At 53.4% G+C, this 140,199-nt stretch overlaps 4 protein-coding genes across 7 annotated transcripts; 2 read left to right on the top strand and 2 right to left on the bottom strand.

The window, feature by feature from the left end:
• Positions 1-42,809: 42,809 nt before the first annotated feature.
• On the top strand, positions 42,810-71,570 carry ITGA3 (integrin subunit alpha 3; the record flags this gene model as incomplete). The annotated part of the gene is made up of 26 exons (XM_080714044.1): positions 42,810-42,912; positions 43,282-43,501; positions 49,851-49,978; positions 50,308-50,387; positions 53,156-53,405; positions 54,920-55,006; positions 55,414-55,621; positions 56,066-56,262; positions 57,791-57,879; positions 58,028-58,164; positions 58,308-58,394; positions 59,327-59,394; positions 59,467-59,603; positions 60,088-60,237; positions 60,330-60,427; positions 60,705-60,852; positions 61,085-61,153; positions 62,144-62,223; positions 62,305-62,382; positions 62,878-62,980; positions 63,136-63,318; positions 63,519-63,641; positions 64,293-64,406; positions 65,528-65,626; positions 71,066-71,191; positions 71,460-71,570. The coding sequence occupies 26 exons, from the start codon at positions 42,810-42,812 to the stop codon at positions 71,568-71,570; spliced, it is 3,273 nt and encodes a 1,090-aa protein (XP_080570170.1).
• A 6,377-nt stretch (positions 71,571-77,947) lies between these two features.
• PDK2 (pyruvate dehydrogenase kinase 2) lies at positions 77,948-93,023 on the top strand (the record flags this gene model as incomplete). 2 transcript variants are annotated; one of them, XM_080712513.1, is made up of 11 exons in its annotated part: positions 77,948-78,065; positions 80,398-80,539; positions 88,123-88,194; positions 88,573-88,757; positions 90,102-90,191; positions 90,388-90,465; positions 91,112-91,188; positions 91,271-91,369; positions 91,480-91,587; positions 92,245-92,358; positions 92,883-93,023. In XM_080712513.1, the coding sequence occupies 11 exons, from the start codon at positions 77,948-77,950 to the stop codon at positions 93,021-93,023; spliced, it is 1,224 nt and encodes a 407-aa protein (XP_080568639.1). The 2 variants fall into 2 exon arrangements, with proteins under 2 accessions (XP_080568639.1, XP_080568638.1); XM_080712512.1 differs by having other exon boundaries at positions 88,573-88,770; positions 90,079-90,191.
• A 2,534-nt stretch (positions 93,024-95,557) lies between these two features.
• SAMD14 (sterile alpha motif domain containing 14) lies at positions 95,558-109,255 on the bottom strand (the record flags this gene model as incomplete). Of its 3 annotated transcripts, none has more annotated exons than XM_080712397.1 (9): positions 95,558-95,713; positions 96,579-96,734; positions 96,838-96,957; positions 98,160-98,319; positions 98,400-98,474; positions 98,566-98,653; positions 99,577-99,865; positions 100,354-100,526; positions 109,213-109,255. In XM_080712397.1, 9 exons carry the CDS (start codon positions 109,253-109,255, stop codon positions 95,558-95,560), a joined length of 1,260 nt encoding a protein of 419 aa, XP_080568523.1. The 3 variants fall into 3 exon arrangements, with proteins under 3 accessions (XP_080568523.1, XP_080568524.1, XP_080568525.1); XM_080712398.1 differs by having other exon boundaries at positions 100,360-100,526; XM_080712399.1 differs by having other exon boundaries at positions 99,577-99,862; positions 100,360-100,526.
• Positions 109,256-118,565: 9,310 nt separating this feature from the next.
• Positions 118,566-133,244, bottom strand: PPP1R9B (protein phosphatase 1 regulatory subunit 9B; the record flags this gene model as incomplete). The annotated part of the gene is made up of 10 exons (XM_080712396.1): positions 118,566-118,619; positions 118,765-118,861; positions 119,132-119,361; positions 122,237-122,290; positions 122,371-122,523; positions 123,038-123,173; positions 124,356-124,460; positions 126,700-126,820; positions 128,171-128,303; positions 131,877-133,244. 10 exons carry the CDS (start codon positions 133,242-133,244, stop codon positions 118,566-118,568), a joined length of 2,451 nt encoding a protein of 816 aa, XP_080568522.1.
• Between the last annotated feature and the right edge of the window lie 6,955 nt (positions 133,245-140,199).

Genomic DNA, 140,199 nt, shown 5'->3' with positions numbered 1-140,199 from the left:
ATGATCCTCCAGCCTCCGCCTCCCAAGTAGCTGCAACCACAGCACCATGCCTAACTTGGAATTTGAAATCTAAAACACAGCACCAGTATGCACACCACAGAGTTTTACTCCATCATAAAGAAGAAAAAAAGCATGTCTTTTGCAGGAAAATGAATGCCATATTAGACTGAGATCAGCCAGTCTCAGATAGTCAAGGGAGCCACATTTCCTCTCATATGTAGAGACTTAAGAACAAACATAAAACAAAAGCGATTTCAGATAAACGAGGAGAGAGGGAAGTTAGAATATTGGAAGGGGCCTGGGAGGAGGTAAGTGAGGGAGGGAGAATGAGGATTGAAGGAGACCGTTCAAACAATGGTATGTCCCTATAGAAGGTATAACGACCCAGCTCACTCATCCATCCATTGAGGAGCCAGGGAGCGGGGCGGATACTGAGGGAAATTTGCCCAGCAATGTGCGCGTGCGTGAATTTGCCCAGCAATGTGCGCATGCGTGCTGTATCACTTTGAACTTCAGTATGAGGTGCAATTACAGCGTCCCAATACAAGGATGAAAATAATCTTTTAGAAATACCATTAATGAGCCCGGTGTGGTGGCGCACGCTTGTAATCCCGGCATTCGGGAGGCTGAGACCGGAGGATCGCGGTTCGCGGACAGCCTCAGCTACTTAGTGAGGCCCTCTGCAAACCATAGCGAGACCCTGTTTCAAAATAAAGAATAAAAATAGGGCAGGGGATGTGGCTCGGAGGTCAAATGCCCCTGGGTTACATCCCCAGACCCGCAAAAAAAAAAAAAAAAAAAAAAAAAAGAAATACCATTAATGGCCGGGCGTGGTGGTGCACACTTGTAATCCCAGCGCTTGGGAGGCTGAGACAGGAGGATCGCACAGGTGTGAAGTCAGCCTCAGCTAATGAGCGAGGCTCTCAGCAACTTAGTGAGACCCTATTTCAAAATTAATTATAAAATGGGGCTGGGGGTGTAGCCTGGAGGTAGAAAGCCTCTGGGTTCCACCCTTCAGTACCACAATAAATGAATGAATGAATGAATGAATGAATGAATGAATAAATAAATAAAAATAGAGCTGGGGATATAGCTCGGAGGTAGAATGCCCCTGGGTTCCATCCCCAGTAGTACAATTAAAAATATATCATTAATGTAATGATACTTATAATGTGTAAGTAAAATGTTTTTTTAATGGAAAAAAAGAAACCCCACAGTAGCAAAGCCAAACGCAGTGTCACAGCCTTATAATCCCAGTACTTGGGAGGCTGAGTTCGGAGAGTATCATGTTCAAGGCCAGCCTCAGCAATTTAGTGACAACCTACTTTCAAAATAAAAAGGGATGGAGTGTTGCTCAGAGGTACAAAGCCACTGTGTTCAATTCGCAGCATCAGACAAAACAAACAAGCAAACAAGAAAACCAACACCAGCTGGGCATGGCGCACGCTTGTCATCCCAGTATTTGGGAGGCTGAAACAGGAGGATCTGGGTTCGCGGACAGCCTCAGCTACTTAGTGAGGCCCTTTGCAACTCAGTGAGACCCTGTTTCAAAATGAAGAATAAAAAACAGGGCTGGGGGTGTAGCTCGGAGGTAGAATGCTTCTGGGTTCCATCCCCAGTACTGCAAAACAAACAAACAAACAAACAAACAAAAAACAACCCAATACCATTCACATTAGCAACAAAAATTGTATGTATGAATAACACTAGAAAACTCTGCCGACCTGAATTTAAAAATCTAAATAAGCCGGAGTTGGTGGCGCACGCTTGTAATCCCAGCATTGGGGAGGCTGAGACAGGAGAATTGAGGTTTGCTGCCAGCCTCAGCTACTTAGTGAGGCCCTCTGCAACTCAGTGAGACCCTGTTTCAAACTAAAGAATAAAAATTAGGGCTGGGGATGCATACCTCAGAGATAGAATTCCCAGTACCGCAAAACAAAACAAAACAAAACAAAAACCAAAAAAACCCAAAAAACAACAACAAAAAAGCCTAAATAAATGAAAACAATATCCCAAGTTCATAGAAAGATTCACATTCAGATGTCAGTTCTTCCCAGCTTCATCTCTTGATCCCAGCAAGTTATCTTATGAATATTGACAGATTCTAAAGTTTACATGTAAAGGCAAAAGACCCAAAATAGCCAGCAAAATACTAATGAAGAAATAAGCTTGAGCACAGATGCCACCAACAAGGTTTACAACAAAGCTAAAGGTGACCAAGATGGTGTGGTGCTGGGGAGAGAACAGATAAGTGTATCGACGGACTAGAATCAGAGCCCAGAAAGAGATCCACACGCGTACAGTGGACCTGGATCCACTGTACAATCTCCTATGATGAAACAAAGGTGATTCAGGCCGGGCGTGGTGGCGCACGCTTGTCATCCCCGCGCTTGGGAGGCGGAGACAGGAGGATCACGCAGGTTCGGAGCCAGCTGCTCTGGCTTAAGAGACCCTGTTTCCAAATAAAAAAGTATAAAATAGGTCTGGGAGTGTAGCCCAGAGGTAGAAGGGCTTCCAGGAACCCCAGTACCACAAAAAAATAAAAATAAAAGAAACAAAGGTGATTCAGTGGAGGAAGGATTCAGTTCAACAAACGGTGATGGAAAAACTAGACTTCACATATGAAGAGTGGATCTGAGCTGGGTGTGGAGGTGTGTGCCCGTAATCCTAGTACTTGGGAGCTGAGAGAAGAGGGTCGCAGGTTTCAGGCCAGCCTCAGCAACCTAGTGAGACCCTGTTTCCAATAGAAAATAAGGCTGGGGGTGAAGCTCTGAAGTAGAGATGCCCCTGAGGTCAATTTCTGGTGAAGAAGAAGAAGGAGAAAAAGTAGGAAGGAAGAAAGAATCTGGACACAGTTCTCGTGTCTTTCACAAAAATTATTATTAATTTTTTTTGTGGTCCTGGGAATTGAACTCAGGGGCTTTTCTACCTCCGGGCTACACCCTCAGACCTATTTTATACTTTATTTGGAAACAGGGTCTCGCTAAGTTGCTGAGAGCCTCACTAAGTAGCTGAGGCTGTCCTCGAACCACTATCCTGTTTCAGCCTCCCAAATGCTGGGGTTACAAGCGTGTACCACCACGTCTGGCTCACAAAAATTATTTCTAAGTGGATCACAGAGCCCAATATAAAATGCAAAGCTAAGCCGGGCGTGGTGGCGCACACTTGTAATCCCCGCGCTTGGGAGGCTGAGACAGGAGGATCGCGCTGGGGGTGTAGCTCGGGGGTAGAATGCCCCTGGGTTCCATCCCCAGTACTCCAAAAACAAACAAACAACAAACAAGATGTCAACACAAGGGCAAATTATGTGTTGGGGGGAAAAGAGCAGATGAAAACTCTCTGTATTATGTGCTCAATTTATCTGTAAAACTGAAAACTCTTATAAAAATAGTCTATTTACTTTTTAGAAATGAAACAGAGTTCAAAATCATGACATTCACTCATTTAGTGGTGATGCCTTGACAGGACCAACCACGAGCCATAGCACCGTCCCCCAAACGCCCTGGCCCTGCCCGAGCCAGTCCATCAGCCTCGCACTTAATGCATGTGCCGCGGACATGTTCCAAGAATTATTTCTGCAAATTATATATATACACACATACATACATTGGGGATTGAACCCAGGGGCATTCTACCTTGGAGCTATATCCCCAGCCCTTTTTATTTTGATGCAGGGTGTTGCTAAGTTTCTGAGGGTCTAAGTTTTTGAGACTGGCTTGGAAGCTGTCTTAGCCTCCCAAGTACTGGAATTATAGGTGTGCACCACCACATCTGGCTCCTTCTGTTTTTTTTTTTTTTTTTAAGGTCAGATGTTAAACACCTTTTTTTAATAGTACTTGGGATTCAACCCAGGGGAGCTTTACTACTAAGTTATATCCCTAGTCCTTTGATTTTTTTTCTTTTTAATTATAGCTAGGCATGGTGGCACAGGCCTATAATCCCAGCAGTTGGGAGGCTGAGACAGGAAAATCACAGATTGAAGGCCAGCCTCAGCAATTTAGCAAGACTCTGTTTCAAAATAAAAAGGGAGGGGCATCCCTGGGGATGAATCTGTGATTGTCCTCTCTCACTTTCCCAAGTCACTGGGATTACAGGTGTGTGCCACCGTATCTGGCACAGATGTTAAATATCTATATACTGACACTTAGCAAAGTAGGAATAGAGGAAATTAGTGAAATTGCTAAAATATATCCTCAGCCCTATTTTTCTGTGGGTGCCAAACACCCACAGAAACACTATTTGTGTGTGTGTGTGTGTGTGTGGTACTGGGGATGGAACCCTTCTACCTCCGGGCTACACTCCAAGACCTACTTTTTATATTTTTATTTGGAAACAGAGTCTCATAAGCCAGAGAGGCTGGCTTCGAACCTGCGCTATCCTCCTGTCTCCGCCTCCCAAGCGCGGGCATTGCAAGTGTGCGCCAACATGCCGGGCAGAAACACTATTCTTAATGGAGAAATTTTACATGTGAACTCTTAAGATTAAGAAAGATAGCCGGGCCAGGCATGGTGTCACACGCTTGTAATCCCCGCGCTTGGGAGGTGGAGACAGGAGGATCGCACAGGTTTGAAGCCAGCCTCAGCTACTTAGTGAGGCTCTCAGCAACTTAGTGAGACCCTGTTTCCAAATAAAATATAAACTAGGTCTAGGAGTATAGCCCAGAGGTAGAAAAGCCCCTGGGTTCCACCTCCAATACCACCAAAAAATAAAAAAAAGATTAAGAAAGAGGAAAATTTAAGAAAGAACATGACACCATTATCTCTATCACTTAACATAGTATTAGAAATCACAGGTTGGCAAAGCTGTATGAAAAATAAGAAAGAAGGTTACAGTTTGGAAGGATAGAAATAAAACTATCATTATATAAAAATAATAGAAATATCTCCCCAAAAAACTAATAAAATCACAAGAATTCCAAATCATTAGAATTTGTAAAAGTTCAATGAGACCACCAATACAAAATTGATATTCAAATATTTTATTTATTTATTTATTTATTTATTTATTTATTTATTTATTTTGCAGTACCGCGGATAGAACCCAGGGGCATTCTACCTCCAAGCTATATCCTCAGCCCTATTTTTTATTCTTTATTTTGAAACAAGGTCTCACTGAGTTGCAAAGGGCCTCACTAAGTAGCTGAGGCTGTCCACAAACCACGATCCTCCAGTCTCAGCCTCCTGAATGCTGGGATTACAAGCGTGCACCACCACACCTGGCTTGCTGTTATTTTTGTGGTGCTGGGTATTGAACCCAGGAGTCCCCTACCACTGAGCTACATCTCCAGCCCTCTTTATTTTATTTTATTTTATATTTTTTGAGACAAAGTCTTGCTAAGTTGTCCAAGCTAGCCTCAGACTTTCAATTCTCTAGCCTCAGCCTCCCAAGTCACTGGGATTACAGGGTGAACCACTGCACCTGGCTATTATGAAGATTTAATAGCAGCTGGGTGTGGTGGCTCATGCCTGTAATCCCAGTAGTTGGAAGGCTGAGACTGGAGGATCACAGGTTTGAAAATATCCTCAGCAAGTAGTGAGAATCATCAACTTAGACCTTGTTTCAAAATAAAATGAAAAATAGGGCTGGGCGTGTAGTTCAGAGGTATAATTTATAATAAATAAAAATTTTAATATCAGTTCTTTACATATGCAATAGCCAACCAGAAATTAAAACTGAGCTGGCATGGTGGCGTCTGCCTGTCATCCCAGTACTGGGGAGTCTTGAGACAGGAACATCACAGGTTTGAAGCTAGTTTCTACTGAGACTAGACTCAGTTCCCAGTACAGGAAGGAAGGTTGGTTAGTCGGTCACCAGGGTCGGGGGCCCCTCTGCCTCGCACAAGCGGCCATGCTGACCCACTCTGCAGAGCCCGGTGATGTCACCAGGTCTCAGCTGCCTGTCTGTTGTCCCTGGTCCTCCTCTCCCAGCGTATGCTTTGCATTTTCCTCTCCCAGCAGTCCTTGCGGTGAAAGCCCCTCCCCAACACAGTCCTGGGATTGAGTCTAATCGATGCCTTAGGTGTCTTCCAAGGGGGAGTCCGAGCCTAGGTCCTGTGCACCGGAGCCCAGTATGAGAATGTGTACGTGTGTGGGGGGCGGGTGAGCAGGGAACATTCAGAGTGTCCAGAGTGCAAGGGGCACTTCCCAGAAGAGGGAATGGAGGCTGTGCAGGCAGCAGCATCCTCAGCTGCCCAGCACCCGTTGGCAGGGAGCCAAAGTGCTTTCCGCTAAATCATTTTTAGCCAAATCCCCGGAGCCAAACAAACCTGCTCCCATTTTATCACTTACTGTATTATGCTGAAATGATCTACCCAGGAGCCTCTTGCTGACTGGACAGTGAGTTCTCAAGGACGGGGACCACTGGTCCCTGCTCGGTCCTCTGCACCTGGTGTGCAGCCAGCCACTAACAGATGCTAGTTAAGTCCCTGAGTCTCGTTCTTGCCTCTGTTCTCAGCTCCCAGTTCGTACTTCCTGGCACAGACCTGGCCCCTCTGCTCAGAGCTCTGGTCCCGTGGCCTCGCAGACGCTCCAGATGAGCTCAGGGCTCCCTGTGCCTGGCCCCCTTCATCAGTGGCTAATGCCTTCCTGTCCTCGGAGAGGATGCTCACACCAAGAAGCCCTCCACGATGCCAAGCCCAGCCTCCAGCTGTGAACCTGCTCAGGGCTGCTACAGCCGTCCCTGCTTCCTCCTTCTAGCATTCATTCATTCATTCATTCATTCATCTCTTCCGGGGTGCATTTGGTTGTGTGAGCCGGCTCTTTAATGAGACAGTGGGGGTGGCGTGCCGTGGCGAGTCCTCTGTGGCTAGACAGGTCTCTACTTACCAGACTGCAGGTGCTAAGGGGGCAAGGATGATGTCCCTCATCACGCAGGCACCTGGTGGATGTTCCTGAGTGACAGATGAATGGACCAGTGGGCCAGCTACAGCAGCGGATGGCAAACTTTAGAAAGGCCCAGAGAGAAAATATTTTTACTTTGCAGGCCAGATGGTCTCTGTCACAATCAGAAAGCAGACAGACTACAGATGAATACAATTGTATTTACAAGGAGAGCTGCCAGGCTGGGTTGGTGTGTGGAGTCTGAATTTCCCCCAGCACTAGGGAACACTGTTCTCCCCACAGTGGACTCACCCCTGCCGTCTGTCCTGATGCCTCTCTTCCCCAGCCCAACTCCATGGCCCTTTCCCCCACCCCCATTCCAAGGACACCCTTCCCCCAGCAGGCTCACAGCCAGCTGTGGATTAGAATTCACTCTCTTAGCCAGGCGTGGTAGTACACGCTTGTAATCCCAGCATTTGGGAGGCTGAGACAGGAGGATCACAGTTCAAGGTCAGTCTCAGTTACTTAGTGAGGTCCTTTGCAACTCAGTGAGACCCTGTTTCAAAGTAAATAATAAAAAATAGGGCTGGGGGTGTAGCTTGGAGGTACATCCCCAGTACCTCAAAGAGAGAGAGAGAGAGAGAGAGACAGACAGACAGACAGACAGAGACAGAGAGAATGAATGAGAATTCACCCTCCCACCCTCCTGGGCATGTGCAAGCCTATAATCCTACTACTTTTTTTTGTGTGTGTGTGGTACTGGGGGTGGAACGCAGAGGCTTTCTACCTCTGGGCTATACTCCCAGACTATATATATATATATATATATATATATATATATATATATACATATATATATAATTATATATAATATATAATATATATTTTATATTATATATAAATACAATATATAATATATGCTACATATATTATATATTATATATATTTTATATTATATATTATATATTATATATATAATTTTTTTAAATTTGGAAACAGGGTCTCACTAAGTAGCTGAGAGCCTCACTAAGCTGAGGCTGGCTTCTAACCTGTGTGATCCTCTTGTCTCAGCCTCCCAAGCGCGGGGATTACAAGCGTGCAGCCACCACGCCCAGCTAATCCTAGTACTTGAAGGCGGAGACAGGAGGATGGCAAGTCAGAGGCCAGCCTCAGCAATTTAGCAAAACCCTCATCACCTTTTAGAGATCCTGCTTCAAATAAAAAAAAAAAATAAGAAGCAAGGACTAGGGGTATACCTTAGAGGTAGAATGCCCATGGGTTCAACCCCCAGCATTGCAAAAAAAAAAAAAAAAAAAAAAAGTGGGTTCTGTATCTAAAGAGGGAGGGGAAAATGGGCTACAGTGATCTCACCACCTGGGCTGCTTCCTAACGGGGACAGAAAGCAAGCAACCACCTACACACTACTGGGCACCCTGCAGCGGGCTCTGGGGCTGAAGAGTGGGGTGGAAGGCAGCTGAACCCCTGGGCTGTGGGGGGAGGCACTGTGGACTTCAGCCAGGACCAGAGAGGTGGAGCCCAGAACGCCAGGCAGAGGCATCCCTAATCGTACGGATGGGGAACCGAGGTCGGGGAGGCGCAGATATGGCCACAAAGTCACCCAGCAATGTCTCCTGTGTCTGGACCAGACGTTTCCCCCTCGGAGACCTGCTGGCCTCCCTGCTGACCCTGGCCTTCCTGACCACCCGCCTGCCCTGCAGGGTGAATGGCAGAGTGTGGCTCGGGCCTCAGGTGCCCATGGGGCTGCCTGTAACCCGCCCTCTTTCCCCTGAGGAGACCAAGCTATGTTTCCTCATATAAACTGAGAGACAGAAATGAACGATCCACCTGAGAGGGACCAACAGACTTAACATATTTACAAGTCAGGGGAGAGGCAGGAGAGCCACAGGAGGAAGTCTTGCCAGCCCAGGCCTGGCCCCTCTCGGCTGACTCTCCTGTCTGGACGGGGCAGAGAAGCCCTTGCACTCTCTCTCTCTCTGCCTGGAGGACAAGAGGGAGGAGGAAAATAAAAGACCAGAGGTGGACTCTCCTGAGGAACAAAGGTGACGAGGAATCTCTTTCCTCAGAAAAATAAGATAGCCCAGTGTACGGGCCATGCCTGCCCTCCCAAACCAGGCATGGTGGCGCACGCTTTTGATTTCAGTACTTGGGAGGCTGAAGCAGGAGGATCACAGGTTCAAAGCCAGCCTCAGCAACTTAGTGAGGCCCTCTGCAACTTAGTGAAACTCTGTTTCCAAATAATAAAATAAAAGGGCTGGGGATGTAGCTTGGAGGTAGAATACACCTAGGATCAATCCCCAGTAACACACACACACACACACACACACACACACACACACACACACACACAATGATACCCAGCATTTGGGAGGCTGAGACAGGAGGTTCGTGGTTTGCGGACAGTCTCAGCTACTTAGTGAGGCACTTTGAGACTCAGTGAGACCCTGTTTCAAAATGAAGAATAAAAAATAGGGCTGGGGTGTAGCTTGGAGGTAGAATGCCCTTGGGTTCCATTCCCAGTACCGCCAAAAAAAAAAAAGGCTAGGGTGTAGCTCAGTGGCAGAGCACTTGTTTATCATACCTGACACTGACACTTTGGGTTTTATCCCCAGCACTGGGTGTGGGGGGAGAGAGAATATTGCCTGAGTATGATGCTGGAGAGTAGACCAAGTAGCCAGAGGCGGAGGGGGAACGAGGTGACCCCTGGAGCAGCCTTCATTGTTACAGGGTCCCTGGGCCTGCAGTGCAGGGCAGGGTGAGGCTGGGCCCTGACCGTGGGTGCAGTTAGTGAAGTCGCCACCAGGTGGCAGGCGTGCCCATCTCTAAAGGACTGGCTGCTGGGATGTGGATAACTTGGTTGGTTGATGGATTTGCTAATTCATCCATCATTTATTTATTCGCTCATCATTCATTCATGGTTTTTATTCCCCAGAAACTTCTGACTCCTCACCTGTGCCAGCATGCATTGTGCTAGGTGTGGCCAGGACAAGGTGGATGAATGTTCTAGGGACCCAGCACAACCCTACCACTCAGCTGCCCTGCAGACTGCATGGACTGGGATGGATGTTGGCGGCCAGGTGTCTGCAGCCTGGCTGTACTGGTTGCGGCCATGTGTGATGGTACCCCTTGTCCTTCATTCTGCAGCAGAGCCAACGGGCAGTGGGCCCTGCGCGAGGTCTGGATCACCTCCCAATCTGGTCTCAGGTCGCCCGCAGCGGGTGTCAGGTGTAGCCACACAGCCGTCCCTGGGGCTGAGGCTTTCTCCAACTCTGCTCTTCCTTCAAATGGCCCCAACCTCAAACCGCCGCCCTCTTCCTGCTTTCTCCCCACCTCCTCTCCTTTCAGGCAGCTTTTCTCAGAAGTGTCCATGTAGCGTACAGAAAATGGGTACCTAGAGCAGACCTGGGTCCTGGTGGCCCACTGGACCCTTCACCTTCCTCAGACCTTGCTCCTGCTGGGCATGGTGGTACATGCCTTCAGTTCAAGTCATCTGGGAGGCTGAGGCAGGAGGATTGCAAGTTCCAGGCCAGTCTGGGCAACTAAGTGAGACTCTGCCTAATAATAATAATAATAATAATAATAATAATAATAATAATATACCAACAATGATAACAACAATAATAATAGTATGTGAGATTATAGTGCACCAATAAAAATTAAAAATGAAAAACTAATAATATAAAAATGGGCTTGGGGTCTAGCTCAGTGGTAGAAAGCCCTGGTAGAAATCCCTAGTACTACAAACAAAACCCAAAACCTGCCGGGCATGGTGGCTCACAATTGTAATCCCAGTGCTTGGGAGGCTGAGACAGGAGGATTGCACAGGTTCAAAGCCAGCCTCAGTTACTTAGTGAGGTTCTCAACAACTTAGTGAGAACTTGTTTCCAAATAAAATATAAAATAGGTCTGGGAGTATAGCCCAGAGGTAGAAAGCCCTTGGGTTCCATCTTCAGTACCCAATAAATAAATAAATAAACAAACAAACAAACAAAACCCCAAACCCTTGCTCCTGCCCTCCCCTCCTCTGCATTCCCAGGCCAGTGTTTCCTGGCAGGGCACTGGATTTCTGGGTGCTGGAAGCCCCACCTCTTGGCTACTGACACCTTCCACACCCGGGAACAGCATCAGAGGGCCGAGCTGAGCTGGTTCACCAGCCCCTTGCACAGTGCCCCTCACATAGCGGGCTTGGCAAAGATGAGCTGCGTGGCCAGGGAAGATGAGTGAGTACAGCTCTGCAAAGGGGGTCGTGCGGGTCCACAGCAAGGCGGCGTGAGGCAGGCATGGATGCTGAAGAACACACCAAGCTCACCTACGTGCCCAGGCCACAGCTCTGACCTGGAGGACCCGCTGGAGCCGTCCAGAGAGAGCCACAGGCCTGCCAGTCTGCTCCATCAGGACCCCCACTGGGATCACCCTTTGCACAGGGCACCCAAAGCTTGCCTGCCCAGCAGCCATGGTGGCCTGTCCTCCAGAAGAGTGCTGGCCATCGCCCGGCCTGGCTCCCCTCTCCCCTCTCCTGCCCCAGCTCCCCGGCAGTGGGAGCCCCTTCCTGGCCAGCCTGGCACCTCCTGACTCACAGCTCAGTTCAGCTGGAAAGCATCTGGCTGTGCCCACAGCCCTGGCACTCAGCCCATTTGCCCCACAGGAGGAGCACCCTCACCGGGCCTTCCATGTAATTCTAATGCAGATTAGGGTAATAGTCCCTGAAATCCCCCCTAAAGAAAATCTCATTCAATACGTTGGGGGTGGCACAGTGAGCCCCGTGCCAGGTGGAGTGGGACCCGGCTCTTTATCAGCTCATCACATTCCAGACATTCCCAGTGGGCAGAGAGGGGGCAGGGTGGCCAGAGGAGGAAGAATGCGGCTGACTCGCACATCTTGGGTCTGCGTTTGCTCCAGCTCCCTCCAGGCTCCTCCCTCGGAGCCCTCACACTCTGGACCCCAGGTCTGGCTCTCCCACTTGCCCTCAGGGGCTGGCTTTCCTGATCCTCCTTCCTCTCCATTTTCTCTGTTCTTGCCCTGCCCCCTCCTCTCTGTCATCCCTGGAGTTTGTAGTGAGTAGCTGAGCGTCCAGGCCGGGATGCTGTGTGGGGCTTCATCCCATCCCTGTCCTTCTAGACGGCCAAGAACTCTGGGTTTGGTTCGGCTCTGTCTCTGTATTATCTCCTGTGTGTCTTAGGTCTCGAACTTGTGCTCTCTGGCCATGGGCTGCTCCCACTTCTGGGACACTAGGACACTGGGGCCCTAGTTCTGGTCTCCAAGGCCCTCCCTGGCTGATGGTCTGGATCTCCGTGCTACTCTGAGGAGATTTCTCTCCAAAGCCTCCTTCCAAACTTCACAGGGATTTGAGAGCCAGCTGCCTCCCACAGGCCCCTGGACCCCTTCCTGTCTTCTGGGTGAGGGCTGCCTGCCCACCTTCTTGACACAGCTCCTTTGGGTATTGAGTCAAGGACTTAAGACAAAGCTGTCTTTTCCCTAAAACACTGACAGATACATCCCTCTGTCTCTGGCTACCTCCCAGCTCCAGACCGCAAGGGCAGTGGCTGAAGGAGGGCTGGTGTCCAGGAACTTCCATCTCTGACTCTGACTCTGCTCCTAAGCTGCTGTCCTCTGTTCTGAGCCTCAGCCTCCCTGAGGAGTGACAGGATGGACTGGCAGCCTCGCATGCTAGACCCACTTCTTTTTTGCAGTGCTGGGGATCAAATCCAAGGCCTCAAGCACGCTAGGCAAGTGCACTACCACCTAGCTACAGCCCAAGCCCCCCCCCCCTTTTTCTGCGGGTCAGGGGATGGAACCCAGGGGCATTCAACCTCCGAGCTACACCTCCTGCCCTATTTTTTATTCTTTATTTTGGAACAGGGTTTTACTAAGTTTCGGAGGGCCTCCCTAAGTAGCTGAGGCTGTCCACCAACTGCGATCCTCCATTCTCAGCCTCCTGAATGCTAGGATTACAAGCCTGTGCCACCACACCGGCCCTTTTGTTTTTTTATTTTGAGATGCATCTCACTAGTTTGCCCTGGCTGATTTGACTTTGTGATCTGCCTACCTCAGTCTCTCATTTAGCTAGGATTATAGGCAAGTGCTACCATGCCCAGCTTTGCAACTTTTTTTATTTTTTGGTACCGGGGATTGAACCAAGGACATTCTACTTCTGAGCTATGCCCTTAGCCCTTTTTCTTTTTTATTTTTGAAGCAGAGTGTTGCTAAGTTGTTTAGGGTCTCACTAAATTGCTGAGGCCGGCCTTGAATCTGTGATCTTCCGGATTCAGCTTCTCAAGTACGGGGATTACAGGCCCGTGCCACCATGTTCAGCAGCTTTACCACATTTTGAGGGAGGGCATAGGGGTGTCATTATAAAGGTGCTACTCTTTTGCAACTCTGTTTTGTTTTTTAATTGAGCAAGGAGGAGGCTGCTCCCAGGGGCTCTCCCTATTTCCCCATAGTATTCCACACCCCAGGCCTTCTCTTCTTGCTTATCAAAAAGGTGTGTTCAAACAAGTAGTGTTGTGAAGGGTATCTAAAACACACACCTACACATAACATTAGACTTCATGGTGAAATAGTAGAGGTTTTCCTATTAAGATAAAGAGACAGATGAGGATCCCAGTATTACCACTTCTGTCCAGTTCTACACTGGAGACTTTAGACACAATAAAAAAGCATGAAAAATTTATGAGACTTGTAAAGGAAGAAATAAAACTGCCAGACTGGGTACTATGGCACACACTTGTAATCTCAGCTATTGGGGAGTCTGAGGTAGGAGGCTCACAAGTTTGAGACTAGCCTCAGCAACTTATCAAGACCCTGTCCCAAAATAAAAAATAAAAAAGGATGGGGATATATCTCAATTGTAGAGCACCCTGGTTCAATCATCAGTACTACAAAACAAAACAAAACAAAACCAACTAGAAACAAATCCAACCAAAATGGTGCAAACAAACCCATAATACAATGAACAAATAGACAAATATAAAAACCTACAAAATATTATTGAGGTATACTTAAATATATATAAATTAGCCAGCTGTGGTGGCGCACGCTTGTAATCCCCTCGCTTGGGAGGCTGAGACAGGAGGATTGCACAGGTTTCAAGCCAGCCTCTGTTGGCTTAAGAGACCCTTTTTCCAAATAAAAAATATAAAATAGGTCTGGGAGTGTAGCCTGGAGGTAGAAGGCCCCTGGGTTCCATCCCTAGTACCACCAAAAATAAATAAATAAATATATATATATATATATATATATATATATATACACACACACACACACACATACATAAATTAATAAAAGAATATACCATGTTCATGGATTGAAAGGCTCAATATTGTGAATATGTGTGTGTATGTGTGCATATTGATAAGTTGATTCTAAAATTTATTTATAAATGCAGAGAATAGCTAAAACACTTAAAAAAAAAAAGCAAAGCTGGAAGATTTCCAGTATCAGATATTAAGACAGTGTGGTGTAAGGAAAGACCATGGGACAGAACAGAGACCTGAAATAAGTCCATGCAAACGTGGCCATTTGATTTTTTACAAAGCAGATAGTTTAATGCTATACTGGGAAAAGAAGGGTCTTTTATACCTTAATAAGTATGGGATAGTAGACAATGGCTTCTTGTGTGTGTGTGTGTGTGTGTGTGTGTGTGTGTGTGTGCACGCGTGCACACCCACAGTCCTAGGGATTGAACCCAGAGGCATTCTACTTCTGAGCTACACCCTCAACCCAATTCTATTTTTATTTTGAGACAGGGTCTCTCTAGGTTGCTGAGTCTCACCACTTGCTGAGGCCGTCCTCAAACCTATGATTCTCCTGTCTCAGCCTCCCAAGTACTGGAATTATAGGCATGCACCGCTATGCCCAGCTGACTAAATTGTTTTGAACAGAAGATCGAAAGTATATTCTACAGAGGAACCGGACGTGGTGGCGCACGCTTGTAATCCCCACGCTTGGGAGGTGGAGACGGGAGGATCGCGCAGGTTCGAAGCCAGCCGCGCTGGTTTAAGAGACCCTGTTTCCAAATAAAAAGTATAAAATAGGTCTGGGAGTGTAGCCCGGAGGTAGAAGGGCTTCCAGGAACCCCAGTACCACCAAACAACAAACAAACAAACAAACAAACAAACAAACAAACAAACATACAGAGGAAAAAACTTGGTAAATTCCTCATTAAAATGAGAACTTCTAGCTGGGTATGGTGGTGCACACTTGTAATCCCAGTACTTAGGAGGTTTGTGGCCTACCTCAGCTACTTAGTGAGACCTTGTTTCAAAATAAAGAATAAAAAATAGGGTGGGGGGTATAGCTCAGAGGTAGAAAGCCCCTGGGTTCAATCCTTAGTACCACAAACAAACAAACAAACAAACAAACAAACAAACCACCATTAATAAAGCAAAAAGGCAAGCAGCAGAGTTGGAGAGGATATTCATGACACAGAGGACGTGTATCCAAAGCATGCAAATAATTCTTACAGATCAATAGAAAAGAGACAGACAATTCAGTAGAAAATGGGCAGGAGATTTGAACAGGCTCATAACAAATAAGGTTATGGGAAAGTGTTCAATATCATCAGTCACCAGGGAAATGCAAAAAAAACCACAATAAGCTACGATGAAAAAGAATGACACCACCAAATATTGGCAGGAGGGGAGACAAGTACCTGCTGTGGGGAATGTAACCTGACACACCGCTTTGAGAAACTTGTTGACGGCATCAGCTAAAGTTGAACATATGCCACCCCTATATGCCACCCCTGTGACCCAGCAATTCTACACCCAGCCATGTAGCCAACAGAAAAGCATACATGCAAGGGTTTACACAAGGCTTTATACCACGTGTGGTGGTGCACACCTGTAATCCCAGCACGTGGGAGGCTGAGACAGGAGGATGGCAGGTTTGAAGTCAGCCTTGGCATTTAGCAAGACTGTTTCAAAAGATCCTGTGTCTCGAAAGACAGATAGGAGAATATTTGCCACCCACCACTGTCAACAGCCCAACCTAAAATAAACAAACAAAACCCATGTTTCCATCAGCAGTAGAAAGGATGTGCAAACAGTGGTACTTTTCTTTTTTTGTGGTACTGGGGGTGGAACCCAGGGGCTTTTCTACCTCCGAGCTATACTCCCAGACCTACTTTATACTTTATTTGGAAACAGGGTCTCACTAAGTTGCTGAGAGCCCCACTAAGTAGCTGAGGCTGGCTTCGAACCTGTGTGATCCTCCTGTCTCAGCCTCACAAGCGCTGGGATTACAAGCGCATGCCACCATGCCCGGCCAAACAGTGGTATTTTTCTAGGATGGTACACTATGCAGCAATTCAAAGAAAAAGTCACAATTGCAGGAAGTAGTCTGGATCAATCTCTCAAGCTTAATGTTGGTGGTGAGGGAGCCATATACATACGAAGAACATGTGTTCAATGTTTCTGTTGATAAAGAGTTAAAAACCAGGCAAGACCAACCTATGGTGAGAGAATGAAGAAGGCAATGACTTGCCAGGAAGGTAGAAATTGTGGATGGCCAGAGGGGTTAGGGGATGCTGGAAATACTCTATTTCTCCACCTGGGTTCTGATTAGACAAGGGTGATCATTTTGCAAAAACCTTTCTAATTTTTTTTTTGGTCTGTGTGTTATACCTGAATAAGACATTTTCATAAATAAAATAAGCCAAATGTGGTGGCTCATACCTGTTAATCTCAGTACTTGAGAGGTTGAGACAGGAGGATCGCAGGTTCAAGGCCAGCCTCGGCCATTTAGTGAGGCCCACAACAACTTAAGTGAGACCCTATTTATATTTATTTATTTATTTATTTATTTATTTATTTATTTATTTATTTTTGGTGGTACTGGGGCTCCTGGAAGCCCTTCTACCTCCGGGCTACACTCCCAGACCTATTTTTACATTTTTATTTGGAAACAGGGTCTCCTAAGCCAGAGCGCGCGGCTGGCTTCGAACCTGCGCGATCCTCCCGTCTCTGCCTCCCAAGCGCGGGGATTACAAGCGTGCGCCACCCCGCCCCGGCAAGTGAGACCCTATTTAAAAAAAAAAAAAAAAAAAAAAGAGGCCTGGCGTGGTGGCGCACACTTGTAATCCCCCGCACTTGGGAGGCGGAGACAGGAGGATTGCGCTGGTTTGAAGCCAGCCGCACTGGCTTAAGAGACCCTGTTTCCAAATAAAAATGTAAAATAGGTCTGGGAGTATAGCCCGGAGGTACAAGGGTTTCCAGGAACCCCAGTACCACCAAAAAAGAAAGAAAGAAAGAAAGAAAGAAAGAAAGAAAGAAAGAAAGAAAGAAAGAAAGAAAGAAAGAAAAAGAAAGAAAGAAAGAAAGGGAAAGAAAAGAAAAAAAAAAGAGGGTAGGTGTGTACCTCAGAGGTAGAATGCCTTTGAGTTTAATCTTCAATACCACACACACAAAATAAATAATAAATGACACGGTAGCCCAGGAAGACTCACTACTTTGCCCAGAGTCACTCAGTTCTTAGGCAGAAAGTTAATCATCCAAAGGTTCTTATTCCTGCTTCGCTCTTTGTTCAGTAGGACCTTGGGCGGGTCACTTTCCTTTCTGGGACTCACTTTCTCCAACTATGTAGAGAGGGAAATAAGAAACCTCACACACGCTCGCTCTTGTGAGAGGCGGCAGCGGAGTTCCCAGGGGAGCGAGCTCTGCGGGGAAATCCTCCCTGGGCTCCAAGGATGTGAAGGGAGAAAGAAAGCGAGGCAGAGAGCCAGCCCTGGAATGACTCCGGCTTCTAAAGACCTCTCTGGAGAGTTCCTGATGTGCAGAGAGTGACGGAGACCGGGAGAGATGTAAACCGACAAGATGAGGAGGCCGCAACATCCTCCCTGTCCCTCCTCTCCTCCCTCCGGACTCAGGGATGACCCCACACTGGGGAGGAATTAAAGAAAGAAAGGAAGGGGGGCTGCATTCCACAGCTGGGCCCACAGAGTTCAGAGCCAACAGCCCGCAGGTGAGAGGGAGGAAGTGGGGGATGTCAGACTGGGGGTGCAGGACACCTTGGGGCGAGGCTTGGGTGCTCGGGGGACTTCTCAGTGTGAGAGGTGAGGGCAGGCCCGAGGGGGGGACTCCAGGTGCCCAGGTGGCTGGCCCCAGGGCTTCTTGAGATTAGATGCAGCCCAGGGCCACCCAGCTGCTGAACTTTCCCCAAAGCCTTCCCGCTCAGGACTACGGAAGGTCAGCTCTTCTGGGCAGACAGGGACACAGACACAGAGGGTGTTGCAGGCCAAAGGTGATAGAGGAGGTCTCAGGCACTCACCTTCCTGCGCCGGAGGCTGGAGGGAGGAGGGAAGCCTCCTTGGACTCCCTCCCTCCATCTCCCCAGATCAGACCTTGGATCAAAGGACTCTGCCCCTCACCGATGCAAGGGTTTATGCTGGGTGTGGCGGCGCACGCCTGTACAGGAGGATCAGTTAAGTTTTGCTGGGCAATTTAGCCAAGATCCTCAACAATTTACCGAGACCCTGTTTTGAAATGAAAAATTAAAAGGATGAGGGGTGTAACTTAGAATGCCTTTGATTTCAATCCTCAGGACCAAAAAAATTAATAATAATAACGGTTTATTTTATTTTTATTATTTTTTTTTGGTGGTACTGGGGATGGAACCCAAGGGCCCTCTACCTCTGGGCTACACTCCCAGAGCTATTTTATATTTTATTTGGAGACAGGGTCTCTTAAGCCAGCTGAGGCTGGCTTTGAATCTGCACGATCCTCCTGTCTCAGCCTCCCAAGCGCAGGGATTACAAGCGTGTGCCACCACGCCCAGCTTAATAATGGTTTAGTTTAGTGCAGGTCCCAGTCTCCAAGGAGCGCCAGCTGGCCCTGTTCAGTGAGGTACAGGTTGCGGGAGGCAGATATGGGAGGCTGGGGACACAGGTGGGAAAGGAGGAACTATAGTACCCCCAGCAGCTGCCCCTCAGCCTCAGCCTCTCGCCCTTGAAGATTGCCAGGATTCTTTCTTTTTTTTTTTTTTTTTTTGTATGGTATTGGAGATTGAACCCAGGAGCATTCTACCTCCGAGCCACATCTCAACCCAGCCTATTCTATTTTTTTATTTTGAAACAAAGCCTCAATAAGCTGCAGAGGACCTCACTCAATTGCCTTGACTGGCCTTGGACCTGCAGTTCCCTGTCCTGGCCTTCCGAGTGCTGGGATTACGGTGGTGTCGCCATGCCCAGCAATCTCCAGGGTTCTGAAGCCTTTGTTCATCCTGCCTCCCTGGGGAGCTGTCACCAGTAATACCTGGGTCACCACCAGGAAAACCTCAGGGGGTTTTCTCCACCGTACAGTCGCAGCCTCTGAGCATCCATAGTGGAGATGAGGCTTGGAAGGACCCACCAGGTGCCACATAGTCACGGGCCGGGGACACGAGGCTGAAACTGCCTGAGCTGGTGGGAGCGCTGGGCATGCGCTTTGCTCCTTGGCTAAAGAGGCTCCAGGTGGGCGCAAGAGTGGGGGTGGCAGGTGGCAGAGATGGGCGCCTGGCTGGCTTGATGGGACCCTCCTGGACAAGGTCCAGCTCCAAATGCCACCTGCTCCAGCAAGCCTCCCACACCCCCTCTGCAGAGGGACCATACCCACCTCCATCCTGTTTCCCCAACCCCCAGAATGCAGACCACACCAAGCTCACCCAAGCAGGCTCTCTCCCCATCTACTGCTGACTGGCAGCTGAGCAGGGGCAGATGGGCTCCTCTGGGTCACCCCCAAGTGGCCCATAAGGACTGTACCGTAAGGGTGTTTATCAGCACCCCACCCCACTTGTTACCTTGCTGGGTATGAAACCCAGGGCCTCACACATGCTAAGCAATTGCTCTATCACCGAGCTATACCACACTTATGTCGACCAGAGAGGACTCTTCTCTGCCTGGAAGACTTCTGAGGGAGAGAGGGAGGGAAAGAGCAGGGCAGCAGAGGCAGGAGCCAGGGAGAGAGGAAGGATGCTCTAGACGCTGGGGGAGGGGAAGGTGCGGGATCCTCATGCCAGTCACATGACCCTGACTCTAGAGTGGGTCTACACTTGCTTCCCAGGCTCAGAACTCCCAAAAGGTGGGAAAGACTAGCCTGCGGCCCTGCCTGGCTGGCAGGACTTGGGAACCTTCCCCCCGCAGGTCCCGGAGACAGAGACTGAGAACAGGTCCCATCTGTTACCAGAGCTCTTGCCCTAAGAATCTGGGGTCCCTCCGGCTGACAGTCTTTCCCCAGACTGGCCGTGGAGAAGGATGGGGCTTCCAGGAGGCAGTAGGGACTGCTTTCTCTGTTGTCCTGGGTCTTTCTGGAGAAAGGGGAGCAGATGTTCACCTGGTTGGGAGAGATTTAGTTGAAGCCCACATTTGGTTATTTAGTTTCTTTTTTTTTTTTTTTTTTTTCAGTGCTGGGGATGGAACCCAGAAGCATTCTACCTTAGAACTACACCCCCAGCCCCTAGTTTTTAGTTCTTTTTATTTTTGTGAGCCACCATGTCCGGCTACATTTAGTTTTTTAAACCACACCAATCCAGGCATGGTGGCATACACTTGTAATCCCAGTACTTGGGAAGCTGAGACAGGAGGATCGCAGGTTCGCAGCCAGCTTCAGCTACTTAGTGAAGCCCTCCACAACTTAGTAAGACCGTGTTTCAAAATAAATAATAAAAAAATGGGCTGGGGTGTAGCTCGGAGGTAGAATGCCCCTGGGTTCAATCCCCAGTAGTGCAGAAGAAGAGGAAGATGAAGAAGAGAAGGAGGAGGAGGAAGAAGAGGAGGAGGAGAAAGAAGAGGAGGAGGAGGAGGAAGAGGAGGAGGAAGAGGAGGAGGAGGAGGCAACAGTGGGGAGGGAAGCTGTTTGTTCTGTCTCTATCTCAACCTCTCAGGCACAGGTGGGGGCATGAAAGGGACAGAGGAGGCTGAGGGCCCAGGCCTCCATGCTCCAGGAGCACCAACAAGCACCTCCCTGGCCCAGTCCCCCTCCTCCCTCGAGCCTCTTTTGGGTAGGTGGCACCTGAATTCCTGTCCCAGCCTGTCTGTGCAGACAGGATAGATGAAGAGAGTGGGGGATGGAGAGACAGGGAGACAGGAATAGGGCTGAGAGCAGAGTCACAGGAGCCGTGGCAGGGTGCTGAGTGTGGGGCCTGGTGCCTAGGTTGGCTGATCTGTACTAGGACTGGCCCCTTAACTCACTGGGACTCTCCCTCCTGCAGGAGGCCTGGGTGTGTCTCAGGGCTGCTGCCTGTCATATGAGTCCTGCATGGTGGCTGCTATCAGGCTGATGGCCCCCGAGGAGCATCCCCACTCTCACACTTCTTGATTACTTTTTTCCTGTGGGTTCTACCTCCAAGGCTTGCCTCCTGCCCAGGAAGTAAGGCAGGCAGCAGCTTGCCTGACCCAGCCTGGCCCTGGGGAGCCCTCTCTTGCAGGGAGCTGAAAGAGACTGCTCCCATCTCCATCCTGGGAGCCTGGAAAGGCCCCTCACCACACCCAGACCCTCCACCTCTCCTGAAAAGAGCCCTGAGCCTTGGGAAGCAGCCAGACTCCTACGGTGGGTGAGTGGCCCGGCAGGGGAAGGCTGGCCGGCCCCCAGCAGCTACTGTTCCCAGCACCCCCATCCCCCAGGCAGGGTGAGCCAGGCTCCAGGCTCCTACCTTCCCCTCCCCGCGGCCAGGGCCTACTGGAGTGAGACAAGAGTAATGGACTCTGCGCAGGGCTTGACCCGAGGGCTTGGCTGTGGGCCCAGCACTAGGAACGCCGTCCGTAAATATTTGGGGAGTGAATAATGCCTGCCCCTCCCCGCACAGCCAACTCTTTCCTGCAGCCCCAGGAGCCCTACTTGTGAGAGGAGGCCATGGGGTCAATCCCTCTGCCTCTGAACTGAGAGAGCATTGAGGATCTGGTGGGGCAGGCGGGGCCTGGCTGCTGGGCCCTGGACCAGGCTTGTTACCAGTGGCAGCTCCATCTCAGGTACCTCCATCTCAGGTACGCCCCAGGCCTCAAGGCTGGCTAGCGTTACACCAGCCTGGAGGCCTCAGCCTGCTCTCTTGGTTACAGAATCGCATGCTGTGGAAGTACTTTCTGAAGTTTCTGCCCTTCCAGGACCCTCTTACTTGGTTCTGGGGTAGAAATGAGCCCTGCCTGCCCTCTGGATCATTGACATGGGTCTTTACCCCGCTCTACTGCACCCCCTCCTGGAGAGCTGTTCTTTGCTGTCACCCACTGGAAGGTTTCCACCCTGTGTGCGTGTGTCACTAGACTCATTGGAGGTCCCCTCGCTTATGCCACTAGGAGCTTGGGGGGAGGGGGGACACAGCCCTAACCTTCCCTGACCCCTCCCCATTTCCTCTGGCCTCAGCTCAAGAAAAAGATATTTGTTTGTTTGTTTGTTTTGGTGCTGGGGATTGAATTCAGGGGCATTCATTCTACCTCCAAGCCATACCCCCAGCCCAATTTCCTTTTTTTTTAAATTTTGAAACAGGCTCTAAGTTGCCAAGGGCCTCACTAAATAGTTGAGGCTTAGCCGGGCGTGGTGGCGCACGCTTGTAATCCCCGCGCTTGGGAGGCAGAGACAGGAGGATCGCGCAGGTTCGAAGCCAGCCGCGCGCGCTGGCTTAGGAGACCCTGTTTCCAAAAATGAAAATGTAAAAATAGGTCTGGGAGTGTAGCCCGGAGGTAGAAGGGCTTCCAGGAACCCCAGTACCACCAAAAAAAAAAAAAAAAAAAAAAAAAAAAAAAATAGCTGAGGCTTGCTGCAGACCTGCGGTCCTCCTGTTTCAACCTTCCAAGTACTGGGATTCGAGTACTGGGATGACGAGCATGTACCACCAAGCCCAGATAAAGGATTTTTTTTTTTTTTTGGTGGTTCTGGGGTTCCTGGAAGCCCTGCTACCTCTGGGCTACACTCCCAGACCTATTTTTATATTTTTTTATTTGGAAACAGGGTCTCTTAAGCCAGCGCAGCTGGCTTCAAACCTGCGCTATCCTCCTGTCTCCGCCTCCCAAGCGCGGTGATTACAAGAATGCGCCGCCATGCCCAGCGAGGATTTTTTTTTTTTTTAAGTAGTGTGTGAGTGATTTCCATCCCAGGCAGCTGGGTTTTGAGGTAAGCACCAGCTGCTTCAGGACCCCTGGGGCTGGCTGGGGGAGATCAGGAAAGATGGAAGAAGGCAACTGGTGTGCGTTTCCAGTTTAGCATCCTGTGTACAATTCCATCTCTAAGGTAACTTCATGAGATTCTCTCAGGCTGCCTCCTTATTAGGTAGTATTGAGCAGATTCTTGAAATCTCCTAAGACCCAGTTTTCTCACCTGGGAATATGGGGATCTAGGGCGCAGGAACCCCTAATGAAGTTAAACTGGGGATGAAAGCCAGGCACAGGGGCATGCACCTGTCGTCCCAGCACTCAGGAGCCTGGCATTCACTGCAGACAGGAGTTTGAGACCAGCCTGTGCAATGGAGAGAGATCATGTCTCAAAAAATAAAGTTAGAGCCGGGCATGGTGGCACACGCTTGTAATCCCAGGTTTGGGAGGCTGAGACAGGAGGATCACAGGTTCTCAGACAGCCTCAGCCACCTAGTGAGGCCCTTTACAACTCAGCGAGACCCTGTTTCAAAGTAAAAAATAGCCAGGCGTGGTGGCACACGCTTGTAATCCCCGTGCTTGGGAGGCAGAGACAGGAGGATCATGCAGGTTCAAAGCCAGCCGCGCATACTGACTTAGGAGACCCTGTTTCCAAATAAAAATGTAAAAATAGGTCTGGGAGTGTAGCCCGGAGGTAGAAGGGTTTCCAGGAACCCCAGTACCAAAAAACAAACACACAAAAAAAAAAAAACAAAAAAAAAACAAAGTAAAAAATAAAAAATAGGCCTGAGGTATAGCTCAGAGGTAGAATGCCCCTGGGTTCCATCCCCAGTACTGCAAAAATCAAATAAAGCTAAGGATATTAATAGGGCCTACTCCGGAATTTCTTTTTTTTTTTTTTTTTTTTTTTTTTTTTAGCAATTTGGGAATATTTCTTCCTAATTTATGAGCCATGTTTTCCATTTTTTCTTTCATTTTTTATTTTATTTTTATTTATTTATTTTTTTATTGGTGCACTGTATTCATACATCATAGTGGGATACAAACTTTGTAGACATACATGCACACATCGCCCAGTCAGCCCCCACCCGATCCCCATCCCATTCTCTCCCCATCCCTCCCTCCCATGCTTGGCTTAGTGGTTGACATCTAGTATTATAGCAATTTATCCAAAATTAAAAATGATAATCTCACATAACAGTTTCATTTGTCTGATACCAAGCTTTTGATGACTTAAAGATAACATTTCAATATTTCTTTTTACTTTCTTTCTTACCAGAGAATATTTTTGTCTATTTTTTTAGGTGAAACTATCATATATTTATATATTTATTTCTCAGAAAAAAAATCTATCCTAATATAAAATATGGACTCTAGATACCCAAAACGATCTTGAAAAAGAACAAAGCTAGAAGATATATATTTTCTGATTTCAAACCATATAAAGCTACAATAATTGAAACAGTGTAGTACTATTCTAAAGGCAGATATATAAACCATTGGAGTTACATAAAAGCCTAGAGCTAAATTCTTCCCTATATTGTCAAGTTATTTTTGACAAGGTTTCCACGCACATTTGGTGGTGGAAATAATAATCTTTTAACTAAATATTGTTGAATCATGATAATTACATGGAAAAGAATAAAGTTGGACCCTTACCTAATCCCATATACAAATATTAACTCAAAATAGATAAAAGACCTAAATATAAATCTTAAGACTATAAACTTTTAGGAGAAAATCTGAGTCATAAAACCTCACAACACTGAAATTGGCAGTGATTTCTTGGATATGATTTCAATGGCACAGGCAACAGAAGAGTATACAAACTTCCTAAAAAAAATATTGTATATCCAAAGACAATGTAAACAGAGTTAACAGTTACTAATAGAATGGGATAAAATATTTCCAAATGCTATATCTGAAGGTATATTAATATTCCAACTAGAAATCCTAAAAATTAACAACAATAAAGGCAAACAATACCATTTAGAGATAGGTAAAAGACTAACATAAGTAATGAATCTCCACAGATAATCAATCTTAGTTGACTGTTGGATGGAAAATCTTGTTTCTCTGGTTCTGGTGTGTGTTACCTATTTCTTCTTTGTAGTTAATCTCTTTGAGTATTTTCTCTAGTGCTGGTTTTGAAGACATAAATTCCTTCAGTTTCTGTTTGTCATGGAAGCTTCTTATTTCTCCATCTAATTTGATAGAAAGTTTTGCTGGGTAGGAAATTTTTGGCTGGAAGTTGTTTTCTTTCAGAGTTTGAAATATGTTACTCCAAGCCCTTCTGGCTCTCATGACTTGGTTTGGGAAGTCTGGAGTGATTCTAATTGGCTTGCCTCTGAATGTCACTTGGCCCTTTGTTTTTGTTGCCTTTAAGATTCTCTGCTTGGCTTCCACATTGGTCATTTTGACAATTATGTGGCGTGGGGATCCTCTTCTCTGATCCTGTCTAAAGGGAGTTCTATAAGTTTCCTGGATCTGTGTATCAACCTCTTGCTCTATGTTTGGAAAATTTTCTGCTATTACTTCCTTGAAGAGATTATTGATCCCTTTGGTTTCACTTTCTTTTCCCTCCTCTATTCCAATTATTCTTAGGTTAGCTCTCTTAAAATGGGCCCATATTTCTTCAATATCAGATTCCTGCTGTCGGATATTTTTTCCTAGATTAGAAACTATGCGTTCATTTTTGGAATGATCATCTTCTAAGAGTGAGATTCTGTTCTCCATGTGGTCTAATCGGTTGTTTGTGCTTTGAATTGAGGCCTTTACTTCATTAATTGCATCCTTTATTTCTTTTTGGCTCTCTCTGAGATCTTTTCGAAGCACCTCTATTATTTCTACAGTTATTTTCCTGATTTGATCTTCTAGAAATCTCTGATTTTCTGTGTTATCAGGTTCTGATGTTGTGGGGTTGTGGGCATTCATTGCTCCAGTATTATTCCTCTTTCCCATGATTTAGGAAGTTTGTGCCTTCTCTGGGTTCTTCCCTTGGGTCACTATGACTTCACTTAAGGTGTTCTGGATCTCGAGTCAGTAGTATCTCAGACCCCACTACTCCTTTACTGGGTTGTATCACAGAGTCTCCGACCCAGAGAGTCGATAGAGGCTGCTTTAGACTGTGGGGGGTGCCAGGTTGCACGTTCTCCTATGATGTGATATCTCTGCTACCACCCCTCCCTCACTGGGTCAAGTCCCAGGGAGTACAGTACTGATATTTCTCCTCTGTGGCCCACAATTTGACTCACTGTTCTTGAGTACGCAGATGTAGCTGTACTGGATTCGGTGAATTCTCTGCTGCTGCTGCTGCCGGTGGCAATATGGCGCTGCTGCCACGCCCTCGGCCGTGAGGCTGGCGTATTTGTTCTTGGTTTTGATTTCCACTCTGAATCCCTGCGGCGTGTGCTGAGCTCAGCCACTGGGAGCTTTAGATTTTACCTGCAGCAAGAAATCCTGCCTGGCTGTTCCGCAGCGGCTCACCTCGGCTTGCTGTAGCCCTCCGGTGAATTTGCCGCTGCCGCTGGCAGTATGGCGCTGCTGCCGCGTCCTCGGGCGTGAGGCCGGTTATCTCCTCCATGGCTCTGAGCTCTGTTCTCAGTCCGTTTTCTCTCTGGAGCCTGGTGATTTTTTTGTTTCTGGTGATGGTGTTTTCTGGCTATGAAAGGTGCTGATTTTGTGGTAATGGAGATTGGTTGTTAGGGGGCTCTTAAGCCCCGCTTTTCTCGGTCGCCATCTTCCCAGAAGTCCCGGAATTTCTAAAAACTCAGATGAGATATGCATTCAAAGCACATGGCACGGGGTAGAGTATATAGTAGGTGCTCAATAAATGCAAATCATGATGACTAGGACTTTTAAGACTGAAAGGCCAAGTCTCCTTCCCCATGTTCCTGCAGCCCCGAGCTCTGGATGGGAGGAGAGCTATCAGGAAGCATGTGCCTAGGGACCGGACACAACCCTCCGCTCCAGCCCACCTGCTCCTATTGCCCCTGTCCCCGGGTTTCCTGGGCCCTGGATCCGGTGCTTCCTCCCATGCCCACCAGCCTCGCCAGATGGGAGTGCTTATCCTGCTTCCAGGAAGAGGTACATAAACACAGCTGGCAGGGATGAGGCCTGGGTATCTTCTCTGGAAGCCACTGGCCGTCGGAGGCCGCAGTCTGGGTCAAGGAGGGTCTGGGGATTCCTTGAGTCAGGGGGCCCAGGGAGGGAAGAATATCCCTTCCTGGAGCTGGGGGAGAGACATCTCCTCTCTAACCCACCATTTCCCAAAGTAATGTGAGGCTAAATTTGCATATACACCCCCTGTATTTTCTTCTTTCACAGCTTTATTGAGCTACAATTCACGTCTCACACAGCGCACTCTTTTGAAGAGTGCAGTTTAGTGGTTTTTAGCACTCATGTGGCTCATAGCGATGTTTAGGTCGGCCACAGAGCTCGCGCGTGATGTAATAGACCACGCAGCCTAGACATGTAAGAGGCTGTACCATGTAGTTTTGTGCAAATACACTCTAGGGCGTTTGCACGATGCTGGAATCAGCAAGGGATGCATTTCTCAGAACACATCCCCATCATTAAGTGGCCCATGACAGTATATTCACAAACATGTGTGAGCAGCGCTACAGTCAATTTTAAAACACCCCAACAGGAACCTCGTACCGCTTAGCTCTCCTCCTCAACTTGCCCCCTTCATTTCTCCACCATCAATCCTAGGCAACTTCTAATCTACTTTCTGTCTCTATATTTGCCTATTTTGGGGGCAGTGCATATAAATGGAACCATACCATGGGAAGCCATGTGAATTTCAGGGTTCATCCTGATAGTAACAGGTATCAGAACTTCATTCCTATTGCCAAGTAAAATTCCACTGTGTGCTGGGCATGGTGCCGCATGCCCGTGATCCCAGTCCTTGGGAGCTTGAGACAGGAGGATTTCAGGTTTGAGGACAGCCTCTGCAACTCAGTGAGGCTCTGGGCAACTTAGTGAGACCTTGTTTTAAAATAAATAATAAAAAGGGATGGGGGTGTGGCTGAGGGGCGGAACACCCCTGGGTTCAACTCCCAGTCTCTCTCCCCAGATTCCAGTGTGTGAATATATCACATTTTATTTAGCTGCTCAGGCATTGAAGGGCACTTAGTTTCCATATTTTGGCCATTATGAATAATGCTGCCATAAATAGTCACGGACAAGTTTTTGTGTGGACAAGTTTTCTTTCTCTTGGGTAGTACCTGTAAGTAGAATTGCCGGGTCAAATGGTAACTGTATGTTTAAACATTTGAGGAAATGCCAAAATATTTTCTGAAGCAATTGCTCCACTGGAGTCTGAGGCTCCGGTTTCTCCACATCTTCGCGCACACCTGCTACCCGACTCCTTGGTTCTACCATCCTCTTGAGTGTGTGTGTGTTGGGGGCGGGACAGTCTCTCACTGCAGTTTCGATTTGCATTTTTCTGGTGTCTAATAATGTTGAGCATCTTCGCGTATGCTGTTTATTGATTAGCCATTTCTAGGTCTCCTATTCAGATCCTTGGCCCATTTTTAAGTGAGGCTATGTGTCTTCTTACTGAATTGTAAGAGTTCTTTATATATTCTAGTTATTAATCCCTCATCAGATGTGTGACTTGCAGATATCTGATTCCATTCTGATGTTGCCTTTGGACTTTTTTTGATGCATCCTTAGAAGCAAAATAGTTTAAAATTTTTAATGAAGTTCAGTGAACCTATTTTTCTTGTTGATGTTGCTTGTCTCTTGATGTTATATTTAAGACTTCATTGTCAAATCCAAGATTACAAAGATTTACTCCTATGTTTTCTTCTGAAAGTTTCATAGGTTTAACTCTTTGTGTGTGTGTGTCTTCAATCCTTTTTTTTTTTTTTTTTTGGTGGTACTAGGGGTGGAACCCAGGGGCTTTTCTACCTCTGAGCTATACTCCCAGACCTATTTTATACTTTATTTGGAAACAGGTCTCAAACTAAGTAGCTGAGGCTGGCTTCAAACCTGTGCAATCCTCCTGTCTCAGCCTCCCAAGTGCTGGGATTACAAGCATGCGCTACCACGCCCACCTTTTTTTTTTGTATGTAGTCCCAGATAGGGGTTCAACTTCATTCTTTTGCACGTGGCTATTCAGTCCTCCCCACTCCCCTTGTATGTTTACAGAACTCCTGGGATGCCGTCGCCCCAGGAAACGCCAGCTGGGGAAATGGCAACCCACCAGATCCCAGGCCATCTGACCCGGAAGTCTCTGTGCTTAACAAAACACTGTTCTCCTGTCAACTTTGCTTATCACCTCGACTCTGTTCCCGGCTTCATCTGGTACCAAAATATATTTACCGAGCTCCACCATGTATTGCCCTGAAATAACAAGTTAGCGAGTGAGTAAATGAATCAATAGACCGCCACCATCAGAGATGGAGGAGACCCAAGAGGCAGGGTGCGCTCCAGAGACTTGATGGATGGGAGGTCTCGAGGGCCACCAAGTGGGGCAGAGGCCATGTCAGGACCCAGGTCGCTTCACCGCCTGCCCAGCAGTTCTAACAGGATGCTGGCAGCAACTCTAGTGATCGCATGTGCTTTCTGTACTACCTAGTTTAAAACTACTTAACAGGACATGATCCCAGGGAGCCTGCCCCGTCTCTCTCCCTTGGGAGGGCCTGATAGAACTCATCCTGGGCTTCAAGACCCCATTGCGCCCTGCTTCCCCCATGCAAAACCATCCCCTGGGCTCTGGCCCAGCTTTCTCTGTTCCCTTGGAGGCACGCTGGGAATGGGAGGCGGCAGGCAGCCAGGGCACAGGGCGGGCCGGGAGGAAGGGCCCTTGGTCCGGGTCATTTCCTGGCACTCTTGTTTGCCGCGTGCCCCTGACTTCTGGTGGCTGTTTCCGCCGCGCCCACAGCCTCCCTGGCTGAGTGGGCAGCTGGCCTGCAACTGGAATCCTCCCAGCTCCTGTGGCCTTAGCTGTCTTTCAGCTGGACCCGCCCCTCAGAGCTTGGCCCCTGGATGAGAATCTTTCTCCCCACCTCTGCCTGAACTTGGGCATGCCATGAACCCAGCGGGGGCCTTGTATTTCCTCTTCTGGAAAAGGGGATAACATGACTGACCTCGCGGGAATAAAGGATGTAATATACATCAAGAGTCTGGCACAATGAGAGTCCTAGTAAAATCTGTGATCCATTTTTCTCAGTCTTTTCTCCCCCGGGAAGTCTTCCAGGATGTCTGATTTCCTGGGACTCCCTGTCCCTGTGTTGGAAGTCTCAGTTTGAGCCTTGGGCAGAGAGTTCTTGGCTCCTCTGTGATAGGGGTCGCTTCCCTATGTGGTAATGTCCCATTAACTCTTCAGTGTCGATTTCCTTAACACAGGAAAACCCATGCCCCACAGTGTTGGGACCTGAGAGGACCTGTGGAGACATTGTGACATTGTAGGTCTTTCTTTCTTCTCTTTCTTTTCTTTTTTTACTGGGGCATAGAATACCCAGGGGCAGGCCGGGTGTGGTGGCGCATGCTTGTAATCCCAGCATTTGGAAGGCTGAGATAGGAGAATTGCACAGGTTGGAAGCCACCCTCAGCTACTCAGTGAGGCTCTCAGCAACTTAGTGAGACCCTGTTTCCAAATAAAGTACAAAAAAGAGGTCTGGGAGTATAGCCTGGAGGTAGAAAAGCCCCTGGGTTCTACATCCCCAGTACCACCAAAAAAAAAAAAAAAAAAAAAGAATACCCAGGGGCATTCTACCTCCGAGCTATACCCCCAGCCCTATGTTTTATTCTTATTTTGAAACAAGGTCTCACTAAGTTGTAGAGGGCCTCACTAGTAGCTGAGGCTGTCTGGGAACCGTGATTCCCCTGTTTCAAACTCCCAAGTACTGGGATTATAAGTGTGTGCCACCACACCTGGTTTGTTTTCCTTCCTTTCTCTATTTCTTTTTCTTTCTCTCTTTCTCTCTTTCTTTCTTTCTTTCTTTCTTACTTTCTTTCTCTCTTTCTTTCTTTCTCTTTCTTTCTTTCTTCTTTCTTTCTCTCTCTCTTTCTTTCATCTACTGGGGATTGAACCTAGTGGCATTCTATCTCCAAGCCACACCCCCAGCCCTTTTTTTTTATGGTGGTACTGGGGTTCCTGGAAACCCTCCTGCTTCCAGGATACACTCCCAGACCTATTTTTTATACTTTTTTATTTGGAAACGGGGTCTTTTAAGACAGCGCGGCTGGCTTCGAACCTGTGCAATCCTCCTGTCTCCGCCTCCCAAGTGCTGGGATTACAAGCGTGCACCACCATGCCCGGCTACCCCCAGCCCTTTTTATTTTTTGTTTTGAAACAGGGTCTCGCTAAGTTGCGGAGGGCCTCACTAAATAGCCGAGGCTGGCCATGAATCTGCAGTCCTCCTGTTTCAGCCTCCCAAGTTCTAGGAGCTACTGGCCTGGTGGAGAAAGAGGGGGTGGGCTTGCTTTCATCAAGGTCAGGAATCTTGGAGACAAGGCTGCCTCTCACCCCACCATTGCCACCATCATCCCAATAAAAAATAACATTTACTCGTGTACTACTATGTGTCAGGAACTATGCAAGTTCTCATTCACTTTCCATGATGATTCTATGATTAGTATGCAATTATTAGCTCCATTTTACAGAGAGGGATACTGAGGCACTAAGAGCTTCGGCAACTCAAGCCAAGCTAGTAGATGACCAAATACGGCAAAAGCTCTACATCAAGGAGAATAGGAAGCGGCCGCGGAGACCCAGGGAGCCTGGGGAATTGGCAGGTTTCAGCTGACTGAAGGGAGAGGCACGGCCAGCAGGCAGGAGGGGCCTGGTGGGCAGATGAGCTGGCTGTGAGTGGGCACTGGGGCGTGAAGGTCTCCTCGCGGGCTGGGGCCCTGTGGGGAGGCCTGGCGGGGAGGACAGCCACAGCAGGTGCTCGGGTGGTCTGGAAGACCTCAGGCTCTGCTGGGGACTTGGGCTCAGGGTCTGGTCTGCAAGGCATCATGGTTACGTTTTGAGTGGGGTCCACACGGAGGGAGACGAGGGGATCTCTTAGAGCCAGCTGATGGCCATCTCTAAAGGAAGAGAGGCGAGCACAGCGTACTGGGCCCCATGCCAGGTGTTTCCCAGGCCTCATGTCAGTTAATCCTCCCCACAGTCCTGAGAGTTGGGCACGGCTGTCACCTCTTTGCAAGTCAAGAAACTGAGGCCCAGAGGTGAGTTAGAGTCTAATGTGCCTTGGGGTGAGGGGGACCCTGGCTGGCCCCGGTTGCACTCTGGTGGGGAGAGTAGGCATGCGTTGCCCTGAGGTCTCCTCAGGGCATCTGAGAGTGCAGGGGAGGGCGGGCTGTCATGGGATGAATGAAGTGGGCCTGCAGCCAGGGTGGCGTAATGATGGTGGGGAGCCCAGGTGCAGGTGCCAGAGGCCTGTATAGTGACCCTGGGGGTGTCTGGGTGTGTGACCCGGGTCCTGTGACCCAGCATGAGCACACGGAGCCAGACCAGCATGGCCTCGTTGGTATCAAAGAACTGTAGGAATTTCTCTCTGATGGTCGGTTTGGGGCGGACTGCCTAGGGGTCCCTCCTGGGCTCTGCTGTCCCTGTCTCCATCTCTGTCCTGGGGCCTTGAAAGATTGCCAGCTGGTCCTGTGTCCCCACCCAGGAGGCCCTGGGGTTCCCATGACCCTGCTGCCGCCCTCACCCTGCGGCCCCAGCATGGCGCCAGCTTCCGCCCACACCCCTCCTCCAGAGATCTCTCAAGTCCTCCCACATCACCAGCCTACTCCCCTGCAGCTGACAGACCCTCGCCGCTTCTCAGCTCTACCCTCGCACCAGCCCCCACATGGTCTTGTCTCCCCACCACAGGAAGCTCGGAGACCCACTGAAGCCGTCAGCTGGTTCCCTCCAGCCATCCCATCGGCTGTCTTCAGTTTGGGCCAACGCAGAAGCCCAGTTCCCGAGCAAGCGCCCCTCCCCAGCCCCTTGAGTCTTCCTGACTGTGGCGGCTGTGCTGGTGATTTCTGCCCTGCTCCCCCCATTTCATCTACCTCTGCCCCCGAGGTCCTCCTCTGCAGTCCAGGTGGGCAGTGTCCCCACAGTGTGTCTGAGCTACATCTGTCAGGGTGGCTGCCCAGAGCAGTTCTGCCATTTGAAGGAGCGGCCTTGATATCCTATTGGACTCAGGGGAGCCCCTGAGCTCCAGGATAAGGTGGGAAAGGTTTAAGGGCTGGGGGGTGCTTTACAGGAGGGAGAAACCTTGCCACTGTGCTAACAGTTAACCAGAGAGGTCCAGACCCCTGCCTAGCCCCCTACCTCCCCCAAGTGGCCCACTAAGTCTTTCTCTGCCCCAGCCCTCCCCTCCCCCACCTTCACAGGTGCCCAACTCTGGCATACTAGGGGCCCTAGTCTCTGGAATGCTGTTACATCCCTCCCTGTCCCTGCCAGGGAGCAGAGGGTCACCTTGTCATGTAGGGGTCTCTTTTTTTTTTTTCTGTACTGGAGATTGAACTCAGGACCTCACACATGCTAGGCAAGTGCTCTACCACTGAACTACAGCAGCAGTCGGTTTTATTTTTTTTACAGAGCACTTTTTATTTTTCATCCTGAGACGGTCTCACCAAGTTGTACAGGCTGACCTTGAACTTAGGATCCTTCTGCCTCCTCAGTGGCTGGGATTACTGGTGTGTACCATCATGCCAGGCGGCTGCTCCTGCAGTGTGTGTGTGTGTGTGTGTGTGTGTGTGTGTGTGTGTGTGTACCACAAACGTTTTACCTCTGAGCTACACCCCCAGCACGTTTTAATTTTTGTTTTGAGACAGGGTCTTGCTAGGTTGCTGAGGGCCTTAGTAAGTAGGTGAGTCCGGCTTTGAACCTGGGATCCTCTTGTCTCAGCTGCTCAAGTTCTGAGATCTTAGGCGTGCCCCACCACACCCACACTAGGCTTGCTGCTTGCGTTTTATTTTATTTACTTATTTGTTTTGTTGTACTAGGGATGGAACCCAGGGGCATTCTACTTCTGAGCCACACTTCCAGCCCTATTTTATTCTTTCTTTATTTTTTTTACACTTTTTTTTTGGGTGGGGGGAGTCTGGGGATGGAACCCAGGGGCATTCTACCTCTGAGCTACACCCCTGCCCTATTTTTTATTCTTTATTTTGAAACAGGGTCTCACTAAGTTGCAGAGGGTCTCACTAAGTAGCTGAGGCTGTCTGCGAACCATGATCCTCCTCTGGTCTCAGCCTCCCAAGCGCTTGGATTACAAGTATGTGCCACCATGCCTGGCTTATTCTTTATTTTGAAACAGGTTCTGACTACTTGCTGAGGCTGTCCTTGCACCTGTGATCCTCCTGTCTCAGCCTCCTCAAGTACTGGGAATACAAGCGTGAGCCACCACTGCCGGCGGCACCCACCCTGCATTTTAACTGGGCCCTTGAGAGGCAAGGCCTTCACCCAGCCCAGGGTGTCCTGAGGTGCTGGCAGGAGAGGAGAGCGCCCTCATGAGGCGGGGTGCTGTCCTGCCTCGCAGAGTGAGGCTGCCGTCTCCCCCTAGCCAGCCCCTCTGCACTAACCCCTAGCCTTGCTTGAACTTGCAAGCAGCAACTGGCTCTGTGGCCCTTCTGGGCTGTCCCACAGGGTGGGGTCACGCTGGGATGAGGGCAAGGGCTGGGGGGGGGGCTTCCACCTGCGTTACTCAGGCCTCTGCGGGAAGGAGGAAGTGAGTCAGTGGGCGCAGCGTTCGTGCCTCAGGATTCTGACTTTCCTTTTCAACCCTGAGCCAAGACATTTGTCCCAGCAGGATCCTGGGGGAGGGGAGGGGCTGGGAGCAAGGGGATGGATGTTAAAGAGGCAGTTGGCTTCTTCTTTTTTTCTTTTTCTTTTTTTGTACTGGGAATTGAACCTGGGGGCATTCTTTCTCTGAAGCTACACTCTCAGTCCTATTTTATTTTATTTTTTATTTTGAAACAGAGTCTCTCTGGGTCAATGAGAATCTCTCTACTTGCTGAGGCTGTCCTTGAACCTGTGATCCTCCTGTCTCAGCCTCCCAAGTACTGGGAGCACAAGCCTATACCAGCATGTCTGCTAGAGCTGGCCTCTTGCTAACCTCCAATGAATCAATGAGGGTTTTTTTTTTTTTTTTTTTTTTTTTTTTTTTTTCCCTCCTGTGTAGTACTGGGAATTGAAGCCGGGAATATTCTACCTCTGAGCTATACTCCAGCCCTATTTTATTTTTTATTTTGAGACACAGCCATGCTGAATGGAGGCTGAGGCTATCTTTGAGCCTGTAATCCTCCTTCCTTAGCCTCCCAATTACGGAGCTTACAGGTGTATGCCACCACACCCAGCCTAGGCTTCTGTTTTTAGGGCCACAGTGAATATGTGGCTGATTGAATCCAGCTGGATATGGAGGGGTTGAAGACCTGCCGAGTGTCGTGGACTGTTACGGGGGCTGAAAAATACAGGTGTCTTAATACCAAGCATGAGAGAGACCATCTAGGGAATGAGGGGCAGGCTTCAACAAACCTGTGAGTTGGGTATTTGCAAGTCCAATTTATAGATGAGGAGACTGAGGTTAAGAGAAGTGAAGAGACTTGTTGAAGAGGCCCACTAGTCTGTGCCTATACTACGAGCCCAGGCTAGCAGTCAGTGCAAGGCCTGGGAGATTCCACTGTGTGTGTGTGTGTGTGTGTGTGTGTGTGTGTGTGTGTGTGTGTGTGTGTATGAGAGAGAGAGAGAGAGAGAGAGAGAGAGAGAGAGAGAGAGAGAGAGAGAGGAAACTCACCAGAGATTCTGAAGAACAAGTAGAGATTTTTCAATTGTACAAGTGAATAAAAGATGTTCTAGGCAGAGAGACCAGCGTGTGCAAAGGCCAGGCAGGGACTGGCTCAGTGTGCTGGAGGGGGAGGAGGCACTGAGACAGAGGCTGATATGGGAGGCGCAGTTCGTAGGGGTCTGGGGACACAAGCAGTCCTCTCTGGACATGTGGAACCTGAGGAGCTGCAGTGTCCGACTGGAGGTGGCTGGTGAGGTCCATGATCAAGGCCAGAGGCGGGAGGCTCTGGTCATCCATATGTGAAAGGGGGTCATGGGTGGAACCACAGGCCGAAGCCTGGTGGGCGGAGGAGTCTGCAGGGGGCACTGCTGGACTGAGATGAAGACCAGGACCCATCCAGATAAACCACAGGGCGGGCTCAGCAGGTGCTGCTGCCACCCTAGAGAGACCAGGGGCAAGGGGCCAAAGGCGGCCGTGGGGTTTGCCCATCAGAGGAGGCTGGTGCCTGAGGAGAGGAGGTTTCTGTGAGCTGGAAGGGGCTGAAACCATGTAGGGAAGTAAACAGGCCCATGGGCAGGATCCCTGTTCCCGGAGAGGGCAGACCAGTGACTCAGCTGTGCCTTTTTTTTTTTGTACTAGGGCTTGAACCCAGGGACATTCTACTTCTGAGCTATACCTCAACCCTATTTTGTTTTTTATTTCAAAACAGGGTCTTAGTGAGACCCTGTTTGGCAGAAGGCTGGAGGCGAGAGGAATCATGGTTCCATTGGGGAACTGCAAGAGGCCCCTGGGTGTGGAGCTGGAAGTGAGGAGAGGAAGTGGTGGGGTAGGGGACGGGTAGAAAGATGAGCAGGGCCCCTCGAGGAGGGCACCGTGTCCTGAGGGCAGAGAGGAGCCACTGGCGGAGTTAAGAAGGAAAGCGAAGCCGGTATGAAGCACAGGCCTCTAAACCCCAGTACTTGGAAGGGTGAGACGAAGGCTTACAGGTTCAAGGCCAGCCCCAGCTACTTGGCAAGACCTTGTTTCAAAAAAAGGTAACGAGGGGCTGGAGGGATGTAGCTAGGAGGTAGAATGCCCCTGGGTTCAATTCCAAGTACCAAAAAGATGAGGAAGGAGGAGAAAGAGAGCGACGAGGAGGGCGGGAAGCCTGTTCTGGCTGCCATGCAGATGTGGAGGAGAGGTGGAGGCAGAGGCCACAGGAAGCTCTGCAGTCATCCAGGGGCAAGGGACAGGGAAACGACGGCAGGATGCCAAGAAGGTGAGCTCACTGGCACACAGTGATTGTCTCAGCTGGGTGGAGAGAAATGGGGAGTCCAGGCTTCCGCGGCGATGAGCCCCTGGGAGCAGAGCAGGGTGGGGGATGCCTGTGGTCACCCTGTGGCGAGCCGAGTGGCAGCGCCTGAGCCACTTCCTGCTAGGACTCAGGTCCAAAACTGCACCTGCAGGGCTGGGACTCTGGAGGGGGCTGACGTGGGGTCATCACCATGGGATCAATTTCCCCTAAATATCAGGAAGATTCAATAGAGGTAGGATTTCCCCCTTTGCGTGTATGTTATCCTATGGCAGATCCATTCCTATAACTGTGAGTATCATACTATAGAGAAGCCAGCAAAGCTGGGCTCTTGCAAGCTGCAACGATGCTGGTCTCTAACATGGCAATTCGGGATTGTTCAGCCACAGGGAGGCCCAGACCAGGAGTATGTGCCTTGTGCAAGCTGCGGGCCACCGCTGTCTAATCACCTAGCCACTCCTCAGGGCCTTACTATGCTACCCACTGGGTCAACCACAGCCACTGGCTTAAGGTGACTATAGATGGACATGCTGGAACAAGGACATGACCTTGGCATCAGACAGCCCTGGGGGTGGCACTGGCTACATCAGGGGAAGTACTCACACCTGTGTATCATGGGCATCTCAGTATTTTCCACTAGACGAGAGGATCGAAGGATCATACCCAGCCTCAGCTACTCAGTGAGGCCCTCAACATACTGAGACCCTGTTTCAAAAAAAGTAGGACTGGAGGTATAGCTCAGAGATAGAATGCCCCTGGGTTCAAGCTCCAGTACAAAAAAAAAAAAAAAAAAAAAAAAAGCAGAATGCCAGGTGGGGTGGTGCACCCTTGTAATCCCATTACTTACTTGGGAGGCTGAGACAGAGAATCCGGGTTCACAGATAACCTCAGCTACTTAGTGAGGCCCTCTGCAACTTAGTAAACCCTGTTTCAAAATAAAGAATAATTTTTAAAAAGCTCTCTTTTCATATTCAAATATACATAAGACATTTGTAGTCACAGGTGCAAATGTATAAGGGACCATGTGCACAGACAAGTGTTCTAGCCAACTTCTTGGAGGAACCCTCCACCACAGTGGAGAGGGGGTGCGCAGAGGAAGCCCCCACCTGAGCACGTTTCCCACCTGGGCACAGAACACTGCCAGTAAGAGGGCTTCTCTTAGATGTCAAGGCCCCAAAGCCGGGACAGACACTCAGTCCCGGCCCAGCTTGGGCTGCCTCTACTACCTCAGAAGAACACCTTGATTGAGGTAGAATGCTGCACGGCCCACTATAGTCAGAAGCTAGTCAAGAGGCAAGGGGCCTGGGGGCCAGGCCGCGTGTGTGCAGCAAGGCCAGGCCTTGGACAGTAGGGGAAGACCCTGAAGAGGGCTGGAGGGATGAGGGGCCAGCTGGCAGGGATGCTCCCTGCTATACAGGCTTTGCCCATTTACCCCAGAAGCCCTCTGTTCTTTCCCGCCTCCTCCACCAGGGTCCACACCATACTTGTCCCTGAGGTCTGAGTCAAATTAACCCTGGGTCTTTTTCACACATTCACTCTCTCCCTCCCTGCCCTGGCCCTGATCAGTCCTCTTCACCCCTTGCCCAAAATTATTACATCAGCCCCCACCTGCACCCTTCTTTGTCTCACCTGGTACTGCCTGTCAACTTCAGGTTGCAGACAAAATGTTCATTTTTTCTTCTTTTCTTTCTTTCTTCCTTTCTCTTTTCTTTTGCGGTACTGGGGGTTGAACCCAGGTGCATTTCACCTCCGAGCTACACCTCCAGCCGTATGTATGTATGTATGTATGTATGTATGTATGTATGTACGTACGTACGTATTGTTATTGCTAGGTTGTTGAGAGCTTATGTTGCCAAGGCTGTCCTCAAACCCGCGATCCTCTTGTCTCAGCCTCTTGAGTACTGGGATTCCAGATGTGCACTACCATGCCTATCCAGGATGCTCTGACAGCCCCGTCTTACCCCTCAAGCATCAACCCCAAACTATAATGGGACTTGGACCTCACTCTTCTTCCACCGGGACAGGGGAAACAAGCTCTGCGCTGAAGGACTGAGGCTGAGGGCTACTGAGCCAGAAAAATCTCCTGGACTAAGGCTCACATCTGGGTCACTGGGGAAGGAAATCTGATAAGCACATTTACACCTTGCCAGTCCTCCTTGCCTCCCTCCCTCCCTAGTGATTTGCATTTTCATTTTAAGTCAAGGACTGAGACCTGAGTCTTAGTTCCATAGCAGAGATTTGATCCACTTAGCTGGACAGATAGGGGAAGACTTGAGACCAGTTGAATGCTGACTAGGGAATACTGAGGGGTTTTCCCCAGCCCTTTCATTTCACAGATGGGAGACAGAAGCCCAGAACATGAAGGTAACTTGCCCAAGGTGAGTAGGCAGGACAACCCATGCTCAACCCAAGTGGCACACCAACAAAGGCCAACCTTACTTCCCCAGCAGGCCTGCAGACTGAGCTGAGCACAGCAAAGACGCAATGAATGCAAAGCCACCTTTGTGAATGTTGATGGCGTCACCGTTCCAGCTGGGAAGCATCACCCCAAACCAGGCCCCACTCTTCAGCTCCCGAGACTCCCTCCCCACCCTCCAGCAGAATGTGCAGCCTGTACGTTGCTGTGGTCACCTGCAGGGTCAGATGGACCCCATCCAAGGTTTCATTTGGATGTCAAGACAAAAGGACGCCAAGCACACACCAAGAGGGTACAAAAAGGTTTATTATTTACATAACTGTGGTCTCTGAGGAGAGCAGGGCTGGCCTTTCAAGCAGGTCCCAAAGGGCTTTAGCAAGCAAGAGAGGAAAGGAGATTGGCCCTGGTTTTCTCAGTGGTGGGGGGTGGGTGTTCAGGGAAGAAGGGGCTTGCAAATCTCCCTCCCTCCAAACAGGACCAGACTTCAGACTTTTGTGTCTGCACACATGTGTGGTGCTGGGGATTGAACCCAAGGGCATTCTGTCTCCCCTATCCCTATTTTATTCTTTATTTTGAAACAAAGTCTCACTAAGTAGCAGAGGGCCTCATTAAGTAGCTGAGGCTGGCTGAGAACCTGCGATCCTCCTGTCTCAGCCTTCCAAGTATTGGGATTACAAGCAAGCACCTCAGGCTCAGCTTATTCTAATTTTTATTTGGAAACAGGGTCTTGCTAAATTGCTGAGAGCCACGCTAAGTTGCTAAGGCTGGTCTTGAACCCATGATCCTCTTGTCTCAGCCTTTCAAGTCCAGGGATAATGAGCATGCATCACCACGCCCTGCTAACCCCAGACTTTCTTATCAGCCTGTCCAGGTGTGAGACACTAGGGGGACGAGGGAGGGGCGATGTTTAAAAGCCACTGGCAAATACCAAAAAAGTTGGACTTGGACTCTTCATTTTACATGTTATTCATGTACCTGTGTTTCTCTGTCTGTGTTTCTAGGCCGGTCCCTTCTCCATGGAGAAGAGCTGACCGATTAAGAGTTGGCAGATAAAGTCAACTGAGGGGTGAGGTGAGGCGGTGGATGGTAACGTCCCTGAAACCAGATGATTTCAGACTGGTGTCATGAACTTGGGATTTCTCTTTCTCCATCTCTCCAGCCCAGACACTTCCAGTCCTCCGGTCTCCTTCCATTCCATCTCCCCCCAGATCTGCCTGCCACTCCTCCACATTCCTTCACTGGGCCCTCCCCCAGCAGTGGCTCCAGCCCCCCCCCCACATTCCCCTGGGACACTCCCCTGGAGTGGAAAAGCCATCCCTCATCCCTTTCCTGCTCTGGATCGGACGTGCTGGTCATTCCTGTTTGGGATACCCAAAGAGATAAGGCCTGGCATGGAGCCCATCTGTCATCACAGGACCCAAGGCTCTTTCGGGCAGGACCCCTACCCACACTGAAGGTCCACTCTGAACCGCTGCCCTCCTGGTCCTGGCTGTCTTCTCCTCCAGGAACAAGGCAGAGGACCAAGATTCAGCTTCCTGTCCATTAACCTCAGCCGTCTCCTGCCCCTGGTAGCCCTGGGCTACAAGGCAGACCATGAGAGAGGCTGGGTGGCTCTAGAGTCCTCACTTGGGAACAAATGCTGTTCTAAGGGCAGTCAGGGACAAGTGTCCTCTCCCCAAACACCACAGAGAAGGCTGTTATCGCAGCTGCTTTTGTTTAGGCCCGTCTGAACAACATCTGCTCAAGAGTTTGTCTCTTAAAGACACAGCAGTGGTCAGTGGCTTCCAGTCCTAGAGCCCCGTGTCCCATAAGTTTCATGACACTGGACGTCCAGGTAACCTCTGGAGTTTAGTTCCCCTCAAGGCAAATGAAGATGATAATCTTGACCTCACAAGGAGGCTGGGAGGATGGAATGAGTCTGTACAAGAGATTATTTGTAAACTGTGAAGTTATGTGAAATGATTTGCAAGCTATAAAGCCAGGTTGGGGGCCCTGCCCAGGTTCTCTGATTCTAATCTTATGCTCCCAATTCTTTATTCTAAGGGCAGTCCCTTTTCTGGTGTGGCACTGAAATTGAACCTAGAGACACTTTACCAACAAGCTACATTCCTAACCCCCGCCCCACGCCTTTTAAAAGTGAGACAAAGTCTTGCAAAATTTCCCAGACTGGCCTTCAATTTGCAATTCTCTGACTCAGCTTCCCAAATAGATGGAATTATAGGCATGTGCCACCATACCCAGCTATTCTAGTCCTTAAAAAGAGTGCTGAATTGTACAATCTTCAGGTCTCACCAAACTCAGATCTGCCCTAAGTACTGTACAGCGTTAATTACTAGCATAAGTGGTTACAAAGGGCTCCGGAGTCAGATATAACTGAAATCCTAGCTGGATGGCCTTAGCCAAGCGGCTTGACCTTCCTGAGCCTGTTTCCCATCTGAAAACAGAGATAACACCCCAATGATTGATGTGAGGATTTAATAATATCTGGGAAGTATTAGCATAGTTTCTGCTGTGCATGTGCTTAATACGTGTTTCTTTCCTTTAGATTATAAGAACACATAGAGAAAAGAAAGCTCAGGGGAATCGGGCCTTTGTGCTGCAATAAGGAAAGTCTAAGTTAGACTCAAGAAAGTTCGCGGTGACCTTCTGGAATTCCCTTTCAGTTTGATTCTTCCACGGTGATCTCTATGGCCCCGCCCACCTATCACCACCTGGCACCGCCTACTGTGCACCTGTGGGGGCTGGCGATCCCCAAACACTCAGGCCGAGCCTGGGTGGGAGGAGGGAAGGGCTGGGATTCTGCTGGGCTGAGCCGGAAGGCCAGCGTGGATGTGCATGGGCCCAGTCTGAGCTCGATTCCTCTGCCACGCACTGCGCACTAGGAAGGAGGGCCTTGCTTCCTCGTGGCAGTCGTCCTTTGATACCAGAAGGCTTAGCCCTTAGGCGAAAATACTGTTTGCTAGTTACAATGATTGATGTTTGGTTATCGCCACTGCTAAATATCTCCCATGGCTTTCCTAAGGAGCCAGTCCCGCCTCGGATCATGGGGCGGTGTGTGTGTGTGTTGGGGGGGGGGGAGGTGGGCAAGAGAAAGACTTCTGTACTCAGACAGCAAAGGAGCTGGATGTAAGGAAGAATGCCCCGAGACGCACAGCCTTCTCCTAGGGGCTCTCAGGGACGCGGCGGCCAGGCCAGCATTCCTGCCCGCCGCCCGCGGACGCGGGCTCCCAGATGTGCCAAAGCCAGGTCCGTCCCTCCGGGATGGCCGAGGCGGACGCGCCTGGAACGGCCTTGCCAGGCGCAGAGCAGGGGCTGCCAAGCGCCAGACCAATCCCACCCCCGGCCCCGCCCGGCCAATCACCAGTGCTGCGCCGGCGACGCGGCCCGGGAGAGGCGAGGGGCGGGGATGGGAAAGCCGAGCCTTGGGGGGCTCCCGACAGGTGTCTGGGGGACAGGGCGGAGCCGGGTAGGAAGGATGAGGCGGGAGGGGCGGTGCTGCCCCTTTAAGAGGCGGCTGCGGCGCCGGGACCTTTTCTCTTTCCCCGGAAGGAAAGCGGAGCCCGGGCTGGGCGCGCAAGGTGGGGAGGTGCGGGGCTGGCGTGGGGGCGGGGCGCGCCGCGGGGGACCCCTCCCTCGAGCCCTTGGTGCGGTCCGCGGGTCGGCCGGCCCAGATCCGCAGCCCGGAGGGGCCGAGGGCGTTAGCGCGGCCGAGGGGGCGCGGCCGGGACCAGCCGGGGGCCGGCGGAGACCAGACCCCCGAGCCCCCTGGGACGCGGCGGGGGCGCAGCGCCCGGAGCCGACGCGAAGCTGACCCGGGCTGGGGCAGAGGCGGGTCCGCGCGGGCGCCACTGCGCGGCGGGCTCGGGCGTCCAGCGGGCCCGGGAGCAGGTGAACAGGTCCTCGCCCGCGCCGCGCCCTCGGGCGCTCTCGCCCGGCCCGGGTCGCAGCCATGGGCCCCAGCCCCCGCCCCCGGCCCCGCCGCGCGCCCCGCGCCCCGCGCCCCATGCTCTGCGCGCTCGCCTTGATGGTGGCGGCCGGCGGCCGCGTCGCCTTCGCTTTCAACCTGGACACCCGATTCCTGGTGGTGAAGGAGGCCAGGAACCGAGGCAGCCTCTTCGGCTACTCGGTCGCCCTCCATCGGCAGACGGAGCGGCAGCAGCGCTACCTGTAAGTCGGCTGGCGGGGGTGGGGTGGGTAGAGCGTGCGCAGGGTGCGGATCCCGAGCGCGGTGCAAGCCCGGGGCGGGTCGGCTGGCAAGCCTGCTGGTGCTGGGCCCTTGTGAGCCTAGCAGAATTAGGGGGGGGGTACTGGGGCAGCCCTCCGACTACCAGAGCTAGGCGGGAAGAGATGGATTGGGGGCAGTAATCATCGGCAAGTTCTGACAAGGCCAGAACCTGTCTAGACGCCGCCCTCCACCCTTTACATCTCTCCCGCGAGCGGAAGTGGGGTCTCTTTGGCCTGAGCCCCTTGTAAACCAAGTATCTAACATTAACCTCTTCTCCTCGGGTGTGGGAGCTGGGGAAAGTGCAAGATAAACACCTAGTGGACCCCTCTTCCCCTGCCTGGCAAGAACAGATGCATTTAAGGCCCCCTTACACCTCCCATTTGGTCTGTGGCCGCACCAGCCACGCCCTCTGCGGAGCCAGACTGACCGGCCTCCTAAGTGCTTGGTTACAGGGTGAGGTGATGGGAAGTCTGGGCGTTTGGAGCTGTCCAGAAGCTCCCCCTGGCCCCTCAAGGGGGGCAGTAGAAGACAGGAGGGGCCCTCCCAACTCCAACTTGGTCTTCTGCACCCCCCCTACTCTCCTACCAGACATCTTCCTTGCATTCCACAGATTTATGTTCAGCCATCCACCCTGAGTGTGTTTGTTTTGGTTTGAAGAGGGAAATGGTGTTTTTCTCTTTCTTCTGCGCTCCTTTCCAACAGCTGCAAGGAGAAGGAGGTTGAAGAGCTAGTGTAGTGGAGGGAGATGTCCCCCAGCTGCCTCCCTGACCTCCTCTGCACACTCAGGTCCAATGGACTGTCCAGGTCTCAGAGGTTCCTCTGCATGGGCTGAGTGTGCTGAGGTTGACAGTTGAGAGAAGAGGGTGTCTGGAGGAGGTCAGGCTTCCCAGAGAAGGACAGTGGTAAGATAGGTCAGGTGGACCCCTTCTACTTCTTTGGGCTGGGTGACCTACTGGGCATCTGTTCCCACCTGGAGGCTGCCCCCGGCTGACATGGTCAGGCGGAGTTGAAATCTCTCCCAGCTCTACCTGGGGCCTGCAGGAACTTGAAGTTTGAAATGTTCAAAGTCCAAACTGCTTCAACCTGGCCTCTGCCCTGCTGGCTCAGCCCCCGGCCAGCTTACCTACCTGGACTTAGCCTCCCCTTCATCTGGCTTCCTTCTGCAGAGGGTAGGGCCACCACACCCTTCCTGCCTGGGCCCAGCAGCTTCAGTCCAGCTTCGGCCAACCTTCTATCTTTAGGAGGCCCCACATGACTGCCAATGCCCAGGGCTCTCTCTGCCCTAGCCCAGAAAATGATTTTCAGGTGTTTCAATGCTGAATCTTCATGGCCTAAGGTATCAGTGAAAGAGAAGATGAGGATAAAAAGTAAAAAAAAAAAAAAAAAAAAAAAGTCCACAATCTATCTCTGACTTTTCTATATATGTGACCTTGAGTGAGATTTTTCACTTCCTGGGGCCAGTTTCCCCCAAAAAGGGTCTGTACCTGGATCTACCTGTTCCTTGCTACTATGGTTGGCCTGAGAGGCATCTTGACGTTGTGGAGGGAGAAGAGGTTCAGAAGTCCTATTGCCAGTGAGTGTCCTGGCTTGGCGCTGTCACTGACATCTGAGCCTTAGTTTATTCACATGTCAGGGAAACCTCATGTGCCGTAATGAGACAGTGTGCGGAAAATGCTGTGTGTATGCCCATTTCTCCAAGGAGGTCCTGAGGGCCCTCAGGCTGATGTCAGGACGTGGATGCACCCCTTTTGTACATGGGTTCCATTCAAGACATTCCTTTGCAGCTGGAGAGGTTTTAAAGCTACTGAAACGCCAAGAGACAGTTGGTTCCAGACAGAGTTCTAGGTCTCCCCTTTGGATGTCCTCGGTCACCCGGGGGTGTGTCTATATCTTGGCTCATTTCCTCACCTTACCGAGTGTAGCCCCCTGGCCATTTGGGAGAGCCAGCTGGGCCAGCTGCACTTAGCTGTAGCCAGCTGTGTAGCCAGATGTGAACAGCTGTCTGAATGCACAGCTCGGGGGAACAAGTAAGTCAAGCTGCAGCCGCACATTCTATTAGCCTCAAGGTCCCTTTGGAAGAGTGGGAGGGTTCATGGTCCTGAACAGGCCTTTCCCTGGGGATTCAGAAGATTTCCAGGAGACGTAGGGACCCCTGAAAGTCTATGTAAAATGGTGTGTGTTCAGCTGGGTGTGGTGGCGCACGCTTATAATCCCAGCATTTGGGAGGCTGTGACAGGAGAATGGCGGTTTGTGGATAGCCTCAGCTACTTAGTGAGGCCCTTTGCAACTCAGTGAGACCCTGTTTCAAAATAAAGAATAAAAAATAGGGCTGAGGGTGCAGCTTGGAGGTAGAATGCCTCCCCTGTACTGCAAAATAAAATAAAATAAAATAAAATAAAAATTGTACATCATCCTGGGGGAAGGGGGGAGACACAGCTTTTCTGTTCTCCAAGAAAGCTTTGTTCTAGAAATGGCTAAAAACCCAGGGTCGACCCTTTTCACTGCCCAGTCACCCTCAGCTCTCGCCTAGGGCTCCTCACCCACAACCGAGGCCCTGAGCTCCCAGTCTCTGGAACGGCGAGGCACAGGGGACACCAAGGTGCTTTTGGCATGTTGGCAAGATGGTGAAGAGCCCTCAGAGGGAGAGGGATGGCTCCTCTGGGAGGTGGTTACTGACCCCCTGCCACACACCTGCACTGTCATTCCCTCCTAGGTGTCTGGGTGTCCTGGTCTGGCTTGACCTTGTGATCTGCGGGGATCCCTCCGGGCCCCTCTCCCTTTCACCCTTGTCTAGAAATGAGGGTATCTGGGAAATCTGGGGCGGAATGGCTGCAGCCCCTGGAAATAAGATCATGACTGAGTAGGCAGGTGCCGGGCCACCTGCTGTGCCCTCTTAAACCGTGTTTGCCTGCACAGGCAGCACCTGGCAGCTTCCAGGGCTCGTGCCAGCAGAAATGGCACAGTGGCTGTGGCTGCAGGCTGGTGGCCTGCACGTGACGTATCCTTTTCCTCTGGCTCTCTCCAATGACCAGTTCAGGCCAACGGCCTTTAAAGTGAACAGGAGGTAGGGAAAAGGCTGATTTTAGAAAAAGCAGCAGCACAAGGGCTGGCTTGGCCAGAGCTAAACAAAGGAGGAGGAAGATGTCCACTGCAGTAAAGGGATCGAGCTAGATGACGTGAAGCATGTGCCAAGGGGTCAAATATGGAAAAAATACCAAAGAACCAGGGGAAGGGATAAGAAATGAGGAAAACAGCCTGGTTTTTGCTTATTCTTTTTGCAAAACCTGGTTTTGCTTATCTGAGGCCCAGTAAAGGCCCTGTTCTCCTGTCCTTCAATCTCTCACTCTGCTACTACCTTGGTGCTCTGGTTCGAGGGCTGAGTCACCAGGGGAGAGGGGGCTGGGTGGGCAGTCCGAGGAGGAGTAGGGGAGGATGGCCAGGGCTGCTTTCAGCCGCTGTAGGAGCGGCCTCTGGGGAGGTGGCTAATTCGGGAAACAGGGCTGGCATAGAGCTGGGATCCAGGCATCTAAGAGCTGCCCCCCTCCACTCCGGGGCTGAGGCCAGAGCACATCGCGCCCCCTCTTGCTTGCTGGCCTGGTGTGGAAGGAAACACAGGGGCTAAGAACCCCTGCGTAAGGCATAAGCGTAAGGAATGGGGGCCATGGGCCTGAGTCCTAGAGCCTCTGGCCTCCTCTGAAGTCTTCCCATAGGAACCACAAGATGAAGGCTGGGAAGTTGGATCCTATAGACTTTCTTTGAGTACCCCGTCCTTATCCCTACCCCAGTGCTCCTTGGGGGCCTTCTACTTGTTGGGGTGAGCCAACCCAGTGCCCTGAACTCTCCTGGGGCCCATTCCCCAGCCTTCTCTGATTCTGCTGCTCCATTAGCCTCTTACCGCCCTGGAGCGCTGTGGGGAAAGGTAAGGAAGGGCTCTTCCGGCACTCAGAGCCCAGGGGCTCCCCAGAGGCCAGGAGGGATTTGTGTCTGGAGCCAGGTGGAGAGGTGAGGAGGCAGCTGTTGGAGAGCCCTAGAGCGGTCATCCCACTACTGTCATTCCCCTACTTGCCTCCCAGCCCAGCTTGACCCCAGAAGAGGGGAGTCCATCTCCTGTCCTCCTAGAGTTCCATCTAGGCCTCCCTCCACCCAGTCTCTGGCCTCTGAGAGTGGCTGGGAGGTGGGTTCAGTGGTCTCCAGGAGGGGGTCAGCTTTTGGACTGTCTGATCTGGACCAGACACAACAGCAGGTAGCTAGAGTTGTTCCTTTGCATATTAATTTCAATTGCATATCAACAAGGTCTCTTCTGCCCTCTGGATTCTCCAGCCCTCACCATGCCCCTAGCTGTGACTGAGGAAACCAGGACTCTGGCAGCATCACCTTCTATCCACACGCAAACCTTTGGCTATAGACCCATTGAATCCGGGCTGGGAGCCAGAGGGCCTTAACGGGCCTCTGAGTGGGCCAAGTAGGAGCTAAAAATACTCCAGGGGGGTGTGGGGGGCTCCCTGAGGAATCTTTGAGGAGGGAGGGGCCTGAGATGTGGGGCTTGGGTTAGATCACCACCCCCTCCCCCATCAATGGGCATGAGGCTGACTTGGGGCAAGGGGTAGGAGGTGGTGTGGGGATTTATTTCACTTGTGCCCAGCTCTGCTTGTTCAGGAAGACAAGAGAAGGGGTCAGCCCCCACCTCCAGCCCCCTATGGGTTCCTTAACCTGGCAGTGCAGAAATTTCTGGGCCCCGGGAGGGAACCTGGGGTCAAGTTGGTGCCACAAGGCATGAGAGCAACAGTGCCCACAAGGGCCATGGCTTCACAGGCGGAAAGCTCCATCTGTTCCCTCAACAACCCTAGGGGCAGGCAGGACAGTTGCTGTCCCCATTTCACAGATGAGGCATCTGTGGGCTCAGGGAAAGGAAATCTCCCTTTGAGGCAAAACAAACCCTGGAACCAGGTCCCGAGGTGTTCCTTTCCCACGGGCCGGCTTCCTTCTCTTATCTGTCAGGCGCCCCGGGCAGATTTCCATGGATGGTCAGGCAGTGGACTCACCCCGGCACCCTCCCCAGGCCAGAGAGAAGGTGACTAGCTGGGCCTGGCTGCCACTGTGGCCCTCTGCCAGCTGCCAGTCTTCCCGCCCGCTGTGCTCCTAACTGCTGTGCTAGGGAAGCTTTGCCCCTGCGCCCAGGAACACTTCCCCAGGGTGAGGTCTGAGCTGCACAAGTTAGGTGCAGGCAGAGGCCCCGCCCCTTCCCGGCACCCCCAGGCGGTGCATTCCTGGCTCCCAGTGGGCGGAGGCACCCCAGGCCCCAGCATGCCCAGGCCCTGCCCTACCCACTCCCTGCCGCCCTCACTCAGGTCCCAGGCAGGGCTGCAGGCGCATGCCGGCACCTCCAGACTCCAGCAGGAGACCTGTGGCCCAAGTTCTGAACTCAGAGCCTCAGGGTGATAGCATTGCTGGGTACAAGCGGAGGGGCACCTGGGAGGTACCCAGGATGCAGACCCCGTCAGGATTGAGGAGAGGGTCCCGGCAGCACACTGAGAGGTGGTAGGGAGGTGACATGAAGAGAAGGCTTGGGGCAAGTTGGCTCTCAAACTGGGGTGCACCAGAGTTGATCCGGATGGCCTGTGGTGGGCTGAGGAATTTGCTTCTTTCACTAAAATATCCCAGGGATTTCTGATGCTGATGGTCCGAGGATTGTCCTCAGAGGTACTTCAGGGCTGATCCCTCTGCTCCAGTCACCTCCTGGGGCCCACCTTGTCTCAAGGTGGAGGTGGGGGGTGCTGGGCATCACCCAGGTCACTTAGGGGCTCAGGCATCCGAGATCTAAGTCCTTGGATTGGCTTTGAGAGGAAGGACCCAGGCTTCTAACCAACCACCCCCCCCACGTCCCTCCCAGGATGTTCCGGGGCTGCAGCTGTACAGAGAGCCTGAGCCCTGAATCATCCTGCTTGCTCATGCTCCCTGGCCCTGGCACACGCTGTACCTTTGCCTAAAGGGCCGTTCTTCCCCCCTCTTCATCGACCCCTGGGTCACCCCCTCTTCTGCGGCCTCTCTGCTGGACCTGGGCCAGTTTGCTCCCTCTTTTCCTCATGTAGCTCATACTAAGCATGTCCTGTGTCCTGGCCTGCCTTCCCCTACACCAGGCTCACCTGGAGCTCAGGGCTGGGGTCGTCGTTCCCCTCCTAGCCCCAGAGCCTGGCATGAGGTTGATGTTCAGTAAGTGCACGCTGAATAGCAAGTTGCTTGGAGGGAGAAATGGCGTGTCTGAGCCTGGGCCCCCGACCTCCCTGCCCCCAGGCTCCTGGCTGGTGCCCCCCGGGACCTCGCCGTGCCAGATGGCTACACCAACCGGACAGGCGCTGTGTACCTGTGCCCCCTCACTGCCCTCAAGGACGACTGTGAGCGGATGGACATCACAGAGAAAAGTAAGGGAGGGGCCGGGGAGCCGCATTGGGTCAGAAGTGTGACGGGGGCACAGAGAGAATGTCCTGGAGGAGGCAGGAGGCTTGCTTGCATGGCTTCCAGTGACTTCTCCTCTAGTGACCAGCTAAGAAGCAGGAGCCCTAGAGAAGATGGGGCTTTCTGGGATTGGTGGAAACCAGAGTAGGGATGGGCTGGAGAAGGGGGTAGCAAGGCTGCCCTGCTGGGGAGAGGCCCAAGATGAACAACTTCTGCCTCTTGAGACTTTGGGCATGGGAGTGTGGGGTGAGGTGCCCTGGTTCACAGTCCCCTGTCCCCCACCCCATGTCTTCAGGTGACCCTGACCATCACATTATCGAGGACATGTGGCTCGGGGTGACCGTGGCCAGCCAGGGCCCTGCTGGTCGAGTCCTGGTAAGTGGGCACCCACCCCCAGTTCTCTCCTTCATCTTCCTCTGGGCTTGGGAGTGCAGCAGAGGGCAGCAGGACCCTCCTTGACTGCCTGCTTGTGCTGGGGACTCTGTATATGTCCACTGCTGTGGCTATGTGTCCCCGTTCCCTGTGTTCCTGGAGAGGGGAACTGGGTGTCTGGCCCTCTCCCAAGGCTGGGAATGGCCTGGGTTCTGTCTGAATCACCCACTTCCTCCCTGTACCCACACGGGTGTTCTACCATTCGTGGGAACGCACGGGGGGGGGGGGTGTGCAGAGGGGGGAATGTAGAGGAGCAAAGGGCAGAGAGGGCCTCAGGCGGCTGGGCACTGGCCAGCCTTCTTCCTGGGAAGCCTGCTACCGGAAGGGGCACAGCCCTTCTGACCCCCCTTCTGACCCCCGCTTACCCAGCTCTGCTTCGGGGGCCGCTCCCTGCTTCATATGTTACCTCCTTTAGCGCCCACATCCTTTAATGCCGGCCCCTAGGGTCTCAATTTCTGAGTCCCAGAGGCACATAATTTTTTTTTCAATTTTAAAAATTGATTTAAAACGAATATACAGATTGTAAGTTTCTATGAATTTTGACAGATGTGCACACCGGTATAACCAATACTCATGAAAGACAGAGCATATTTACATTGCTCCAGAAAGTTCCCTCGGGCCCGCTTCTGTCAGTCACCCCCCCACTCCCCAACCATCACTGCTGTGACTTCTGTCATGTTTGAACAGTGGTCCAGGCTCCAGGTTAGCATCGGCTCACCAAAATGCCTTTTTGTGATCTCTGTTGTGGAAGCTTGCGGCCCTCAGAGACGATTTAAAGTAAGTCTAGACCCTGGGTTCATAGCTATGCACTACTCACCCATCCATTCATTCATTGACAAGTATTTAGTGAGGCCCTCCTGTGTACCAAGCACTGTGCTAGCTCTAGGGACTTAGCAGCGCCTCAGGTCAGGCTCATGTGACCTGCATGAAGCTTGTACCTGGAGGGGGAAAGTAAAAGCAAGTAAGCAAGAATGGGGCCTGTTTCTGTATTTTGCCTGGCCCCACCCAGGCTGCTTTAAAACACCTTTTTAGCTGCTTGGTGGCCACGCCCAGCACTTGGGAGGCCAAGACCTGTTGCAAGTTCACGGCCAGCCCCAGCAACTTAGCGAGGGCCTCTTTCAAATAAAAAATAAAATGGGGCTGGGGGTGTAGCTCAGAGGTAGAATGCCCCTGGGTTCAATCCTCAGTACTACAAACAACAACAAAAAGCCACTTTTTTTTTCCTTGCAGTGTTTGGGCTGGAACCCAGGGCCTTGAACAGGCTAGACAAGCACTCTATCACTGAACTACACTCTAGCACCCTATTCTTTTTTTTTTTTTAGAGTCTGGGGATGGAACCCAGGGGCATTCTACCTCCGAGCTACACCCCTACACCCCTGCCCTATTTTTTTTTTTTATTCTTCATTTTGAAACATGGTCTCATTAAGTTGCAGAGGGCCTCACTAAGTACTGAGGCTGTCCGTGAACTGCGATCCTCTAGGTCCCAGCCTCCCGAACGCTGGGATTACAAGCATGCGCCACGAAGCCTGGCTCTGAAACACCTTATTTTGATCTACTGAGTTTTTACAATAAATAAATACTGAGCTCAGGGTGCTCAAGCTGTGAGCACGCTCTCATCTTCGCAAGGCAGCACAGTGTGATGCTTAAGAACGTGGAGTTTGGAGCCAGAAAGCCTTGGCTTGAATGTTCTTTACCTCTGTTGGGATGTGAGATTTTAGGCAAGCTCTCTGTGCCTTGGTCTCTTTATCTAAAATGGGGAAAATAATACCAGGCGTGGTGGCGCACGCTTGTAATCCCTGCGCTTGGGAGGTGGAGACAGGAGGATCGCGCAGGTTCGAAGCCAGCCGCGCTGGCTTAAGAGACCCTGTTTCCAAATAAAAATATAAAAATGGGTCTGGGAGTGTAGCCCAGAGGTAGAAGGGTTTCCAGGAACCCCAGTACCACATAAATAAATAAATAAATAAATAAATAAATAAATAAATAAATAAATAAAAAAAATGGGGAAAATAAGCCGGACATGGTTTATTTTCCTGCCATCCAGGTACTTGGGAGGCTGAGGTTGCAGGTTTGTGGTTGGCTTCAGGAAGTAGTGAAATTCCCATCAATCTAGTGAGACCCTGTTTCAAAATAAAAATAAAAATAGGGTTGGGGGTGTAGCACATAGGTAAAATTTAAAAAATGGGGAAAATAATTGTCCCTGCATCATAGGGTTGTTAGCAGCTTAAAAGAGTAAATAGAGGAAGAGCTTAGAATTCTGCCTGGTTTACAGTAAGCACCTGGTAAGTGTTAGCTGCTGCTGGTATTAATTGTTTTTAGTATTACTATTATTAAATAATGGTCCCTTTTATTAAGCAGACAGGGCCGCCTGGGGACAGAGGGAATCGAGTTCCCTCATCTCTCTGTAAATAGCCTCTTTCAGTCTCAAGAGCCTAAGCCCCACATTCCCTCCATCTTTCCACTTTTCCTTTCACCCAGCTCTCAAAGCCACCCTCAAATCCATACCTTCTGGCTTTCCAAACACTGCTCCTGCCTTCAGGACAGATTTTTGGATGCCAGATAGGGGACGGAGATTTCAATATTGCCACGGGAAGGAAGCCAGAAGTCCTCCTTCAGCTCCTATCCTGCAGAGCCGGAGGTGCTGAGGGCAGAGATGCTGCTTTCTGTGGGTCCCTGCTCTTGACTAAGGCCACATGTGTTGGGGGGCTTCCCAGGTCTGCGCCCACCGCTACACCCAGGTGCTGTGGTCAGGGTCGGAGGACCAGCGGCGTATGGTGGGCAAGTGCTACGTGCGGGGCAATGACCTAGAGCTGGACCCCGGTGATGACTGGCAGACCTACCACAACGAGATGTGCAATAGCAACACCGACTACCTGGAGACTGGCATGTGCCAGCTGGGTACCAGCGGGGGATTCACCCAGAGCACTGTGTACTTCGGCGCCCCTGGTGCCTACAACTGGAAAGGTGAGGCCCATGGGGGAAGGGAGGAGGAGCAGCGACCACTATTCCATTAGCCACCGGGCCAGCCAGCCCCCACCATCCACACTAGGGGCAGAGGAGGCACCCCCACGTCCGCTGCACCCACAGCAATAACCACCATGACCTCTACTATTTTAAAGCACTCACTATGTGTCAGGGGCTTCCTTCATTAATCTAAAATACTCTTATGAGGCAAGTATTATTATACCCACTTTACACAATAGAAAATCGAGTCTTAGAGGAATAAATTGCACGAGGCCAACAATAAATGAGGAAACCTGGATTGTAATGCAGGTCCATCTGACTGCAGTGTAACCACCAAAAACTTATTTATTTTTTGTGATACTGGGATTGAACAAAGGGCCTCACATACTAGGCAAATGCTCCAAATCTGAACTATATTGTTAAATTGCCCAGGCTGCCGGGCGTGGTGGCGCACGCTTGTAATCCCTGCGCTTGGATCACACAGGTTCGAAGCCAGCCTCAGCTACTTAGTGAGACTCAGCAACTTAGTGAGACCCTGTTTCCAAATAAAATATAAAATAGGTCTGGGAGTAGAGCCCAGAGTAGAAAGCCTCTGCGTTCCACCCCCAGTACCACACACACAAAAATAAATAAATTGCCCAGGCTGGCCTTGTCCTTGCAGTCCTCCTGCTTTGGCCTCCTGAGTAGCTGGGATTATAGGCATGTGCTACTACCTCCAGATTAAAATCTTATTTTTAAAATAAAACATGTTCACCTGGCATGGTGGTGCATGCCTGTAATTCCAGTACTTGAGAGGCTGAGACAGGAAGATCACAGGTTCGAGGCCAGCCTGGGCAGTAACTAAACAAGACCTTCAGCAACTTAGCCAAATCTCTTTCAAAATAAAAAATAAAATAGGTACTGGGGGATCTAGCTCAGATGTAGAATGCCCCTGAGCTCAATCTCCAGCACCAAACAAACAACAGGCAGAGAACCCTGAATAATCTCCTCTTAACCAACAGGTAGCCTAGGTGTAGCCACAGCTCTAGCTCACAGAAGGCGGAGGCTCTGCCCTTCCCCCCAGCCCCCCAGTCCTTCTTCCCTCAGGGGGTCCTTAGACCTTTAGAGGGTCGCAGGAACTCTTCCATCAGCCCTGGGGGCTGAGCCCCGGTTGGTAGCCTGAGCTTGGGGGTAGGACCAGTGGGTAATAGTGTGCAGTCCGACCAAGGGGCCTGGAGTGGGGAGGTGTCGGCCAGCGACTCATGCCTATCCTGCAGCGCACGAGGCAGCCCTGCCGGCACAGCTAGCCCCCGTGGACCAAGAGCAAGCCAGGTTCCCTTCTTCAGCCTCACTTCTCTCATCTGCAGAACGGAAGTAATCATTCTACCTCACAGAATTGTTAGAGGAAGTGATTTACAAAGGGCAAAGTGCTCCCAAATAAAAGAGGTTATTATTATTACTGAGGGGCTGGACATGTAGAGGAAAGGGGTGGTGACTGCTACTCCTCCACTTCCTCTCCCCAAATCCTTGTGAAGGAAACAGCTACATGATTCAGCGGAAGGACTGGGATTTATCTGAGTACAGTTATAAGGACCCAGAGGACCAAGGAAACCTGTACATTGGTGAGTCCAGCACTGGCAGCCTCAGTTGGGTGGCAGAGGGGGAAGGTATCCCGGTCCCTAACACTGGCCCCTCTGCCTTCGGTGCCTGGTGGAGGACTGAGGCTAGGGTACTGGTGTGATCAGTGCCATTTAGACCAACTAGCACAGACTTACTGGGCACCACCTGTATGCCAGTCCCTGAGCCATGATCCCAAACGCAAAGTCACTACTTGCATGGAGCTTACAGTCCATTGTGGGGGAGGAATGGGGACTGGGACGGGGTATGGCCACTGGGCAGCTGGGGTCCACTTTCTTGCCCACCTTTGGAATAAAAGACAATGGGGGTCTAGGTAACTAGGGGAACAGACCCAGCCTAGAAAGGGACATAGCTTATCGGGGTCTTGACTGAAGACCTTTCCTCATTCTAGGGTATACAGTGCAGGTAGGCAGCGCCATCCTGCACCCCACGGACATCACTATTGTGACGGGTGCCCCACGGCATCAACATAGGGGCGCTGTCTTCTTGCTGAGCCAGGAGGGCAGCGGAGATCTGCGGAGGAGGCAGGTGCTGGAGGGCACGCAGGTGGGCGCTTACTTTGGCAGTGCCATTGCCCTGGCAGACCTGAACAACGATGGGTGAGAATCTGGGGACATTCTCGGGGGGCCAGGGAGAGAGGAGGGGAGAGGGGCTTGCCCAAGCCGGGTCAGGGAAATGGAAGCTTTGCAATTGTGCGCTTGCTTGCTGTTTGTGCTGTCTTGCAATCAGAGTCCATGGGAGCCTGCAGATTTGCATGTCATCTTCATGAGGCTTGCACCTGCTTGTCTGTGCCTACCTTTTATGTGGCTCTGCCGGGTGTGGGCTGCTTGGGTGTGATCTTTGCCTGCATGGCTTCTCCACGACACGTGTTTGCTATAGGGTGGGGCATGTTGGCCTTTCCACGTCCTTCTTGTGATCTGCGGCCTTAGGTGCCATTCCCATAGCCAGGTGCTCTGGTACAATCTTGCCTGTTGGACAAAATGATGCTGCCTACTGGGGGCCAACCTTATACTCCCGTCTCACCCTCCTTCTCACCTGGGCAGGTGGCAGGACCTCCTGGTGGGTGCTCCTTACTACTTTGAACGGAAAGAGGAGGTCGGGGGTGCCATATATGTCTTCATGAACCAGGCGGGCACCTCCTTCCCTGCCCACCCCTCCCTCCTTCTTCATGGCCCCAGTCGCTCCGCCTTCGGCTTCTCTGTGGCCAGCATTGGTGACATCAACCAGGATGGATTCCAGGGTATGAGCCAGTACCCCTCCCTGGCACCCCTGCTGACTGAGCACCAGCTAAATGCCAAGCTTGACAGGGCCTGTAGAGGAGGCGGGATGGGGCCAAGGCCCAGTTTGCTCAGAGCAGGAGTAGAGAGAGGCTGCGCAGAAGGCACGACAGAGGCGAAGCCCGGTGGGCTCCTGGAGGGGCTGACAAGTGCCGGGCAGTGAAGGATGGGCTGAGAGTGCACAGAGGTGGGAACAGAAGGCGTGCAGCTGGAGCACCAAACTTGCCCCACGTGCCCAGATCTAGGGACAATAGAGGGTTCCGTCAGATGCAGGCTGGAGAGGTTGTGTGGGGTGGGGTGGAAGCTCTGAAACCAGGCAGAGGAACTGGGGCTTTCTGTTGGAGGAAAGTGTGTTTGGGAGGTACAAGGAACACCCAGAGAAAGTTTTGGGATAGAGATGTGATAACAATATCTTGGTACCTTGAATCATTATTCTGAAGGGGATTGTGGGACAGAATGGGGGAGGTACGATTGAGAATGTAGTCCACCAGGTATGGGATGCTCAAGCCTGGACCAGGTGGGAGACCTAAGTATAGGGGTTTCACCAGTGCTCTGTAGGAACTGGGCCCATCAGACCTGGGGTGTTATGGAGAGGGACACATGGGACTGTTATGGGAGCATCTGGCCTATGCAGAAGTTACTTCTCTGACAGCCAAGGACATATTGAGAACCCAAGGCAGAGGAGCCTCTGAAGAGGCAAAGTGGGTGCTAGAAAGTTACACCAACAAAGCCCAGGTGCTTCCTGTAGAAGGCTGTGTGCTCCCAACCAACTTCTTCCTCCTGAACATACTTCCTAATGGGCTTGGCCTTCAGGTTACCCAGCTCTTTAAGATCCTTTGCAGCAAAGGAGAATGAGTTCAATGAAGTTCAGATGATCATAAAATGTGTGGGGTTTATCTGCAGAAACAATGGTTGGGATTTTTAAGTATTGACCCTTCAAGTCCACTATGATGTGATGACGTAAACCCCAGCCCCTGGCGTTAGACATGGGCTCAAACACCCTCTTCTCATTAGTTGTGTGATTCTGGGTTTTCTGAATCCATTTCCTCATCCATAAAGTGGGGATGATAGTACCTAACCCACAGCACTCCAGGGAAGATTGTGACCAGTGCTTTCACTACTGGAATTCACCAATGGGGACCTCCTTTTCAGACCCTGCTGGTAAATGTCAATAGAAGAACCAGAGTGTCTGGGAAGATACCTGGCCATTTTCAGGCATCTGGGCTGTAGCTCTGCCTGCATCGTTGACTTGCTGTGTGGCTTTGGAAAGTGACTTTCCCTCTCCTCACCCACCCTACCACCCAGGAAAGGAAGTAACAGGGCTCCAGCTGGTCCTGGTTTTAACTCTGAGCTACAGAGCTCTGAAATCTCCCTGTTGTTCTGAGCACTGCCTGGTAGGGTAAGGCCAAGGCCAGCCACTCTGGGCCCCAGGGTCTGCAGCACAGGGCATGGAGTACCTGGTGATCCTCCTCTCCTATCTCTCCTCCCCAGACATTGCTGTGGGAGCCCCATTTGAAGGCTTGGGCAAAGTATATATCTACCACAGCAGCTCCAGGGGGCTCCTCAGACAGCCCCAGCAGGTATGGAAGGACAGGGACGCATCTGCTGCCCCTGCCAGCTGAGGTGGGCCTTTCTTCCTTCCCCTCACCCAGCCTGCCCTGTTTCCCCAAAGCCCGCTCCCCAGAGCCTACCCCAGAGCCTGTCTCCACCACTTTCCCCTGTCCCCAGGTGATCCAGGGAGAGATGCTGGGGCTGCCGGGCTTGTCCACCTTTGGCTACTCTCTGAGTGGACAGATGGATGTGGATGAGAACTTCTACCCAGACCTGCTAGTGGGGAGCCTCTCAGACCACATCGTGCTGCTGCGGTGAGCCATGGGTGGTGGACAGGGGCCTTTCTCCCCCCTATTTCTATCCATCTTCGGTACCAGGTCCTGGAAGACTGAACCCTAGCCCTAGCCTGGGGCCGGGAGGAGACACTGAAATATATTTGGTTCCATTGTCCCTGCAGGGCCCGGCCTGTCATCAACATCCTCCACAGGAGCTTGGTGGCCAGGCCAGCCGTACTGGACCCCACGCTTTGCACAGCCACCTCCTGGTAAGACTGCCAGCCCTTGCTGTGCTGTATGAGGGCCCCAAGCCCAAGCCCCTTCCCTGGCCACTCCCAATGGCTCATGTTTAGAGGTCTGATACTGGGGCCCACATTGCCCTCCCTATGCACCCCCCCTAAAAAGCAAAATTTCTCGTAGAAGCTAATGAGTAAATTGCGGGCAGTAAACCATAGTGGTTAGGAATTGCTACTCTGGGTTGCCCAGTTCAAAGCCTAGCTCTACACTGCAGGGGAGGGGTAGTCTCTGGGGAGTGAGGTCCTAGAGGAAGAGGGAAGAGGGATGCACTCAAGTGGATGAGTGTGGGGGAGGAGGGAGAGTCATCTAGGGCAAATTGATCTCTCTGTCTCAGGCTCCTCACCTGTAAAAGAATTAGCAACTAATTCACAGGGCTCTTGTGGTAATACAGTTATGTACAAAAAGTCCTTAGCATAGCACTCTGTATACCTGAGTGCTCAGAAAATGTTAGTTGCTAAGAAAATGGTGATGATGGTGGCTATGACCTAGGGTCTTTATGTGAAGAAGGACGTTGGGTCTGAAAGCAAAAGTAGACCGAGCAGGAAACCCAGGAGGAGGGGAAGGAGAAGAAGGAAACCAGGAGGAGGAAGAGGGTTCATGGTAGAAGGAGACCTGGGTTTGAAACTGGGCTGGGCTGCCAATTGGCTGATAACTGTAGACAAGTCCATCTGACTGCTGGGCCTCAGGTTCCCCATTGGTGCCCGCTAACCTTGTTTACTATGCTGTAGTGAGAGTGGGAAGGAAGGGGCCAGGGACACCACAGGCCAGCGTGGTGGACTCCCCTGGTTTGCCCCTGCCTTTCCCCAGAAGGGCCCTGGAGTCCCTTTGCCAAGTACAGGGTGAGAGCGAGGGCTGGGCCATCTGTGTCCCACTGTGACCGCCCTCCTGTGCATCCTTCCAACAGCGTGCAGGTGGAACTGTGCTTTGCTTACAACCAGAGTGCTGGGAACCCCAACTACAGGCGAAACATCAGTGAGTGTTGGGCCCAGGGCTAGAGGGAGCATGCTCAGCTGGCCACTCACTGACCGCCCTGTCCACCTGCAGCCCTGGCCTACACTCTGGAGGCTGACCGGGACCGCCGCCCACCCCGGCTCCGCTTTGCTCACAACCAATTGCCTGTCCTCCACGGCTGGTTCTTCATGCCGGAGATGCGCTGCCAGACACTGGAGCTGCTCCTGATGGTGAGGGAGGAGCATGGGGGCGCGGGATCCCTGACGGAGGTTATCAGTGTCCCCCCAGGTCTAGGGTGAGGGACAGGGGTCTCCCCAGGTACAGAGGCTGTGGACGAAGGTGCAGTGTATAGCAACCAACACATGGGGAGAGACAGAGCCCTGGGTGGGGGGTGTGGAGGGGCTCTCTGGGTGTGAGAGCTCTGGGGAAAAGGACAAGTCCAGTCCCCCTCTGGAACATCAGGTAGAAGGGAGAACTCCACCTGGAGACTCGATGGATGGAGGGATCTGTGGAGAGGAAGAACGACATCTCCTCTATTGGGGGAAGTCAGGATGGTAGAAAGTCTGAATTTAGTGATCAGACCGCATGGGGTTCAGCCTAGCTAGGGGGGTCTTCCGGGTGGAGAAGGCCCCAGCTCATCCCTGGGGCTCAGGGTGGTGTGAGGATCTGATGTGGGGGAGGGCACTGCAGACCCAACTCGCTTTCCCCCCTCAGGACAACGTTCGAGACAAACTCCGCCCCATAGTCATCTCCATGAACTACTCTTTATCTTTGCGGTTGCCCGACCGCCCCCGGCTGGGGCTGAAGTCCCTGGACGCCTATCCGGTCCTCAACCAGGCGCAGGCTCAGGAGAACCACACTGAGGTGGGCAGGGCCGGGGTCCGAGTGGGAAGGGGTGGGGTGAGAGGGCTCAGCGTGGGGTGCGGCCCGTCCCTCACGCCTCTGACTGCCCCCAGGTCCAGTTCCAGAAGGAGTGCGGACCAGACAACCAGTGCGACAGCAACTTGCAGATGCGGGCAGCCTTTGTGTCCGAGCAGCTGCAGCGGCTGACTAGGTGAGCTCTGGGCAGCAGCTGATTGGCCAAGGGAGGCGGGGCCTCATTGGCTAAGAGGGCTTGGGGGCAGGGCCTCATGCTTAGGCGAGTCTGAGGGGAGGGACTTTAGTGGACGAGGTGGGTGGGAAGGTGCGGTGCCAGGTGGAGCTGCTGAGTGAAATCTGGCTGATCTGAGAAGGGGCTTTCCTCACCCAGGAGACCTGAGGGGCGGAACCTAGTGGATCTGGGAAGTCCCCGGTCCGGGGCTTTGGGCTCAGCTCGGGGCTGCTCCCCTCAGGCTCCAGTATAGCAGAGAAGTCCGGAAACTGCTCCTGAGCATCAACGTGACCAACATGCCAAGCCTGCAGCGGGCGGGGGAAGACGCCCACGAGGCACTGCTCACCCTGGAGGTGCCTCCTGCCCTGCTGCTGTCCTCAGTGCGCCCGGTGAGTGCCCACACGCCAGGCCCTAAGCAAGGCTCTCCGCATATTTGCATCTTAATGTGCATGCCATTTACATGCATAAGCCTTTGCCTGCATCCTCTGGGCGGGTCCTCCTCCAGTGCCTGCAGCCCTCTGCTGCTTGGGAAGCCTGGTCAGGCCTCTAGGGCTTCTGACCTTGCTCCCTAGGGGAGGGAGGAAGAGCCTACCCCTGGCCTTATTTGTCATCTTTCCTCAGGCTGGCACCTGCCAAGCTAATGAGACCATCCTGTGCGAGCTGGGGAACCCCTTCAAACGGAACCAGAGGGTGAGCACTGGCCACACCCTCCTCAGGGGTCCCACCTCTGACAAGCACCTGCCAGCCTCCCTGGCTTCCTCAAGCAAAGAAACAGAATAGGGTGGGGAGAGGCCCAGAGACTGAGAACAATGGGATCCCTGGGGAGCTATACATAAAGCTGGAGCAGGTGGAAGAGAGGAACCAATTGTACTGACCGCCTTCCAGCCCCTGGGCTTAACACTGCTGCTTTTATATGGTGTCCTTCTCACAGCCTTCTCTAAGGAGGTAGCCCTTAGTTTTATGGACGAGGAAACACAGGCTTAGAAAGTTTCAGTAATGCAGTGTGTGGCCTATAATCCTGATACTTGGGAGGCTGAGACAGGAGGATCCCAGGTTCACGGCCAGCCTCAGCAATTTAGCCCTTAGCAATTTAGCAGAACCCTGTTTCAATTTCTTTCTTTCTTTTTTTTTTTTTTTCAGTACTGGGGATGGAACCCAGGGGCATTCTACCTCTGAACTATGCCCCCAGCCCTATTTTTTATTCTTTATTTTGAAACAGGGTCTCACTGAGTTGCAAAGGGCCTCACTAAGCTGAGGCTGGCTGCCAACCACAATCCTGTCTCACCTCCTCAAATGATGGGATTACAAGCATGAGCCACCATGCCTGGCTTCAAAATTTAAAAAATTAAATAAATAAAAATAGGGCTTGGGAGTATAGAATTCCCCTGGGTTCAATCTCTAGTAACACACACACACACACACACACACACACACACACACACACACACTTTCAGTAACTTGCTCAGTGCTCTGCAAAAGTTAGCAGAGAGCTCAAAAACAGTGGGGACGTCACCCAAGGGAGAAAAGGGGAAAAGGGAGACAGATAGATGGAGAGCCCTCCTCTAGAACAGGAGGTGGAAGATGACAGAGAGCCATGTCCCTAGCGTAGAGCTTGGCTCTTCTCCCTGTGGCATCACCCCTGCCGTGCCCTCAATGCCTCTCTGCTTCCCTGATTGGTAGATGGAGCTGCTCATCACCTTCGAGGTCATTGGGGTGACCCTAAACACAAGGGAACTTCAGGTGCAGCTGCAGCTCTCCACGTGAGTGACGGGTGAAACCCATCTGGGTTGAGGCTGAGCTAGTGTCCTGGGTCTCCTCCTACCCCTGCCTTTCCTCGCCAGGTCAAGTCACCAGGACAACCTGCGGCCCATGACCCTGACCCTGCTGGTGGACTACACGCTCCAGGCCTCGCTCAGCATGTGGGTACCTCTCTGCTCCTCACACCCCTGTGGTGCCTGAGCCAGGGACCTCCCTGTCCCTAGGCTCCTCTGACACTTCTGGCCTGGAACCACAGGCTACCACTTCCCCTGGGCCATCCTTTCCCTTAACATTGCGGTCACTATCACCCTTGTTATGACTAGATTCTCCCATAGAGCAGGTAGAAGGGGAGGTGTCAGCAACCCTGGGGCTAAGGCATTCATCCCTATCATTTCTTGAAAGCTCCTTGCGCAGAAGGTTTTACATGTATCCTCTCAATGGCTTCTTACAACTTCCCTGTGTTGTTACCAGCTTCTCACTTTTCAGATGAGGAAACCGAGGCTCAGAAAGGGTAAATAACTTGCTTGAGGCCACACAGGTGGTAACAGGCAGAGCTAGGGTCATAGGAGCTGTAGTTAACCATCCTTGGTCCACACCCCTCTGCCAGGGCCCCAGCCTCCTATTGCCTACCACTCAAGTAGCTTTCTTACGCTTAGGGTGAATCACCGGCTACAAAGCTTCTTTGGTGGGACCGTGATGGGCGAGTCTGGCATGAAAACTGTGGAGGATGTGGGAAGTCCCCTCAAATATGAATTTCAGGTAAGGATACCTCGGAGGTCCTGGTCGAGGACTCCTGGGAAAGGTGACAGGGGGTTCATTCTGGATCTGGAGTCCAAAAGTGGGAGGGTTGGGGGTTGGTGAGATGGAGACAGTTTTCCAGGAGACAGTAACCGTGACACCTCTTGTGCCCACAGGTGAGCCCAGTGGGGGAGGGGCTAGCAGCCCTGGGGACCCTGGTCCTAGGTCTGGAGTGGCCCTATGAAGTTACCAATGGAAAATGGCTGCTGTACCCCACGGAGATCACTGTCCACAGCAATGGGTCATGGCCCTGCCTGCCACCGGGAGACCTTGTCAACCCTCTCAACCTCACTCTCTCTGTAAGTGCGCTGTCAGGAAGGCTCCGTCTGCGTCTCATTCCTATTAAATCTCACTTGCATGGTGCGGGGCAGAAAGGCCAGTGTCTTCCTCTCCCTCCCCCAAGCCCTCTGGGAGCCTGGCTCTTACTCTGCCCCTTCCCCCTCCCATCCCCGCTCCCCCTTCTTCCTTTGCCTTCCCAGCAAATCTCTTCCCTTTTCAGGACTCCGGGGACAGGCCACCATCTCCACAGCGCAGGCGGCGACAGCTGGACCTGGGGGGAGACCAGGGCCCACCGCCCATCACTCTGGCTGCTGCCAAAAAAGCCAAGTCTGAGACTGTACTGGTGAGTGGTCGGGAGGTGCATAGGTACAGGAAGCCAGGAAGACAGACCACTCACGGGAGACCCTCATCTGAGGTGATGTGGGTCCTATCCTCAGAAGCCTCCAGACAGAGGGGGAAACTCACCTCCTGCCCTCAGAGGGTGCCCTGTTCTAATGGGGAGTGCCTCGTGCTGGCTTCAACAAGGAATCCTGCATGCTGGGGGCCAAAGAGCTGCTCAAAGCCTTGGATGTCATAGCTGGTGGTGGGCGGGGCAGGAAGGAGGAGGTGGGGCATCCTCCGCAGGAAGGAGGCAGAAGGAGCAGGCCAGGGCAGCCAGTGGAGGTCTAGCTGGTGGGCAGGTAGGCCGTGGTGTCCCAGGGTCCAGGAACTGACATGCACACAGGCTTAGGCAGGGAGGGGCTGGGCCTGTTTGTGCAGCAGGGGCTGGATGTACGCTCTCTGTGTTTCTGGCATCCTTCGAGCCTGGCCCAAAGACTGTGTCTTAAGTGTGCATGTGTGGGGGTCCAGATGCACCTGAGTGAAGAGGTGAAGTGGGCAGTGCTGGCTACCCAGGGGTGGGGCGAAGTCTGGGAAGGGCAGAAGGTAAGGAGCGAAGCGGGAAGGATCTAGAGACGCAGACTGTCTCATGCCTCGTGTTCCCTGCCTGCCCCAGACCTGTGCCACTGGCCGCGCCCGCTGCGTGTGGCTGGAGTGCCCCATTCCCGATGCCACGGCCCTCACCAACGTGACCGTGAAGGCACGGGTGTGGAACAGCACCTTCATCGAGGTCAGTGCCTGGGTCCAGAGGTCTCCACTGCCACCCACCTGGGAGGGGGGAGCAGCAGGGAGAGGGTGAAGGCAGGGCCACAGCTGGAGCGTGCATGTGTGCGTGTGTGTGTGTGTGTATGCGTGGATATGTGTGTGTGACATAGCATTGTGTTTTTGTTTGTTTGGTTGGTTTTGGGTTTTTTTGGTGGTACTGGGGTTCCTGGAAGCCCTTCTACCTCTGGGCTATACTCCCAGACCTATTTTATATTTTATTTGGAAACAGGGTCTCTTAAGCCAGTGAGGCTGGCTCCGAACCAGCACGATCCTCCTGTCTCAGCCTCCCAAGCACGGGGATTACAAGCATGCGCCACCACGCCCGGCCAAGCATTGTGTTTTATGCACAGTTGTGTGCCTGCTGCTGTGGGCTCGTGGTCGTTAGCGTGTCTGGGTGTGGGTGGATGGCCCGCTGTGCCGCATCTGTTCCCCTGTTCTCTATCTCTTACTTTCTCACCTCTGGCCTTGGCTCCTGCCTGCCCTTTCCCGCCCTGGAATTCATTTTTTCTCCATCCTCGCTGTGTGCAAATGCCTCTTTAGTCTCATCATTTAGCTCTCAGTGCTGAAATGACCTCTCTCCCTCAGGACGCCCACAGAGCTTTCTGAGAAGCCGTGCCCACCGCCTATCACGCCTGACTCCGGGCCATACTTACTCACGTGGCAGCTCCTGTTGCCACCTAGACCAACCTTTTTCTGTGACTTGATTATAAAGCTACCCAGCTTTACGGGCCATGTGATTTCTGTTGCTTCTACTCAGTTCTGCCGCTGCAGCGGAGAAGCTGCTGGAGACAAATGAATGGGTGTGGCTCTGTGCCAAAACTACTTCCGTTACAAAAGCAGGAGCCTGGCCAGAGTTAGCCCAAGGTCCTGACAGAGGCTGTGACCTTCATTGTCTGTGCTGTCCCCAGTGTCCCGCCTGGGACGAGTGAAGGATGTGCACTTGTGTGTGGATGAGAGGCCTGGCTGGCAGGTCCTTTGGGGGTGCTGCTACCCAGTAGGAGGGTGAGGGGTTGGATGCTTCGGGACAGGAGGGAGGCTCAGAGGGGCTTCAGCTCTGCTTGTGACCACCCCCTGTCTTTCTTCTAGGATTACAGAGACTTTGACCGAGTCAGGGTGGACGGCTGGGCCACGCTGTTCCTGCGAACCAGCATCCCCACCATCAACATGGAGAACAAGACCACGTGGGTGAGTGAGCATGTTATGGAGGTGGCGCTGGCCAGGGCCTGGAGCACGGGATGCGTTAAGAGCGTGCCGACACTCTAGCTATGTAGTTCTTAATCTTGGCGACATGTGAGATTCATCTGGAGGAGTTCTGGTACCTAGACTGTACCCCAGAGCACTTGACCCGCATCCCTAGGGGTTGGGAGCAGTCAGGGAGCAGCAGGGTGATAAGGGTCAATGAGGGTCAGCCGTGTGACCTGCTCAGTATCACAGACGTCTGATCACAGACGTGCGATCGTCCACGGCAGAAAGGGAAGCAAGTGTAAAGCTGTCCGGCCCAAAACAACATCTGGAAGCTCAGGAACTAAAAGAAAAAGGTCAAAATACGAAAGCCTCTAGATTTTCTATATACTATAATAACCATTCAAAACCGTAAGGTGAGAGGAGCATGTGAGCCCGGGAGTCTGAGGCTGGCCGCAGCAGCATAGCGAGTCTACGTTTCTTTTTCTTTCTTTCTTTCTTTCTTTTTTTTTTTTTTTTTTGTGGGTATGGGGATGGAACCCAGGGGCATTTGACCAGGGCTTGGAACACGGGATGTGTTAAGAGTGTGCTGACACGCTAGCTGTGTAGTTCTTAATCTTGGCAACATGTGAGATTCATCTCGAGGAGTTCTGTAATATATGAAAAGATCCCACTGATCACCCTTTTCAAAATAAAGAATAAAATAGGGCTGGGGGTATGGCCTTGAGGTCTCCCTAGGTTGCTGAGGGCCTCACTAAGTTGCTGAGGCTGCCTTGAGTCAACCTTCCCAGAGAGGTTATACGGCACCTCAGAATAAATATAATAATAATATAATAACATAATTAATATAATAATAATAAATGTGCAACAAAATTTGAATAATAGATGGAAAAAAGACACTATCAATTTGTCAAATCTTCCCTAATTATTCCTAGCCTGGTAGCATTCAGGAAACTTGGGAAAAAAGAAAAGGTTTCCAAAGATGATTCTAAGTTACCTCTAAAAAAATAAACATGGCCGGGTGTGGTGGCATATGCTTGAAATCCCAGCACTTGGGAGGCTGAGACAGGAGGATCGCACAGGTTTGAAGCCAGCCTCAGCTACTTAGTGAGGCTCTCAGCAAATTAGTGAAACCCTCTTTTCAAATAAAGTATAAAATAGGCTGGGTGTGGTGGCGCACACTTGTAATCGCCGCGCTTGGGAGGCAGAGACAGGAGGATCACGCTGGTTCGAAGCCAGCCCCGCTGGCTTAAGAGACCCTGTTTCCAAAAATAAAAAAGCATAAAATAGGTCTGGGAGTGCAACCCGGAGGTAGAAGGGCTTCCAGGAACCCCAGTACCACCAAATATAAAATAGGTCTGGGGAGTATAGCCCGGAGGTAGAAAAGCCCCTGGGTTATACCCCAGTACCACCAAAATAAGTAAATAAATAAAATTTAAAAATAAAACATATGAAAAATGCAAATAATTTGTTGTGAAAATGACATAGGTAGATATATGTAGGAGATACATACATATAGGGTTTCAAATGGAGAGTTGGTTAAATACATTATGGCACATTTCCTAAATAAATCAGTGTGGTATAGAAGAGGTGAAGGAAACCAGAAAGATTAGTGGAACAGAATGGACATTTAGTTTGTGAAACAGATTGCAAGTTTTATGTGTGTTTAGGGGGGTGGTTCTGGGGATTGAACCCAGGGACTTTCTACCTCCTAGTTGTACTCCCAGCATTTTTTATTTTTTGCTTCGAAACAGGGGTTTGCTAGGTTGCTGAGAGTCATGCTAAGTTTCTGAGTCTGGTCTTAAACCTGCATTCCTCCTGTCTCAGCCTCCCCAGTCCTGGGATTACAGGTATGTGCCAACCATTCCTGGCTTAGATTGCATTTTTTAATCAGTGGGGAAAGATGCATTACTAAGTAGTGTTAGAGTAACACATTTGGGAAATAAAGACAAGTCTTTATTTCATGCCGTAAACAAAAATACGTTCGGCTTAGATGAAAATTTTATTTATTTTTATTTTTTATTTTTTTGGTGGTACTGGGGTTCCTGGAAGCCCTTATACCTCCGGGCTACACTCCCAGACCTATTTTATGCTTTTTTATTTGGAAACAGGATCTCCTAAGCCAGCGCGCGCGGCTGGCTTCGAACCTGCGCGATCCTCCTGTCTCTGCCTCCCAAGCGCGGGGATTACAAGCGTGCGCCACCACGCCTGGCTAGATGAAAATTTTAAATATAGGAATTAAACATGCACCAGAATGAAATACAAGAAATAACCTTCAATTATGGAAAATAGGTGATTTTATTAAGCCCAAAAGTAATAAAGGAGAAAAACCTGATGAATTAAACTATATAAAGATTTTATTTTGTTGGTATTGGGGACTGAACCCAGAGACACTCTACCTGAGTTTTACCCCTAACCCTATTTTATTTTTTATTTTGAAACAGATCCCCCTAGGTTGCTGAGGGCCTCACTAAGTTGCTGAGGCTGGCCTTGAGCCAACCTGTGATCCTTCTGTCTCAGCCTCCATAGTACTGGGATTATAGGCATGTGCTACCACACCTGGTGACTATGTGAAATTTTCAATATGTAGAGATATATATTTTAAATATGTAGAGATATTTATTAATATGTGTAATATGTAGAGATAGTAAAGAAACTAAAAGGGCAGATAACACACACTCTGTGTGTGTGTGTGTGTGTGTGTGTGTGTGTGTGTCTGTCTGTCTGTCTGTGTGTCTGTGTATGTGTGTGTTACTGAGATTGAACCCAGGGCCATTCTACCATTGCCCTACACCCCCAGCCCTTATTTTATTTTTTTAGACAGGGTCTTGTCCAGACTGGCCTTGAATTTGTGATCCTCCTGTCTCAGCCTTGTTATACTGCTTTTTAAATACTTTTTTTGTGTGTGTGTGGTACTGGGCATGGAACCCAGGGGCTTTTCTACCTCCGGGCTATACTCCCAGACCTATTTTATACTTGGAAACAGGGTCTCTAAGTTGCTGAGAGCCTCACTCAGTAGCTGAGGCTGGCTTTGAACCTGTGTAATCCTCCTGTCTCAGCCTCTCAGTTATACTGCTTTTTTTTTTTTTTTTTGTGGTACTGGGGTTCCTGGAAGCCCTTCTACCTCTGGGCTACACTCCCAGACCTATTTTTATATTTTTATTTAGAAACAGGGTCTCCTAAGCCAGTGCGCGCGGCTGGCTTCGAACCTGCGCGATCCTCCTGTCTCCGCCTCCCAAGCGCGGGGATTACAAGCGTGTGCCACCACGCCCGGCTTATACTGCTTTTTTAAAAAAGTTTAAAAGCCGGGTGTGGCGGCGCACACTTGTAATCCCAGTACTTGGGAGGCTGAGATGGGATCGCAGGTTCCTGGCCAGCCTCAGCTACTTAGTGAGGCCTTCCACAATTTAGTGAGACCCTTTTCAAAATAAAGAATAAAATAGGGCTGGGGGTGTAGCTGAGAGGTAGAATGTCACTGGGTTCAATCCCTAGTACCACACACACACAAAAAAGTTCATAGCATGTTGACAAAGTTGGCATTGCACTTACAGTAAAAGACACGTTTAACTTACTCATAAAAAATCAAAATAACAGAGACAAGATTTATTTTTTGCCTATAAGATTGGAAAATACTAAAAAGAGTATGCTGTCTGGTGCTGATGGGTGGAAAGAAATGCTATTGACTGGAGTATAAATTGGTGGTTTCTTTTTGGAGATGAATTTGTCAATATACATTAAAATTTAAAGTGCCCATTTCCTCTGATCCAGCACATGATAATATATCGCAAGGAGATAATAGGATGAGTATGCAAAGATAAATGTGTGGGGATATCTTAGAGCATTGTTAATAAGGGCGAAAATTGGAAACGATCTAAATGTCTTTCAGTAGGAGATTGGTTCAACAAAATGTGGCCCATTTCCTACAATGACAGTGCAGTCCTCTGAAGGATTAGGTTGCCTTCGCCAGTGAACAGGGAAGATGTTTATACCAAAGAGAAAAAAGGGACAGGTTGCAGAAGAGTATGTGTAATGTAATCCCCTCTGGAGATCATATGCATTAAAAATATGAAAATGCCCGGTGTGCTGGAGCACGCCTATAATCCCAGCACCTGGGAGGCTGAGACAGGAGGGTCGCAGGTCTGAAGCCAGCCTTGGTAACTTAGTGAGACTGTCAGCAACCTAGCAAGACCCTGTTTCAAAATTAAAAACTAAAATAAACCTGGGGGTGTAGCTAAGAGGCAGACTTCCTCCAGGTTCAACCCTTAGTACCATACAACAATAGCAACAACAATAATAATAAAGTATAAAAGGGCGGGAGGGGTAGGTCAGAGGTAGAATGCCCCTGGGTTCAATCTCCAGTACCATGGGTGTACACACACACACACACACACACACACACACACACACACCCCTATATATGAAAAAGATTAAGCAGAGATTAAGAAGATGGTTGTTCCTAGAGAGTAGAATTACTGGGAACCTTTAATTTTCTTCATATCATTTTATATATATAAAACAACCCTAATCTGAAAATCCAGAGTACTTCCAGATCTTGACCTCTTTGACTCAGCATCATGATCAACTAGTAAAGTCTATGCAAATATTCCAAAATCCAAAACATCTCAAATTTGAAACACATCTGCTCCCAAGCATTTCCGATAAGGGGATACTCAGTAAGTACACTCCCATACATGTGCACACGCATGTGCACATGCACAGCCACACACACACACACACTCATATACACACACTCCTCCATTGGAGGGTAAGAAGAATATTATATCCTAGCATTGTTTGTGTCTTTTGGTATATTTTGTGGAGGACTTGCTGAGTACATTTAATCCTCCCCCAGCAATTTATGATATAGTTATCAATAAGCATTTAGTCCTCCCAGCAACTTAAACACATTTCATCCTCCCCGGCGATTTATGATATAGGTATTAGTATAATTCCTATTTTGCAGATGAACAACAAAAAAGTAACTTCCCAGGGGCACACAGCTAGTGGACAGCACAGCTGTACTCAAACCCAGGTCTGGCCCCGCAACACATGCTTTTGGCCGGTCTGCTATACAGTGAAGTGGAAATTATGATCTCATCAGAGCGTATGAAATAATGACTTAGAAACAAAAAGACCTGTCCAAGGTCATACCGCTATCAGGGATGGAGCTGGTACCTAAGCCCGGATCTGTGGGTCACAAACCCAGGCTCCAGGATGCCTCCCAGATCCAAAGCTGCTCCTCTGGAGCCAGGTCTGTGTGGGGAAGGGAGACAGATAGACCTGCTGTTACCAACGAGGCTGGCAAGGGCTTTCTCCAGTCCCTGGCTGCCCCCTCCTGGCAGTAGGTAAAACAGCAGGACTCTGGCTCCAACTGGGACAAGAAGAGTTGAGTATGGGGCCTGGGGGAGACACAGGACTGAGTCCCTTCTCTTCCCTCTCCAGTTCTCCGTGGACATCGATTCTGAGCTGGTGGAGGAGCTGCCGGCTGAGATCGAGCTGTGGCTGGTGCTTGTGTCTGTGGGTGCGGGGCTGTTGCTGCTGGGGCTGATCATCCTCCTGCTGTGGAAGGTTAGGACCCCCCAGCCGGCCTTAGGCCTCCCACTGTGGGACCCGCTGCCAGCACACTCCCATGCCCTCCCTCCATCCCACTCCTCATTTCCATCCCTCATGTCCTCCCTACCTCTCCAAGCTTCCCGCTCACCCCAGCCTGGGTTGATGGGAGGAGCAGCAAGCTGGAAAGGGGAACCCAGGAGCTCCAGCATCTGGCCAACAGCAGCAAGCTGGGCCAGGACCCCCAGCGCCCCCTGATGGCCCCTCCCCACCTCCTCCCCTCCAGTGCGGCTTCTTCAAGCGAGCCCGCACTCGTGCCCTGTATGAAGCCAAGAGGCAGAAGGCGGAGATGAAGAGCCAGCCGTCAGAGACGGAGAGGCTGACTGACGACTACTGAGGGGGGCAGCCCCCTGCCCCGGCCCACCTGGGTAACAGCCTGCGGGCTCTCCTCCCCGAGGGCCAGCTGGCCGGGGCCTCTGATTCTGTCCTGTCTGCTGCTCTTTCTTGGGGTCCCCACTACCACCTCAGAGAGCAGGCCACTCCAGCTGACTCCCCTCTGCCTCTCGTCTGGCTCTCAGAACTCAAACCATAAAATCCTCCCCTTGGCCCCTGTACTTTACAGAAACTGGAAAAGGTCACGGCCAAGGCCAGGCCCATCTCTGTAGGTCACAAGGCATGGCCAGGATGATTTACACCCCTAGGAAGGAGGGGACTAGTAGAACCCTTCCTCCTGGGGGCCAGCACTTTCCTTCCAGGGCAGCCCCCAACTCCAGGAGAAGCAACTTAACCACCCCCAGCGCTGGTCAGGGGAGCCTGCCTGCCCATCCTGGCCACTCGCCAGTGGTCTCTGCAGCTGCCCTGTCTCCATCAGCCTCTTCCTTTCCTCTCCGCCTTCCTCAGCTCCTCTTTCTCTGGGCCTGGGGTGGGGCAGCTCATCCTTCCTGTCCATCTCAATGCAGGGAGGCGGGTCTGTTTGAGTCAGAATTGTGGGGTGGAGAGGAGCTGGCATGTCTTCTCCCTGCTCAAACGCTGGATGCCGACACACTTTCTCTTCTCCCCCAACTCCAGTGTGACTTCTTTAAGCGGACTCGCTACTACCGGATCATGCCCAAGTACCACGCGGTGCGCATCCCGGAGGAGGAGCGCTACCCACCTCCAGGGAGCACTCTGCCCACCAAGAAGCACTGGGTGACCAGCTGGCAGACTTGGGACCGATACTACTGATACCTTCTCCAATCCCGCCCCACTCCGCCCTTGCCCCCTTTCTTCCTATTTATCTTAAGTTATGCCTCTGACAGTCTGCAGGGGCCACTGCTTTGGCTGGCACCTGCAACAAGGCACACATACTTCTTGGGGTGCAGGCATGTGCTGTCTGGCCACGGGTTCCTCCTTCAGGACCTTGCTGTGCCAGACACACTGTACCCCATGCCCAGGGCACACATGGGGCTCTTTGCTTGTGGCCTGTGCTTGAGCACCATACATGATGCACAGAAGTGCCATGTCCCAGACTCGTGCTGTGCCAAAACCAAGCCAGAGGGCCTGTGCCAGAGCTTGGAAAAACAGGCCCCCAGTGTGGTGACACCTCCCCTTTCACACTGGATCCATCTTGAGCCATAGTCACTGGACCGACTTTGCCGTTGAGAGCAAAACTACTGACAAAGAGCAGCCGACCGGGCCCGGCCACAGAGCCGGGCCCCATCAGAAGCCACACGCTCTAACCCAAGAGCAAACGAACTAGGAAGAGGGTCCCAAGTGGCCTTCTTTTCACGGATCTCTATGGGGCCTCTCCCCTTGGCCATACACTGAACTAGCAGGGAATACAGCCCAAAGGAGCAGGGGAAGACAGCGGGCAGCCTGGACCTGCTGCACTGGGGCTGTCCTGGAGCGTGGCGGGAGCCTCCAGAGACCAGGAGGCCAATCGTGGGCCCAGCGGACGTTAGCAGGATGCAGAGAAAATGTCAGTTCTGACCCATTACTACTACTACAGCCCCAGGAGGACCTGGAGAGACCTGCCAGACCATGGAGGGAGAGACGCTTGAATGTAGAGCAGGGAGAGACCCTGTCCCTGCCCTTGTGCCAGGCCCCACCTGCCCCCCACTGACCATGGGATGGGGCCCCGGAGCTGGCCTTCTTGGCTGTCCTTGGCCTCCGGCGCCACCCCAGCTCTCCACCCCCTCCACTGTGGGCTGTCTTGGAAGGCCCATCCTAGAAGTGGGGGTTGGCTTCCAGGACATCCCCCGGCCCCTGCACGTGCAGGCAGGCCCACTCCCCAGCTCCTCCCCTTCCATGGTACTGTAGCAGGGGCGCTCCCACCCCTCGTGCCTTCTTTATACACAGGCTACTCACAGCAACCAATAAACACCTCCCCGTTTGTATTCGCTGTATCTGCCTCCATCCAGCCCTTCCCAACCCCGGTTCAGTCTGAATGGGTAGACATCACCCAGCTGGTCCCAGGGTGGACAGAGCCAAGAGCTGGGGTCTCAGAGGTTTGAGGGTGAAGACTCTTGGAGGAGACACCAGCCCTTCCTCTCAGGGGTACCCCCAACTAAGGACTGGTCATAGCCATTAAATGAGTTCCAAAAGCTAAGATGAGGGAGAAAAACCTGGGTGGACCCCAACATGGCACTTTGGAAGTCAGTGCGCTGGCCTGGGGAGGCAGGTGGGTGTGGTGGTCAGGAGACCACCTGGGTCAGGAGAGGCAGAAACTACAGGACTAAAGCTGTAGGTAGTCCTGGCCATAGCAGAGCAAGGCTGGGTGCATGGGTTGAGAGACAGAGCTCCCTCCACCCCACTCTGTTTCCCCACCACCACTCCTGGACACCATGACGAGATCAGAAGGTGACCACTGACCCAAAGCTGCAGAGTGCCCATACCCCAGCTCTCTTTTGGAGGCTCTCCAGCAGTGTTTGGGTACCAAGCTTAGGTAGCCACATTGTTTGGAAAGAACCCCTCCCCCTTTGCATCCCACATCTCCTGGAGTTCTTAGAGCAGCCTCTTTTTCTATGCTGAGGTTGTCTCCTCTACACAGGCCTGGGGATAGAACCAAGCTGTCTCTCCTTGATTTCTTTGCCCTAAATTATAGTACAGGTCTTCCTGATAATCTTCCCCAGAGCTGAGCTCTGGGTATCTCTCAGTGATAAAGCACTTGCCTAGCATGTGAGAAGCCCTGGGTTGGATTCCAAGCAGGGAAAAAGAGGAAGAGAGGATTTTTCCTCTAAGTCCTTGACCCTTGGCAAGATTTCACTGAAGGCTGGGGATTACTGTCCAAAGAAGCTTAGGATCAGGTCCCAGATTCAGCCACTCAGAGCCTACAGACCCAAGCCATTCTCAGAGCTGTCTCCCGGCCTCCATATTGTAGCAGCTGTTTGTTCTCCACTCTCTCTCCAGCAGGACCAACATGAGAGAATCCTGGTCCCAATGCCCAGCCTGCACCTGGCCCCTCATACTCTGAGCTGGGGTTTGCCCTGTCCCAGCAGTAGACAGCAGAATGTTTAATTCCCCCAAGGGATCCCCAGCCCCTGCCTAGGGATGCCAAGTGTGATCAGAAAACTCACTTTGTTTTCCAGAATCTGGATTCACTTGTTTGAGAATAACACCACATGTAGGGTGTCAAAACCCAGCTCAGCCCAGCTCAGTCCTTTCCTCACAGCCACTTCCTGCTTAACCCAAAGTGGAGCTTACTCGCCCCTCTGGCTAGCTTCACATGCCCAGCCTTGGGCTTCTGTGAGCCATTGCTTGGGCAAGCACACACACACACACACACACACACACACACACACACACACACACACACACACACAGCTGCATCTCTTGCAACACTAAAAAGACTGTTAAGGTGATGATCTGCTCCTGGCTATGTGGTGGGATGGTACTTCCTGAGCCATCCAGGTTAGATTGAGCAGGAGGAAAGTTGATCCCTCGTGGGCTGAAGCATTTATTTGCTGGTGTAAAACCCTCCCAGTTCTTCCCCTGCCTCTGCTGCTGTGGAAGACTGTGTTGAGATTAAGCTTCTGCCAGCCTGAGTCCCCCACCAGTACACATTGTTCATCTAGTGGGGCATTTGGGGACTGGGTTTTTTTTTTGTTACCTCAGCATCACTTAACCTAGTATGACTCTACATGGTAACATACCGTTCAATTGCACCTTGCAGCAAGCTCTGCAGAAGAAAGTCTTTTGTTGTTGTCTTTTTCTCTCCTTTTTTTGGCAGTACTGGGGATTGAACCCAGGGGCATTCTACCTCCAAGCTACACCCCCACCCTATTTTTTGTTCTTTATTTTGAAACAGGGTCTCACTAAATTGCGGAGGGCCTCACTAAGTAGCTGAGGCTGACCGAGAACCTGTAACCCTCTTGTCTCAGCCTCCCAAGTATTGGGATTACAAGTGTGCACCACTACGGCCGGCTGAAGGAAGCTATCTAAGCATAAAGACCACTTTGTGGAAGTCCCACTCTAAGGTGAAGATGAGGGGAAATCTCTTTCATTTTCCCACACCTAGCCTCAAAGTCATAGCCTTTTCCTTGTTACTTTGACAATAATAATAATAGCTACCATTTATTGCTAAGCACAGGGCTTGAATTTCTACATATAATATACCATACACTCTGGCTCTCACTTAAGAATTGTACTTACCAAGGTACCTATCACTTCCTAATTGCTAGACCAGTGATGCATGGTGGACCTCCCTGGTCTCTCTATGCACAACATGTGCCCTTCTGAGGCTTAAGGTCTAATAGGGAAGAGAGATGAGTCAGCAAACAATTGCCACACGGTGTGATGTGTGGCACCACACCTTGCCAAGATTAGGAGCTCTAAGAAGCCCTTGGAGGGAGCTCATACCCCAGTGCAGAGGGTCAGGGAAGGCTTCCTGGAGGAAGGGATGACTGAGCAGCTGAGACCTGAAGCATGGGTAGGTAAAGTTGAGAAGAATGATGGAGACAGGAAAGACCGCACCTGCAATGGCTTGTAGGTTAGATGCTGGTTTGAGGCAGCGGGTGAGTGGGGCTGGGAGTGGAGCAGAAGAATGCAGAAGAGGAGGCTGGAGAGTAAGGCCAAAGCCATCGTGGGACAACTGGAAAGGCTACAGGAAGAAGTGGAGAACTGCCGAAAGGCTGTGAACAGAAGCAACAAGGTCAGATTTGTAGTTGAGAATGATCCTGAGACTCAGTTTCCCCATCTATAAAAGGAGGATAATAATAGTACAAGACAACGGAGTCGTTTTAAGGATTAAATGAGTTTCTGCACACAAACAGCGACTGGCACAGATCATCATTTGTAGTTTGCTGTGTTGGCTATAGCTGTTCTCATGATTTACTTATGCAACTGTCTCCCAAAATGACCCATGAAAAGGCTGTCTTAATCCTGTGTGTGGTTTCTGATTTCAGCACAAAACTTAGCAGGTAATATAGTCTCTGGGTAAGTGTAGGCTTCCAGCTACACCACTGCCAAAGATCAAAGCAGGTCGCCCCCTAGGCCCAGGGGCTTGCATACCACATTCTACCACCAGTGGGCGCACGGAGTTTCCCACGAAAGAGGCTGAGCTGCTGGGGCGGGTGAGCGTCCTACCCCCAGGGCTCGGTCCTCCCTGGTTCTAAGGAAGCCGGGTGCAATGAAAGTTTCCCTCTCCGGGGGCTGAATAAACTGCCCAGGGCATTATGTTAGGTCAAATAAGCTAGATAGTGAAATGAAAACGTTTTGGAAATTAGCACTGATGGTGAGCTGCTGCCTCTGCAGTTCGGATACTAGCCCTGAGCGTGAAGGTTTGAACTCTAAATATGTTTTTTTTTCTTCCCTCCTCCCTCCCTCCCTTCCTTCCTTTCTTTCTTCCTCTTTTCCTTTTTGTTGTTGTTGGGGGGTACTTAAGATTTAAACCCAGGGGTATCCCTCTGATTACACCCCAGGCACATTTACTTACTTATCTATTTATTTATTTAAACAGGGCTACTATCTTACTGTGAACCTCCCTATGCTAGGGTGCTGAGGCTGTCCTTGAATTTACTATCCTGTCTCAGTCTCCCAAGTACTGGGATTACAAATGTGCGCCACTACACCGGGCTTTGGGGTGTTTTTCACCTTTTCATGGGCCGCTGGGATCTTTACTGGAACAAGTGGGTTACACCTATATAGGACAGATTATACTAATACTAGGTTCCTATCCTGATTCTGAATTATGCAACTATTCAGTCTGGGCCAGTCATCTGGGTTGGGAAGCTACAAGACCAGACCCCTTAAGGGAGGGCAGGGATCCGGGCAGGTGAAACAAATACCTTTGGGAGAAAAAAAAGATTCGCTGAAAGCTACCTGGAAGTCTAGGGAAGGATTAAAAGGAGCCGACAAGACGTGGGGAGGAAGCAAAGGACCTGCAGGAATGGAAGAGGAAGCAGAGGCTGGCTGGCCTCTGGAGAGGGAGAGGTTAACCGGGGTTAGCCCCTGGGAGGCGGGGGAGGAGTGAGCGCACAGGGGCGGGACGTGCACCGAGCCCACGAAAACAACAGGCCGTCTCCAGCAAAGTCAGGGTTAAGAGGGCGGACCCAGAACGAAGCCACGTGCCGGGGTGCAAGGTTATTGGTGCTCCCGGGGTTGTTTGTGTACGGCCATTGGCTACATCAGGGAGCCACGACGATCCGATTGGCTGTACGTCAGACGAGCCGCCTGGGCAGGGGGTAGGGAGGAGGCGGCCGAACCACATCGCTGGGCCGGACTGGGCCGAGCCGAGCGCCAGTGCTGCCCGCGGGGACAGCCGGCCGGAGCGGAGCCCGAGCAGCGGGCGTCGCCGCCATGCGCTGGGTCCGGGCGCTGCTGAAGAATGCGTCCCTGGCAGGGGCGCCTAAGTACATCGAGCACTTCAGCAAGTTCTCCCCGTCGCCCCTGTCCATGAAGCAGTTTCTGGACTTCGGTATGGAGTGAGCGGGAGGTGGAGGGCTCGGGGGTCCGCGGGGGCTGCAGCGCCGAGAAAAGCGCCCTAGCAATGAGATGTTAGGGCCGAGGGGAGGAGAGGCCAGGCCCTGAGTGCTCCGGAAGAGTTACAGGCAGGAAGGGGTTAACCTGGAGGCTGGCTGGCCCTGAAAGAGTTAAGGGTGCTCTGGCCAAGACACTGTCCCCTGGACAGTTGATGGAAATGGGGGGCGCCTTGAAGGAGGCCTCCAAGTTTTTCTCCCAGGCTTTGTGTGAGGGGAGTCTCAGAGAGTAGGGACATTAGGTCTAAGGTCAGGGCAGGGAGGGATTAGCGTCCCATCTGGACACTAAAGGGCTAATGGGGGTTGCCCTGACAACTCTTAGAGTGGAAGATAGAGAGAAATTTGGGGGACACGTTGGTAGGAGTGACAAGGCAGGGTCTAGGGATACAGCCATCTGGAAGGAGACCCGGGCTGGACATGCAGGGTCCGGTACTCCTAAGAACACCAGGGAGAGCCTGGGGTAGTTGGGGAGGAGGCTCCTTCAGAAGGAGATGCCAACAGTAGCAAAGGACCCAGACTGGCATGCCTCCACTCTCCAGCCGCTGCAGCTGCCCCAATGGGCAAGGACACTTGAAGATCAAATCCATTCCAGCCTGCCAGCCTGGCCCCAGCTGGGCAGAGGCCCAAGTCACTGTGAAGCTGCCTGTACCCTCCCTTGGCTGTCCCTGGGTCAGGATTGCCCACTACCTGCGCTTTAGGAGTGACTCTGGGGCAGAAGGAAGCCCATGCCAGCGTGGCAGCTGATACAGACATTATGTGAGCCCTGGCTACACGGTATTTCCATGGTGCCAGCTGGGACTTGGGAGGGGGCCCAGGTCCCTCAAGAGTTGAGTAGATAGTGCCTGGCTTCGGTTACAGCTGCGTCACTGACAGAAGTGGGGCAGGGAGGTAGCAGCCAAGACGGAACACCTGTTTCCCAAGATATGTCTTCCTGCCCCATCCCCTGCTTGAGTGTTGAGCTTCTCTCATGTGGGAAAGCCTCCTGGGTCCACTCCCAGCCCTTAGCAGGCGCCCTACCCTTATTGGACCACAAAAATGTCACATCTGGCTAAGGTTTGGTGGTGCACACCTGTAATCCCAGTACTTGGGAGGCTAAGGCAGGAGGATTGCAGGTTCATGGCCAACCTCAGCAACTCAGTGAGACTTCAGCAACCTAATAAATAAATAAATACATAAATAAATAAATAAGGGCTGGGGGTGTAGCTTGGTGGCATAATACTTTTGGGTTCAGTCCCCAGTACCACACACACACACACACACACACACACACACACACACACGGAAAGAAACAAAGGTCACATCTGTGTAGGACTCAGAGTAGAGTTTGTCCCCACTTGTACGGTGGAGGAAACTGGGGCCTTCGAAAGATGGTGCTAGCCGGGCGTAGTGGCACACACTTGTAATCCCAGCATTCAGGAGGCTGAGACCGGAGGATCGCAGTTCACGGACAGCCCCAGCTACTTAGGGGCTCTAAGAAGCCAAAGCGTTGCCCAGGGTCACATGGGAACCCTCCGCAACTCAGTGAGACCCGGTTTCAAAATAAAGAATAAAAAATAGGGACGGGGGTGTAGCTCAGAGGTCAAATGCCTCTTGGTTCTATCCCCAGATCTGCAAAAAAAAAAAGAAAAAAGAAAAGAAAAAAAAAGAAAGAAAAGAAAAGAAAAAGAAAAAAGAAAGGAAGGAAAAAAAAAGAAAGATGGTGCTATTTCCTGGGTGACAGAGTTGGAAGCAGAGCCTGGACCAGGACCTAGGTCTCTTGCTTCTGGGCCATGGCCTTATTCAGTCCTCTACCTGCTGCTCATCTTGAGCGCGGACCAAAGGCCCCATTTGCCTTGAAGATTGGCATTGATTTAGGGGCAACTCTGTGATGAGCATCCATCTGCCTCACAGCCTGGGTAAAGTGGCCTGGGCCAGGGAGCGCTGGGACCCTGTAGGCATGGGAGTGTAGCCCAGGGTATAGCCCAGGGCAGGAGGGATTTCTCAGGTGCCTCTCACTCGCCCCTGCCCCAACCCCAGTCAACCCCCAGGGTGAGCACCTGTTGAGAATGACTTAGCCCAGAAAAGCTCTGACAGGGGCCAGGGGAGGCCTGCCCTGGTAAGGTAAGCTGTGGTGGAGAAAGGAGGTGGCCTGTGTTAGGCCGTGTGCCCGTGGCAGGTCATTCTCCCCTCCCTGAGCCCTTGGTCAGTGCAGGGTTGGGCTGACCTGACCCTGCAGATGTCCTCAGGCTCCTGTGGTTTGTGGCTGCGGTTAACCCCTCTCTCTTCCTCCAGGGTCCAGCAATGCCTGTGAGAAAACATCATTCACCTTCCTCCGGCAGGAGCTGCCCGTGCGCCTGGCCAACATCATGAAAGAGATCAACCTGCTTCCAGACCGCGTGCTGGGCACCCCCTCCGTGCAGCTAGTGCAGAGCTGGTGAGACCCCTCCCACTCCACCACCCTGTGCTCCTGGGCTCAGGGACAGAGTCCCTACGCCCCCAGCTTCCTTGATGGGAAAGGGACAGAGGGAAGGCACGGGGGCTATAAGAAGCCAAAGGGTTGCCCAGGGTCACATGGGAACCCTAGGCCCCGGTAGGGGCAGAGGTCAAGCTCCTTGCTCTGTGTCTGTGGGCCAGCCCTTATCTTGCCACTTTCTTTGGGAACCCAGGATCCATCCAGGAAATGATAGTCACAGTCATATCAACAGTAGCCACCAGCCCTGGGCCTGGAACTCCAGCCCCCCCCCCCCCCCGTTAGTCATTATTTATTTGGGGTTACTTTTTGGGAAACAGAGAAACAAGAAGAAGCAAATCCTGAAACAAATTACATAATCCAAGCTGAGCCTGACCATTTTGGCTGTTGGAAAATGCTCAAGTAGAGGCAAGAATGATCCAAAGAGCTTTGATGGGCAAAGGACTCGAGTCTATTGCAGGTAGCCAGGAGAGCAGAGAAAAAGCCTTGGCCAGCTTCGTTCAGGAGCGCTGTCCGGGTTTGAGGAACTGGATGCCAAGAGCCAGCGGCCTGTCACAGGAAGCATAAACAAGGGTGCGCCCTGCCACTGAGCATGTAGCTGACTAATCAATGGGCTTTCCTGCTGCCTGCGCAGAATCTTCTGGTCGCCAGGACTTGTTACGGAATGGCTGGAGTTTCCTTTTGGACTCAGGAGCATATGTCCACACCTCTGAGCCCAGTACCCTGCTAGGACTAAGAAAACAGCAACAGCTGCGCTCTGGGAGTCCATGGCCTCACAAGAAAATAGAATTCCTGCCAAGATGGGGCGGGCAGCTAGTGGGAGGAGCAGGGAGTGCTGAGGAGTTAGTTTTATTTAAGTGAAGAGTCAGAGTATGATTTAAAAGTAACATTCATGCTTCCCCCTCTCCTCTCCTCATTGCACAAGCAGAACAGGTCCATTCTGACATTTGGGAGACACAGAAATGTAGTTAGAAGAAAATGCCAACCACTACCCTCCTTCCGTAAGCAGACAGAGCTGAGGTTTCCTGAGCTTCACTGGCGGCCCGCCAGCGTCATCTCTGTGCACGGACGTGCGCATACCTGGCTTATTCTAGTGAAACGAGCCATGGGCGGGAAGTGCTGCACACACAAAGCCAGCTACATGCTAGGTGCACAGTGAGCGTGGCTGAGTGGCAAGTTGTGGGAAGTTGGAATGGACACCAGACGCACCTAGGCAACCCAGAGCCTGGCTCAGTGTGCTGAGAACTTACTCTGTGGGTCTGGATTGTATTGTGTGCAGACTGTGGTGGGGTGGGGGGAGGGAAAAGTCTGATTTTTCACGTGGCCCAACCAGGTCACCCCTTGCTGTGCCCAGGACCTCTGAGCCAACCTGCACGCCCCACCATGAGGTGATGGCGAGGTGGGAGGAGACAGAAGGTACCATCTGTTCTCGTCTGCCCTCCTCCGGCTCAGTCCGGCTGACTGGCCTGGCTGCTTTTCCAACTGGTCTCTGACTCCCGGACAGGGCTACTCAGGCTTCTCTCTGGACACTGTGTTCCTGGGAAAAGCAAATGCAAGGCCAGGGCATGGGGCTGCTGGGCTGCCCCTGACCCCCCACTCCAGGGGCTCTGCAAAGTCCTTTCCTAAAAATTGGTGATATGTGGGGGTTTGGCCTGATTTATTCTTCCATCAAAGCTTATTAAGTAATGTCAAGTAGCAACAGGAGGGAGTGAAGTTAGACAAAAGAAAACACTTCCCCAGCGGATGATTCAGCGTAGAGAACAGACCAAGGGATTATTGCTAAGGCATCTCGATGGGTCCTGAAGAATCAACCCGCTGAGCGCTTCCAGAGCCAGCGGCCATCAGCTCCAGTGAGAAAGACTGAAGTGTGGGGGCAGGCAGGGCTTGCTGGTGGAGACAAGGCAGCTGCTGCAGGAGAGCTCAGATCTCTTTCTCCAGGAGAAACCTCCAGCTGGGATGACAGAGGCGGTGGGATGAGCAGGGTCTGCACAAGAAGAGGGGGCCACTTTCCAGGGATGAGTCTGATGAGCAATGCGTAACGCCTCCCCTCGGGAGCCGAGAGCGCCGGGCACACACAGTTGTCAGTGACGCAGCAGCCACTATGTGGTCACGGCTCACAGATTTTCTGCTCAGCCAGGGGCAGGATCTGCGCAGTCATTGTACACGAAGAATTCCCAGTTCCAAATAAACATGAGGAATTATTTCAGCTGGACAGACTTGGGGTGGCAGGACCATATTTCGGAGGTGACAGAGCCCCGAACTTGCATCAGCACGCTTGACTTTGAGCCTTGTGGACACTTCATCCTTGGCAGGAGGGGTGGGGCCTCTGACCCCCGGCTTCCTCATCTGTAAAATGGGGACCCATTCTGTTTTTCGGGGCCAAATGCCATCCCTAGATGTGATGGTGTGTAGAACGCGGTCAACACCAGCAATGTCCCCAGGTTTCTAGGCAGCAGCCCCAGCAGACCAGAGATGATGTAACCATGGTAGTTTCTGAGCCCCTGTGACTGTGGGCGACAATAATGACAAGAACTATTGTAGCCAGGGCTGGCTGCGTGCTTGGAGCCATCCTGAGTGTGCTCTGCCTTATGAAGCAGGTCTGGCCATGACCCTCATTCCAAGATGAGAAGCTGAGGTCCGGGGAGGTGTAGAAACTTGTCTAAGGCCACTCTGGGAGCCGGTGGGGGATCTGGGATTCGAACCTGGGTTGTGAGCTTTGGAGACTGTGTGCTGGAAGGGAAAGGAAGGAGCCACGCCGTGACGTGGTGTCAAGGGTTTCCAAGCAGCGTGCAAGTCTGCGGGAAAGCAGGGTTCACTCACAAACTGCGTGTCAGCCGGTATCGCTGACACTCTGGGTCCCTCTCAGGAGGGGAAGAGCCTGAAGGGAGCGTGGACAGTGGGGACGGGCTTCCAGAAAATGCAGGAGCTAAGTAGGAGGTACACAGTAGAAACAAATGATAGTGAGTCACTCCTGCCACTAAGAGTCTTTGCGGGGGTTGTAGGGAGGAGGACAGGTTGAGGCGGTGGAGGACGATGTGGCTAGCACCCTGTCACCAACTTCCCTCGCCTGTCAGCAGAGTGTGCGGACCCCAGACCCCGCCTCTGGCAAATCCTGCTCCCACCCCGAGGGAGGGAACCAGCCAGGCCTTGCCCCGTGAGAGGAATAACAAGCAGAAGGCCCAGGAGGCTCGTGCCAGAGCCAGGCGGGGCTAAAGCCCCAGCTCAGCTGGCTGTTGGAACCCCTTGGACGCCCGGCCTTAACTGGCAGGATAGATGCTGGGTACGAGCCAGCAGCACTGAGCGCGCCCCTGCGCGTCTCCAATCAGCTGCCTACTTCTTCATTTTGCATTTGGGGACTGGAGCGGCCCGAGAGCCTTTGTGGCACAGCCAGCTCCAGCCTGCCACTCCTCCACAGAGGCCAGGGCTGCACCTCCCCTCAGAGGCCACCTCTCGTCACACCCCTGTGCACACACGTCCACACGCCCACAGCATGCACTCTTTACATTCAGACTTACACACACTCCCCACACACTCAGCACTCCCACACAGGCCTGCTGGGCCTTCTCTTTCTCCCTCCTCCCTCTCCTACATGCCTTCCTCTGAGGTGTGCCTCTCCTCCTCCTGCATCCCAGCCCAGGGCTCAGGGCTGGAGAGAGCAGAGCTGAGCTCTGGGCACCTCCATGTTCCCAGGCCTCCTCCAGACGTCAGGCAGGGCCCCACTGCCCGCTCTGCCTGGACACGCCAGTCTACTTTCCTACCCAGCTCTTTCCCCGCCCCCAGGAGGGTGGGTGGCCCAGAAGCCTGCATGGTCCATCCCAGTGTCTTGACAGGAGCCAGCTCTGACCCAGGATGACATCTAGAGCTGCAGACCCCTGGGGACTTCAGGCCTGGAAGGCCTGGGAAAGCCCTTCTCATGATCTCCTGTCTGTTATAGGAGGACAGCCAGGCCACTTCCCTGCAGGAGTGGCCCTGAGAGGGGACGGGCAGGGAGTCTGGACCTGCCCCACAGCCCAGGAGCCAGAGGCCTGGGCTGCCGACCCCGCACCATACTGTGCTGGCTGGAAGCACTGCCTGTTGTCAGCCCATCCTGCCGCCCTTTGAGCCATATCAGGGGCCACGTGCAGCCCATTGCTGCCTGTTAAGGTTCACTGGGTGGCCCTACCCCTGCACACTGGGACTCTGACCCTGCCACCCCCTGCTGGCCATGCACAGCTCAGCTGCTTCCTCTGGCCTCCTCCTCTGACTTCCTCCACCTGCCCCTGGGTCTTGAAAAGGGATCCCAGGGTGCCACGCTGCAGCTGGTCTTCTCATTTCTCTCTCCACCATTGCACACTTGCAGCTTGTCTCCCAAACCTCCCCTCCAGGAATCATATGTACATGGAGCTTTACCCTGGACATGGTGAGGGATCAAGGGGCTTAGTCACATAGGCCTGAGAGATGAATTCTAGCTCTGCATATTGACTTTCTCATCTGTTAAAAGGGTCTGCCAGTGGCACTGACCTGGCAGTGTTACTGTGGAGGTTAAAGTGGAAGAGAATCTGGGCGTGGTGGTACACACCTGTAATCCAGTACTTGGGAGGCTGAGACTGAAGGATTGCAGGTTTGAGGCTGGCCTTAGCAACTAAGTGAGGCCCTCAGCAACTTAATGAGACCCTGTTTCACAATTAAAAAAAAAAAAAAGAGCGGGGGGTATAGCTCAGAGGTAGAATGCCTCTGGGTTCAATCCCCAGTACCAAAAATAATAATAGTAATAATAAGGCTCAACCTGGTGGCTCATGCTTATAATCCCATCATTCAGGAGGCTGAGACAGGAGGATCACAAGTTTGAAGGCAGCCCCAGCAACTTAGCAAGGCTTTCAGCAGCTCTGCAAGACTCTGTTTCAAAACAAAAACTAAAATAGCGCTGGGGGTAAAGCTTGGAGGTAGAACACCCCTGGGTTCAATCCCCAGCACACACACACATACACACAAAAGTAAGTAAAATAAATAAGTAAATAAAAATGGTGACATGGAGGAGCATGTCCGAACAGAGCACACTCTCACAGGGCACTGCTGGCTGTTGCCGTCAGCAGCAGCAGTATTAGGACCAGCGTAGACTGTGAGCCATTGGCGACGGATGTAGACGAGGTAGACTCGGAGCCAGACAGACCTGAGTCCCAGCCCATTGCTCTCTGAGCTGTTTCCTTGTCCACAAACTGAGGGAGATAGTTCTCTCCCCAGGCTGCTGGAGATGAAAGGCCCTGTGTGGGTGATGGTGGTTACTTTGTGTCAGCTGTTGTAATTCTCCAGGGAGAGGGAGATAAGGTCTTGGGAGTGCCATCAGGTATCTGCTGGGGTTTCGGAGGGGGCACTCTGGGAGGAAGCTCAGCTCTCCTGCCATCTGGCTCTCCAACCCCGGCCTGTCAGCAAGGCCAGCTCCTCCAGGCCTGCCTGGCTCTGGGAGGAAGGCCAGGGAGGAGCCCCAGGGCGGAGAGTCCCATTCCTGCCCAACGAGGGGTGGACTAAAGCAGGGTGTGATCTGGAGCCTTTAAGCAATAGGGGGTGTTAGAGGCTGCCCGGGGCTCTGCAGGTACACCCAGCTGGTGAGTTTTGAGCCATTATCATAAAAGCAAGCACTCAAGAAGGCATGGTGGTGCATGCTTATAATTCTAGTATTGCATGCTTGTGATTCTAGTACTTGGGAGGCTGAGACAGGAGGACCGTGGTTGGTGGCCAGCCTCAGCTACTTAGGCCCTCCACAACTTGGTGAGACCCTGTTTCGAAATAAAGAATAAAAAATAGGGCTGGAAGTCAGGTGTGGTGGTGCACACTTGAAATCCCAGCACTTGGGAGGCTGAGACAGGAGGATCTCACAGGTTTGAAGCCAGCCTCAGCTACTAAATGAGGCTCTCAGCAACTTAGTGAGACCCTGTTTTCAAATAAAATATAAAGTAGGTCTGGAAATATAGCCCGGAGGTAGAAGGGCTCCTAGGTTCCATCCCTAGTACCACAAAAAATAAATAAATAAAATAAAATAGGGCTAGGGGTATAGCTCAAAGATAGAATGCCCCTGGTTTCCATCCCCAGTACTGCTAAATAAGTAAATAAATAAATAAATAAATAAATAAATAAATAAATAAATAAATGCGTTCAGAGAGTGCCCACTAGTGTGCTGGGCACTGCTAGTAACAATTAATCTTCACCAGGAAGCAGTGTATTCCTTGCTAATAAGGAAGGCCCAGAGAGGTTCCGTGACTTACCCAAGGCCACTCAAGCTTGACATGGAAGAGCCAGCGTTGGGACCTGGTAGAGTCAGCTCCAAACTAGTTCTTTCACCCTCTTCTCTGCTGTCTTGGCACGAGCGGGAAGGGCAGCAGCTGCCAGGTGAAAGAGAAGGGCATTCCAGGCAGAGGAGCGGTGTAGACAGAGGTCTGAAGCAGTCACAGCCCATGGGTGACGGGAGCACTGGCAACTTGGGCATCATTCTACCCCTTCCCACGGTGGCACTGCCCCAGGCCTCAGAGCTGAGGGGCCTGCAGTGGGGCTCAGCTCTGCCTTTCTTACCTGGCAGAGATTACAGCGAAGGTCAGAACATCATGTACGTTCTGTGGGAATGAGTCCTGCTATGACGGGGCCTTGTTCAAAGCCACTGCTAGGCCCCAGGGCTGAAGGCATTTCTGCCAGAGAGAGGCTCTGTGCTGCCTGCCTTCCACAGAACAAGCTAGAAACCAAGCGTGTTCACCAGGAAGCTGGGGTCAGAAACGGGGTGGGGAGCAGGGGGACAGTGCTCCAAGGCCGGCACCATCTTCTAGAACAAGCGGACACGACTGGCACGCAGACCCTGCTCCCTGCTGGCCTGGTGCTCCTTTCAGCTTTCAACTCCTTTCTAGGTCCCAGGGAGACCAGCTTCTGACCCAGCGCAGGTGGAACTGGCAGTAGGGGCCGCCCACACCTGTCAGGCCACTCAGAGCAGGGTGAGCCTCTCTAGGCTCTTTGGGGACCTTGGTCCCCACCCTGGGAAAGAGCTGGCGACGCTCACCCCACTAGCAGGCCCTTCCTCCCACCATTGTGGAATCCAGTTCCTTAGGCAGATTCTGGGCCCAGCCCTGGTATGGCGAGTGCACCAGTAGCTCCCTATCGGATCCAACAAGATGTGTGGGGAAAATGCTAGAGTCTGTGTCCGTGAAGGTCAGGGAGGTGCGTGGAGCTCAGCACCTTTGCTCATGGCGGGCCTTGCTGGTCTGATCTCCTCTTTCCAGCCTGGGATGCAGTCTCCCCATCTGTGGGTTGATTTCCAGGCCCCTCCCAAGACTAGTGTTCCAAGATTCCAAAGCTAAGGCATTGTTAGGGGCTCGACAGACAAGCAAGCGAGGGGTTTTCTTGCATAACTTACTGGGTTGTTAGGGTGACTCCCACAAATGAGATGGGTTGCGGAGACCTGCGCTGCAGCTGGTCAGGAGGCACAGCTGTGTGGTGCCCACAGTAGACAGAATGAGAGCCAGGCCCAGCCGAGGCGGGGAGGGGCCTTGCCAGTGTACAGCTGTGGCATGTTGTCTGTCTGCACACAGGTATGTCCAAAGTCTGCTGGATATCATGGAGTTCCTAGACAAGGACCCTGAGGACCACCGTACTCTGAGCCAGTGAGTGAGGGCCCTAACTGTGGCAGGAAGGCGGGTGCCGGTGAGGGGCATCTGGAGCAGAGCCCCACAAGGAGGGAAGGAAGGGCCCTGGCTTTCAAGGATGTTCAGTCTGATGGAAAAAACACAGGCTCCATTATCAGTGCGGCCCAAGTTGGTGGGCAAGAGCCGGGCCCCGCCCCGAGGGAGCTGCGCTTCGGAGTGAAGGCTGGGGGTAGGTGGTGGTGGGAGGTTCCAGGTGGGTATCCAGGGGTGGGGAAGGGGTGTTCATGGGATTGAAAGGGAGGAGCAAGTGGAGACTATAGAGCGGAGGTTAGACGTGCAGGAGACTCGGGGCCCCAGAGCTGGGACTGGATGGGACAAATATCTGCCCTCCCGCAGGTTCACCGACGCCCTGGTCACCATCCGGAACCGGCACAACGACGTGGTGCCCACCATGGCACAGGGCGTGCTGGAGTACAAGGACACCTACGGCGATGACCCCGTCTCCAACCAGAACATCCAGTACTTCCTGGACCGCTTCTACCTCAGCCGCATCTCCATCCGAATGCTCATCAACCAGCACAGTGAGCATGCGCGGCGCGGGGGCTGCCATAGGGCGCTAAGCCAGCCGCTCCAGGGCCACGTGACTGGCTCCAGAAGGAGATGGCAACGTGGATGTAGAGCCTTATAAACGTTGGCAAAACAAGCCCCATACAGTGGTGCACGCCTGTAATCCCAATACTGGGAAGCTGAGACAGGGGGATCACAGGTTTGAGACCAGCCTCAGCATCTTAGACCCTCATCAAGTTAGCAAGACCCTGTTTCAAAACTAAAAATAAAAAAGAGTTGGGAGCTGGGCATGGTGGTGCACGCTTGTAGTCCCAGCATTTTGGGAGGCTGAGACAGGAGGATTGTGGTTCGTAGTCAGCCTCAGCTACTTAGTGAGGTCCTTTGCAACCCAGTGAGACCCTGTTTCAAAATCAAGAATAAAAAATAGGCCAGCATTTGGGAGGCTGAGACAGGAGGATCGCGGTTCACGGACAGCCTCAGCTACTTAGTGAGGCCCTTTGCAACTCAGTGAGACTCTGTTTCAAAATAAAAGATAAAAAAAATAGGGCTGGGGGTATAGCACGGAGCTAAAAAGCCCCTGGGTTCTACCCCAGTACCGCAAATAAAATAAAATAAAATAAGGCTGGGGTGTAGCTCAAAGTAGAATGCCCCTGGGTTCCACCCCCAGTACCGCAAAAGAAAAAGAAAAAGAAAAAGAGTTGGGGCTAGAGGTGTAGCTCAGTGATGGAACTTGCCTAATGCAAGGCCCTGGGTTGGATTTCCCAGCACCGCAAAAACAAAAACAAGAGGTTGTTTTCTTTTTTTTTTTTTTTTGGAGGTACTGAGGATTGAACCCAGGGGCATTTTACTCTGAACTACACCCCCAGCCCTATTTTTTTATTCTTTATTTTGAAACATGGGCTCACTAACTTGCAAAGGGTCTCACTAAGTAGCTGAGGCTGGCTGCAAACTTGCGATCCTCCTTTCTCAGCCTCCGGAATGCTGGGATTATAAGCATGCGCCACCACACTTTAGAGTTTCTTTTTCCAGGAGGGTTCACTGTTATTGCTGACAAATCAAAGCCATCATAAATTAAATAAATTCTTCCATGCTCAAATAATTTCGAAAGCAAGATGGCAAAAGTTATAAGGAAAGAAGCAATGTCTGCGTGGGCTGCGATGTGGGGAGGAACCTCTGGAAGGAAGCGTTCTTCAGGCCTACAACAGCCCTAGCAGGATGGAGGGCAGGACTGGGGGTGGGGGGACTTGAGGATGGGAGCCTCCAGAGGTTTGAAGCGCTGAGGAACAGGGAGTCCTGGGCAGGCCTGAGTCCTGGGCAGGCCGGTGGCCTGGCCAGCAGCACTTTCCCTTCGCCCGCAGCCCTCATCTTTGAAGGCAGCACCAACCCAGCCCACCCCAAACACATCGGTAGCATCGACCCCAACTGCAAGGTGTCTGACGTGGTGAAAGGTGAGTTCTCCCCAGCCCTGGCCCACCGGGGAGCCCCAGGGACCCCTCCAAGCTTGCCTACTCCAGGGTGGCCTGTTTCCCAGTGGGTAGGGGCCTCGTTCCCAGGAGTTTAACACTGGTGATGCCGGGTGTCAGTGCCAAGGGGACTGCCCGCTGGGCAAGCCACCCATGCCCTGAATGGCCCACTTTCTCTCAGATGCCTACGACATGGCCAAGCTGCTGTGTGACAAGTATTACATGGCCTCCCCTGACCTGGAGATCCAGGAGATCAATGGTGAGCAGGGGAGGCTGTGCATGGATGTGGGGGAGGTCCGAGGACCCATGGGAGAGCAGGAGAGGAGGGTCAGCGTGTGGCCTGCTCTCTAGAAGGGAGAAGCAGAGGGCCATGTTATTCATTTGATAAACATGACAGGCAAGGTCCCTGTTCTCATGGAGCTTGGAGGTTGAGGAATGGGGCCTTTAGCCAAAACAAAACAAAAAAAAACCAAGATGATTTTGGGCTGTGGTCAGTGACAGGGATGAAGTAGGGAGCAGGACAGTGACGGAGAGGAGCGGTGTAGAAGGTGGACATCAGCTTGGCTGTCTTCCCAGAATCCCAGTCCCAGTGGCTTAATTAAGAGAGAGGTTTCCCTCTGGGCATCCCTGGGCTCCCCACCTCTAGCTCTGGGTTCCAGCTGGAGGAAGGGAAGGAGGTCAGGAAAGGAGTTGAACACGCTTCCATGCGTCACAGGCTCGGGTCCCCCCAGCTCACCGGAGGCTGGGGATGAAGTCTCTAGCTGGCAGCCACGTGCCCAAGTACCTCTTTGGGGAAGAAGAAGGGCAAAGGGTAGATAGAGAGGCTTCATGGCGCCTCCTCGGGGTGAAGTCGGGAAGGCAAGGTGACCTCCCACGCAGCCCTGACCTTGGTCTTGATTCTGCAGCTGCCGACTCCACCCAGCCCATTCACATGGTCTATGTCCCCTCCCACCTCTACCACATGCTCTTCGAACTCTTCAAGGTGAGGAGGAGGCTGGGCACCCTTACCAGGGCCACCTCGAAGGCAGGCTCCCTCACTCAGCAGACCCTCGTTCCCTCCCCAGAACGCCATGAGAGCCACCGTGGAGAGCCACGAGTCCAGCCTCGTTCTGCCCCCCATCAAGGTTATGGTAGCCTTGGGTGAAGAAGACCTGTCCATCAAAGTATGTGACCCTTGACCCTGGGGTGGAGAAGACGGGGAAGGTCAGGGGTGTAAGGGTGGGGATTGGAAGACCAAGCTCCGGAGGGCCCTGACCTGTCCCCTGTCCCCCAGATGAGCGACCGAGGTGGGGGTGTCCCCTTGAGGAAGATCGAGCGGCTCTTCAGCTACATGTACTCCACAGCCCCCACCCCACAGCCTGGCACCAGGGGCACCCCGCTGGTGAGGAGCCACCCGGCCCCCTACCCCCACTGCTGCGGGTGCCTGTTGCCTTCCCCATCCTGATTCTTAATTCCCAAGCACACTGCTGTGTGGCTGTGTGTGGCGGCAGCCCCCTCTCCTGGGTCTGGGCCTCCTGTCCCCTACCTGCATCTGTCTGTCTGCCTGCCTGCCTGCCTGCCTGCCTGCCATGCTTCTCAGTCCTCCCCTGCTCCAGCACTTAGTACTTTCTTGTGGCCTTGCTCAGCTGGCCAAGGCCTCCTTTAGCGCCTCTGGAGTAGTCAGATCCTGCCTCCCAGGAGCCCTGGGACCTGCCCTGGCCTCCTGCTACCTGAGCGGAACTCTCCTCCCTGCCTCCACTCTCCTCCCTCCTCCCAGATCTCCTCACTCATCCCACATCCCCTTTTGGCCTCTGCACCCTGTGCCCTTGGGTGCGCTCTCTGCTCTCTTCTCCCCCTCCCTCCCTCCATCCATCCATCTCTCTCTCTCTCTCTCTCTCTCTCTCTCTCTCTCTCTCTCTTTCTCTCTCTCTCTGGCTCTCTTCTCTCCCCCCTCCCTTCTTGACCCCAGACCTGCACCTTTCACTCACCTCCTCAGTCCTCGCAGGCCCAGGAGCCAAGCAGGAGCCTCCCCATCACCGCTGCCTCCCTGTCCCTGCAGGCTGGCTTTGGTTATGGACTCCCCATTTCCCGCCTCTATGCCAAGTACTTCCAGGGGGACCTGCAGCTGTTCTCCATGGAGGGCTTCGGGACGGATGCTGTCATCTATCTCAAGGTGAGGGGGGCCCTGCCTGCGCCGGGCAGCACCTGCTCTTGGGTTTTCTTCCACCCCTCGGTCCTTCCCCAGTTCCAGACTCAGAATCACAGCAAAACAACAGCTCCTCAGCTCTGTGGCCCCAGCCCCAGTTCCAGCTTGACAGGAAATTCCAGAGTCTGTGGTCCATGATTGGGACCCGTTAGACCCGGAAGGGAACAGGACCATGGAGTCTCTTCATCTAGCTCAGGGGGTAAGAAAGGGCCAACATGGTGACCTTAATCAAGCGCACGCAGCCCAGCCTCCTCCCTGACCCCAAAACACTGACCCTTTGACGAGCAGCTTTGTTCAATGGACAGGAGTGGGACACAGAAGGGACCGACTCTTTCATTGTCCCCACACCCAGGGTAGTGTTGGCCAGTGGCTGGGCTGAGGAGGTGGGATTTGAGGGGTGAGGACCAGTACAGTGCACCCAGGAAGGGGTGGTCTCTGGAGGCGTGGACAGGTCGCGGGGAAGTAGGGCTGCTGACCCTGGCCCTTCACAGGCCCTGTCCACGGACTCGGTGGAGCGCCTGCCTGTCTACAACAAGTCAGCCTGGCGCCACTACCAGACCATCCAGGAGGCCGGCGACTGGTGTGTGCCCAGCACGGAGCCCAAGAACACATCCACATACCGGGTCAGCTAGGAGCCGTTGCTCCCCCTGAACCCCCAAGAGGGCAGACTGCTGCCTCTGCGTCTGGCCACCACGGCGACCCTCTCCATCCCCCGGGGCAGGGGTGGTTCTCCCTGATGACCAGGTCCTGTCTCTGTGAAAATCACCACGGTGACCTGTGTGTTGTGGTCCCTATGTGCCAAGCTGACTCTGCGGAGACACCTGGGTGGTCTCCCCGGGGCTTAGTCTCCATGGGTATGGGTGACACCTGCAGACTGGAGGTGGCTCTCCAGGATGGGGCGCCACAGAGATGCTTTCCCGTGGCAGCCCTCCTCTCTCAGACTGGGGCTGTCACTTTTTTACCAGGAGTCCTGGGTCCTCCTCACTGCCTGCCATGGCCCCGCTTGCCTTATTCCCCTCCCCCTTGCAGCCACACTGGTCCTGGTCCACTGTCAGTGTTAGGAAAGAGCCAGGTGCCCCCAGATCTGGGGAGTGGGTAGCAGACCTGTTCCTGCAGACCCTCCCTGCACTTGGGCATTGAGTTCAGGTTGGCAGGTTAGTAGGGAGTACCTCTCACCTGAAGTCCACCCTTAAAGAGGAACCTGGGAAGACACAGGGGTCACCTTCCCAGCCAGGGACACTCAGGTGACCTTGGCACTGTCTGTGTGGCCTCCCAAGCCCTTCCCCAGCATGTCCTCACATGCACCCTACCTGCGCACCACACTCCCCCTTTGTCCTGCCTGACTCCAGCCCCCCCCCCCCCCACATTGTGCCCAGTACGTGTGCTCGGGTCGCTTCCCCTAGGATGCTCAAAGAACACAGCTAGTTTTATAACCCTGAATCCCCCGCCCCTCCCCAGCACACAGGGGGTTAAAGCTGTGTGCACCTCCCAGTGGCTCTGATGGTGAAATCCACAGTAAAGAGACTGGATGGGAGACTGGCTTGGCTGCGTTGCTGGGGGAAGGTGAGCCACACATTCTGTGACCAACATGATGTACTTGGACCAGTGTATACCAGGAGTAAAACACCAGGCAAAGCCATCTACACGGAAGAGCTGCCGGCCCAGCACCCAGCGACCGGCCTGTCACGCTACCACACTCGGCACAGCTTCATTCTCTGTCACCGGCACATCATAAGTGTTTATTGAAAGAAATTGAGAACCGCCTCCCCCTTCACATGCAGGTGGGCACCCACTATAGCTCCTGATGGCCTCAAGGACACACGTGCCTTCCAGGGGGTGCCTGTGCCTCCGTAGCTCAGTTTCCCTCGGAAGGCCCTCTCCTGGCTCTAATGGCAGAGGAGAGGAAAGGGTTGATCCAGGGATGGCCCTTGCCCTAAGCCACAGCCCCTGGGCAGGAATGAGGGAGTCAACATGCATTGGTCCTGTCTGCCACTGTAGGCAGGTAGAGGGGATACCGGGGGTTTCTAAACAGAGCTCCCCTCCCCTGCCCTGTGGTAGCTCCAACCAGTGTTCCAGGAGCTGGGCTAGCTCTGGCCCACATAGTACCTGATGGCTTATCACTGAACATTGCCTAAAAAGATAGATGCCATCCCCAGGCTGCCATCCCCAGCCCCACCCTCCCCTGGGGACTGTTCCTGGCCCTCCTTGCAGCCCAGGGAGCTGGAGCCGGCCCTGTCTGCCAGCTCTGGAGCCCACCTAGGCTCCAACAGTGGCCAGGGCAGAGAGCCAAGGGGCCCTTCTAGTCCAGCAGCTCACAGGCGACCCACACTTTGGCTGTGGTGAAAGTCACCAGGTTTGTACCGCCTAGGCACTGGAGGGTCTTCTGCCCCTACCAGCTTCCAAGTTTGTTCTGCTTCCAAAGAGGGCTCAGGTGCCCTCTCAGGGAGCAGGGAAAGGGGGTCCTGGCTTGGAGAGCAGGTCAGAGACCCACTCCTGAATGGGCACAAGAGGGGCAGACCTGCTTGGATGTCACCTGCCTGCTGGGACTCACAAGACCGAAGGGGAAAGGAGCTGGCGGTTTCATCCCTTGCTGTCTCCCAATGTCCTCGCAGAGGCCACACTTGTCCTGTCCTGCTCTCCCATCCAGGTGGCAGCTGGCGCTTGCTTACCCCTGAGTGTACCTTGCTGCAGTGCCCACTGACCTTCCTGGGGAGATCTGCTCCCCTGCACACAGCTGCCTTGTAGAGCTGGAGAGACACAGCTCTGTGCACCTACCTCTGCAACAATGCTCAGCCTACCCTCCAGGTCTGGGGCCCCGGGCCCAGGGCAGGCACCTAGCTCATCAGGCCCAGTCCGACCCAGGCTCCTCTGGGCTCCTGGGCTCCATTTAGCCTTGGCCTCTCCACACTCTTCCCCTCAACTGCTACCTGCCTCCCCCAGGAACTGTGCCAAATAAGTCCTCAAAATTGGATTTATTACTGGGTCCTCTTCCTGGGGTCTCCCTTCCTGTGGACTCTGGGTCCAGACCGTGAGAGAGGATGTGTGCCCCCGAGAGCGAGGGGCCAGGCCAGCCCAAGCCTGGCGCCCAGGCCCCGCCCCCTGGTGAGGCCTGTGCTGGCAGCCTGCAGCTGCCCGCGCCTGGGTGCCAGCGCCGCCCTGCCCGCCCCTAGCTCTTCTTGGCCTCCTGCTCCCGACGCCGGAGCTTCTCCCGCTGCCGCGCAGCCTTCTCCTGAGCCTTGCGCTCTTTCTCTGCAGCCGCTGCCAGCTCCTTCAACTTCCGCTTCACCAGCGCCCGGTCGTGCGAGTTGCTGAGCCCCAGGCTCTGGGGAAGGAATCCCAGGGTGAAGGAGTCTGGGAACAGTCCCAGCCAGCCCACGCCCTTGCTCTCTCTGCCTCTGGTGTACTTCCCCCACTCCATCCTCCCCCCATCCCAGCCACACATACACACTGGGGCTTGCTCAGGGCAAAGAACCCGGGGCCAAAACTCGGAGGCCAGTGGCTGAGGGAGGAGGGCTGAGGTTACTGGCCATCTGCCTCCCCCAGCCCTGGCTCCCATTCCTGCACTCGGGACTTCAGCCAGGGCCCTGCCCCACCCCCGGAAGCCCAGAGATGGGGAGTGGTTTGCTCAAGGTCATACAGTCAGCAGCCAGAGCCCTTCACCACTTGAGAGATGTCCTGGGGGACTCTCCCTACCACTCCTCTCCAAACTCCTCAGCTGAGAGCAGGAGAGAAGCCGAGAACCTCCCAGCAGAGATCAGAACCCGCCCCTTCCTCCGCTGACCCCATGATACTCCGCTACCACCCGCCACTGACTGAGACTGAGAATCAGACAGAGCTGACCAGGGAGAAGCCTGGCTTCCATGATACCAAGAAACGAATCCATGAGTGCCAAAGGGCATGTGACAGCCCCAAAGGGCAAGGTCAGCCTGGAGGCTTCGACTGGAGCTAGGTGGCCAAACGGAAGCGGTGGGCTTGAGTTGAAAGTCAGACTGGCGTCCCCTGCTACAGCGCAAAGATTGGACCAAGGACCCTGCCTACAGCAGAGGTCAGGGCAGTAGCTGGGGAGGGAGTGGACAGGTCAGCTCAGGAGGCTGGGCTGAGGGTCAAAGGACAGGAGCAGGGGCATCCCCATCCTGGAAAGTTACCTCAAACTCTAGTTGGGTCATGACCCTTGCACTCTGACCCACCTTCAGTTTGCTTCCATCCAGCTGCAGCAGCTGCGGCCCGTCCACCTGCCGGGCAGCAAACTCAGCGGCGTACTGCTCCAGGTTGAGGCTGTGCAGCCACTGGCCCACCTGCTGGCTGGTCCAGTGCTGGACAGTGGGGAGGGCCTCATCCAGGAACTGGAACCAGAAGAGGGTGAGGGGGGAGGCTCGGCCTGTGGCTCATACAGCTGGCAGCGCCAGGGTCAGGGCTCCCGTGGGCGCGATGGGCAGCCTGGCTCACCTCGTCTGAAGACTGTGACAGCGTGTGGTAGGGGTAGGAGCACTTGGCCTCCTGCCGAGGACCACTCGGGATCTTGGGGCTGCTGCTGGGAGGCGTGGAGTCATCACTCAGGGTGGATTCCTACACAGGAAGGAGTGTGTGCTGCCGAGGGGCAAGATAACCCCCAAGCCCAAGGCCCTGAACCTACCACCCTGTCCAGATGGAGCTGATGTCCCAGACTAGCCACCAGCAGTTACTCAGTGCCCTCCTCTCCCTGTTTATGAACCAGGAGCCAGGCAGGGCACAAGCCGCTGTGATCTGTGTCACCATTGGAACTTGAGGCCTCTGGGAGGCTATCTAGAGGATGTAGGGCTAGAACTAAGCCAGATAGAATAGTTCACAGGAATGGAGGAGGAGTCAGGTGCTTCCTATAGGTAGCCACCAGAATCCCCAAGCTGGGTCAAGCATTCCTGGTTCATGTGGGTGCCCTTGCTGGACCATGAGGGCTGGACCATGTCTTGCTTACCCTGGTGTCCCCAGGGCCCAGCACAAGGGAAGGGCAGAGGAAGAATGTACAGGGAGGGGCGAAGAAGGGAAGTGCCGAGTTCAAAGGGACACTGTCTCCTGAATCCCAGTCTTCTGATTTCTCTCCCTTGCCTGTGTCTCTTATAAAGAGCAGAACCCCAGAACAAGCACTGGGCCGCAGGCAGGAAAGCTTTGCAATGAAGTCCGTGTGGTCTGTGAGCAAGTCCCTTCTCCCTGGGGATCCACTTGCTCTTCTGTGCAGTGGGGAGGAATGTGCCTGCCCTCCCTCCCTCGCTGCTAAAGAAAAAACATGTGAGGTTCTTGGTAAACTGTAGAGTGCGTGTGAACGCCAGCAGATGCTCAGTGCTGATCTGACGCTAGGTTTCACTCCTCTCACAGGGCCGTTCAGAGCACTAGGTCGGGGTCCTGTTCCTCTCTGTATCTCCAAAGCCTCATCCCACCAAGCAGGGGGCCCAGCTGCCAACAGGATGTGGTGTCAAAAGGGAGCCAGGCAGAACAGTCAGCAGGAGGGGAGGCCTCAGGCTGGGTGAGCAGTAGGAGGATCAGTGTTCAGAGATGAGTGTTGAATGGAGGAAGTAATGAATGAATCAAGCAAAGAATTACTCAGAATACAAGTGAGCGACCGGGTGAATGAACGCAGAGGATGGATGGAGTAATGGCTCACGGAGGGGATCCATGATGGATAGATGTTCTCCAGGAAGGCCTGGATCCCAGCCTGAGCCAGAGTGAAGTATGTTCTCATGTCAACCTGAGTCTGGAGGCCACTTTGAGGGCAAGAAAGTCCTGGGCTTGCTTACCTGGGAAGCTGACTTTTTGGGGCTGAAGCTCTCATGTTTAGGGGAGCAGGCTGGGGAGGTGGCGCTGCCTGAGGATGCGGAGCACTTCCCGCTGTCTGTGAACCAGGAAAAGGGCAGGAACGGGGAGCCCCCTGACCTGCCAGAGCCCTCCACCGACTCCCTGTGGAGAGAACATCCAGCATAGGTGTGGGCACCAAGGGGCACTCGGGAGCCACGGTGAGTGCTGTGGGGACCCCTTACCTGCTGCCCATGGACAGACGGTTGCTGCCCTTCTCCTTCCGGCTCTTGCCAGTGGATGCTCTGCGGAGGGTGACCCTGTGGGGAGGGCAGGGGGCAGTGGGTAGAGCTGTCGCTGTGCCACCCTTACCCCAGCAGCTCCAAGGCCAGTGTGGTGCCCCCTACTCACCCCAGGTCCAGGAACTTTCTGCGAGTCTTCTTATCCAAGCCGATGGTGGGGCTGGCGGGCTCAGGAGGGCTCGCGTCCCGGCTGTCATCTTTCCAGAGAGAAAGAGAAAGAAATAGCCAATGCCTTGTCTGCCATCTTTGGCTGCCAGTGTAGGGTGTTAGAAGTTCCCTAGAATCAGGCAACCTGCCTCTGGTGCCAGTCACTGGCTGCGTGACTAGGCTAAGTCACTTTACCCCTCTGAGCTTCTGTCATTTCAAATACGAGCATAATAGCTGGACCTTTAACCCCAACACTTGGGAGGCTGAGACAGGAGGATCACAGGACAGTCTCAGAAACGTAGTGAGACTCTCAGCGACCCAGCAAGACCCTGCTTCAATACAAAAAACAAAAAGGGGCTGAAGGTGTAGCTCAGAGATAGAGCACCCCTGAATTCAATCCCCAATACCAAAACCTAAATAAAATAAAAAGAGCTGAGGAACTATGTCCTCAGCTCTTTTTATTTTACCCCCCAGTACCACTACCAAAGGAGAAAAAAAAAGTGGGAGGTATTAGAACACCTGCCCATTTCATGGTACTTGATGGGATGGGTGTTTACAGATTGTAAATCTGGAAAGCACTTTGCAAACTGAAGAGGTAGAGACCGCTTCTATTTACTGTTAGTTTTCTCCTGCCTGACTTCTACCCAGTCTTCCAATCTTGGCTCAAATGACTCTTCCTCAGAGGCCTTCCAGGATGCTCTGAAAGAGGTCAGGCACCGGATACAAGCTCTTCCCCCACCATGAGCATTTTTCCTGGACAGCACTTACGGTGGCTTGTAACCATACACCACTTAAAGGATGCTTTAATTGTTTCCCAAACTGCACACCCCAAGAGGAAGGGACTGTCTTTATTTGCCCTGCTTGCATCCCAGGGTCCAGATGAATAGATGAACCCTGGCCCTCATTCTCCCGGCTCCCCGCAGCCACCCTGTCACAGGTGTCAGGGGCGCAGGGTCCGCCCGGCTGCGCTCACCTTCGCTGTGCTGTTCGGCGCGCGGGTGCCGCCGGATGAAGCTGGGCGAGCTGTCGGAGGAGGGCGCAGAGCGCGGCGGCGAGCTGGAGGCGGCGGCCAGGCCCTCGTGCGAGGCGGCGTTGTGCAGGGGCCGGTAGCGTGTGAGCGGCGAGGGCGGTGGCTCGTCCTCGTCCAAGCTGCGCCGCAAACCCGGAGGCTCCAGGCAGAAAGAGCCCCCAGCCGGGGAACCCGGACCAGAATGCAGAGGTGAGCGCAGCCGGTGCAGGGGGCTCCCGCAGCCGTCGGTCACCTGGAGGAGGAGACAGCCGCTCACCAAGAACTCTCTATTCCCCGGAGGCCAGGAGACAGGTTTACCCTGGCCACCATGCTGGAATTGCCTGTCGGGTAGCCCCAACGCCTGGCTCCTTCTGGGGGTTGGAGGGAGGGTTTCCTGGTACCTGGGACAAAGATGGGGGCTGGCCAGTGAGGTGTGGGAACCCTGAGCTTGAGGTTGCATCTGGTGGGCTTGAGGTCTGTGCCCCTTGCTTACCACCAAGCCTCTCCTGGCCTGAGCTTCCTTGTCTATAAAATGGAGCAAAGCGTTCTTTAAAAGGAAGCCATTACAGCTGGGGATGTAGTTCAGTGATAGAGCTCTTGCTAGCACACAGGAAACGCTGGGCTCGCTCTCCCATCACCACAAAAACAAAACAACCCAGTATGTCAGATGTGTAGGGTATGGCTCTCCTAGAAGGGCAGGGATGATACAGGGGCAAGAGGGGTGTATATGTGTGGGGGTGCCCCAACCTTGCCTCCAGGCCCATCGGAGCCTTCACCATCCTCAGCTGAGCTGGCGCTGTCCCGAAGTCTGGAGCGGGATGGCCGGTGTCTCCGGCCCTTGGCCAGCAGCTGGGCCCGGGCCTTGTGCAAACTGCTGTCCAGTCTGGCGGTCTCTGGCACAGCCAAGTCCAGATCTGTGAACCGGGCAAAGGGGGTGGAAACCAATCACATGAGGGTAGTGAGCCTCAGATGGCCACCTGCAGCCACATCCCAGACACACGGCCAGCAGCACTTCTGAGTGCCAGGCAGTGGAGTCCAGAGGAGATGAGGCACATGGTGTCCCCCAGGCACACAGAGGGCAAGTGGCTGAGCTCTCATGGAGGACAGAGCAGGACAACCTGGGTCCTAAGGTCTGGGGGGAGTTTGCACATGATGAGGTGGGGGGTGGGATTGCAATGTTGAAGAGTATGGCTGGCACCTCCAGGGCTATTATGGGAGGAAGGACCAGAGGACGAGGCTGCAGAAGTCACAGCTGCCACTTAAGAAGCACTTACTAGCGGGGCGTGGTGGCACATGCTTGTAATCCCATCATTTGGGAGGCTGAGGCAGGAGAATCCTGGCTTGCGGACAGCCTTGGCTACTTATTGAGTCCCTTTGTAACTCAGTGAGACTCTGTTTCAAATAAAGATTAAAAAAAAAATAGGGCTGGAGGTGTAGCTCAGAAGTAGAATGTCCCTAGGTTCCATCCCCAGGACCTCAAAAAGAAGAAGGAGGAGGAGGAAGAGGAAGAGGAGGAGGAGGAGGGGCACTTACTATGCACCAGACACTATACACACATCATCTCTTATTCAAAGCAACCCCAGGGGGAGAAAGAGCAGGCAAAGGCCTGCTGGTCATGCATTAAAGTATCTGTCACAGTTTCACTTTTCAGGTCCACCCCTGAGAATGAAGCCCTTTCTCTGTCCTGCCTTGACCTTAGCACTGGGACCTCCAGATAAAGCAGATTCTTCCTGGGCCTCAGGATGGGTCCTGAGCATTCTTCCCCATTCCTCCTTTCTGATCTCTGGGACCCCACTCCATCCCTCATGCCCACCCTGTCTTGCCTGTCTCTTTTTTTCTGCAGATACTCGCAAAGCCACCTCTGACTTAATGACCACTTAGGTCTATTTCTAACCCTGTCCCCTCCCCGGAATTCCAAGCCCAGGCACTAGGGCACCTGCCAGGAAACTTGCCATGGGAAAGGCCCCCAGAGACCTCAAACAGCACAGCAAAATGAACCTGTCACCTTGCTTCCAACAGGCATCTCCTCTCTTCCCTGGTTCAATGGAAGGCTCCATGCTCCACTCAAGTCACCCAAGTGGGACCACTCTGAGCTAACCTCTCTCAGCCTCACACCCAGCTGGCCACTGTCTCCATGACACCTCCATTGGGATGTCCAGTGGGCTTCAACTTCCATGCTGAATCCAAACCCCTGGCCTTCCCAAAAGCTGCTCCTCCCAACCTCCTCATCTTGGTAAATAGCTGCCCCATCCCTCCAGTTTCTCAGGCCAAATCCCCGGGGGTCATCCTTGACTTCTTTCTCTCCCATCCTACAAACTGATCTAACCAGAATTCCTGTTCACTCTACTTTTGAAATACATCTAGACATACTGAAATATTAATGGGGAAGTGAAATGATGTCTTGGATTATGTTCAAAATAATTCAGGGCAGGCTGGGGATGTGGTAGAGCAATTGTCTAGCACGCAAGAGGCCTTGAGTTGAATCTCTAGCAACACACACACACGCACACGCACGCACACGCAATTGGTGGAGAATGGAAGGGGACAGAGGTGAAACATGACTGCTGCAAGTTGACTGCTGTTGATGTGGCGTGACCAGCACACGGTAGGGGACATTGTGTTCTTATCTCTCCTTCCTAATATGGTTGAGGTTTCACAAACTATTGCTTGTGAGTGAGTGTACACACACTCATACATATATGTATATGGAGAGAAGGAGAGACAGCAGAGAGGAAGGGAAGGGAGAACTCAGCCAGGTACCATCATCTCTTGCCTTGATTTTTATAAAAAGCCTTCTCGGTGGTCTTCCTTCCCCCTCCTGTTCCCAGTCTATTTTCCCACACCGCAGCCAGAGTGACCCTAATGAAACATGGCAGTCCAGTCACTCTGCTCAGAACCCTCCGGTGACTTCCCATCTCACGCAGAGGAAGAGCCAAAGACACCCAGTCTGTGCCCCCTCAGCTCTCTGAGCTTCTGCTTCTCTCCCTCCCTCGGGCCACTCTCCCTCACACAACCCGGCCGCCCTCAGGGCCTTTGCACTTCTTTCTCTTCCTACAAGACTGTTGCCACAAAGTCTGACTGCCCAGATTAGGACATCCTCCCACGTATACTCCAAAACCAGACTCAGAAAGCTGGGCGTGGTGGCGCACGCTTGTAATCCCCACGCTTGGGAAGTGGAGACAAGAGGATCCTGCAGGTTCGAAGCCAGCAGTGCTGGCTTAAGAGACCCTGTTTCCAAAAATAAAATAAAATAGGTCTGGGAGTGTAGCCTGGGGTAGAAGGGCTTCCAGGAACCCCAGTACCACCAAACAAACAAACAAACAAAAAACAAAGCAGACTATCACTCTCTGGCATACTGGATGCTTTAATTACATTTATTCTCTCTCTACCCATTAGAATGTCAGGTCCACGAGGACATATTTTTCTCCATTTAGTTCACTACTCTACCACAGGCATATGACAGTGCCTGGCACATAGCAGATGTCTAGGAAATACTATAAATATATATAAATGTATGTGTGTATATATATGTGGGGGTACTGGGGACTGAACTCAGGGGCATTCTGCCTCTGACCTATACCCACAGCCCTACCTTACTTTTTATTTGCAAAAAGGGAGGGTCTCCACAAGTTGCAGAGGACCTCAGTTGCTGAGGTTGGCTGAGAACCTGCAATCCTCCTGTCTCAGCCTTCTAAGTACTGGGATTACAGGCATGCACCACCATGCTCAGCAGCCTTATTTTATTTTTATTATTTGGAAATAGGGTCTCACTAAGTTGCTGAGGGCTCACTAAATTGCTGAGGCCAGACATAAACCTGTGATCTTCCTGTCTCAGCCTCCCAAGTACTGAGATTACAAGCATGTGCCACCATGTTCGGCTGAGTGTGTGTGTGTGTGTGTGTGTGTGTGTGTGTGTGTGTGTGTGTGTGTCCCAAGACTAGGGATTGAACCTTGCTCCTCCTTTGAACTGCCTTAGCTCAAGTCTCTGTCGGTTGCCCTCACCTCCACCAGTAACAATCCCAGAGGAAGGCTTCCTCATCTGTCCTTCCCTCCCAGTCCTACAAGCTAAAAGGAACTTTTGTATGTGGGGGAGGGGTGCTGGGGATTGAACACACCTCCCAGCTGTACCCCCAGCCCTTTTCTTTTTCTCCTCCACTGCTTCTCCTTCTCCTCCTCCTCCTCCTCCTCCTCCTCCTCCTCCTCCTCCTCCTCCTCCTGTGCTGGAGGTTGAAGCCAGAGGCATTCTACCTCTGAGCTACACCCCCTGTTCTCATCTATTTTTACTTTGAAACAGGGTCTCACCAGGTTGATAAGAGTCGCCACTTGCTGAGCTTGTCCTTGAATCCGAAGTCCTCCTGCCTTAGCCTCCCAAGCACTGGGATTGTAGCCTGCACCACCACATCTGGCTAAAAGGAAACTTTCAAGCACATTTCTGGCCATGTCCTGTACCCTCCTGCTTTGAAACCCTCTGGGGCAGGGGATAAAGTCCAGTTCCTCAGCCTTGTGGTCAAGGCCTGGGGGACCCAGCCCACCTTTCTTTTTTTTTTTTTTTTTTTTGGTGGTACTGGGGGTGGAACCCAGAGGCTTTCTACCTCCGGGCTATACTCCCAGACCTCTTTTATATTTTATTTGGAAACAGGGTCTCGCTAAGTTGCTGAGAGCCTCACTAAGTAGCTGAGGCTGGCTTTGAACCTGTGTGATCCTCCTGTCTCAGCCTCCCAAGCGCGGGGATCACAAGTGTGCGCCACCACGCCCGACCCCCAGCCCACCTTTCTGTGTTTCCCAGACTCCTCTAACATGCTTTTACATGACATCATGAGTAAGAACATAAGCTCCGGGGCTGAATGGCCCAGGCCACGTCCAGTTCTACAACTTGCTGGCTGGGTGACCCTGGACAACTTACTTATATATAAATACTAGCTTCTTCACCTCCAAATTGTAGTCAAACTAGCAATATCTTCTTTAGAGCGGTGTCACAAGCATTAAATAAGATAATTCATATAAAGCGCTTTGTCATAATGCCTGTGACGTAGTGGCTGCCTAATAGGCATTACTGTCAATGGTAGAAACAATATTAAATCGTTTCTACCAAGCTTGTGTGTCTACTAGTGTATGCACCTGCTTCTGCCTCCATGGCCGCCTGGGTCCCAGCCCTCCCTTGGGGCCTGACTCTGCACTTCACCCGCTCCTTCCATCTCTTGGGACCTCACAGAATGATAGGGTTGGGATCTTCTGGTCCTTCCCCAGCCACAGTGTGTCCCGAGGCCCTGGCGCAGGCCCCACAGAGAGCTCAGCAGGTGCTGAAGCAAAGCCTTATTTCCACAGGCCACGCACACTTCCATACAGGGACACCAGGCACTGAGTTGTTTGTCTCTGTGTGTTTTTGTGATCCGTATCCCCGCCCTTCACCAGAAGTCATGCTCCCCAGGGGGCAGTGGCTTGGCTTGTTCCTTGTAGTCTCCCCAGAGCCTAGAACACAGCCTGGCACACATTAGGAGCCGTGTGGATCTTTGCTGAATGGATGGAGACAGAGTGACTGGGGGATACTCTTTTAGATTAGGTAGCTAGACTGAAGTCTAGGGGGACAAGAAAGAGCTGAAGCTGAACCAGGCGCAGTGTGCACTACTGTAATCCCAGTGTAGTTGTGAGGCTGAAACAGGAAGATCTCAGGTTCAAGGCCAGCCTCAGCAATTTAGTGAAATTCTCAGCAACTTAGTAAGACCTTGTTTCAAAAGACAGAATAAGCCCGGCGTGGTGGCACATGCTTGTAATCCCAGCCTTCCAGAGACTGGAGGATCGCAGTTCATGGACAGCCTCAGCTATTTAGCAAGGCCCTTCACAACTCAGTGAGACCCTGTTTCAAAAATAAAAAGACTAAAAAAATAGGGCTGGGGGTGTAGCTCAGAGGTAGAATGCCCCTGGGTTCCATCCCCGGTACAGGAAGGAAGGAAGGAAGGAAGGAAGGAAGGAAGGAAGGAAGGAAGGAGAAAAGACAATATAAGAAAAGGAGCTGGGTGTGGTGGCGCATGTTTGTAATCCCAGCATTTGGGAGGCTGAGACCGGACTACTGTGGTTCACAGACAGCCTCAGCTACTTAGTGAGGCCCTCCGCAACTTAGCGAGACCCTGTTTCAAAATAAAGAATAGCCAGGCGTGGTGGCGCACGCTTGTAATCCCCGCGCTTGGGAGGCAGAGACAGGAGGATCGCGCAGTTTCGAAGCCAGCCGCGCACACTGGCTTAGGAGACCCTGTTTCCAAGTAAAAAATGTAAAAATAGGTCTGGGAGTGTAGCCCGGAGGTAGAAGGGCTTCCAGGAACCCCAGTACCACCAAAAAAATAAAATAAAATAAATAAAGAAGAAAGAAAGAAAGAAAGAAAGAAAGAAAGAAAGAAAGGAAGGAAGGAAATAAAAATAGGGCAGGGGGTTGAATGCCCCTGGGTTCCATCCCCACACCTGTGGGGGAAAGGGCTGGGATCCAGGCATGGTGGTGCATACCTAGAATAATCTCAGCCCCTGAGAGGCTGAGACAGGAGGATCACATGTTCAAAGAGCCTCAGCAACCTGGGGAGACTCTCGGCAACCTAATGAGACCCTATTTCCAAACAAAGACATAAAAAAGCTTAGGGGTGTAGTTCAGAGGTAAAATGTCAAGTACTCCCCCACACACATACATACATACACAAAAGGGCTGGGGTGTAGCTCAGAGGTAGAATGCCCCTGGGTTAATTCCCTAGTACTCTAAAAAGGGCTAATGTTATAGAAAAACCAGAGAAAGCTTTCTAAAGAGAGGGAACTGGCTGGGCATGGTGGCGCACTTGTAATCCCAGCATTTAGGAGGCTGAGACAGAAGGATCGAGGTTGGCAGACAACCTCGGCTACTTAGTGAGGCCCTCTGCAACTTAGTGACACCCTGTTTTCAAAATAAAGAACAAAGGCCGGGTGTGGTGGCACATGCTTGCAATCCCCCGCTCTTGGGAGGCAGAGACAGGAGGATCGCGCTGGTTCAAAGTCAGCCTTGCTGGCTTAAGAGACCCTGTTTCCAAATAAAAAATATATATATAAAATAGGTCTGGGAGTGTAGCCCGGAGGAAGAAGGCTTTCCAGGAACCCTAGTACCACCAAAAAAAAAAAAAAAAAAAAAAAAAAAAAAGAATAAAGCAGGGTGTGGTGGCGCAAGCTTGTAATCCCAGCATTTGGGAGGCTGAGACCAGAGGATGGCGGTTCGCGGACAGCCTCAGAAACTCTGAAACTCAGTGAGACCTGGTTTCAAAATAAAGAAAAATAGAGCAGGGGGTATAGCTGGGAGGTCGAATGCCCGGGTTCTATCCCCAGACCCGCAAAAATAAAATAAAATAAAAATAAAAGCCAGGCGTGGTGGCGCACACTTGTAATCCCAGCATTCGAGAGGCTGAGACTGGAGGATCGTGGTTCACAGACAGCCTCAGCTACTTAGTGAGGCCCTCCACAACTTAGTGAGACCCTGTTTCAAAATAAAGAATAAAAAAAAAATAGGGCAGGGGGATGTGGCTAAGAAAGAAAGAAAGAAAGAGAGAAAAGAAAAGAAATTAAGGCTGGGGGTGTTGCTTGGAGGTAGAATGCCCCTGGGTTCTACCCCTAGTATTGCAGGAGAGAAGGTGGGGGGGGGATGTGCAGGCTTGGGCTTCAGGTGCCTGAGGAGCAGCCAGGGGTCCAGTGCAGCCCTGCGAAGAGCCTGGACTGGGCTGGTAGAAGGCAAATGTGGACACAGCGAGGCTCCTATAGGGGGAGAGGCTGGCGTAGGGAGGAGACAGTCACTGTCAGACTGCTCTCCTGAGCCCAGGTTTGACTTGGACCTCTGACCCCTCAGTGGCCCCTGCTTCACTTCTGCCTGGGAGGGGCCCTCCCTTCCCAGCTCCCCTGATGCTCCCAGCTCCTGGCATGTTGGGTCCTAGAAGGAGCAAGGACTGGGGACTGAACCACAGAATAGTAATAGCTGATCCTTACTGAGCGCTTCCTGGGCTGGGCACTGTTCTAAGTGCTGCACAATTAGTGGCTTGTTTAAACCTCCTGCACTCCTATGAGGAAGGGACTCTAGGAATCCCCAGGGCAGCCTTAATTTGCCCGATGACATAGAGCTGGCAAGAGCTGCCAGGGCTGGACAGGCAGTCTGGCCTGTTTGTAACCACCAAAGAGCTACATCTTTTCTGAAACACTCATCAGATGAGTGCAATCCCTTGTTTTATGGGTGGAGAAGCTGAAGCTCAGGGAGGAAAGGTTTGGTCTAGGGTGTGGAGGGGGCTAAGGATGGTACCCAGGGTTCCTGGCCCCCAGTTAGTGGCCCTGCATTCTCTACTCTACTGCACGAGGGAGACAGGCCCTATGCTCCCGGCTCAGTCATCTCACCTAGGAGAGTATAGACGGCAAAGACACCCTTGGGGCTTGGAGGCAAGGTGGGAGCAGCCTCTTCTAGGCCCTTTGGCCTACCAGGCCCCTCAACCCCTTCTATTTCTTCCCTTTTCTCCAGTCCCTCTGCCTCTTCTTCCCCTCCTGGCCCTGGGCAGTGGGAGTAATGAATATTTAATTGCATTTTGCATCAGGAAGTAGGGCTCAGCTACCTCAGCAAAGAGCAGGGAAAACAGGAAGGGACTGGGTGGAGGGGTAGGGGAAGTGGAGGCAGAAAAGCCCAGGGGAGGGAGAGCTCACCTACCAGGCAAGGGTTAGGCTGGCCCTGTGTGGGATTTGGAGACTGAGGCCCAGGGAGCCTGGGATGGGAAGCAGTGTGTCCCAGAAGCCAGGAGGCCGCAGGCTCTGCCACACAGGGCTAGTGGCAGGGAGAAGGAGAGAAGGAAGGGAGACACCTGGGGAAGGCCAGGGAGGCGAAGCCCTGAGGCATCCCATGGCAGGAGCCTCTCCACACTGTGAGACCTTCCTCTTCGCAAATCCAGCCAGGAAACAGCCCTTCTACCCCAGGACCTGCTGAGAACTCTGCTCTGCTGGGGCAGTCTATTTCCAAATGATGGCACACACACAGGTGTGTGTGTGTGTGTGTGTGTGTGTGTGTGTGTACCAGTGTGTGCTGAGGATGTGGGCGTGCAGGCCAGGAGGAGGAGGCAGCCAGCCTGGGGTGCTTAGACTGTATGTGTGTCACACTTGGTTTCAGTGCCCAGCCCTGCAGGGTAAGGTGCCACTAATTTAGGTATGTGACAGGGGGTCCTGTGTGCCAGCTGGACGTCCAGGAGTGATGGAGCGCAGGGAGTCAGGCAGTCTGGGGTTCTGCAAGTCATTTCAGCACTTTGCATTCTGCACTCCTTGTCTGTAAAATGGACTTACTTAGTAGCATTGTTGGGAGACTTAAATAATAGAGGTCACACGCGATGGGGGATGTGGCCTAGTATGTGGCGTAAGATAAGCGCTTAATCAGTGAGGACCCTTTACTGCTGTAACGGCTACATCCACTGAGATAGTGGTGACAGTGTCTGCCCATAACACACACACACGCACGCACGCACGCATACACACCATGAAGCCCCAAGGTCTGCCCTCCCCCACTCAATGTTTAGTGGCCTTGGAAGGTAGTGTTCCGTGACCCGAGTCCACTGCTAGAGAAAGAGCTGCACTTACCGAAAACCTCATCCGCGGGTTCTCGGAGCTTTGAGGAAGCCATGACTCAACACAGCTGGAAAGGACAAGCAGGGAGAGAGAGAAAGAGACCCTGGATTAGAAGTTCAAGTTGGTCGTGGCAAGGGAAAAGGCCAATGTCTACCTACTCTTGGCTTGCTGGCCTTTTATCTTCCCTTAAAACTCTTCCTGCAGCCCCTGGAAGAGAAGCAACCCGAGTCCTCCTCTAGACTGGGGGTGCTGGTGCTGGAGGCTTGCAGAAGGGTCAAGCTGAGGCCAACCCAGGGCATGGATGCAGGCTGGGCCCTGGGGGCTAGTCCAAGCCAGCTGGCTCTGGCCTTTGCATGGTTCTTTCATTGTCTTGGGCTTTTCCATCTTAGAATCCCCTAAAAACTTTCAGTCATCATAAATTGTCCAATACAAATCTATTTGGAGATTAGTAAATTCAATCTTCTCATTTTACAAATAAAGGAACAGACTATGATGTGGCTGGCCCAAGACTGCACAGCAAGTTAATGGCAAATACAGAATCAGAACCCAGGTACTTCTATCCATCTACCTACCTACCTACTACTTATCTACCCATTTGTTAGTCCACCCGCCTATGCATCCATCCATCCATCCATCCATCCATCCATCCATCCATCCATCCATCTACCTCTCCATCTATCCATTCATCCATTTGTCCATCTGCCCATCCATCCATCCATCCATCCATCCATCCATCCATCCATCCATCTACCTATCCATCTATCCATTCATCCATTTGTCCATCTGCCTATCCATCTATCCATCCATCCATCCATCCATCCATCCATCCATCCATCCCCTACCACAGTTCATCCATCTACCCATCTTCATCTATCAATTCTGCATCCATCCTCCATCCTCCATTCATCATCCAATCCTGCCTCCCCCTTCTCACCCTCCATACTGGGGCCCTCACCACCTGCCTTTCCGAACATGAGCTGCTCAGCAAACTGGCACCACAGCAGGGCCACTGTTCTAGGCAGACACACAGTTCTCACAGTTCTTGGTGGTGCACAGATGCGGGAGGGTAAGAGGAGTACTCACAGCACAAGTGGACAGCCAACAAGCGGAAGCATCAAGTATGTCCTGAGAAGGTATGTAGACGGACAAGGTTGCTGTTGTTTGGAGGGTGGAAAGTAAGAGGGGAGGGCAGGCAGGGAAGCAAGATATATGCAGTGGAAACAATTTGGGTAGGTTTCCCAGCAGAGGAGACCGAGGGGAGAAAGCTGAGGGGTCACTAGTGGCTTGGGGAAGGGGAGCACTGCATGTGAGACGTGACCTCCAGTTAGATCTTGTCCCCAGGAGAAAGGCAGGGCACTGGGCGGCTAGACCACGCTCTTGACAGCCACGGGGACACTAGGCCACGTGTCTTACAACCCCTCTCTCTTCCATGACTATGTAGACATGGTCTTACTGTGAGTTGGTAGGCTTGGAATCTTAGTATCCTTACTTTATAAATGAGAAAACTGGAATGCAGCAGGTAAGAAGCAGAGATAAGATGCCTTGATCCCATCTCCTGCCTCTTGGCTCTATCCTGGGGGATGGCATGCAGCTCTGGGGGCATTCCTAATGAAAGGACACTGCTGCAGGGAGGGGCAGGGTAGAGGCGGCATGGGGGGTGGTGGTGTGTGAGCTGGCCCATACTGCTTAGGATTTGGGGAACCATTAAAATCACCAGACTCGGGCCGGGCGTGGTGGCGCACGCTTGTAATCCCCGCGCTTGGGAGGCAGAGACAGAAGGATGGCGCAGGTTCGAGGCCAGCCGCGCTGGCGTAAGAGACCCTGTTTCAAAAATATAAAATAGGTCTGGGAGTGTAGCCCGGAGGTAGAAGGGCTTCCAGGAACCCCAGTACCACCAAAAAAAAAAAAAAAAAAAAAAATCACCAGACTCCATGGATTCCTGGGGCTGGGGGGAGGGGGGAGGTGTGGGAGGAGATAGGGAGGAGCACTCCAAGAACCCTTCTGCCACTCTTGAAATTTGGGGACTAACAGTCAATCTCAAGAACATTTCTTCCTGTCCTGAGGAACCAGATGGGAAAGGAGGCTGCCCCTAAGGAACAAATCCCCTAGCTGGCTCACAAAGCCTTATCTGACTAGGACCCAGCAGCCACTTCCTCCAGAAAGCTGTCCTGGGGAGCTCTCCTTCCTCCCATTTGTGTACATAGTTTCTAAATCTACCCTGCTCCAACCACCGGAAAAAGAAGAATTTTCATACTCCTAGATTTCCCTACCTGGGTGGGAGGTCCCTGAGGCCATGTATTCCTTGATCAAACTAGGGTCTCTAAAGAGAGGAACTGCGGTCCCAACAGAATGGGGGCCTCTGAGGGCGGTAGTGGTGCCTCTCTCAGACACTGAGGATGGAGCATCCGTCCGGGTGTTCTTTATTCAAGCCCAGTCCAGGGCTGATATTCTCCTCTCCATGGGGGTGCTGGAACTCCCAGGGTAGGCTGGGACTCCCAGTTCCCACCTACTCTCAGTCCATCCTGATTGGGCACAAACTGCTTTCTCTCCTTTCAGTAGCCTGCACCCTAGGGTTGTGCGGAACCTCTCCTACAAGGTACTCCAGGGACGCTCAGTACCTAGGAGGTCACCAAGCCCCTGCCACCCAACCCTTTCCTTTTCAAAACTGGGCCTTGGAAACTTAAGACACCCAAACCCACCCCTTACCCCTACTCCTAGACACACACACACACACACACACACACACACACACACACACACACGTCCTAGATATTCAACCAGGTAACCTCACCAGGATGAAAAAGAACTTGCTTCTCTCTGAGCACCCGCCTTACCAGACCACTCCCTAACCCCATAGCTTCCACAGCTTCCAATTCCTGAGCATCTCTGACTCTTCTCTGGGAGAAAGGGAGGCAGGTGAGCTCCAAGATACCTGGCACCCCAGGGAAGGAGGAGAAAGATAAGGAAAGGCGCACAGCCTGGGGAGGGGGCAGAAGCAGGAGCAGAGACCTCGAGATCAATCATCAACCGGCCAAGGGGTGCTGGGGAGAAAGAGCCAGGAGAGGCCGGAGCTGCAGGGCAGGACTGAGAAGCTGGGAGGGCTGGGCGCCCTGCGTGGGGCCGGGCAGGGAAGCCATAGAGAAGCGAGCCGCTGCAGGGCAGCAAGAGGAGATCTGAGCCCAGGAAGAAGGGAGAGAGCGCGCGAAAGGAGAAGTGTACCGGGAAAGGCCGGGAAGGGTGGAAGGGAGGCGAGGCTGGGGGCGGGTAGCAGTAGTGGAACTAGGAAGGCTGCTTGCGCCCCTCCGCCCCTCCCCTGGCAGCCAGGCTTGGGGCCGCCCTCCAGAGTCCAACATCTCCTCAAAGTGCCGCTGAAGATGGGGTGGGGTGGACAGACACCTACTGCACTCGCAGATCCCCTCTCCCCCAATCACAGCGGGTGGCCAGTTTTTCTGCAACCCACCGCCCAATTCCGCACCGGACAAGAAGGAGTTAAGCCCTCTCCCCCTCCCCCACACCAGTTTTATATTAATTTTCCCGGGAGAGAGGGAGGGGATTAGGGACACAAATCCTATCTCCGCCCCCTCCCCTGACAGCCTAGCTCCCCAGCCCGTGCGGTCCCCCTAGGGATAGAGAAGAAAGGCCCTCGTCGCCCGGCCGTATCCAACCCACTCAGGGTCCCGCCACGAGCCAAGTCGCCCCTGGGCCCTCTTCCCCATCCACCCCAGGGGCCCGGCCCCTCACCTTCAGCATCGGTCATCTTCAGCGTCCGGCGCCCCGTGAACCCCTCAAGCCCATGGTGCTCCAGGCGGGGGGGGGGGGCGGGCGCGAGAGGGGCGGGGGCGTCACCCCGGCCGCGGGGGGCTCCGGGCTGGCTCAAGCCGCTCCATCCCGGCGGAGGGGTGGGGGTCGGCGGGGAGGGTCCTGGAACCGGAGGGGAGAGCGAGGGTGGGGGGGGAGTTCAGGGCCGGGGAAGAAGGTTTGCGGGAAGCAGGAGGCGCGGGCGGGGCTGGACCCGGAGACCTGACGGGAGGATGCTCCGAGTGTGCGTGCGTGTGCGCGCGTGTGTGTGTGTGTGCGCGCGTGTATGTGTGAGAGAGAGCGCGCGGGAGAGGAAGGGAGAGAGCGCCACCTCCCGCCCCGCCCCCTCCAGGCCGGGCCAGTGGCGGGGCCCCCAGCCTGGCCGGCTGATCGGCGGCGGGTCGGCGGGGTCCCCGGGGAAGGGGCAACGCAGGGTGCGCGTGGCGGGGAGGCCGGGAGCCCCGGAGACAAAGAGCGGGAGGGAGGGAGGGCGGGCGCGAGGGGGCGGAGGCGGCGAGGATGGAGCGGGAGGGGGCGGTGGGCGCTGCGGCCGGTCGGGGGATTGGAGTTGCAGCTACTTTTCTGCCTGCGGGAGAGGCCGCGCACGGGAGTCTGCGCGGAGGCGGCCCCGCCTTGGCACCCACTGGGCTTTGGCCCTCTCTGCAGGGTCTGTGAGAGCTCCTGGTTCACTCGTTCGTTTGTTCATTCAGCAAACATCCTCCAAGCCGCCAGCCCCAGGGCCACGCTGCACAGAAACCACGGGGTTCGGCGCTCACAGTGGGTCAGGGGGCTCGCTAGCCCGAGTGCTGTGGGCCCTGGTCCCAGAGGACACTTCAGGTGGGAGGGAGCGTGCACTCGAGGGCGCCTGGCCCGGCCTGGGCTGGACCGGGAGGATTCCCAGAGGAGGTGGCTTGTGGCACCCCTGCTGGCCTGGCAAGGGTGGGTGGACCAGAAGCTTGGAAGATGAGCCAAGCTGCCCAGGTGGAAGGGGGGTTTGCCTTCTACTAGCTGAGGCGGGGGAAGGGAGACAGCCAGGGAGGGGCTCAGCTCAGCATCTTGGGAAGAACCTTTGGGTTCCTCCATGGAGAACCACGGCAGAGACATCCTGAAGGCAGAAGCCCCTAGGGGGGGCTGTGGAGAGGTGACAACAGGGGCCAGGAAGAGTCAAGATCAAGCTCAGAGATATTCAGGATGTAGCACTGAACAAAGTGGCAGGATTTGAGAGCTGGCTGGACAAAGAACTGAGAGAGAGGAAGGGGTGGAGGATGGCTGTGGGTCTTGTAGAGGCAGGAGGCCCTGGAGCTGGGTGGGGCTGGGGACGGATGAGCTCAGACTTGGACCCGGAAAGCTGGAGGTGGTGGTGGTGGCAGGGGAGAAAATCATCGACAAGTAGGTACCACACGCAGGGTGTGGGGTGTGCCAGGCACTCCACCAAGCACTTCTCAGATTATTTAATGTCATCCTCACAATAAACCCGCGAGGTAGGTGTTTCTATTATCTGCTACCTGGAGAAACCAGAGACTTAGAAGGAAAGTAGTTTGTTTAGAAGCAAGTGGTGAAGCTGGAGAAGGGTCCAGAAGGACAGAGAATTCCCTTGAGACCTCTGTGGAAACACATGGTCCTGAGACTGTGGGTGAGGACAGAACAGCCTCCAGGGGCTGAGGGCACCCGCGGAGATGCGGAGATGCGGGAATTTGGGGATCCCTAGGTGTCTCTAGAATCTGCTGGCTACACTGTGACGACCTGGAGAAGGGGCGGTGTCTCGGATGACAGCCTATGGGGGCTCTCTGGGTCCTTTAAAGAAGATGTGTTGTGTTGAGCGGGGCGTGGTTGTGCACGCTTGTAATCCCAGCATCCAGGAGGCTGAGACAGGAGGATCCTGGTTCACAGACAGCCTCAGCTACTACTTAGTGAGGCCCTTTGCAACTCAGTGAGACCCTGTTTCAAAATAAAGAATAATAATAAAAAAAAATAGGGCTAGGGTTGTATCTCGGAGGTAGAATGCCCCTGGGTTCCATCCGCAGTACCACAAAAATAAATAAAAATAAATAAATAAAATAAAATAAAATAAAGAGGATGTGTTGTGCAGATATCTGCTGAGATTGTGGTGGTGGGCAGGAGTGGGCAGGCTGGTTATATAGCCTCTGTAGGTCCCAAAAGGATGGGGGGCTGATGGGATATAAGGTCAGTGCTGGGGGAAGGGGTCATTCTGTAGATGTTTTCCAAGACACAGGACATGGGAGGACGCCTGTTCCAAGTGAGGCCTGAGCTGCTGGGAATTGAGGAAGTCTCCCTTATCTGCTTCTCCTCTCCTAAGGCAAGTGTTGGGCCTGTGACAAGCCTGCTCGAGCACCCAAGAACTGGGCAGGGACCCTTGGAGGGCATAGGAGGAAGCTAAGCTGACAAGCCTCACATAGGACTCCTGTGTCACCTGACACAGCCCCAAACATGGACATATTTCATGGGTCAATTACATGTCAGGCCTGAGAAACTCCCATAACCCATAACCCCAAAGCCATAACCCAGCACCCCCAGGCGCACAATACAGGGTTAAACAAAAGCAACTATACGGCCCACCTTTTGAAGCATATACCTAAGGTCCCTGATCTGGTAAACAGGACAAATGGGGGCAGCTGGACTCCACCCTGGATGCTTAGCCCCAGTGAGGCCAGCAGAGGCCCTCAGTGCAACCCCTGCATCTGCCTCCCCTGCCCAGAAAGATCCAGCCTTGGGACATTTTGGTAAGGTTTCCTGAATGGCACTGGGGAATTTTTTTTTTTTTTTTTTTTTTTTTTTTTTTTTGCGGGTTAAGGGATGGAACCCAGGGGCATTCAACCTCTGAGTTACACCCCCTGCCCTATTTTTTATTCTTTATTTTGAAAGTTGCAGAGGGCCTAAGTAGCTGAGGCTGCGAACTGCAATCCTCCACTCAGCCTCCCAAATGCTGGGATTACAAGCATACGTCCGGCTGGAAAATGACTTCTAACTCTGGGGCCATGACCTGTGACCTCCTGGTCTGGTGGCTTATGATTATGGGGTTCCACCACCGGATTTGTCTTCAGCATCCTCAGGTCTCCTAGAGGGTTCCAAGGATGATCCACTTTGGAAGAGATGCCCTGAAAGGAGTGGCCACCATCCCTAGGTCTCTAGGTGACGCTCAGGTGGGACAGGGCCAAGTTGGTGCTACATTGGTCCTGGGATTTATAACTAGGATTTTTGAGGGATAATCAAATTTGGTTCAACATGTATGAGGCCTATGTGACAGCCATCTAAAGGGAATGGCTGCCTCCGGAGCTGGCACTGGAGTTCTGGTAAGGGCCACTCCTCTCAGGTCAGGAACCCAAGCTGACCCTGTGGGGCTCGAGGTTGGGACTTCCATTTCTTGTAGCAAAGAGAGGGAATGGCGAGAATCCCCTTGGGGTCAAATCATGGAACCCAAGTGCCCCACTTCAGTTTTCTCCCACACCAGGGCCAGGAAAGGTTGTGCTGAGAACTGCCCTGCTGCTCTCCGCCCCTCTAGGACTCCCCAGAGCTTGTCCCTGGGACTCAGGCATCTGACTCCCTGGACCCTTTGGTGTCAGAGCTGGAAAAGCAGTAGCTGGACTTGTGCCAGACTGGGGGGGTTAGGATTATTTAGGGCTTCTCAGGCAGGTCCCCAGAGGCAAACAGGACATTCTCTAGGACCCTGAGGACAGAACTAGCCTGGCACATCACCTCCCACCCCAGATCTTTGGTCCTTCCAGTACTTTAGACAGGGTACCTCTGGGGTGTATCCCCTTCATTTAATTCTCAGGGGAAAGACTTGGGACTCAGCCATATCCAGCCCATCCTCTGGATACTTCCAGAGACCTCGCGACGGCCTGAACAGACGTCTAGAAACCCCAGAACTGGACAAAAAGCCCTGGTGAGGACCAAGGAATAAAACTGCAGAAAACCCCCCAGGGTCCTGGATAGCATTGGTGGGCGGGTCTGCTCGGCAGGCTTCAACCCCCCCCCCAATCGAACCAAGAAAACAGGCAGTGAGGCTCTGGGGGCTGCTTTTATGGGAACGACCTGACAGAGGGCATGGTCCGTACAAAACCGGGAACAATACATACATATATATATTATGTACATAGACGGGGTCCTGCGAAGGCGGGGCAGAGGCGGCTGCTCCGAGAAACCGGAAGCGCCCGTGGCCCCGCCCACCCCGCTCCGCCCCCTCCATCTGCTGGGGTGAAGCGCAGGGGCGGGCACCGAGACAGCCAGCTCTTAGAGGGGGATGGGGGCACGTCTGGGCGGGGAAGGAGGGGGGCAAGAAATACTGATCGATGTCATGGTCTATTTACAGGGGATAAGGAGAGGCCGAAACAGAACAGGGTTGTTTTTAAAAAATGAACAAAACCCCCAAGCGGGGGCATGAGGAAGTGGCAAAATGAGATGGATTTGAAAGGGGAGGGGACCTGGGGGGGGGGGTCCTCACCTCCCTTGGTCCAAGCCCCAATTTGGGGTTGAAGTGGGGAAAAGGGTCAATTTCACTTAGAAAGCAGGCTACCAGCGGGGTAACCCTGGTCTCCAAGATTAGAAACAGTAAAATTTTGCCCTCTCGTCAAAACATTGGGAAATGGTGCAGGGTGGGGATGGGTTGAGGCTGAATCTCTGCGAAGTTAGTACAAGGCTTCCAGGTGTGGCCCTAGGCACAGCAGGGCAGGGCCTTGCTTTCCAGGGAGAACCGTCACCCTGGCTAAGCCCAGAATCTCTGCAGCCAAGTCCCCCTAAACTGACCTCCCCTCCCCCCTGACATTCCCAGGAGAGGCCACAGAACAGTTCCGGGAGGAGGTTATGGCTATTTGGCACCTGGGAGAGGGGAGGCACAGGAGAAATAGAGGCCTGCTGCCCTTTCCAGGAAAGGGGGAGCTGAGGACCAGGTGACCTGGATGCTCCTTTTTCCTCTCTAGCTCCCCTTTGCCCCAGAAGGATACAGGAGAGATCAGTGCGGGGCCAGGCCCAGCCTCCAGGCTCTGGGGTGGGCTCTATCCCTCCCCACTGGGCAGGGACAGGGGACAGGGATGGGAGGTGTCAAGGCAACGCCCCCAAGCAGGAGGGTCAGAATGCAACAGACAGCACAATGATAAGGGGGAGGGAGGGGCCAAGAAGGAAGAGTCTCAAGTCAAGAGGCCCAGGGGCCACCCAGGAGCCCCGTGGGCAGGGAGCAGCCTCCAGTTGGTGAGATGCTGGGAGAGCCCCAGCCCCACTCCAGTCCAGAGACGAAGGCTGGAGGTTGTAAAGTCTGGCAGTTTGGTCTGCAGTCCTTGTGTCCATCCACCACCCAGGCCACCCCTCAGCTTCCCTTGGCCTCTGTGCCTCAGCCCCACAGGGCAAGAAGGAGGCCGCCCTTCCAGCCACCACTGTCTGCCCGGGCCACCTTAAGGGGCCTGTGATATGGGCCCTCTGGTCCCTGAAGCTGGGGGAGGTGGGGTGGAGGGGTAAGGGAGTCGGGGCACCTGTCCCCAGGCTGGAAGGGGGCGGGGTGGGGAGCGAGGACAATGGGAAGGGATTATTATTGTCCGGTCAAGGAATGATTCCTGTTAAGTAGAATTGGAATTCCTCAGTGTTTGCAGGTTGCCTTCCAGTTCTGAGATCTGGAAAAGAAGGTTGGGCTTCAAGCCTGGGCAACAGCATGGGCCCTTCCGTCCTCCCCCAAGTGAGGGCATGACCCCACTCCCAGGGCCCGCAGGGTGGGGGCCTGCTGAGGGTTTTGCATGCTGCTGCCTCCACAAGGCCTACCTTATCCAGGAGCTTGTCCATTTCCTCCTTCCTAGCCAGCTCTGACTCCTCCAGAACCCGACGCTGCGCAGTCTCCTTTTTCAGGAACTCGATCTCCCTGTAGACAGGTATTGCACAGATGTCCAGAGAGTCAGGGTCCTTAGCTCCATCTGGCCTGTTCTACCTTGCTCCTCCTTAGGTCAGCAGGGCCCAGGTTTCCCCAAGGCCTCTGAGGCCTGGCCCTGTGCTGGCTCAGGGACCCCACAGCAGGGCCCTCCAACCTCTGGCCTCCTTGTCTCCCTGCTCAGCTGCTGGGAAGGGGTGGGGAACTGCCACTGAAGGCCTCTCAATCACCCTGGGATCGGAACCCACAGCCCTCACCACGTACTTCTGTTGGTAGTCCTTGATGAGGCGTTTGGCCTTGCTGTACTTGCGTTCCAGGGCCTGGTACTGGGCCTGGGTCTCCCGCAGGTGCTCGTCCACGGCCTGGCACAGGCTCTGGGCCTCGCCCCAGTAGCCCTCCAGCTTCTCCATGCGCTCCTTGTTCTCCTCCACACTCTGCTCCAGCTGCGCCTTCTCTACCCGCCAGCGCCCCTTCTCCTGCTCCAGGCTCTGCAGCTGAGGAGGAGGAGCAGCCCCAGGTTGGCGGGTGCCAGGGGCACCTCCTCCTGACAGTAGGGCTGAAGACTCCAGGTGATTCCTGCAGATGTGGAGCCCACTCCCCCAAACTACTAACTCTCCTTGGCTGAGCCTGGGAACTGGATCCTCAGCCTCAGGGCTCCAAGACAGGGTCCCTGTCACTGCACCTCCTCTCCTGAGCAGGAAGTCTCTGTTAGTCTCCGACTCACACTGGGACTTGGGGTAAGGCAACTTCTGCCTCAAGGCTCAGCTCTCTCATCTGTAAAATGGAAGTGACGCCTGCCTTCCCAGCAAGGGAGCTTGTGACACAGATGTGCAAGGTTGTCACTGTTCTCGGTCTCATCTGTAGCCCTGCCCTGCTGACCAGTCCCTGCCCCTGAGATTTCCTGAACAGTCCCGCTCCAGGTCCCAGGTCCCTCCATCCCCAATAGTTTAGATCAAATCTTCTGTCTGTACTCACTCTGGGTGGGGTTGGGGAAGTACTGCCCTCTGTGTACTGAGCACCAAATCCTGAGCTTCAGCCCAATCTTACTCCCAACCACCAGCTCTACCTCCCGGCTCCTCATAGGCACCATGCCCCAAGCCAGACCTCCCCACACCTGCACAAATGGATGCCTTCTTTCCTGATGGCCCACCTGTCAGAATGTGCCACCAGCTCAAGCCCTGGCCTGCCTGCTGCTGGGCTGCCAATGCCCCTGCTCTCTGCCCCAGCCACACAGGCCTTCCTGCACACCCTCAGCTTGCTGCCAGGGCCTCTGCACAGTGCTGTCCCTCTGCCAGGAAGGCCATCTACTCTTCCCCTAGCCTAGTTATCCCCTGCCAGCTTACCCCTTGGCTTTTCTATGTATCACTTCCCCAGAAAAGCACCCTGAGACTATCAGCACAGCCTACCCACCCACTGCTGGACAGTTTCCTCCTGCTACAGGGGCTCAGTATCCACCCTCTCCTACAGAGTCTCATGTCAGCTTGTAGCAAGTCACTGCTGTGTAGACTCTGCGCCGCACAGGACAAGGGTCGACTCTGCTCTTGCCCATCACCAGGACTGGAAGAGTGTCAGGCATCTAGAAGGTTCTCAATGGACGTCTGTGAACCAAGTGCCCCTGTTCTTGGTACCCTTGGACAGATCTTTGACTTGTCATGTCCTGCATATGTGCAGGACCACAGTCTGTCACCTCAGCCCTGGAAATGCATCTGCAGTCCACCCTTCCTTCCCATACCCTCAGCCTGGATTCTAGGCAGACCTGGCCCACCTGCTAGATTCTGTTTGGGACTCTATGCAGTTTGCCTGCCTCCAAGTCCTGCCCACTCTCATGCCCTCCCGCTTCCTGGGCAGTGACCTAGGCAGAGAGGGCAGTCAGCACACTGCTGGCTAGTCCACTCTGCAGTCCCTCCTTTCCCCATAGGAATGGCTGCTGCAGCCTGGGGGCCTCCTCCAAGCCCAGGGAATGACAGGAATGCCCTTCTGCCTCAGCTGCTTAAACTCTGTCCCCTATACCCACACATGGGAGTGTACCTGGGCACAGTGTCTGTGTGGCCCTGTAACCCCATCTCTGAGCCCCACCACACCAGAAGCCCAGTAGGAGCTGGGACTCCTTCCATATGAAATCTTGTTTCTCCACACCAGCAAGTGTGCTGGCACCCAGTGTGCTTGTGAGCCTGTGTGTGGTACACGTGTATGTCTGTGTGTGTTCAGTGTTGCCAGCTGGTGCTGTCAGCATCAACACCTCTGTGCCTCATGCCCAGGAGAGAACATGCATGTCCTGTGGGGCTCTCCCTAGCCAGGTGGTCTGAGTGATGGTCACCTGTGTCTCAGAGCCTGCAGGGCAGGGGGACTGCATGTGCAGACTGATGCCTCTGAGTGGAATGTCACGGGGTGTACATCCCATGAGTCTGTCTCTGCAGAGTGGGTCTGTGGGTACCATGTGCCTGGCTCCATGTTGGCCTGTGTCAGTGTATGTACCCTGTGTGGCTTGTGTTGGTCACTGGGCCTGGACATGGACATGTATATGTCATTATAAACACAAAGACATTTATAGTGCTACTCAGAGTGCTTGCATCATAGCTAACACTCTTAATTTTAATAATTTTTTTGAAGCCGGGTGTGGTGGTGCACGCTTGTAATTCCAGCATTCAGGAGGCTGAGGCAGGAGGATCATGGTTCACAGACAGCCTCAGCTACTTAGTGAAGCCCTTTCTAACTCAGTGAGACCCTGTTTCAAAATAAAGAATAAAAAATAGGGCTGGGGGTTTAGCTCAGAGGTACAATGCCTCTGGGTTCCATCCCAGTACTGCAAAATAATAACAACAACAACAATAACAACAATAATAATAATAATAATAATAATAATAATAATAATAATTTTTTGTGTGTGGTACTGGGGATTTGACCCAAATTAGTACCAGCTACACCCACAGCCCTTTTGATTCAATACAGGGTCTCATTAAGTTACTGCATGCTGACCTCAAACCAGGGCTTTCCTGTCTCAGCCTCCCAAGTACTGGAATTACAGGGCTGCTTCACCACACTCGACAAGATTCTCACTTGATGGAGCACCTACTCTGTGTCGGACACTTATGAGTATTATCCCAGTCCTCACAAGGGTCCTAAGGTATTGATAATGTGTTTTGTCTCATCGGCCAGAACAGCAAACAAGTGGTGAAGCAGAAGGGTCCAGAGCTCCAGCTCTTACTGCCGCGTCCCCTCCCCTCACGATGTCCTGCTCTGGGAGTCCTCGCCGAGGTGGAGTACACATGTCAGCGTGTACAGGTGCGAGAGTGGGGACCCTTCTCCAGCCCTCAGACCTGCTCCTCAACACACACACGTGCATATTCCCACACACACATGCACCCTCACCTTCCTTTTCAGCTGCTGGATCTCTGCCTCGGTCACAGCATGCTTGATCTGGAGCTGTGGGCAGAGAGGGGGACGCTCAGCTCTGGAGGTGCAGGCCACCCTGGCCTCTCCCACCACCCAGGGCCCTTTCCCACCTCCTTGAACTTGTGCACCAGCTTCTCAGGCTCCATGTCCACAGGAGAGAGTGCATCCTCATTCTCCGCGAGCTCAAACACCTCGATGGCCATCTCGCCGCCTGGGAACGTGGGGCTCAGCTCCTCATCCTCATCAGTGGCATATTCCCCGGTCTGTGTGGGGAGACGGGCAGTCGTGGGCCCTCCGCCCAGCCCCCTCAGCGGCCCTGGGACCAGAGCTGAGGCCAGCATCCACCAGCAGCTGCCCAGGGGTATAGTCCTGCGTTCCCCAACAGCCTCGGGAGTCCCTTGACGGCAGAGGTAGCTTCCCTGCAAGACTGGGACCCTGGAGACATGACCAGCACTGTCCCCTTCACATGCTATAGTCCCTGAGGTCTGGACCTGTCTCCCCGCTCTGATTAGGTCCTCTCAGGTTAGGGGTCCTGCCCTGCCCACAGACAGGTAGCTCTCTGACGGGACTGGGCTCTCCCTGCGGGAGAAAGAGGTGTGACTCTTCCATCAGACTAGGGGTTCCTTCAGGGAAGGGTCTGCTTCTCCTCTCTGACTGGGGGCGCCCCTGAGGTAGAGGCTTCTTTACCAGGTCCAGAAAAGCCTAACAAGTTGTCTGTAATGTTTCATCTAGCCAGCAGAGGGCAACCACGCTGCCAGTCAGGCCCGGAGTCCCTACCTCCTCGTCATCCTCCCCGTACTGGGCGTATCTCTGCTCCATCATCTCCCGCTGCCATCGCTCCTGTTCCAGGGTCTGCTGAATTAGCTGGGCCACTTCACTCTGTTCTCCAGGCCGCTCCCGGCCAATCATGAACCTGCAGGGGCACCAGCGTCATCCCCAGCCTGTCCTCAGCTGAGCATGCCAGTGTCTTCTGCGCTGGTACTCCCCTCCCCAAACCCAGGCTCTCCCAGGGGAGGTGAAATGAGAAGGCCAAGTCCCGGGGCTGCCGTGTTAATAATGAATGGGTGAGCAGGGGGCCTCTACTGGGTTTCCTTCCCAGGGGAGGCAGGAAGGCCCACCAGCCCTCCTGGCCAGTTTGGGGGAGGTGGCTATCAGCCAAACTTGGGGCTTGGCTGCAGGAAACATGAGCTCAGGAGCTGCCAGCACAGGGGGCTCTTCCTCCACCACGTGAAAGAGAGAGAGGCAGGGGTGGGGCTGTGGAGGTGTCTCTTGGGTTGGTTCCAAGCCTCTGAGCTTCAGGAAGGGGAGGGATGATGGTGATTGAAGATAGGATGAAGAGGAAACAGTGGAACTTCCAGGCCGCCCACATCCTGTTTCTCTCCACCACCCTTTCCTGGGGCAGTGCCCCTCTTGGAGAAGGGGCCTGGAAATGATCCCTCAATGTTATTTATTATTATTATTATTTTTTTTTTTTTGGTGGTACTGGGGGTGGAACCCAGAGGCTTTCTACCTCCGGGCTATACTCCCAGACCTTTTTTATATTTTATTTGGAAACAGGGTCTCACTAAGTTGCTGAGAGCCTGAGTAGCTGAGGCTGGCTTTGAACCCGTGCGATCCTCCTGTCTCAGCCTCCCAAGCGCGGGGATCACAAGCGTGCGCCACCACGCCTGGCCCGATCCCTCAATGTTATGCCAGAGGTGGAGTGGACACAGGGAGCTTCTACTCTGACCCTGAGTTTGTGTGCCCAGGAGGAGGGGCCAGGCTTCCCAGGGGCCAGGCTTCCCAGGATTATACCAGGAGGAGGAGCCAGGCTTCCCAGGAGCCAGGCAGGAGGAGGGCTAACTGAAGATGAGGGGACCCAGTTGGGGTCACATTCATCCTGCACACCTCAGTTCTTCAATAAGTCAGAAACAAAAAGAGGAAAAAGAGAATAAACCCAAGGGGCCTGAGCGGAGGGCGCAGGTGGCAGGCCAGTGCCAGGGGAGCTCGGCCGGGAAGGCAGGCCTGGGTGGGGGCTGTGGGCCCAGCAATTCCCTCTGCAGAGGACCTTGACTGGATGTAAGTGGGCGCCCCCGCCCTGCCTTTGGGCTCTCACCGCACTCGGCCCTTGGTGTTCCTGAGCACGGAGGCTGCAAAGCTCTGAGTCACTCCCACCAGGCTCGTGCCATCCACCTCCACCAGGAGATCGTTCACCTGGATCCTAGGGGAAGTGACATTGGTTAAGGGGGTCATGAGGGGAACCGTGAACTGGGGTAGAGGAAGATCCCTCCCTGCCATCAGAAACTCGAGGTACTCTGTCTACCTGCATAAAATACAGAAAGACAGAGGATTAGGTATCAGCCAAGGACAGGGAGCAAGCCAAGCAGACAGGTCCAGGACCAGAAGAGGCAGTGTCCTTCTTGTGACAATCACACTCTTGTCCCCTCCTCCCTCACACTCAGTATAGTGGTGTGTGAGGTCCTCAGAGCCCATTTCTGCCATGGACACGTGGGCCATGGCCCCCTCTTCCATAGGCATTTCTGATCAGACCTGAGTCCCCAGATGTCTTCCCCAAACTCCGAGACCCCAGCAGCAGCCTGTCACACTCATACCTACACCCACACCCACAGTGACACAGGTGCCCCCAACACTCCCCAGCTGTGGCCCCTGAAGCCTGTCCCCCACACAAGGGGAGAGACAGGCCTGCTGAGGAAATTAAGAAAGCGAGGGGGGACCCTTGGGCACCTCCTTCCTCCACTCCCACCTCGCTCCAAGCCTTTTCTCGGGGCTCCACGTGGAAATGTAGACACAGCCTATTATAAATAGCTTGCCGCACATGCACTAAGCCTCCACTTAACAGGAGCTTGGGGACACACTTGTGCATGCACGTACAATCCCCAAACCACCGAAGGTGACAGTGAGTAGGGCTCTGCAAAGCTCAGATGGGAAGGGACAGGGGTAAGTCAAAGAGCAGGACTCTAACCCTTTCTGTTTCCTGCCCCCTCCATGCCACCTGGCCACAATGGACAGGACAGCCATACCTCTAAGACATGGCCAAAAGTTACCCAGCCCAAAGACACCTACTTATCCCTGTCTCAGGAAGGGGTCTGGGTTTGAAGGTGCCACCACAAAGGACCTGTGATGACAGCCTCTCACTTGCACCCTCCCTGGGGGGCAGTCGACAGTACTTCCCACCTCTACCCTATTCTAGGTAGCACACACACAGCCAAACAGAGGACAGCGGATACCCGGGCTGGCCGGAGCTCCAGGATGCCCTCCCTAATGCCTGAGGCTTATAGAAGGCATTGTCTTCAGCCACAGAAGCTCGACACAAGCATGCACATGTGGACACAGGCAGAGCAGCCCCGTCTCAGCACCGACTGCCTAGCCGCCAGCACCTGCATCCCCTGGCTATCCACGCTCCAGCTCTCCTGCCCGCTTTCAGCTCCCCTGCCTGGAACCTTCTGCACTTGCTTGGCCTAGTTCCTGTTCAGCCTTCAGTTTTCAGCTCCAACATCACTTCCTCAGGAAGCCTTTCTCTGATACCTGAAAGGTCAGGCCCTCTTATTTTATGCTTTTGTGTGCTTTTCTTCCATTTTGCCACTTTTTTTTTTTTCGGTACTGGATTTTGAACCCAGGAGCATTCTATACCCCCAACTATTTTTATTATTTTTTTTTCTTTTTTTGGTGGTACTGGAAGTGGAACCCAGGGGCTTTTCTACCTCTGGGCTATACTCCCAGACCTATTTTATACTTTATTTGTTAACAGGGTCTCACTAAGTTGCTGAGAGCCTCACTAGGTAGCTGAGGCTGGCTTCAAACCTGTGCGATCCTCCTGTCTCAGCCTCCCAAGCCCAGGGATTACAAGCGTGCGCCACCACGCCCGACTCAACTGTTTTTAATTTTGAAAGAGATCTCACTAAGTTGCTGAAGCTGGCCTCGAACCCCCCATCCCCTGTCCCAGCCTCCTAAGTACTGGGATACAGGCATGTGCCTCCACGCCCGGCTCATTCAGCCACTTTGTGTGTCCCTCTCTGGTGTCTGTTTACATCACTACACTGTCTGCTTCCTGAGGGCAAAGCCCTTGTCAGTGTTTGCCTGGGGCCTGGCACCGGCCCAATGACAGTCAGGCACTCACTATTTGTTAAGTGAAAGAAGTGCTCAAACTATTCCAGACACACATCTGGCTGTCCCTACCAAGGCCAGGACACACAACACTACACACAGTCCTCTTCTTTTCACCACCCCCTCCCTCCAGAACTCAGGCTTGATGAGGGAGGAGTTCCCATCTGTTTGTTCACTACTGCATCCTGGGGCCTGGCACGGCAGTGTTCCACAAACACCTGAACCATGCCGGGAATACCGCCTCCCAGGGAACGGCCTGTCCCTGGCCAGGCGCACATCCCACAGATGACGGCTGGGAAGGGGTTTGGGCAAGGGCGGGGAGGGTGGGGTGGTACCTGCCATCCCGGTGGGCTGCGCCGCCCTCAGTCACGGTCTTGACGAAGATGCCCAGCTTCTCCAGGCCCATGTCAGCCCCAGCCCCCATGCCGATGATGCTGATGCCCAGGCCCTCAGAGTCTGCTGGGCAGGAAAGCAAGAGGTCAGGGCTGTCGGGGGATGGGGGCTCCATCCTGAACCCTCTCTTTAGGGCTCCCCTCCAGAGGCAGTCTCTAGCCAAGCTTAGGGGATGTCCTACAACTGGGGAAGGGGCATAGTTTTGTGTACCCCCTTTTTGCCAGCCCAATTGAAATATCTCTTGGATCACCCCTGCCCTTTGCCTGATCCTAAGAGCTGACAGGCAGCAGGGTGTGCTGAGGCTGGCATGGGTATGACAGACTATTGTGTCTGCAGATGAGGTGTGTGGCTAGGATGAGGGGCTGTGGCAGACTTAGCCCTGAGCCTTTGGTCTCCCTCTATCAGCAGTCTCATTTCTACCCAGAGCTTTACTGACCAAGGGCCTGATTTTCTCTCCTGATACCTACTCCCCTAGTCACAGATGCCCAACCCATCTCCTCTGACCTTTCCCCCACAAACTCCCTCCTGGAGGATGGCACCACTACACACCAGTGCCAGGCCCGGGGAAGCACCTGGATTCCTCTTCCCCCGCACAGCCTCCACCCAGCCAAATAACTGCCAGGCCCTGTTGATTCTACCTCGGGGCCCGCCCACTCCCCGCTCTGCCATCCCGTCCACACCTCACGCTCTGCCATCCCGTCCACACCTCGGCACTGTCTCTGTACACTTAAGACCCCCTTCCTGCAGCACGATCTGCAGTGGTTTTTCTAGAATCCCATGCCTTGCGATGGCTACTAATCCATACAAGAAAGGGCCCACGTCCATGCCTTCCTCGTCTTTGGTCCACTGGGCCTGCCTACACACCCTTCCTGCCCTCACTATGACAACGCAGCCAGCCTCTCTCCTCTATCCGTGTGCCTCCTCTTCAGAGCTCAATTCGAGCACACTGCCTCAGGACCCCTCCCAGTCTGGTCAGGTCTTGTTAAATGCTTCTTCAATGGCTTCCCTTCCTTTCCAGGCACCAAGGACACAGAGTGACTGACTGTTCCTCCAAGTCTGCTCCTTTGAGGTCTCCCTGAGGAGATAGCTCCCTAGGGACCTAGTTTTGCCTGTCACTTTCTCCTTCCCACAGAGCCCAGGACCTAGCAGACAGTGCTTGGGAGATCTGTTAAGTAAATGAGCAAGTGTGGTTCTTGGAAAGGTAGGGAGAGGCAGCGTGCTGGGGCTGGGCTGGGGTGTGCTCGTGCCTTCTAGTTCTGATGGGGGAAGGTTGGGAAGGGCTGCCAAGGGCCTGAGTTGGGGGAGAAGCCCAGCATGTCTGTGGGAGCCCCCAGGGGCACTGGGCAGGGGCTGGCACAGAGAGGAGCCTTGGTGACTCCAGTGTACCCATGTGGCAGGCACCCAGCCTCTCACCCTTCTCCAACTCCACAGGGAACAGCTCCAACCTCTCCACCCGCTTCTCCAGCTCGTACTCTGCAGAGGCTGCCATGGGGTCCACATCCTCATTGCGTCGATCGTAGTCCTCGTTGGAGTAAGTGCTGAACACCTGGGAAGGGCAGCTCGTCAGAGGTGGCAGGAGGGCCAGGTAGGCTGAGGCTCTGCCATGGGCCCTTCCCCACCCCAGATGCCACCAGTCCTTCCTCCTCCAGTCCTGGGACAAACGACCCCAGCCCTGAGCAAAGGACCTTCCTGGTTTGGGAGCACTGCAGACACTGCCTGATCCACACTGCAGCTCCAACCAGCACAGCGTGGTCTGTGCAGGAATGGATGGCGCTCCTGGGGGAACTCACAGGCCCACAATTCTAGAGGTTCAAGGCAGAGACGGTGAGAGACAAGACCCAAGAGCCAGACTGGCAAGGGTGGACACAAAGACAACGACAGACACAGAGGAGGGAAGAGGGGAAGAGGAGAGGGAAAGAATGGAGACTATATGGCGGATGGGGAAAGGGGAGCAGGAAAGAGATGGCGAGAGGCAGAGAGGCACTCAGAACCCTGCTCCGCCCTGCACCTCAAGCGGACACTGGGGTAGGGAAGGGAAGCAGGAAGGATCCCCTCCACCTCCATGGGAAAGGGCAGGCCTCTACCCCTGGGTGCCCCGGGGTGGCAGGTATGGGGTGAAAGTTGGGTCCCTATGCCCATGCCTGTGTCCCTCACAGCGACCCCTAAGTTATGCCTCCTGTCCCCCATGCACCAGGAGGCCCAGGCAGACCCCACAACCTGTGCCCTGTAGGGGCCAAGGACCCTGAGGAGTTAGCAGCCTCTCTGCCCCTGCCATGGTGTCCCCTGTGCCCCCTGCTATCTCCCTCCCCCTGGATCTCTCAGCCCAGGAGAACTATCCAGCTCCTGCCCTCTCCAAAGGATAAGAGAAGGTGGCGCAGGGGCTCTGTAAGTGTGATGGGGCTCAGGCAGGATGCCCTATAGGAGGTTAGTGAGCACCATTTGGGGTACCATGACTTGTTTGGCTTCTCTGCCTGCAGTGACAGGTTGGCACCACTTGGAGCCAAGCGGGGGTGGAGAGGGGTGGGAGCAGCTCTATCAGCAGGCTGGACCTGAGGAGCCGGAGTGGGGCACGTCTCCCCTAAGGCCTTCCCAGGGCCTGCTCTGCTCCAGGAGCAGGCCCCATGGCACTCTTGTGTCCCAGCCTTTGTTTGGGCTTGCTCCATGTCATCCCCACCCCCCACCACAGAGGCTCACTGCCATGGTGAGAGGAGGCGTGCTTCTAAGACTAACTTGAAGCATCGCAGGGAGGGGCCTGTGTGACCACTTAGCGCCATGCCCTCGATTTCCCAGCAACAGAGACACCCAGTCTCAGTCCTAGGAGACTCATCTGGCCACTGCAATGATCAGTGGGTGGTTCTCCCCAACATTTGCCCAGCAGTCCCAAGCCCCTTGGAGGACTGGGCCACCCATTCCACAGAGTCCAAGACACAGGCCCTACTGGCCAAGGTCACAATGGTTAGCCAGTGGTGAGGGAAGATGAAAACGGCCCAGCTGGGCTCTGGCAGGTGGGCCCAGCAGTGACTTTATCCCCACTCGCAGGTGCTCCAGGCCTTGGGACAGGGGCTGGCACAAGCTTGGGCCCTGCAAACCAGCTTCAGCTCACTTCTGTATCTGAGACCCCTTTACCCTCTGTTCCAGGAGAGAGTGTCCCCCCATTCCTCTCCTGGTTACTCACCACCTCTACCATCACCATATCTACAGAGACACACAACGGCCCAGACTTCCCAAACACCCTCAGGGCCTGGCCAGGGCCTGGCCCTCTCCCTCTTTCTTAGGCCAATCAAATCCTGCTCACCCTTTGGATCCTGCCCCTGCAGGAATTCCAGGCCTCAGGCTCTGAGCTCAGAGAGGCCAGCCTGTCACCTTTCCTCAGAGGGCCCTAGGCCCAGTGTCCCCTCCCAGGTGACAGTCTGGCACTAGACCTTCTGCCCAGTTCTATCTTCTCCTCCACTTCTATAAGGGCAACAACTGGGTCACTGGAGGGATAGAAAACACAGCGGGTAGGGACAGGGAGAAGAAACCCAGGGCCCCTGTGCCAAGGTGGGGAGGAGGAAATCCCCAGCAAGGCCAAATGTCAGACACTCTAGGCCTGCACCACAGCGCTGGCTCTCATACTGGGCAGCCAGCTTCACAGTCCCCAGGGCGTCGGGAAGCACTGCTCCAAATCATGTGCTATTTTTTACCAAAAAATCAGGGTAAGGTATCAGATATAGACAGTCAGAGGCCCAGACCACACCCCATCAGGCTGCTCAGAGGACTGTTGGGGGAGGGTAGGGGGGACCTGACTCCCAGGAATACTCCATCCTCCACTCCCTCTTGGATCCACTGCCTTCAGGAGCAGGGGGTGGCATGTGCTCCTAAGGCCCAGCCAAGGCCAGGGGCCAGCCTGGGAGGGAAGTAGCTGAGTAGCTTTAACCTTTCGGTTAGGCCTCTTGCTGGGCTGGGAGGTGGGAAAGGGCAGAGGGTGAGACACTCTGGGCGGGAGAGAAACTTGGGCAGCTTCAGTGTCCAAGAGTAGTTATGGTAACTGCAAGCAAACAGATGGAGTTTGGCTGGGGAGGGTAAAGGCTGGGCAGGGTCCTGGCCAAGGAAAGTCCCCGGACCTGGATACTTCCATGGGGCAGACCTGGGGCTGGGTGGAGGGCAGTGGGAAGATTGGGGGGGGGGGGCAGCTTTGACTTCTGAATCGTCCCCAGGGGACATCCCTTCCCCAGAGCACTGTTCTGAGCCCACAAACCAGTCAACAAAAGTGGTGTTGGGGTAGAGGCACAAAAGGAGACTCCCAAAATGGGAAGCTCTCATCCTCTTCCAGGGTAGCCAGAGAATGTGGCAAGAGCACCTGGGGCCCGCCAAGGCCACGGGAGTCTGTCCTATTGAGCAGCCAAGAGCAAAGGCACCCTGGGGATCTCCCAGCCCGATTCCTTTTCCTTCTTGGCCTCCCCCAGCAAGGGTAACACACAGTTTCCTGCCCCATGCAGCCCTGGATCTGGGAAGCTGGCCCAGCACCGACCACAGGGAATAGGGCCCCTGCAGTATTCCTCCAGCCCCAGTCACAAGGCCATGGCCCAGCTCATCCTCCAGACCAGCTTCCCTCTTTCACTTCTGCAAAGTTGGGGTGGGGGTACAGGCTGGGAGGAACGGTGTTTTGGGTTCCCCGACTCTCCCCTCTCTCAGGGAAGCCAGCTCCCTCCCCTGGGGGGAAAGTGTTTCTAAGCTTCTGGACCCTTCTCGCCCTCCGTGGAGCAGAACACGTGTGGGAAGGCCCTCCTGAGGACACCCGCACCCCTTCGAGCCACAGGCCCCTGTCCCTAGAGGAAGGGAAAGCAGGTGTCCCAGGAAGCAGCAGCAGGGCAGGGCCGGGGCAGGTGCTACGGTGCTGGGCGGGGCAGCGGGAGGAGGAACCGAGGGCAGGTCGGGGCAGAACGTCTGGGTCCCAGACCCTAAATCGTCCCCCTCTGACAAACAGCTGGAACTCCCCCACGCCCCCCCGAGGGTGGGAACTTCTAGGAGGGGGGCTGGGTGTCAGGGGCTGACTCAGCCTGCCAGAGCCGGCTGGGAGGCGCAGGCGGCCGCGCGCACGTGGCAGGGGCGGCGTGGGGGCGGGAGGGGGCTCACTCACTTGGATCGGCGCGGTGCTGAAATGGATCTTCCGGCTCGGGGCCGGGTCCTCCTCCTCCGAGAGCCCCGGGATCTCCACGCACCCCGACTCGGGCTCGTAGGGGGGCTCCCCATCCTCCTCCTCTTCCTCGTCGTCCTCCTCCAGGGCACTGCCCCCAGAGTCCTCCCCGAGCCCACTGTAGGCGCTCACGTCCACCAAGTCCGCTTCCGAGAAGTCCTCCTTCTTGGACTCGTCAGCCTCCTCCGGGGCCACGTCCGGAGCCCGGCCATTGCCCACCCCTCTCTCTGGCGCCGCCGAGGTGGCCGCCGCCTCCTCCTCGGGGGCCGCTGGGGCCTTGGGCTCCTCGGGCGCCGGGCTGGCCGCGGTCCCCGGGGTGCCGCCATTCTCCAGGGCCGCGTGGACAGTCACCTCAGCCTGGATCACCTCCCCGGGCGCCGACTCGGCCTCCGACTCCCCGCTCTCCTCCACCTCCACCGGCTTGATCTTGCGCACCTCCCGGGGCTTGGGGGGCGGCCGGGCGGGGGCCACTCGGTGCTGCGCGGGCTGCTGCCCGCCGGGGCCGCGCTCCTTCTCGGCCGGGGCATCCCCCGACGGGGCGGGCGGCGGCGGCTGGAACACGCGGGACCGCTTGCTGACCAGCTTGGAGTTGAGCGGGGGCGCCCCGGCGGCCGCGGCCCGGGGCGGCCCGGGGCCCCGGAGGAGGCCGGTCCTGGAGTCGGCCTTCTCGAAGACGGCGCTGAGCTGGCTGACAGTGGGCGACACGGCGTCGGCGTCCAGCTTGTCCAGCGCCTCGGTGCTGCCGTTGAAGCGCACCACCACGTCCAGCTTCCGGTCCTGCAGGCCGGCGCGCTCCTGCCGCAGCAGCCGCCGGGCCGCGGCCTCCTTGTCGCCGCCGCCGGCCGCCGGGGCGCTGCGCTCGAACAGCTTCCGCGTCTCCTGCAGCCGCGACGGCGCGTGCGGCGGCGGCGCGGGCTGCGCCGAGGGCGCGGGCTTGGAGTCGAAGCGGCTCACGCGCTCGGACACGCTGGTGCCCAGCTTGAGCAGGGCGCTGTGGTCCACGTTCTCGTTCAGGCTGCTGGCCCGCGGCAGCGACAGGCGCACGCCGCGCTCGGGCGCCCGCGGGGCCTCGGCCGGGCCCGCGCCGCCCGCCTCGCCCGGCGGCCCGGCCGTGGTGCCCATCTGCAGGAACATACTTTTGATGCGGTGGACGTTGGAGCCATATTTCTTGTGGTGGGCCGCCTTGGGCGCCTCGTCGGGCCCGGGCGCCTCGGGCGGCTTCCGCGCCTGGATGCCCGCCTCGTAGGCGCTGCGGTGCGGGGAGGCGCTGCGGAGGGGACCCCCGGGCCCCCGCGGCTCCGTCTTCATCATGTTGGGGGGAGCCGGGCTCGCATCCCCCCGCGCCCCGCCGCCCCCCTCCAGCAGGCGGCCGGCCAAGTCGGGACCACCGCCCCCTCCCCCGAAAGAAAAACCCCGAGAGGCCCCCTTTTAAGGGTCCCCTAGGCACCCGGCTGCCCAAAACAGTCCACCACGCTTTTTTTTGGAAGGAAAAAAAAAAAAGGAAAAAAAATTCTCCGAGCGCCCGGTGCGGGTCGCCTCCCCCGGCCACGCCGCCGAAGACAGCCGACCCCCGCACAGCCCGGGCGGCCTGGCGCGGCGCCCCCACCCAGAGGAGAAGCGCGGCGGCGGCGGCGGCGGCCGTGGGACCGCGCGCCCAGCCCGAGCAGCGGCGGCGCCGGCTCACATCGTCCGCGGCGGTGTCAGCGCGGCTGGCGCGGGCGGCCCCCGCTCCGGCCCGGGGCCTCGGCTCTCGGGGCGCCCGGCACCCCCGCGCCCATGGCTGCTCGGCCGGCCCGGGCCGCTCCGCCGCGCCTCCCTCCCTCCCTCCCTCCCCCCCGCGCCCCGAGCCGCGGTCTTTCTCTGGCTCTGCCGAGCGGCGGCTGCCGGAGCCCGAGCGGCTGCCCTTCTCGCCGCCGCCGCTGGGGGACTGGCACCTCTGGGTCCTAAAGGGATCGGATTTCCGGGCCGGAGCCTGGTGAGCCCTCCCCTTTCCCTCCTCCCCGACGTCCTGGCGGAGAGCCTTCCGCTGTCCCCAGACCTCGGCCAGCTCTCTTCAGCCCGTCCACCCCAACCTCCGAGGCTTAACGTGACCTACATAGGCGCACTCCCACTTCATCTTTGGGGAGGAGGGAAGGCCACCCAGCCATGGTGGTCCCAGTGCAAGCCCCTGAATCCCCTCCAATGTGTAAGGGGGGCTCTGTGGGGGAAGAGCAGAGGATCGTTTTTTTTTCTTCCAAGGTCCTCAGAGAGCTCTTCTGAGTCTTCTGAGTAGTATCAAACTCGCTGGATGTTTGGCAAAATACAGATTTTTAAGGCCTTCCTCCAAACCTTCCGAAGGAGGCTTGACCCAGGAATCTTTAACAATTTCCCGGAGGGAATCTTTTGCATCATTGAAGGTGTAAAAACCCTGGCCGGATATTGGGGACCTTGCACTGGTAGAGGGGTAGTAATAAAGAAAGAGGGTGGCCCCCTTCGTCCAAGTGACAGGGATCCCCAAAGCTGCCCTTTGCTCTTAGGCAGCCTGCAGTGTCCAGTCGCCTCCCTGCCTTGCATCCCAGCATGAAGAGGGCTTGAATCCTGGCCTTCATGCCCTTAGCAGAGCACTGCTGTCTCAAACAGGAAGAAGGATTGGGGGAGGAGGAATTTTAGAGGCCTGGGGCCAAACTTTCCCCATGGAAAGCTCTAACTTAGATATCTGATTTAAAGGATCCTGGCCACTGTGTGTAAGGGCAGTGTGTGTGTGTGTGGGGGGGGGGGGTGACAGTGACCTACAACACATCTCCTGTCCTGGAAACCCAGAAAGTTACTTTGAAGCTCCCCTATTCCGCACATACACAGTGAAAAGCCTGGGACTGCCCTTTGTCCCTCCCCAGCTGTCTGAGCCCTGTGGATGAACGTCCACCCTCTGGACAGGTCCAGATGTGTTGATCCACCAGGCAGAACCCAGATGAACAGAGAGGACTCTAGGACCCAGAGAACAACTCAGGCACAAAGCCTCTCCCCCACTCCCAGCTGCTTCCTGCATCTCAGGCCTTCCTGAGGCCCCAGCCTCCTCCCCCCGCCCTCTTCCCCTCCATCCTCTTCCTTCTCTTCCGAATCTCCCACTGCTACCCCTTTGGCCTGAAAGGGCTGGCAAAGGGGGCCCTCCAACCCCTCCGCTGTAGGTGGTCCTGTGGGTTTTGCCGGGGCACTAACCGCCAGCTCGTGAAAAAGAGCTCTGTGGGGGATGGGGCTGTGTGGGGAAGCCGCCTGGGAACCCTGAACACTGGGGTGGGGAGTGGCCAAGAACCGCATCGGCGGATCCCTAGGCTAGTGCCAGGGGAAGATTTGGGTTCTGAGCTGGAGCCGGAAATGACCCCAGACCTCAGGCTTTACAGTGCCATCTATATATCTTTGCTGTGCCGCCCAGGAGACACCCACCTCCCCAATTTTGCGCTTGGGGATGGGGCAAAGTGAAAAGCCATCCTCAGGTTCCCCGCCTCTCTCAGGAACACGCGTTGGGACCTAGGTTTCCAAGCTTAAATGTGGAGCTTGAACTTCAGTCTCCTACCCTCATCCCACTATGGCAATTGGGAGAGGACCAAAATCTCACCCAGTCGGGGGCTGGGAATTTGGACAGTGTCCTCAGGAGCTCCTGTGTCAACTGGAGGAGGGCACAGGCCCGGAATCTCCCACACCCTTTGTAGTGAGTCATCTTTGTTGGTCCCAGCCCAAGGGGTCTGTGCCCACGCTCTGGACACGATGGGGAGCCCCTAGCTCCCGAGGGCAGGAGGAGAAGGGAAGAACCAGCTGCCAGGCCCAGAGACCCCCAATGACATCTCTGGCAGCAGCTCAGAGTGACCAAGAATTATTGGGACACTTAGGTCTCCCTTGTCCAAAGATTTATGGGGGTGAAACCCCTTTAAGGGCTTTGGGGTGGAAGAGGGTGGAGCCAATCCAGAGCTTGGGTGTCTGAGGCTAATCAGTGGGACCTTATTTCTGGTTAGCCCAGCAACACCTCCAGCCAGGGCTCCTGAAGAGCTTTCAAAGAGCTATAAGTGTTTTACCATCTCTTTCCCCTGGGGCCTGTGAAATGGGTGGGAGTGGGTGTCACCTCCTCCATCCACTGCCTGCCTGCACGGGGAGGGGGCTGCATTTGGGAGGTTTACCATCCAAACTGCAGGCGTTACCCTTAATGTTCACTCCTCACCCACTTGTAATCCTTACCCATCCTCAGAAGCTCAGTACCCCAGGATAACTTAGCACCCTTTCTCTTCCCACGGTCCTGGTAGAGACACCTTGATGACCGAGGTGGGTGCCCAGTGGCCTCTCAGTGGAAGCTACTTACTTTCCTTTGGCCTGGAGGATGGAGTGGTTCCCAGGGTCAGCCAAGAGCCAGACTGCCAGGGTTCAGATCTTGGCTCCGTGACCTTGGACAAACCACTTATCCCCCTCTGTGGTAACCCAAGGCCCAGGCGAGCTGACAGTGGGTCCAACAGGAGCAGGTGTGGGGGAAAAGGGAAGCTTTCCCAGACTTTGCTAAAAGGCTGCATTGGTGCCATGGGTGGAGATCATGCACCCTTACTCTCCTTCTTCCCACACTACCCCATCTGACAAAGGAGGGTGCTCTTTAAGGACCGTTTCTAGAGGCATGCTTGCTTGCTTTAAACACCAGGTATTACCACAGCTAGGGCAGGCGGGTGGGGAGGAGAGGTCTGATGTGTGATAAGTCCCGTGCCCTGGGCACCCGGGGCTCAGGCCTGGGCTGTGTGCCAATGCTGGCTTCTCTTCCCAGCCCTGGGGCCTTGAATCAGCCTCTTGAAGTGGTTTTTGCCTGGCCATGGTCATCTGAGCAGAGGCAGGTCTGGACCCTGCCCTTCAGCCAATCGGTGGTAAGCCTCCTGCAGCCCTTGCCCTAATTCCTCTTCAGTATTTGCCAGGGCCTCAGGCTAGTCCTGGGATACTGGGAAGGTGTCCTGGCACGCTGGAGCTCAACTCCAGTGTTTGAAGGGACCTTTAGAGGCCTCTGGCTGACTTCTCCACAGGGGAATGAGCAGGGCTGAGCAGTGGCTTAACAGTTTTAGATGAAAGAGACCAGGGTAGAGTTTAGGAGGTCTGAGTTGAATCATCATTTGCTGGGTGACCTTGGGCCAGTCGTTCCCCCTCAGTAAGCCTTTTTTCTTCTACTGGCTCAATTTGAATGTCTGAGCATGGTGACCTTGGGTATCAACCCCACCCCCCACTTCTGTGGGTGGAACGGAAAAGGACAGGATTTGAAGCCACACCTTTTTTGTTAAAATCCCTAAACTGCCAATTCCAAGCTAAGGGACTTCGCGTGTTGAGATGAACAGCCCTCATCTGTTAAGATGGAGATAATATACCAACCTCATAGAGTTGTGAGGGCTCCATGTGCAACAAGCACAGAGAGGGAGCTTGTCTGGCAGTATCCAAGCATGCATCCAAGCACAACCGTGCCTGGGCAGGTATGGCTGAGGGTGAGCATCAGTGCCTGCAGCTGTAAGACTGTTTTCAGGGGACTTTGGGCCTCTGGTTTCATTTTTAAAGCCCATTATGTGAAATTCTGAAATATAAGTACCCCCTGCCGACAGCTCCTTCAAGTCTTTTGGGATCATTCATGCAATGATGTGACCTCCCTTCTCTACTTCCCAAAGGGCCTTTCATTGCTGTCTGTCAGTGCCTCAGGTCCCCCATGGCGCCTGCAGGGAGAGGGGCTGAGGTGTCCTCCTGAAGCTGAGAGATGGCTTGCTGCCTCTTTCTGGTTTGCTCCCTTTTTCTCTCAGTCTACCACACTTGACTCAGGCATCTCTTGGAAAGTTCACATATATCCTGGAGACTGGGAGAGAGAGAGAGAGAGAGAGAGAGAGAGAGAGAGAGAGAGAGAGAGAGAGAGAGAGAATATTGGGGGTTGGGGGGGAAAGGGTGGGACAGAGGAAAGATTTCTCTAAATCATCAGTTGCTTTAAAGGAAAGCCTATATTTAGCTGGGCTTAAAGGGCCTGTAAATATGTATTTTGCAACACAGACAGCTGTAGCCATGGGAGCTCCAGAGACATGCAGGGAGGTCAAAATAAAAAAGAACCGGAAAGATAAGGCAATATATTTTGTCATCTACCGATTCGAAGAACTCTTTTCTACTGTCTGCTCCAACTGCTAATAATACACATTCCTATGTTTTGATGGTTTCTATTTTTCATCCGCTCTCTGGATCTTGTGCAGTGGGTGCCGGAGGAGGAGACAGACTCTTGCAGTCACCTTCTTTCCCCAGCCATTGTCTCACCTGCTGTGGGTCAAAGAGCCTCCTGCCATCCCCCATCCCAGCTGGCCTGGCATCCCAGGCTCTGCAGGGCTGGTGTGGAGCCTGGCACAGGTATAGCCCCCAGGGCATCGGCTCTTGCTGTCCACCCTGACACTTCAGGTGGCCTTGGGTGGGCTGAGAAATCCTGACCCTTCAGAGCAGTTCTACTTTAGAAAACCCTTTTTTTCTAATAATAATAAAAAATAAATAAAGACTTATTAATTCTTAATTGAAACCTTTGGTTTGAAAAGCTTCTTTAAAAATGAAAGTTCAGAGAGACATGTCACTAACAGAATTTACATGTGCCAAGCTGGGCGTGGTGGCTCACGCTTGTAATCCCAGCACTTGGGAGGCTGAGACAGGGGGATCACACAGGTTTGAAGCCAGCCTCAGCTATTTAGTGAGGCCCTCCACAACTCAGTGAGACCCTGTTTTAAAATAAAGAATAAAAAATAGGGCTGGAGGTATAGCTTGAAGGTAGAATGCCCCTGAGTTCCATCCCCAGTACTGCCAAAAAAAAAAAAAAAAAAAAAAAGAATTTACATGTGCCAGCATCGTAACATTTTTACTTCAGTTTCAGTTCTTTTTTTTTTTTTTTTTACTATATAACTCAGAGAATTCTACCTCTGAGTTATACCCCCAGCCCTATTTTATTTATTTATTTATTTATTTGTTTGTTTGTTTGTTTGTTTGTTTGTTTTTATTTTTTTTGGTGGTACTGGGTTTCCAGGAACCCCAGTACCATAAAAAAAAAAATTTTTTTAAATAGGAGCCAGACGTGGTGGCACAGGCTTATAATCCTAGTATTTTGAAGGCTGAGACAAGAGGATCTCAAGTTTAAAGACACTAAGCTACTTAGTGAGGCTCTCCACAATTTATGGAGATGGGTGTGGATTAGAGGTAGAATGCCCGCGGGTTCAATCCCCAGTACCGCAGCAGCAGCAGTAGCAGCAGCAGCAGCAGCAGGAGGAGGAGGAGGAGGAGGAGGAGGAGGAGGAGGAGGAGGAGGAGGAGTATGGTGGCTCAGGTTTGTAATTCCAGTGCTTGGGAGGCTGAGCCAGCCTCAGCTACTTAGTGAGGCTCTCAACAACTTAGTGAGACTCTGTTTTCAAATAAAGTATAAAATAGGTCTGGGAGTATAGCCTGGAGGTAGAAAAGCCCCTGGGTTCCATCCACCAAAAAGAAGAAGGAGGAGAAGGAGAAGGAGAAGAAGAAGAAAAGGAAAGGAAAATGAAATAGCGTCTCACTAAGTTGCTGAGGGTGGCTGCAAACCTGCAACCTTCCTGTCTCGGCCTCCCAAGTACTGGGATTACAATGCCTGGCTCAAAACATTTGTGTGTGTGTGTGTGTGTGAGTCAGGAGATGGAACCCAGGGGCATTCGACCTCTGAGCTACACCCTCTGCCCTATTTTTTATTCTTTATTTTCAAGCCGGGTCTCACTGAGTTGCAAAGGGCCTCACTAAGTAGCTGAAGCTGTCCATGAACCACGATCCTCCTCTCTCAGCCTCCCGAATGCTGGGATTACAAGCGTGTGCTACCACGCCTGGCTCAAAACATTTTTTCATCTTCCCAAACTACTGAAACTCCATGTCCATCCAACACTAACTCCCTATTCTCTCTCCTCAATACCCCTGGCAACTATCATATTCTCATATCTCTCTCTCTCTCTCTCTCTCTCTCTCTCTCTCTCTCTCTCCTAGGGATTGAACTCAGGGTTTTGTTTTGTTTTGTTTTTTTACCTTCAAGCTATACCCCCAGCCCTTTTTTATTTTTTATTTTGAAACATAGTCTCCCTAAATTGCTGAGGCTGGACTTAAAAATCTGGGACCCTCTAGTCTCAGTGTCTTAAGTACTGAGATTCAAGTGTGCACGGCCACCCCTGATTAGGCAACCACCATTCTACCTGCTGTCTGTATAAATTTGACCACCATAAGTACCTCATATAAATGAAATCAAACAGAATTTGTCCTT

Source organism: Muscardinus avellanarius (genome assembly GCF_963383645.1).
Source record: "Muscardinus avellanarius genome assembly, chromosome: 16".
Lineage (NCBI taxonomy): Eukaryota > Metazoa > Chordata > Mammalia > Rodentia > Gliridae > Muscardinus > Muscardinus avellanarius.
Note: the sequence above shows the minus strand (reverse complement) of the source record. Positions and strands in the feature narration are given on the sequence as shown.